Raw genomic sequence first — 136492 nt, forward strand, 5'->3', positions numbered from 1 at the left:
TTATAAGAAAAATCATCTTGTCAGATATAGGATTAGCTAGAAGGACATCTTCAAAGTCAATAATTTTTTTAGCACTACCTCATTCCTGCATGGGTCCCTGAGGAACTGTGTCCTACACTTCCTGATCCTCTGCCCTCCTGATGATCCCAAGATGCCCAGAGCTCAGAATGCCCCTGGAATCTCATTAGGATCGTGGAAACTTAATGCCCCTTCCCCATAGCTCCCCTGTGGTCAGCTTCTCTCTGCCTTTCACAGAGATGTTGGAAATAATCTTTTATGTCCATAATACTTGTCAGTTTACAAAACATGTTTACGTAAACTATTCTTTTTGAGACTGACAACAGCCTTGTCAGAATGATCTCCATTTTTCTGATGAGCAAACCAAGGATCAGAGAGGTTTAGAGAAGGGCCCCGGGAAGGGGGACAGGCATCCTTTTGTTCCAGGAGCCATGTTCTTTTTGTTACACCATGCTAATGACACGGCCTGCTCATCCTCCAAGAAAGAAGGCTGGTGGGACTTTTCCTCCTTCCCGGGAAAGACGTGAAAGTGTGATTTCCTGGGCCAATGCCCTGTACTTGCCAGCAATCGCTGAGGAGCGTTTCTAACAGTGTGACTTTCAGATCAGCTTGGAGGGGCAGGAGTTCCACGGAAGAGAAGTATTTGGGGCCGTATGGATCTCTCCCCACCCCCGCCACGTGCAGAGACTTTGCATATAATACCAGCCCAGATGGGATCATGGTGTACAGGGCTTGATTTAATATTATTTTCCTACCCTGCTGCCAGTGTACAAAAGGCAGCAGGAGCAAGTAGCAGAAAGTATTTGTCCCTGAATTATACTCTAAAGCTGTAGTAGCGTCTACCGTGTTTCCCCGAAAATAAGACCTAGCCACTCTAATGCGTCTTTTGGAGCAAAAATTAATATAAGACCCGGTCTTATTTTACTATAAGTAAATAATAGTAAAATAAGACCTGGTATAATACAATACAATAATATAATATAATATAATATAATATAATATAATATAATATAATATAATATAATATAATACCGGGTCTTATATTAATTTTTGCTCCAAAAGACACATTAGAGCTGATTATCTGGCTAGGTCTTACTTTCGAGGAAACACGGAAGGTAGCGTGTGGCTATTAAGCAATAGAAATGAGGCTGTTGCAGCTGTGGTGTGCTGTAGGTGTGATGTGCACACTGGATTTTGCACACTTAGTACAAAAAGAAAAACAGTATAATATTTCATTAATAAGTGTACATGAATTACATCTTGAACTGATAATTTTTGGATATATTGGGTTAAATAAAACGTGTCACTGTAATTAATTTTACCTATGCCTCTGTTAAATGTGGCCACTGAAAAGTTTAAAATACACGTGACTCACATTACAGTTCTACTATGCAATGTAGCTTTCAAGTCCTTACCAAACATTTCGCAGAAAGCTGCATTCACTTTCACGTAAAGCATTCATAGGAGGCATACTTTTCTCCCTGTTTATATGAATAAGTACAAATTTCATACAGCCTGAGAGAAAAAAATTCTTCAAAATACGAAACTAACATTTTCCTCCTAAATGATGTATATGTTATCTTACAAAGAAAAACCATCAGCCTGAATGAGCAGAAAACTCCAGGCAAGTTGCTGTGACCCATGCAAACATATGATGGCAGAGGTTTAGCCCCACGAGAGATCGATCCATGGTCTATTGAGGTATGAAAACTTCTCCAGTCCCAGAGAAATGCAGACTGCAGGTGGCAGCATTTCATGTCTGAAGGATGAGAAGTGGCCAGCATGAGAAGAGCATTTTGACTTGTGTTTAAGGAGTGGGAGTTCAGATGTACGAAAACTCAGAGGCCAGGCAGGCACCTCTGTGCTTAGGTCTCTTTCCTCAATTTCCACACAGCTGGACGCCATTGTTTTGGGAAAGGTGACTTCTCTCACATGTTCATATTCAGCTGAGAAAATATTTGTAGCATGAGAGATTTATTACAGATAGTGCCAGAGAGACCCTTCTAAGTGTGATTACCATTATGGATAAAGAAATGTTTACAGGTCACATATTCACAGCTAATGCCTCACACAGATTCTGCAGTGTTGCTGCAGTGTTGCTGCAGATTCTGCAGCAAGTGTTGGCTCCTTTACTTTATTGGTTTGTTTGTTAAAAAATCTGATGAGACATCCTGTATAATCCTCTTCCCTTGACTGTGGAAAGGACCTGTGAACATGATGAGATATCACTCCCATGAGTAGATTACATTAAATGGCAAGGTGAAGGGATTTTGCAGATGTAATTAAGGTCCCTAATCACCGGACTTTGAGTTAATCACAAGGTAGGTTACCCTGGATGGGCCTGACCTAATCAGGTAAGTCTTTAAAACAGAGTCTAGAAGTCAGAGATTATTCAAATCAGTGCAGAAGCTCTCCTACTGACTTCAAAGAAGCAAACAGTCATGTGGTGGAGAGGAACACATGGCAAGAGATAGCAGGACACCTCTAGGAGGTGAGGGCCTCAGTCCTCTAACCCTAAAGAATGGACTTCTGCCATAAAGCAATGAGCTTGGAGGAGAACCCCCGGTGAGACCCTGAGCAGAGAACCCCGTTGATTCTGACCTACAAAAACTGTGTGATAACATATGTTTGTTTTAAACCTGTAAATTTGTGGTACTATGCTACACAGCAACAGAAAACTCTCTCAGTAGATAGGGGGCAGTATTGCACAACTATCTATGGCTACCGGAACTCCATGGACTTCAGCTGTCCATGAAAATTCCAACCAAGCCACACACAAATGTTAGCACACACATTTGTTTTTTTGTTTTCCCAGATAATTTGATCCTAAAATCCTTCACTTCAGGAACCCTGTTTAAACCCTCTATAAGCTTCTGGGCTCCACATGCTGAGTATGGAGACTATGAGGAAAGACATCAGCCCTGGCAACCAGCTGAGCTCAGGTGTAAGCTTCTGGCACCAGTCCGCCCTCCACTCCATGCCTGGAAAATGCAAGGGATCATTCACTGGAGAATCAAATTAAATTGTGATTGACGTGGGGAAGGCTGAAACAGCAACAGTAGTAGCCCATTGCAAAAGATCAGGCAATTTAAAGAAAGGGTTACCAGATCTTGTAAGATATTTTATTGTTATAAGCATGGAAAGGAAACATAGCTGTATGCTGGCATACTAAGACATGATTTTACATCCCAAGTCATAATTTAAAAAACATATAGCATTTTCACTTCAAAGCTAACATCTTTGAAATGATGAGACACTGTTTTCATTGACTCTTAAAGAATACATAACAAAGATATATCCACCATAAGCCCCTCCTTTAATTTGGACACTCAAGGAATCTGGCTTCTGTTGGCCTGGGTGACTGACCTTCTCTTTGGGATGCAGAAGCCCCGTGTAACGTCAATATCACGTGCCACAAATAAAATGCATTCCACCTTCAGGGCATTTCTACGACCACACTCATGTCCTCTTTTTTTTTTTTAACATTCTTTTTATTAGTTTCAGGTGCATAAAACAATGTAATACTTAGACATTTATCATTTATATCCCTCACACAGTGACAACCTCACTCCCCCATCCACTACCCCTCTGACATCGCACACAGCCATTACATTTCCACTGTCTCTATTCCTAATGCTGTACTCCGCTTCTTGTAAATATATATATATATATATATATATATATATATATATATATATATAATTGTAGTTGACATTCATTATTGTTCAGCTTCAGCTTCAGGTGTACAGTGCAGTGATCACATTCAAAATGACTACCATCAGTAAATCAACAAACAACAAGTGCTGGCGCGGATGTGGAGAAAAGGGAACCCTTGTGCACTGCTGGTGGGATTGCAGATTGGTGCAGCCACTATGGAAAACAGTATGGAGGGATCTCAAAAATCTGAAAATGGAACTACCTTATGATCCAGCAATTCCACTCCTAGGTATCTATCTGGAGAAATCCAAAACTCTAATTCAAAACAATGTATGCACCCCTATGTTTATTGCAGCACTATTCACAACAGCCGAGACACTCATTTCCTCTTCTCAAATGGTTGTGACTTTCTGTTCCACTCACTTCAGAAAAACTCCTCCCCCACTTCTGACTTACTTGGTTACTATAATCTTTTTTTCTCGTCTCCGTGTAACTTGTTTTTTGAACCTTCCAACTTGGACCCCTCTGAAATTCTCTACACCAACCACAAAAGACTATGACTTCCCACAGTGTTTCTTAATTTCTGGCCTTTGCAACCTACACCCTAAAAAAAAATTCATGAGTCTTTATTGAGCTCTTTCTCCATCTAAACAATAAGAAATAGGGAAAAGAATGGCAGACCCATGACTCATTCAAGAGATGATGTGTTCCACTGGACTTACAGTCTTTGCAGAGAAGATTTCTGTAGTTTATATTAATTGCTCATTTGTGAATGTCCGACCTCACAACCTCAGAAGCATCGGCACAGATCTCTTTGCAAGAAACTGAATAGATGGTCCCTTCACGCAAGAAAATTTTGGCCAATGGAACTGTCTTTATGCACTGAGATGTCAGGAACATGGGGAAGCAGGGGGCACTTTCCAAGTAAAGAAGACCACACATCTCACTTTATACCAACATCAGGGCCAACGTTCCGAACCCCTTCCTCAGAAATCTGCTGTTAAAGCCTTGTACCCATTGCTGATTGAGAACTGGTGATCTCACGGCCAACAGGGGCTTCTGCTTTCACAAAATTTACAGATTCATGGATACTGTCTGTTACGATTTTGAATTCTACTGCTTGTTTTAGGCAAAGAGCAGGGATTGGGCTATGTATCTTGCAGGTGGGCAATAAACCTGCAAATAGTTCTCCAGTTTTTTATTTTCATCGCTTCTCTGGAATTTGCATCCAGTGCTGCAGCTGGAAAGGCGGGGGGCACATGCAGTGTGTGTGTGTGTGTGTGTGTTGTGTGTGTGTGTGTGTGTGTGTGTGTGTGTGTGTGTGTATTGGGAGTTAGGACGTGCCTCAGTGAATGAACATGGGCAGAGAGCCAGATCCACATCCTATGGAACTCTGCCGAAGGTTCCTGCCATTACAGAGGTTCCCTTTATAACGTCAAACACAATGATTCCCAAAGGACCCCTACAGAAGTGAGTGGAAGTTCAGTGTTTCTTGTGCCATTGTGTTTTTGAACATGACAACCTCCTTCTGAGTGCTGTGCTTTCCTTGGCTGCTCATGTCAAGATGTCACACTAAATTGTGCTACAACCCTGCCTCAGTTCTCCCTGATATCACCCCAGGAACCAGAGCAGTCACAGCCAATCTTTCTCTGATGTCTAATTCTACTTTCATGGATGCTCCAACCTAACTTCTGGCTCTGTCTTCTCACTACTGAGCTCTGCCCCAAATTGATCGTGCCCAGGAGAATTTTATAGCCTAAAAATGATTTCCTTTAAGGACTTTAAATAATGAACTATTTAGTGGGAGGAGTGCTGTGATAATTTTCAGGCAAATGTAGGAGTCAATGTATAAGTCGTGTGTGAATGTGTAAAAATAAAAAGTTCATTTACTTTAAATATTATTAGTATTTCTATCTGTTTCACCTCCCCCTACCCATGAAGAAAAGAAAACCAGAGGAGAACTTAAAATTAAAAATAAAAGGAAGAGATTTTAAAGAATTAAAATATTAAAAGACAACTCTTTCGAACTGGGATACATGATTGTTGAATCTCAGCCTCCTTTGTCCTACCTTTCCAAAGGTTGAGCCCATTTAGTTAGGTTCCAGGCTTATGAAGACCATACAACCCACACTTCCCGAGTTGCCCCACATTTTTATTCTGCCTCATTGTCTCCCAGGGATCAGACTTTGATTTGGAATGTAAGGTTGCCGTAGCTACAGCACCTGGTTGACTTTCATATGGGTGCAATTTTAATAAATATTTATATTTATATGAAAGGCCCTCAGACACACACGTCACAAATAATCAAATTCTTGGGAAAACCTTCACCATCTGTTCGTCAAGGTAAAGTGTCATTAAGAGCATAGACGGGCCAGCTGTAAGACTTCCTTCCGGAAGATTTCCAAGTGGTTGGAATAAACACAAATTAGACAGTATAAGATTCTTAATGTATATTGGTCTGGGAACTTAAAGACTGAAAGAGCTAATACATAGAGCGCTATACAGCACACCAAGGTCACTAAATCCACAGTAACGACAACAGTAATAATATACAGTGCTATAAGATTATTCATAAGATTATAATGCACAGAGAAGTACCTGGTTAAAGCTATTAAATATAATACCTATATGACAGATGGAGTCTGTTTTCAGTGCAATATATCACATTTGGCAATTAATGGATATAAAATATGTATTTTTTTGCTTTTAAAACTTGGAACATATCAAAATGTAAGGCTTTTCTAATAAACTATAAAAATGTCATCAGCAGTTGGATCTGCTTGGATCTGATAGAGGATGGTTATCACACCTTCTTTGCACATTCATTCCGCTTAGCTTAGACCTTAAATGTAAAAATATATACGTATGTATTTAACATCAGTAGACTCATGTCTCCTTCCATGCATTTCTTTTTTTAATAATTTTTTTATTTTTCAATTACAGTTGACATTGTATTTCTTGTAAGTATTATTATCCACTTGAAAGAATCCTGATGATGTAATTTTCTTCCTCTTTTTTTCCACTGCCTCTTTTTCCCTCTCTTCGCCAAGAAAATACCAGGAAGATCTTGATTGAACTTTCCCCATGGCTTGATTTCAGTCTCCATTTTTGAGCCATTTTTCAATTCTCAGTGTTGCAGTATTTGAGTAATTGTATTAGATTATTAACATGGAAATCTTAAAATGTAGTCCTTAATGTTTTTCTCCACTTTTTCCCCTTCTTTCCTTCCTTCTTTCCTTCCTTCCTTCCTTCCTTCCTTCCTTCCTTCCTTCCTTCCTTCCTTCCTTCCTTCCTTTCTTCTTTCCTTCTTCCCTCCCTTTCTTCCTTCCTTAAATTCACTAAAGTATTTCCTAGATACTAGCCTTTTACTTATTTTCAAAGCTTATCTTTGTGCCCAACATGTGAAAAGTGAAAATGTCTCTTTGAAATTCTATTTTACAATATAGACAGAGAAGTTGGGCCTTGGGGGACTTGCGTTTCACTTAAATACTATACACATTTGGTATCACACAAAAGGTGTGGGTGGGGCAGCAAAATAAGTGGAACAATTGCTTTTAGCCTGTCTTTACAAAAGAAAGCCTCTTCCCTAATGAAAAAGTCTCTTCAGCATCTGTTCCCAGAAGCCTATGGAGAAAACATTTTACCCAGGGCTTTGAAAGGATCCCTTTTTCAGAGTATATCCACTGTTCCCCAAGAGGTCATGCGGGTTGGATTTTCCTGTTCTTAATTGAGCAACGAATAAGCACTGGATGTGTTTTCCACGGATGAACTGGTTGTTTCCGGGGTGGAAACATTGTACGTTCCTGAAAAACAGAACAGCAGCTCAGCCTAAAAGATAAGCCTGCATGATCCCTAGGGTATGAACCTCTCCTACAGGCGTAAGGGGGAGCTCTAGTCCGGGAGCCAGGTAAGCTCGCCATGCCTGGGAACAAACCCATGCCTGCCCTCCTCCCTCCCGAGACCGGAAAGTGCCGGAGAACAAACAAAGCTGTCGTTCTCAAGCATGCATGGCAGCCAACAAGACAAGCACTAACTACTTCCCATCATACCCACAGCCAGATTTCTACAAAGGACAGGGAGATCTCAACATGGGCAGCCTTCCACATGCCATCACATGCATGGACCTGCAGACATCAGTGTGAGGAACCCTCCCTGGTCCCCTTGGGTTGGGCTGACTTGGGGAAGCTCTTAGGAGGGGCTTGGAGGCTGAGCTGGAAGGTGATGGGGTCGGGGGGTGAAGGGGGAAAGGAAAGAGAAATTTACAGAGAGGAAAAGGCAGGACCAGAAAAGCAGATTCAGGGGTGCCAACAAAAGTGCTGAGAGCTAGTGCAGCAGGCTTGTGTCAGCAGGAAGACGGGGACTGAGCACGGGGAGAGTAGGGAGTGTGTGTCGGGCTGGGGAAGGGACATGGTGCCCACCCTACCATCAGATTGGTGAACTGCCACTGCTAACAAAGTTTCCATCATTGCCTGGGGGGCCCTTTGGGGCTGCTGACAACATAAACCAAAGTTACAGTGATTATGGAACCCTCAGATAAGACAATGGGGAGCTGTATGAATGGGGACCCCAAGAGACTGTCAAGTGGCGATGATGGGAAATCTCAGGCCCTGGGACTTCAGGAACAGAGCCCAACTCCAACTTTTATCTGACTGATTCAAACACAGGGAACACCTTTTATTGGCCGTACGTATTACGGAATTCTGATTCCTTAGAATCATTTCGTAGCGTTTTCTCTGTTTCACTTTAATGAAAATGGTAAACAGGTCCCAGTGACAGTGCTGGTCAAATGCATTAGGTCTAAGACACCCTGAAGATCTCGTCATTTCACAACAGGTCCAATCACTGACGTTCAAAACCAAAAGTGAAGGTCCTCCAGTTTCATGAATAATGCCTCAAACGGAAGCCCAAAACACCACGTCCTCTAGAGTTTTAACAATTAACATCAGCCTTCTCAGATTTTGCTTTTATATGAAAAGCCTCAGTCAGGAATATTGATACATTTCCAGATTCTGCATTTGTTAGGTGTCAAGAAGCTGAAAGGAATTGTGGTGCTTATTTTCTTGGCAGGGATAGTAACATGGGACAGGAGTTTTATCTTGCCAGAATAGCTGAGACTTATTGCCCAAAGCCATTCATATTATTTATTTTATACCTCCAAGGTAGACATTTTAACTGCGCATGGGTGATCCCTCATATATGGATGCACAGTTTTATAATGTTGCTGTGTAAAACAAGCACGCTCCAAAAATGGGGGGAAAAAAGAGGGGGGAAAGAAACCCATAGCATGGGCTCCTATAGTAGGATTTTCTAACCATATTCTTTGCTGCACCATAACCAAGAAATATGACCCACCTATTTCTCTTTCACATGAATAGAAAATAACTCTGTGTTTGATAAGGCCAGCAGTTTACAGTTCCCATTTTAATGGTTTACATTGTTTTGTCAGATAGCTCTCCATAGGCTTGTCTAGAGTCTCCAAATCTTATCGTTTATAAGTTATCATTAGTTGCCCACTGAAGGCAGTTGCCCTCTGTGCCAGCCTCCTGGTGGTTTGGGAACATATAAGCAAGTTCCTTTCCTGTATTTACCCTCTGCCCCAATGAGGCCATTGCAAGAAATGCCATGAAGTGGCAAGTGGGAAAGTAGGGGTATGAGACACCCCATCAGGTCAACTTTGTTTGTGTCAGCCTAGGGACTGTGTAGCGCTCACTACATACCTGTTTTACCAAACAAATTGTTAAATCGTCTTGAGATGGGAGAACTCATAGAAAATACAGGTGTAGATGAACCTAGAGATGTTGACTGGAAAAGAGAAAAAAAACAGACAATTACAAAGCAGATGTTTTAGACCACGGCCTGTTCTAGCGCGCGGAGGATTCATTTGCTGCCCTTCAGCGGTCACTGTGTGTATCTCATCCCACTTTAAGGTGAGAGCTTGGATGAGCATGAACTTCTACTTAAGCGGGAAAGCACCTTGAAACACTGGAATCTCATCATCAGTATTAGGAAAAGAACTTTCAAATAAATGCTGCACTCTTTTATAGAGTTTAGTGTCTTCTGACATATGAAAACAGTCCAAAATATTTCGGTGTGCAATAGTCATTTTCCAAACTGAACTACAGAAAGTTCTAGTCCTCATTATTCCTCAGATTGTGTTCTCTATTGCCTTGCGTGTCCCCAGAAACTCATTGGTTGCTTCTCATTGGAATGTGATTTTAACCTCCAGTTGACATTATCTGTGCTGGTTGACCCCTGTTTAAAGGTGTGGGGACAGCATCTTGATGATAGTTCCACGGCTGTGTTTAATAGGCAGAATCAGGGGAGAAGCAAAAACAGGGGAATAATCCATGCTAAACCTGATGGTGGAGAGAGAGGATTTTTCAAGTTGTTAGAAAAGAAAAAGTTACCTTTGAGTGCTGTGAAGACCATCTCGACAGTGAAAATTTTTTCAGCAAAGCCTCCTGTACCTGCATTGTTTTAAAAAAAAAACAGCCATCATAAATTCAACATGCCACGAGCACTTCAGACTTTTCTAGGAGCATGAAACTGTCATGTTCTTACCTTCTGGTCCCAGAGGCATCCAAAGAGTAAAATGAACAATCCCTGAAAAACGAATTGAAAAGAAGTACATTTTAATCATATTCCATTGCCCAGCAAAACAGGAAGTATTGTGAACTTGGAATTGAATTTGTACTACTTCTTTCCACCTCTGCATTTATTAACTAAATCTAGTAGACGATGATGGTAAAAGGGAGGCAGTAGGTCCACCCAAGGGACCTTACATGTTATAAGGCTATTTCCTATTTTCCCCCAGTTGTGAACCAGAGGTCCTGCTGGTTGTGCTATAAATACCTCTCTTATGTCTATGGTCCTCCTTACATAGCTGTGACGAGGACCTGGGGCATGGGGTGGAATAACCAGTCCCTTCTAGTCAAGCGTATTATAAATGTTATTAGACATGAACCCTATGCTTTGGAGCCATGGGCCCAGTAGTCGAAGTCAGGATTTATAAGGTTTGGGCGTGAGCATCCATGCGGCAGTGTCTCACTGTTGGGTCCATAGCCCCTGCCTCCTCTCCAGTTCATGGGGCCTATGCTTACCATCCAAGCCACTGGTTAAATCACAATTAAGCATTTCCTTCCTTGTGCTCCAAAGGCTTGTTGTCTGTACCTCTGCTAAAGCTTTTCTAACAATTTGGCTCGTATTGTACTGAGTTATGTGCTATAGGACAACAAAGAGGATGTCTTTTTCATTTTAGTAGAACAGCAGAATGTCTACCTTACACAGGACATTCATTCTTTCATTCTTCAGCAAATGTTTCCAGAGAACATACTGTGTGGGGGCAGCGCATTCATTTCATTTACCCAATAGTTATTCAGCACCTACTCTGTGCCGAGGGCTTTTTCAGGCACTAGGGATACAGCGATAAATAAGACAGATGTTCTCCCTGACCTCACAGGGACAGAGCTCATTGAATTGCTTACGGAAATTAACTGGAGAGATTACTTGGTTTCATAGCGGTATTTTCATTTAGGAGAGAATAGATGGCATCAAGATAATGTTAGGTAAATAGCAAAAGTCAGTGTAGGAAAGAGCCTTTCCTCCCAACTTGTGTTATCAGGGTACTTAGAGGATAGTCACATATGCAACTAAATGATAATGCAGGTGATAAGAGGTATCTGGTTTCATGGGAGCAGAGGAACGTGTTCTTTGATCTCATTGAGGTCTTGTGATTACTGCTCTTTAGAGCTAGGTCTTCCTCTGAACTAAAATCCTTCCCCACCCCCACTTCTGTTTGTGTTTCTAGCATTAATTTGTCCCACCAGCACAGACACTTCCTGAGAGCCTGGCACTGCAGAACTTACCTGGAAGGCATTGAGAAGAGTAAATGCAATATGGAACACAGCATTGCTTCCCTGGAACACGGTGGCAAGACCAAAACCCCAGGTGAGCCCCAAGAGTGGTGTGAGGACCCCAATGCTCTTGGTGATCTGAAACAGGCTACTCTTCTCCTGCTTGTTGGGTTTGTCTCCAACGGAAGGTCTTAGGATCTTGGTGATGACCACCACCGTGATGGTCACGTTCACCACCACGATCATCAGTGCTGGGATGACGAAGGCCAGCAGAGCTTTGGTATCATCCCAGTTGAGCCAACAGGCATTCTTCCTTATGTAGACTTCCTGGGGCTGGGTGGCCGCCACCGTGATGACAGAGATGATAAGAGGACAGCCATAGCCAAGAGAAAATGCAATGGCCTTCTGAGTGGACTTGCTTGCATCGTGCAGGATAAAAACCAGGCGATAGAAGAGCATGAGGCCAAGAGTGAGCATCCAGAAAAAGACACTGAGGTAGAAGAAGTGGATGAAGAAGGTGGCAGCCACACAGGCTGTCTCGTTGAGTAGGTAGTAATTGTCGCGGATGGTGGACGCCACAATGAACCAGATGTCTGCAACCAGCAGGGAGGCAGCAATGTTCACGATGCAGATGTGACGCATGTAGGAAGTCCGATTCTTGGTCACTGACTTCCACACCACAGCTTCCACAACTAGACAGGTCGCTAAGCTCAAGATGGAAAAGCACAACCCAATGTAGGAAATGATATCCAATAGGATTTTCAGGAGAGAATCCGGGTCTGGCGAGTCAGGGGACATGAGGATGGAGAATGACGTTAGGTGGTCACAGCTACAGAAGACACTGTTCCCCTCGACTTTAACATGGCACCCACTACTATCCCACCCCCCTGTGTGGTTGGCAAGGGTGAAGTTCCAGAAGACACATTGTGGTTTCCCACCTAAGGAGTTGTTGTTCTTAAAAGTCATCGAAATCCTGAATGGCATGGTGATTGTTTGGTTGACGGTGGTTGTCATCACTAAGTTGTTGGCAAAATTATTTCCCTGAACGTCGTGGGCAAGGATGGATTGGAGAGTTGGGAAAGCCACGGTGACAATAATAATAGATGAATGTGCTTGCAAGCTTTCCAGCTGACTCTTGTCAATGGCCACATTGCCCCAGAGGTCCGAGTGTGGGAAAAGAAAGTTCTGTTTGTAGGATTTGCCTGAACGGGGGCCACGTTTTATTACCACGCTCTTCATCTGCACATTAGTTTGAGAGATGGACAAACCGGTGCTGTTTTCTGACCATAATGCTCGGGAAAATCTTTCCACTGAATCCAGTAGCTGTGAGCTGTGATTGGTTTGCTGCTGTTTTAACAGCTTCCAGGTACTCAAGATGGGCTTGTCAAGGATGACATTAACCGTGGAGAGAACATGCTGTAATTGACATGACATGGGATCAAATCAACCAAATTCTTTCAATCATAAAAGAGAAAAACAAAAAACAGCAACATCTCCCTGGAAACTGAGTTGAGTGGGTACAGGTAAGGGGAAAAGAGAAGAGAAAAATGAGGCATCAAGGGCTGCAGGGATCTTGGACCCACCGTTTTATGACAGGGAGTTAGTTAGCAGAGGATGTCAGTCCCTAAGACCGAGAGATTTCATGAAACATTTAACAGTAGTGATAGTGAGAACCACCCCCACCACTCGTTAAGGCCAATTCAACAGGCTGGCAGAGATGTTCATTAATTGTTTTATTTTCTTTTGAATCTGAAGCTTATAAAGACTCTTTGGTGGGTGGTATTTCACTAGCAAGGTAGTCACAAAAGATACTCTCAGCTGCTGAGAATCAAATAAGCAATGCCTTTGGGGTCAAAGGCATCTTTCTTGCTTGCTCAACATTTTGATTCTCTCTCTCATAAACTTGAGCTTGTCATTTTCCATTTGTGACTTCTCTCAATACAATTTCTCTACCCTTTTTTTGCCTTGTTCTGTTCTCTGAAATGATAAGCCCTGTGTTAGTTGAAGGGTGGCCCCAAATATGGCACGTCCTATACACAGACCCTGTGAATGTGACCTTATTTGGAGACAGGGTCTTGGGTTTGGGGCGGGGAGCAGATTTTATTAGATGTAATTAAGTTAAGGATCTTGAGAGGGAATCATCCTGGATAACCTACGTAGGCTCTAAATCCAATGACAAGTATCTTTGTAAGAGGAAGAAAAGGAGAAGATAAATGGAGCAGAGGAGAAGGCCACGTGAAGACAAAGTTAAAGGTTGGAATGAGACAGTCACAAGCCAAAGAAGGCCTGCAGCTACTACCGTGTTTCTCTGAAAATAAGACCCGGCCTTCTATTAATTTTTTGCTCCAAAAGACATCTTAGAGGTTATGTCCAGGAGATGTCATCCTGAAAAATCATGCTAGCGCTTATTTTCCAGTTAGGTCTTATTTTCAGGGAAACACGGTAGAAGCTGGAAGAGGCAAGGAAAGATTCTCCCCTGGAAACTTCAGAGGGAACATGGCCCTGCGGATACCTTGAGTTTGAACTTCTAGCCTTGAGAACTGTGAGACAATATGTTTCTGTCATTGTCAGCCACCCCGTTTGTGGCAATGTGTGATAGCAGCCCTAGGAAATCTATGTAACCTTCTTAGACGCTTGTGACCGAAGCTGCTTGCCGATTGGCCTCTGGTGGGGTTCAGCCAATGGGAAGCACTGACAGGAGACGGGATGGTGGGAGAAGAAAGAAGTTGAAACGTGTTTTTCAACTACCTCCCACTCCCTACACCACACTCTCCTCAGCACATCTTTGGCAACAGCTCTGTCCCTCCAAGACCGTAGCTCCTGCTGAGTGACCCCTCCCTCCAAGGCTTCAGCTTTCACTCAGCAGTGGGGGCCCTATTTCCTCTCCTTCCTCCTTTAGTCCCAGGGGTAGTAATGGCGCCTAAATGTTTCTGGTCTCTGGATGCCTCACCACCTTTTTTATTTTTTTAAAATCCTTTCTTTATTTCTATAAACATCCTTTCATTCAAGTCTCGTCATCTGCGTTCTTGTGAGTGAATTCCCTTTCCTCCTGGAAATCTGGCTGTTTCACAGTTCATGTTTTGTGCTAGACCATTGAGACTCCCACCTTTTACCTATTCTGAAAACCTTAATTCCTAGTTTTCCTAGAAAGAAGATAAGAATTAATTCTATTTTAACGAAGAAACTAATGCAGAGATGCACTAAAGAAATCTTCTTCAAGTCCCCAAATGAATATTGGAAATACTCCCCGGTATCCTAAAAGCCGTAACTTGGCAAAGCATGTTCTGTGACTCTTATATCCAGAACAGTGGTCTGGAAAAGACAGAGAAGAAACTGCAGGGGGGAGGCATTATGTTTCTCGACCACAAGGACACAAGACCCAAAACTCCTGCGAGGCTTAAGCAAACTCACCATCATCATTTCTAAATTCACTTTGGTTGGAACTGTTGAGAGTAAATCTAGGATGTTAACAATGGCTCCCAGGCTCCCAGGAGATGAGCTGACTTCGTGTGCCATCTGGTCTGTGCTACTAGAAAGATCCTTTAGGTATGTAGGCAGCTTCTTGTCCTGAGCGGGGCTCTTGATCAAAGCCTAGTAAAACAAAAGCCAACACAGACAAACAAAGAAACTTGCCTATCAGTCCAGTCATCAAATCCTACTGATCCTTCCACAGCAAAATCTCTCATATCCGTAGTTTCCTTCTTTCTCCATTCCCATAATTATATCCCATCTAATAACTTTTCTCTTAAACTGTGTGTGCTCTTCAGAATGGAATGTTACATAATATTGCTTGCCCCCCACACACATAAAAGGGGAACAGAAAAAAACATATGTCAACCTGAAGACTAATTTTAAAAAAAGGAAAGGAGATGTGGTTGCTGGAGAGCTAGGTTGAAGTGGAATAAAATTGACACTTGTGTAGTCTGTAAGCACATTTGCTACTCTTGGCCTTTTCTGATCGCTTGCATTGCTGATCATTAGGGAGACTGTCCATCCGAATTTTCCTTGGACAGTTCTGGCTCATATCTGTTGTAATTATTAATAGTGCCCTCTTTTATTTTCCAAAAGTATCTTGGTTTTGATGATCAATGATACGATCACCCTATCGATAATGATCACACTGGTGTTTTCTAACTATCGAACTTCTACTGATGAGTAAAAAATGAACTCAAATGTGATCTTCTCCAGGAAGAACTTTGATGAGAGTTCCAACTCAGGGAGATTTCTCCCTCTGAATGTGTAAGTATTTGTTTTATTTAATATATTTCACATTTGTAATAGCTCTACCAATGTTATCTTGTGTCCTAATTTTAATGTCTCTAATTAAATTATAAGCTCCTTAACAATGTGAACTGTGTGTTATGTTTCTCTATGTCCTTCTCATATCCCATAATGCCTAACGTAATACAAGTCATTTAACTTGGCATGTAGTAGGTGCTCAATAATATAAGTTGAATGGATAAATAAAATGGAGCATGATAGGCCAGCATGCCTCTTTTCCATTGAAAATGTGTCTAGGTATCTAGAATTGGGACCAGTGCCCAACGTTGAGTTCAAATTATAATTTCTATCTTTTTCAATTAGGATAATTTATATCTTCAATACTTCATCCATCAAGGTCCAACTCAGAAGCCAAGTTTTTCAAGCCGACTTCCTGATTACCCTAGTCAAAATTAATATGTATTTAACATCTTTATTCCCTATCAAATTAAAGGTTAAGTTCTGATCTGGCCTCTTTACTCTGATAGCACTTATAATAATGCTTTGCACATAGTAGTTATTTTAATAAATTTAGTGTAACACAAAAGAAGAGACAGAAGACCATTGATAAAGCGCAAATCAATATCACCTATTTTCCTCAATTCTTCCTCCAAAGGTGAGAGGATTTTGAACTGGCTATCTGACGACATCACCATTAGCTGTAGTCCCACCAGTTGCCTAATAGGCATTTATTTATTGTAACTCATAGAATTTTAGGAGGTTCTAATTCCCAATGACTTAAACATAAGATGATATTTATTTATTTTAATGCAAAGAAAGGAATTTTCCCCTACCACATGGCAGTAACCTCTATTGTAGGTACGAGAGGCAGGCTAACCCCTCTTCTGTAACTATAGGTTCCTCTAAGGACTGAGGAAATCTCAGACCTGTAAAAGCCGAAAGCTCTAGCTTTTTTTTTTCCCCCCACTGATGAACCTTATTTTATTATGTTGTTCCTCTTTCTGAAAAGATTACAGCTATTTGCTTGGTATCACCATTATGCAAAGAGAGCAGTTAGAAAGATAGTCCTACCTGCCCCTTTCAGGTCATGGATACAAGGTACTGAGAAGACTAGGTAAAGGTGTACAGCTGGTTGTAGAGCAGAGCACATATTATGTTGCCTTCATATTTGTATTTAAGTAAAGTTTTAAGCATTTCTACAAATAAAAGTAACTTTATTCTACAAATAAAAGTAGCTTTGAGACCACCAGAAACCAGCCCAAGGCTCACTTTCCTAAGTGCTGAGAAGCAGGATAAACTAGACAGATCACCCCACCAAGCGCTCAGAGACAAAAGCTGAAGGATCACCTTGGCCAGCCGGAGCAGACTATTAATTGGGGCAGAGATGCAGTCATTTCTCTTCACGTTCCACTTGGAGCCTACACATGTGTAAGTCACGATCCCGCCAACGGGCCCTCCACGGCTGCTGCGGTTTGAGAACTGGCATAGCTTCTGGATGACTTTCCCAGGCTCCCCCACACCGATGGAGGGATCATGGCACGTGACGTTCTCTCCTGCATTGGAAACAAGGAAATAAAAGGGACAATGGAAAGGAGGAGAAAAGATAGTGGACATGGGGTGCGGCCTCCGTAGACGCTTGATGTTTGAATTCATCTTTCCCTTTACTTTCGGGGACCTTTTTCAAGTTAGCCAATTTCTTTATTTTGCCCGATTTTCCAAAGCCTCTTAGTGCTTTCCACACATAACTCAGTTTAATCTGCACTTGCTTTTCCTAACAGAATTGATTTCCTCGCTGCCTCATTTCTACCTCTACCCCCCAGGAATCTTCTCTCTGCTGCCCGGGATTATCTAAGCCATGGAAAAGAATCGGAGTTTAACGGACGCTCATCCAGACAAGAGATAGTTGGTTTCCAGGAGTCTTCGGGATATAATGCCTCAATTCAAGGGATTCTCAACTCTGGCATATTAGAGTCACGTGGGGAGCTTGAAAAATACCACAGGCTCTCTCCAGCCCACGTAAATCAGAAGCTTTCAGGCCAGGATTCGGGCATCAGCAGTTTTTTAAGCTTCCCAGGTGTTTCCAACGTGCAGGCAAGTTTGATGAAGCATACCTTAATCCAAAGATATAGTTAGAAGTAGGAATTCCAGGCACCATGGCCTGAATATTCTAGACAATATTTGTAAGAATTTGTTCCTTCTGGTTTCCCTTAAGGGCGATTCCATTTCACCTCTACTCAAGATCAGACTTGAACGGGAAAATGACATTTGTTGCAGAATCTCTAATCTCCTGCTTCTCTGATGAGCAGATCCCTCTCTCACCCACTTTTTAATTTAGCATTAATTGAGTTCTCAGCCATTGTATAAAATCTTGAAATACATAAGTAATTTTCTACTAGGAAAAGGAAGTAAAATCAGACTTGGTATGAGGAAAGAGAAAAAGAACAAAGTGAATAAAACACGTTCATGCCTGGGCTAAAATGGGGGGGAAATTAAGTGATCTTGGCTGCCTCCTGGAAGAGGTATGGTTGACAGTGTAAGGGACAGTAACTCAAAGAGATAGGGAACTCTAAATTGCTTCCTACTTTGGTTCCAGGGCTCAGTTACCAACACATGAGAGAATAACCACAAATCATTCAGTGAACTCAAATAAGCTTGGTGATAGAGCCATGGATCCTTCTGCTATCAGGGGTTGTATTACAGAGAAGATATCTGGGGGAGGTGGAAGTCCGGGACCACCCACTTATTTCTCTGCTGCTACTGAGGACAGTTTTTCGGCATGGGCTATAATGAAATGATTCCACAGATCATGAACTTGAAAGTATTAGGTTGGTGCGAAAGTAATTGGCTCCATGATAACAAAGAATGGGAAAGACTATTCTTTAGATCAATTCTTTCTTGTAGCCCTGTCTCAGGGAGACAGTGCTTGTGGGGACACTTTTTCTTTGCTGAAACCTCAAAGGGGTCTTAGCCACACACAGACATTGCACTCTTATCTGCCGGGTGCGGTGGATAACCTCCCAGACTCAGATGAAATATGACTTCTCTGTAAGTCTTCCTTTATAACTTTTGTCTCACCCGTCATCCACAAAAGTTAAACCAGGCAGTCTTTTCTGACCACCCACACCGTCTCTAAGTTAGCACTTACCACGATACATGTGATAACATGTTTTTATCACATCCAGCTCTTCCCTAGGCTTGAGGACAGGAGAGAGGGCTTATTTCTTTTCAAATCCCCCATGCTTAGCCCAAGGCCCGCCCCATGAGGGTGCTTAACATATATTTATTGAATGAATGAATGAGGGAGTGAATGGATAAATGAATCCCTGTTTATGATTATAACATTTTAAAATAATTTAAAATGCTCTCACCAGGAACCAGATTAAGCTTCATAGATGGACTCCGGACTGAATTATTAGCAGCATTGGTAAAGTGACAAAACACGTCAACAGTTTTTGGACACCAGGGAATGGAATTTGCCTTGAAATTGAATTGGTAGCACACTTGTTTTCCATTAACTTCTTTCTCTAAGACAGAATTATGGAAAGAATTAAGTCACAACATTAGTATCCGAAGCACTAATTTTGTTGAAATTATCTACTATGGATACACTTGTCCAAACTTTCCCCAGGAATGTGCCACATTCATTTTTTTTTTTTTTAATGTGGCTTTAAAAATGCTCTAACCAAGAAGTAAGTCCATATTTGTATACATGCTAGCCAAATCTTTACCTTCACCGCTCGTGGCTCTAAATCTGTGCCCACACAGTTTTGGACAAACGGAATGCCTTTCAAAATATCCTCTACCCATCTAAATCCCATCATATCTTGTGCATTTATCTATCCTATCTTGCCTTTACCACATTGGTTTAGAGTCGTCTCTTTATGAGTCTGTCTCTTCCACTAAACCATAAGGTCTTGAAGGAAAGGATCTGGTCTTACTTATCTTTTAATGTTCCAGTGTCTAGCTCAGTATTTGGTACATTGAGAAGGCACTGAATTGTATGCATGCTGAACACAGAATATTGACATATTTGAATGTTTCAATATCCAGATTGATTCCATATCCCCTTACTATGCAATTTTCTTCAACCTTACCAGACATTTGGGGTCCCTACTTTTCTGAACTTCCAGTTATTTTGATCTGTATTGCTCATTTTGGATATTTAATGTTATATGCATTGTTTTATAACGTGAGCCCCTCTACATATTAATATATGTGCCCCACTTCTTTTGTCTCCTTTTCATTTCCTACTAAGGTGTTTTGTATTGAGTAGGCCCCTGAGAACTGTTCTTGAAAGAATGAAGAAGCTCGTGAATCGTTCGTGATGCTGTCTGTGTTTTGAGATCTGAGGTGTGAGCTCATATTTGGTTAATCTTAAACTGAAAGGATCCCGAAGGATCTGGAGGGAGGGTACATTCTACGGGAGAGGATTTGCATTTTTTACCAAGTGTCATAGGGTACTACCAATGGTACACTTTTTTTCTTAGTTTGGAGTTCCGGAACACAGAGGCAGTGTAAATTCAAACCTCAAACCTGAATGCGCCAAGATGGTTATCATTCTCGGGGGAAGCCCTTGTCCACTCAGAGATGAGGCCACGCTCTTACCTCTGGCGGATGAATTTTTCTGGTCTGTTCTTTGACCAAACATGTCACCATTTGACGTTCCTGACATCGTGCTGGTGGGGTGGAGGGACTCCCTAGCTACTGCATAGGGAGTAAGACCTTAACTTCTATGGCCTTTCGGAGCCTTAAAACCCAAAGTTCTAGGTTCCTGATATTGGCGGGTGCCCTCAGGGAAGACCCAGCATTAGCTGTAGCATTATCTTTGTTGTTCTCCATATTTGGCCCTGGGTTATTTCTCTTACTTCCTTGCGTGCTCAGCTGTGCATTTAAAATGATTTTATGGTACTTTGATGCTAGGCTGAGTCATTGCATCAGCATACTATGGGAGGGACTATCAGCACAGTTGGTCTATTATTATACTGAGGAAGTAGAAGGCCTGTGACGGTATCTTACCATAATACTGTCTTCAACAGCTCCCATTAAAAACAATGGGCTCCACCCTCATAGACTCTTAAGATTTTACCACAAGCCAATGAGCCAGTGGCCACAGAGCAAAATAGAAGGTAATAATGACTCATGGTATTCACTCTGTTACATCCTGTCTCTGATGCAATCCCTATATCTCTTTACTTCTACTTTAAGGGTAAATTTTAAGATTCCGCATGTAGGAAATACTATGTCCTAACAATTCAGCACTTGGCATCTTACCAGCAGGAAAGGACAAGGAGTTCACTTGGAAAGTTACTTTGTAGTCTTCATCCTCCTCAACACAGCACTTGAAATAATGGGAACCTTTGCAAAGAATTGCAACTTCCAAAGGATCAACCATGATGTTTGACTCTAGAGGCAGTGGGTGAATAGTGACATCTTTGGTCGCGATACTGTATGACTTCTTATATCGAAATATGCAATGATAGGTTCCTGAGTGGAAGGAAGCAAAAATGAGATGGAATGAAAATTTAAATTCAATATAAAATGAAAGTGTAGTTGACTTAGATGAGAATATATATATATATATATATATATATATATATATACACATGTATATGTATATGTATATGTATATATTTTGTACTTGTGTATGGTAGGTTCAATAGTTTAATGTGACTGGAAAAGCTATGGCTCCTCCTAAGTTATTGCCCAGCAGAAAGAAAGAGCAATTTAGACAGCGTAGGTATAAGTTCAGCATGGGAGAAAAATACTCTATTTCCTGATTTTATACTACCAAGTCCAGCCAAACAATACCAAGTTGTTATCTGTCCTACCTATGAAAAAATGAGGAAGACCTGGAACTCACAGGATCTGGACTGAGGAAACTTATACTTAATGAAAGACTTCAGAATGAAGTGGTTAAGAGTTGGCCACGAGAGCCAGACAGTTTCACTTTCACCCTGACCCTTCCATTTATGAGATGTGTAACCTCAGGTAATTTATTTAACCTCGGCCTCACTTTCCTGGTCTGTAAAATAGGGATAATAATAGCACCATCCTCTTGGTTTATTGTTTTAAATGAATTAATACACTTAAATACTTAGCACAGTATCCATCACATAGTAGGGGCTCAATAAATGTTAGCTATTATTGCAGCAGTTCTATCAAGTTTTCTTTTTTGCCCAAAGATTTGCATTTTTCCCAACAGGAATAATATATACAGATAAATAGGAAACAAAAATGTTCCTTTCTCTGGAACCAGGCATATACATCCTTTACCTAGGTTCTTTGATACCACAATTGGGTGATACTTTCCTAAGAGTCTGACAAAGTATTTTTAAAAGAAATCCTGTTAACTTCATGGCAAGAGCACAGGCTCTGGAATGAGAGAGGCTAGTTCCAGTCCAGCCTCTATAACTTCAGGTGTAGAACCTTAGATGTATTTATTCTCCTCTCTGACCCTCAGTTTCCACATTTGTAAAATGGGAATAATGACATCTTCCCCCAAAGGGCTGTTGCATTCAATATGATGACTATTAATGTAGAGCGGCAGGCACAGGCCCTCCGTGGATTCTAACTATTATAGTGTGTGTCCAGGGTCCAGGCAGCAGGGTGGGCACTGGCCTTTCACTCACCGTTCCATTCCCTCGTCGAGGTTTTCACGGTCAGCACTGACTCGGCTCCATTCTCATACCTCCTCGTGGTATAAAACCTTTGGTGTATTTTAATTCCAGCAGAAGTATTCCAATACACCTCATCATAGTTACTCACATCACTGATGCACTTTATAGAAAAGTTTTGTCCCTCAGAAACAGAAATTGGGTCCTGGGTTATTGTTAGGTTGGCTGAAAGAATGCAAACAAACAGACAAAAGAAAGCCGACAACAAGTACAATGTTTAGTCTTTCTGGTGCCATCGACCCATGAGTGAAATTTAACAGAGAGACAGAAGGCGTGGACCGTCCTGACTGCCCTTGTGTCAATGCGGAGGAGTACCTTGCTGTTCCCGGGCTTTACTTGTTTCTAGGCTGTTTCCGGTGGTGCTCTGAACTGTACTCATTTCCATCACATGCCTTAGGAACTCGTGCACTTCCCCTTTGTGGCTGGGATTATCTCCTGATGATCAGCAGGGCAAAAGGTTGCAAACTTAGGGACGTTGGCTTAAACCCAGCTCCCCTCCAACCTCTTCTGTGATACCTCAGGGGACATTAAATGGCTCCGTTCTGGTAACAACTTCATTCTTTAGTCTTTTAAAATACTTAAAATAATAATAACAATAATACCACATTGTATTTTAACTTCTTTCTTTCTATGTTTCTTCTCCATAAGGATGTGAGCCCCTCAAGAACAGGACTCTCTCTTCTGGATATTTGCATCCCCACCGCTTAGCACTGGGTCTAACAAGCAGGAGTGATTTGGGGAACTATATTTTAAGTAGGGGGATCATGAGTTATCGCCCAAATAATGACACCCGGACTGTCTCAGGCGAAGGGGGATGTATAGACACCCGAACTGTAAGTCTCTCTACATTTACTCCCCTTTCTGAGAATGTCCTCATAGGTTCGTGAGGATTTATTCACCAAAAATATTAACAAGACCTTTACAAATGTAAAACCTTATATGGATGTTCCACTATTTCTGCCTCTGGCCCTATCTTTCCACTCCTTTTGGAGCATACCTTTTACACAGTTGACATTTCGAAATGCCACTCAGTTCTGTCTTCTATAGGTGAACAACTTCAGAGCTCGAGCCCACTGATGCCAGCCTACTTTTGCAATCAGTATAAAATTTTATCCTGAACCATAATCAAGAGAAATCAGGGCTTTCCATAGTACCCTTCAGAAGTTGAGATTCAAATGTTCAGATAGAGCTCCCAAGTCACACAAGCATGGATTACTGTGTCCCTTACGTTGCCTTCCCTGGCTATAGGGATCTTGAAGTGGCTTTCTAAGGTGTGGTGGGTTCTGAGAGAGAAAAGGAAAAGGCTCATGGACCCTGAATCCATTTCTCTTGATTCTCGGATGAAGTCCAAACTACAGACCAGTGGTTTTCAGCGAAGGCTACACGTGCCCCTAAGACAGCCAAAAGCTCACCTACGGACATGACTCTCGGACTTAAAACTTGCAGGGCACAACTGCTCTCACTGTCGATAACTGCACATTGCTCAAAAGACCCATGACTCCTCTACAGTGATACTGTTTTCAGATAAACCTAATCTTCCTCTTTTAAAAATGCCAAGTCATGATAATAAAAAATGTAAACAAGAGTAGCAAGTATATTTCTATTTTTCTTTTCTCCAAAGTGCCCAGAAGGGGATCTGATGATTTAGCTAATAGGTCACTTTTTGTAAGATGGGTGGAAAAGCAAGTCTGCCCCATTTTTGCCAATAGAGCTGAAGTTATAATGCTTTACGATATGAGGAGAACAAATGTTATGTTTAAGGAACCTAAGTAAGCTGAATGAATTAAAATACTAGAAAACACTTGTCACAACTGTAAAATACCCACAAAGTACCAGATTGTTAAAGCTTTTCTGCCGCATTCTTCCTGAACTGGTGAAATGGGAGAGGAGGGATGACCGAGGGCGGTAAAGGGTGGTGGGAAATGAGCCAGGCTATTGCAACTCCAGGGAGAGAGAACAAAATGATGGGGGTGGGGGAAGCAGGACTGTTATCTTCATTATAAATTCAGTGATTCCATAGGACTAACCTGAGGGTGAAATGACCTCCCAGTCCACTCTCTGTCTTACCAGTACAACGTTGGCCTTCCTTCCTTCCCAGGCACTGCTTCCCACCCCGGCCCTTCCTGATTTTAAACACTTTATCTGAATGTAAACGGCACACAGGGAAATCCTCTTCTGTTTCCCATTTTGCGATTCACCCCAGCAACATTCCCTGCTTTATTGCTCTTGGATATTCCTGGTTGATTGGCAGCCCTTGGTTTGAGGGGCAATGCTAAACATTCTAGTAAGAGCGCTTACCCACAGACGTGAATGTGACCTCTATGTTCTTACTGCCCCGGGCTCCATGGGCACTGATGAACTCACAACTGTAGACTACTGCTGTTCCTGCTGACCCACTGAGGCATTGAGTTCCGTCAGCTGTGAGGGTGTATCTGCTGCAGCTGGAATCTGAGTCTGTTTCAGAGTCTCCTGCAATGACATAAGCAGTTCTTTTGCTGTCACAGTTGGCTGACTCTCTGATTTAGTAGCAAAGAGGCCAAACCAGTGAAAAAGAGTTGTTTACGTTAGATTTTTTTTCTCTTTGAATGGATGGATGGTGGGATGGTGCACTGGCTAGGTCTGCAGACTCAGGAGTCAGGATGCCTGGCTACACATCCCAGAGTCTACCGCTTACTGGCACGGTGTGGTTGAGGAAGTCATTAAACTGCTCTGTGCCTCAGTTTCTCCAGATGTAAAATGGGGAGAAATAATAATAGCTATGGCCCAGGATTATAGTCCAGTAAAATGAGTTAATATATATATACACTTAAGAACAGAGCTTGGCTGGGGCCTGCCCCACTAGTGATGGTCGTCAGAGCATGAAAAATAAAAAAAAGAGAGAGAGAAGCAAGGTCTTTGGTGACGATTTCAACTGGAAAGAAAAAAATGTCAGATTATTTAGACTATTATTATTAATTATTAAAAAAAGAAAGAAACAAGACTGGAACATCTGATATTCATCTCATTTGAGAAACGTTTTCATAACTCTTTCCCTTTTATTGGTCTATGTGTTTTAGTGGAAGCTTCAGCTTCTTGTTTTTTCAGGTTACCAGCAATTTCCCCTTCCAAATAGCTTTTCTTCCACATCTTGCTTTTCATTCCCCAGATGCCATGCCCTCCAGACCATCTTTACTTCTTGCTCTAGAACACCTTCCTGGTGAATGTTTTCTGCTCCAGTCCTTCTCTCCTCCCACCTTGCCTACTGCCATGTACTCTTAAGACGTCCTTCAAACACTGTCAGTCTTCTAAATATTGAAGAAAAAGAATCAATCTTCTGGTTAGCTCCAACATAAATGGATCATTTTCAGACTTGGCTGGATAATCAGTGATATTTGAAATATTTTGATTGATACGTAAGTGGCTTTTCTTCCCAGTTTCCAAAATGTTGTTAAAACACAAAATTGGTTTCCATCTTCACCCACCTTGACTAAATTACCCCCTAGCTCATAAGCACTGCATTCCTGCCCATCTCTATGGCTCACACCACTACTTATTTCTTGCAAACCCACTTCTTAATTCCTCCAGGCCTTTCATGTTCCATTCTTTGTCTTTCCTCTCCCTGTGTCTAATCTTTCCTTGGGTTCTTTCATGCCAACCCCCTGATATACTCAAATCTTTCCTTCCTAAAATAATATTTCCCCAATCTGAAAGCTCCTCTACCTACCACGGCATTTTCTTCCTCTCTTCATACCATGATGCTTCTGCTTTTGCCACCTTTAGTCTTTCATGTCCACTTTTCATCAAACCATTGTCATTTGCCTTCTTTCCCCTATGGTCTACCTAAAGTGTGCCTTTAAGGCCAACTGGGATTTCCTCTTTCCCACATCCAGTGGCTTCTCAAGTTACCGGGACGGCAACATCCCCTTCTGCCGCCCACCTTCTCTGGTTTACTAGATTCCCCAGGTCTCTCTTGCTTCTCTTCTCTCTTTATCCCTCACTTCTGGATCTCCTTCCCAGGCTTCTTCATAAATGTTCGTGTTCCCTAGACACTGGCCTTCACCCAAGCATTCTGCTATTGACGCTTTCCTTATCTTTTTCTCTACTGTCTGACTGGGCAGTCTCATCTTCACTCATGGCTCCTATTATATCCTGTATTTGGATGACCACCCCCTCTATATCTAAGAGAACACTCTTCTTGGAAACTCTAGAAGCAAATTCCCCAGGGCCAATTTGACATTTGAGGTACCTCAAACACAAAATGTCCAACTAAGAACTTATCTTTCTTCTCCCCAGACAAAAACTGTACATCTTCTAAAGTTTCTTCTCTTTGCCGTTGGCAGTTCACAAAATTAAAAATCTTAAGGTCATTTTTAATTACTTGCATTTCCTCACATTCCACTTCTAATCAGTTGTAAAATTTTTTAGGTTATGCTTCTGAAACATCTCACAACTCTTACCCACTCCGACCCATGGAAACTAGCCCAGAACCCGTGAGCTGTTATCTGCCAACCACACACTGTTGTAACGGCATCTCTATTTTTGGTCGCCTAGCCTTTCAGTCGATTAGCTACACTAGCTTAAAATTTAATTTTTAAATTTATTTTTATTTTCTAAAATTTATTTTTCTAAGTTTCAGCCCTGGTCATCTGACTCCTCTCCTTTTACCTTTAAAATCTTGCCATTGTCTACAAAATAAATTAAATTTTCCTTAACGTCGTATATGTATTTATTCACAGTACGATTCCAATCTGCCTCTGTACTCTGTCTTGTTCTATGCCACTCTCTTAAAAACTAGGTCACGTCCTGGGCCTTCAGCACGCCCTGGAGCTTTAGACCTATGCCTGTCTTCACACCTGGAATATTCTCTTTCCCTCCTCCTACTGACTCTTACCACCCTTCAAGACCAGCTTTCTCACCAAACTAATGTGCAAGACAATGAGTTATGCAAGATGGGGGGGGAAAAAAAAGAGAGATGTACAGAAATAATTATAATACACAGTGGATAGCTTTCATAAGAAGGAAATGCATATATTACTGTGGCGATTTAAGGGTGGAAGTTTTCGTTGAGAGACTAGGGGAAATTTCAGAGAAGAGGGAAGATTTGTTCTAGGCCTTGAAAGACAGAGATAGAAAAGGAGGCCGTGGGTTCCGGTGCGAGGTTCCACATGTGTTTTGTGTGTGTGTGTGTGTGAGAAGCAGCACTCCTTGGAGACCTTGATGTTCCTGCTTCAGGAGCTGGGGCTGGGTTGAGGGGTGGGAAGGTACTAGACCAGGTGGGCTCTGAGCTCCTCATTCTTTCTATAACGCAAACAGCTCTACTCTGGTCTGCTTCACATATCAGACTTGTGATTCTCAACCAGGTGCGATTTCGCCTCCCTGGAGGACATTTGGCAATATTAGGGAACATTTTTGGTTGTCACAACTGGAGGTGGTACTGCCACCTAGGGAGTAGAGGCAGAGGATGCTGATAAACATCCGGCAATGCAGGACAGCTCCCTTCAGCAGAGAATGATCCCGTCCAAAATGTCACTAGTGCCGAGGTCAGGAAACCCTGTGTTAGACAACCACACGAGGTTTTGCTTAAAGAAAGGATTCTACAGTTAAATCAGAAACCAGTGATATAAGTCAAAGTACAGAAGCAGCAGCATGCTGGTCTTATTTGGGGAAAGGAGTATTTTTGTGAGGCTAACATCTGTTGGGAGAGTGGAGAGAAGGTTCCAAAGAGATGGTACAGTCAGAAAACAGAAGTGGGTACCCTGAATTGGCAGCATTCACCTTGTATTTCATACAACACCCTGGGGCTGTGCCCCTCTCTGTCCTGCCTGCCAAGTACTGAATTCAGCTAAGCTGGTGCTGTGCTTTCTAGAGAAGAAATGGGATGTAATTATGAGTTTGCTGCTTAAGGTTAGATAATATCCAACGAAGATTTCCCACCACACTGAGGAAAAGTGAGGGGATGGTTTTTAAAGCTATCATTTCCAGAAAAATATTTACCATGGCAGATTCAATGTATTCAAGTCTGTTTTAAATGTTTGCGTTGATCATCTCAGTTTTTCTCCCCCCAGGAGTCTTGTAAAGTTGGTACCATAAATCATTATTTAATAAACGAAGGTCTGTGCAGTCAATGAGGTGACCCACCTCGCCCTGCCTAGGGACCAGGGCACGTGGCTGGGCTGAAATTTCAGCTTTTCAGGACCAGAGACTGTCTTGCTGGAAAGCACGAGTTGTAAGGGTAATTTTTCCAGGACAGAAGACTTGGCTCAAGTTCTTTCTTTTCCTTTTTTTAAATCCAGTTTTGTGGAATTAATATATTTAAAATCGGATTTATCTATAGCATCCCTAGGGACACAGAGAGTGACATAGAGGAGAAGGAAAGAGAGCAGTGAGTGAGGAAACAGAACACTTTGTCACTAGGGAGATAGCACACAGCTCCTGGAAAGCCTCAACTTCCTCCTGTGTAAGTGAGGGATTGGACTAAATCCATGGCTCTCATTCCCTTTCTGCCCAATAAAATCTCCTGTGAAATCGAAGAAAATATGCCGTCCGCTTGGAGTCCACACCTGGAGATGCTGATTTAATTGCTCTACAGTGGAGTCCTGACACCTGGTCTTTCAAAACAAGTGGGGTGATCCTCGTGTGCAGCCAGAATGGAGAATGCTACCACTAACAATGCCACTTGCTATTTCCAGTTGCTCTCTGCTTAGGTCTCACCGCAGTCCCTGAGGCAGGCGTGGTGCTAGTGGCACTTTATAAGGTGACTTGAAAGCAACAAGACTGACTTCTAGTCAATAAGGAAAAACAGCCAGTCTCACTTCTTTATCTCTTATTTATGCTTTGTTTGAATGCAAAAAGAACATTTCCGACAGCACACGGACATGCACGCACAACCACAGAAGCTTAGAAACTTAAGTGGGGCAACTGGGAAGAAAAGAAACAAAACAGGAGATCAGGGTGTTTGAGTCTGTTCCCCCCTCACAGATCACTGCTCTGTGCTGTCAGAGGCCTGGACAGTCAGCCAGGAAGAAACTGACACCCTCTTGTAAAGATTCAGTTGTTTTATGAATACTCTGCATGATGCTAAATCAAGGAAATATGATGGGTCACGAAGAAGTTTATGCACTCATTTGGGAACTGTTCTAACTTGTGGGCAAAATGGGAACAGGGCTTTCATACTTTTTTTTATCATCATACCGCATAAGACGAACGATGATGAGTCTACACACTCTGTGGCCCTTGCATTCTCCAACTTGCCAATCCATTGCTATACAGGCAACGCTAGTGTCAGATACAGAAAAACCAGAAGGTGAACTAATAATAACTATTGGTACCTTTACTATTACTGCTAGTATTATAGTATCAATGCTACAACAGTAGTCCCCCCTTATCCATGGTTTTGCTTTCTGTCGTTTTGGTTACCTGCAGTCAAGCATGGTCTAAAACTATTAAATGGAAAATTCTGGAAACAAACAATTCATAAGTTTTCAATGGCACACAATTCTCAGTAGCTTGATGAAATCTCATGCTATCCTTCTCCATCCCTCCTGGGAGGTTAATTATCCTTTTGTCCAGCATATCCAGGCTGTATGTACAGTACAATAAGATATTTAGAGAGATCACATTCACATAACTTTTATTACAGTATATTGTTATAATTGTTCTATTGTATTATTAGTGATTATGATTAATCTCTTACTGTGCCTCATTTACAAATTAGACTTTATCGTCGGTATGTATGTATAGGAAAAACAGTGTATTTGGCATTTGGTACTAGCTGCGGTTTCAGGTATCCACTGGGGGTCTTGGAACGCATTCCCCGTGGGTCAGGGGGCACTACTGGATACCTTCTGCTACCATTATCATCAATACAATAGTTGGTGCCCAATGATTTGGAAAACCACAAAAATCCCTCCCTGTTCAAGAAACCCCCTCCCTGAAAGCTAGAAATTCTACCGTTGCTGATTACTTCTTTCTGTTTTATCCTTTGTCAGAGTGTTTTGAAAATGAAATGTATGTGTGTCTGAGAAGAAGTAACACATTCAGTTCAAATTGTTTTGGGTGAATTATTAATCTAGATTGCCTCCCACTGACCCGGAAAAATGGGTGTTAAAGCACTTGAGGAATTTGGAGAAAGACGGGTACAGAGAAGGGGCAGCAAGGGAGGGGGAAGAAAGGCCAGGGGCCTAGAGCAGAGGCTAATTCATCAAAGAACTGATGTGTGCAGGTCCCCTGGTGGCCAGCCCCGTGACAGGAAGTCCATTGTTCTGCAGTCGGTTCAGCTCTCACGGGACATCAGGAACGTCTGAAGAAGTGGTGGCTACAGAGAGGTCCCGGAGCATCTGCCTCACTGTCTTCCTGGTTCCTCTGCCAGAGGGCGAGGTTATTCACCTCTTAGAGTTGAAAGCTTGTAAGTCAGTACCTCGGGAACTGTGCAAGGTCTCTCTCCCATCTGGCAGTTCCTTCAGGATGCCTACACCTCCTCTTTCTTAAACATCAGGGAAGTGACTAAATGTACCTACCATGTGTCAACATTTTCAAGATACCAGATGCCTTTCCCATTCTGAGTGCTTTACGGTGGAATACAAATGCTGCAGCGGAAAAGTGCTTTGCAAAATAGACGGGCTCAGGAAAAGTCGCCTGTAGATTGATCATTAGTTCATGTTTTATAATTTTGTCTGATAGCAAAGGCTTTGTAAAATAAAGTCACCAATGTATATCATGGACAAAGCCGCATTTTACTTTCCTGTTTCGTTTTGTTTTTTTACTGTAAAGACGAGCACTTAATATTGTCATTTCTTAAGGGAAGGACTGGATCTTGTTACATGCGGGTTCTAGGCAGAAAACAGTCTTCTACTTCAGTACAAACTCTGCCAGATCAGCTTGCTCCATCGCTGGTGCACCGGGCATGGTAATATAGTTTGGCCAACATAAAGCCTGGTCCTATGAAACAAGGCTTGGGGTGAGTCCCAATGCTTTTTCCTTTCCGATTGTGACAACCTTGAACAAGTCATTTAATTTGGACTTCGTTTTCCTTCTTTGAAAATGAGAGGCAAAAAACACCAGCTTTAAATTTGTGGTCAAGTTTGAATGTGATTAAAAGTAATAAACTGTTTTTTTAAAAATGGGTTAATCATAAACTGATATATAAAAGAGTATTGCTATTTTCATTTATTATTATTATTATCATTTATCAGTATAAACTGGGTGGTAGGGAACTTCAAGTAAGATCTCAGATCGAAAATGAAAGCAAACAAGAGCAGAAACTAACAGGAAACAATTGAGAAGCAAACAGGTCTACAAGAGAGATTTAAAAAAACAGAGACACAGAATTAGATAACATAGAAGAAAATGTGGATACAAAGATGGAGAAATGAGAAGGACAGACAATAAGAGAAGAGACACAGAAATGAGGCGTTCCAAGTCAGTCTCCCAAAGCAAAGCCGATGACCTCATCCTCAGCTCTTTGCTGAAGGTGGAAAGGGAAGGTAGGTGGGGATAAGCTTTTCTGTTGGCGGGAAATGCTGTGGAGCTATGTAATCAGATCACCCCCTCTTGAGTCTTCTCTGCCAGGATCTTGTCTACAACTCAAGCGTGACACTTGTATGCATATATTTTGGGAATTTTGCTCTAGCTAAGCTGGAGCTGGCATCAAACCTAGTACTTTTTCACAGTCTGAAGTCCGGGGGAAAAAACAGCCATCTGACATTTCCTCTTCCACCCACTGCATCTCCCATTTTTACTTGGCCAAGAGACAAAAACTTCTTTGCAAAAAGGCATCTAACATTCTTACCTGGGACGTATATTTTGCCCTCCTGCTTCCATTCTATTTTACTCCAATTGACATTAATCTCGCTGCAGCAGTTCAAAGATACAGGACTGTTGTCACACAACACCTTCATTTCTTCATTTGCCAAAATTCGGATGGGTGTAACATTAACTCTTTTTCTGGACTCGTATTCAAAAATATCTAATGTCAGTTTGCAAATATAGTCACCTGCACAGGATACACAAAAGCATTTATTGTTACTACAGATATGTATTTCCTTAGAAGAATGATAACCTCATCTCAGGTGTCATGTCAGTGCTTCAAGAAACATCATTTTTTCAAAAGCATCTGAAATTTGGTCGGAACAACCCTGAGGGAACATTCAGGAAGTGCAGAAGGTCAATGTAGATATTTCTGATGCTACAAGGTAAAGAGTAGAGAGGTATTCTAAGGAAATAGCAGAAATCTCAGAGTCTTCACTGGTAAGAAGAAAGGGGGGATAGAAGAGGTAGACAGGGAAAACTGGAAAGCCTTGGAGAATTAGAAGACTGCATAATTTTAGCATTTTATTTAATATTATTTCTATGACATGGCAAAATCAGAATCAACAAAGATGTGACAGGAAACATGTGTCTGCAACCCAACTTCTCATTCAGAGAAAAAGATGGCCCTGTTGACCTCTGGATTACAATGTAGTTATTAAATTCTAGGATGTCAGGTTTAAGACGTACGCTTCTGTAGTATGCTGGGGGAGGGGGAGCCAGCAGGGGCCAGTGGAAGGGTTTATAATGGAATACAAAAAATTGGGGGGGACAGATATGCCCACTGTCCTGATTATGGTGATAATTTCACAGGTGTATATATGCGTCAAAACTTATTAAATTGTATATTTTAAATACCGGGGATGCCAAAAAAAAAAAGTATGCAAGAGAACACTTTGGTCAACATTGCTCACGCAATAGTTCGCTATAATCAGAAGTGTCTGGATGCTGATGGTAACCACTCTGACCACCTCTTGTCATTGCAGAAGTCGAATGTGACTCGTATTCATCTTTTGCTATCGGTATACAAGTATATGGAATATTACAATTTTAATAGTTTTTATTTCCTTTCTTAAAATGTGTATACATTTTTGGGGCACCCTCTGTATGTACAGCTTATTATATGTCAATTCTACCTTAACAAAGCTGTTTTAAAATTTTAAAAGATTAAAAACAAATGTCTGCTTTTTGTCTTAGGTCCCAATTCAGAAGCCTCAGTAAATGTGGAAAACTGTATCTGTCTCCCAAGGCTAAATTTGCTCGGCTGAGATGCCTGAGATGTATTTTCAATTTTGAAAAGTTGAGCCCAATGACTTCTTTTTGAAGAGGAACACGCTCTGTACACATTCTCTGGTTTGCTTCTTCGTGAGTTCTTCATTTCTTTCCTGCCCCCAGTAACTGGATGGAAACCCACCTGCATCACCCTGAGTGATGTTATAAATCATGAGGCGTGACACGGAGGTCATGTTGTTGAGCACAAAGGTGTAAATGGAGAACCTGCTGCTGTTCTGGATGTCAGCGCGTCTTGCGACATGGTGCCAGGACACGTTGGAGGACAAAACTTCATTTTCACACGTCAGAGTTACCGTATCCCCTTCAAAGATGATTTCTGGTATGATAGAGAATTTCGTTTCATCTGGAAACCCAAAGAAAAGAACTATTAGGATTCCAAAGCCAATAAACGGAATTGATGCCACTCACCAGATGTCACCACCAGGCAGGTCGCCACAGCATCTGCGGTGCTGACTGGAATGAGGCAACACGTCCTCCTCACTCCATCCCTGGGTGGCTGGTATCTGAAGCCCAAAGAATTACAGCCTGCCAGAATAACAGATACTAGGAGTGTTTCCAGTTTGGGGTCTTTGCACACTTTGCACAGTTTGGGAGTCCCAAAAACATTTTCAATATTTCAAATTGTCTGGTAGAAAAATGCCTATTTGCTTATGAAAAAGCCATACCAACTAACTTAAACATCAAGTTTCTTTGCTACGGACTTGAATAATATCAACGGCTTCTTACCCATAACTGATATCTCATGCTGACTGAAAGCTCTGTTCTACATCTTTGATGAATTAGAAATGGGAAAACAATTTTTTTTAAATAATAAAGTCTGCTTGGGGAATAATTTTTTAAGACCTAATACCCATGGGCCCTTACGTGTGGAAGCTTTACAGACACACAGGTCTAGATTTGAATCCTGGATCTGTGTCACGTGTAGCTGTGTGACCCTGGGGCACTTGCTTAGCCTCTCTGAGCTGCAGCTCCCTTGTCTGGAAAGCAATAAAAGCTATCTTGGGAGGTGATTTGAGGGAATAGTATCTATTATTGTTTTACATTAAAATTCTGGGGAATCACTGCATTAAGTCATCTCACAGACAGAAATAAAAACACAATGTCTTTTAGTTTTGTATGTCTTTTTAAGGGTATCCTTTGCTTACACAACAGGCAGTTTTTTTCCTCCAAGTTGTTTCTTGTGCTATGTCATGTGTACCATGTGTTGAGGAAATCAGAGGAGCTGGGTAAGGAGGCTCTAAGAAGCCTCTTTTGTTTTTTGCTTGGGGCTTCATGCCTGCCAGATCCTCTCTATATGGTAAACAGGGGACTAAAACACCCCATCAAATTACTTTGAGGTGGTATGATGTTCTCGTCAAAATATGAAGGGATATAAATATTTCTTACTACTTTTTATAGGTTCCTGAGTAAAATAAGATTTTTAAAAAGCACATTCAACTATTAGGAATCAAGGCCACCTGTGAATGTTTAATATAGTGACTGGGCTTTGAAGTCACAGAGACTTGTGTTACTTAGTAGGTGTCCTCAGGCAAATTATTTACCCTCTCTAAGCCTCAATTTCCTCACCTGTAAAGTGAAGATAATAATATCTCACAGAATAGATGAAGATGAAACATGTGTAACCCGTTGGGCTTAACACGGAAAAGATACAATAGTCCGTCTTTGCATTACTGTTGTTGCTAATAACCACCGTTAGTAAAACTGCCAGTATCATATGGTAGTATAGCACTGATCACAAAGTTACTGGGAGTGATTAAAGAAGAGTGTTCTGGTGAACGGACCCTGCTGATTAATCAAACGTCACCAGAGGATTAATATATGACAAAATCAATGGGACTATTTTGAAATTTGTCATGTGCCCTTTGTGTTTTGTAAAGATGGATTTAAAAATAAATTCCTGATACCAACACATTCAGTCAGCATTTTTATTTCTTGTTTTCTTCCTCTCCTTTGCCTCCCAAATATAATTATAGCTTGTTTTATGGTTTACAGTCTCCACATGGCTTCTTCTTTATATCCCTAGTTATAAGGGCTTTGTTCAGCTAATCTTCAGATGATTCTCGAGGTTGATTTTTCTATAGTTTAATTATGATTTCAATGTGGTCATGGGAGACACAGCATTTACCTGTTCTGCCATCTTTAAGCATTTCTATAAGTGTAACTTTTAAAAAGCACTCAGTCACTTGATTTTTTTTGATATTTGTATTCTGTGTAAACACCACCAACACTACGGATAGCAGGATGGTGTCCAAGTTGCCCCGTGGAATGGCACATGATATAAATTCATGTTTATTGGTCTAAGGCTGCACATGGCACAGAATCACATCCCGGTTTTCGAAGGAGCACAGGGACAAATGTAGATCCTCTGCAGAAAAGGGGGTCGAGCACTTTTCACAATGACTTCATTGCACTTTGAAAGAATAGCCATGGATACTAAAGCACTTTTGTGAACTGTGCTATCAGTACCCTTATTTCTGAACTGACAGTCCGCCACCAACCAGTAAAACTCCTGGATCCTTATTCATTTAAAGGGCTAGCCTTTGTCGGCACAACGAAAAATTTGGGGGAAGAGTAATCGTAATTGAAGCTTACCTATACTAGAAACTTCTGCTTTCCTATGCACTCAGAACAGTAAATAAAAAGAATTTGTTAGGGTAAAGCATCTGTTGGTTGGTGGGGTGGAAGTAAGGGTCAGGAAGTGGTGGCATCGCTGAAATTGTTTCTATGCGAGTCCACACTTTTAGGCCATATATACCCTTTCCTTTAATTTTCTGGGTTTTTTTATCTATGTTGTTGCTGCCTTATTTATCCTCAGTTTTGATTTTGCTATTTTATCTTGCTATGGTGCTATGGTATAGCACTTTCTTACCATTATCTCTTTCAATATTTTATTTTTCATCAATGATCTGATGTCTAAAAATACCAGCAGAGAATGTAAAAAGAAAGAGTAAAAGCCCGCTATTGAGGACAGCCTAACTGGTGAGAAGGGCACACTTTCTCCCAGTTCTTGCAGTGCCTTCCCACACAGCAGACTACGTTGGTCCAAGAGGAATCACCCTCACTACGGAACCAAGGGCCTGAGTTATCTAGAACATCTGCCAGCTAATTCCTGCCCACCAATTCCCTGCCTAGCCATCTCCTCTTCCTATCCCCCAAGCAATAATAGGTCTGCCCACCTACTAACACAACAAAGCCCCACTCTGTACCCCATTTCTAAAATGGTGGAGAACGTCTAAAATCCCAGGATTTTTACAACTGTTATACGTGGCCCAAAGCAGTGGCTCTCAAACTTTCCCATGCATCGGAATCACCTGATACACAGATTGTCCCCACTTGATCTGGGGCCCCAAGAATTTGCATGTCTAACAAGTTCCCAGGTGGTGCTTACTGATGCTGTTGGTGAGGCACCACACTTTGAGAACTACTGTTCTAAAATAACAGTGGCCCCCTATTTAATATCAGTGCGTTTCATGAATATCCTACCCCCCACCACAATGTTGGTTTTATTTTTTTGGATGTTTTGGGCCTGTTAATGGAAAATTTCCATAAACCCAGATGCTCTGTAGCTCCCTTATAAAATCTTTTCCCCTATAAGCCCTCCCCCATTAGTGAAATTAGTTGCAGTAGGAGGCTCTGCACCAGCCAAAGACCTAGAGATGACATGTTAACCTCTATGCCAGGACTGGAGACACTTTCCACAGGGGACATCTAATGCAATTTCCTAGATTAAGCATAATGATAAACACCATTGCCATATCTAAATAGAATCTATGCATTAAAAAAATGTAGCAATGTTCTACTTACTACTAGTAACTGCCTGAAAGGAACTGTCGTCCATTTTGTAGGTCTGGTTGAGTTTCTGGGACACTCGCTCATTCGCTTTATGCATTAACTCAGGTGATGGTGTGGTCGTCTTGACTTCATAGCTCACAACCACACTTCCGGGCCTGGATGGAGAACACTCAGTTCAGTAAAGCAGAAAGTGCATAGGAAAAGTCTAGACCCTTCTGGTTATTTGCATGGGAAAACAAAATGGCAGAAACAGCCTGGGTACTTTTATCTTCAAGGGTTCACTGAAATCAACGTTTTTTTCAAGCTCTACGTGAAAGCCCAAGGCAGGGCTTGCACACTCAAATGTCTGCAAACAGGTAACATAAATGAACGAAATAGCCAGGGAAGAGTGAACTAAATCACCTAAGTTGGTCATAGGGTGGCAGCCACAATGCAGAGACTGCTGTCACACAGCCATGTTGGCTCAGAGTTAGAGATATGCTAAATGTCAAGTGAAACCAAAATCCTGTATGTTTCTATAAACATCCTTAATTTTTAAGATTGGCAACTAACTTTTTGAAACACTGTACAAACCTGCTCAGATCTACCAGGGTGCCCAACTCCAGAGGGAGCAATTCACATTGCAGCGTGCATCTCTCGTCCTGGCTGGCTGGCCAACTTTTCTTGAATAAAGCCATCATCGCATGATACAATTTAACTTTTTATTTCTGACCTCCCTCGACTACAAACTTATTCCAAATCTTTGTTTCCAAATTCTTGTGTGCACAGAATGGACATGAGTCTTTCTCTCACCTTCCTTCTAAGTAGATACATCTGTAAGAAGTGAGCTACAGTTCTCAGTATTTAAGCCCCAGCAACCTGGCATTGTCATCACTGCTACCAAAATGCTCCTGTTGAGTGTCCCAGATAATGCCCTTCTAATGGGCTCTTCCTCCTTCACTAATGTGTTGTCCTCTGCCATTGGACAGAAATAACCCGATTATAGCATTCTTACCTGAATCCTGTCACAGTCACCAATTGGAAGCCTGGTAAAATGCTGTAACCTTTCCAGAACTGGAAAATAAAGCAAGACCAGTGTCATATATCAAGGTCCAGTGAGAGAGATGTCAAAGATTTGAAACAAACTAAAAAGTGCATATTCCTTATAACCCCGGGTAAAATTTTCTCCTGTGCATTTTATTAGCGCTGGCATTGGCGGATCTTTGAAGAAGTAATTCCTATCTGCCTACGTCAGTCTGGGTTCTCCAAGAAGCAAACACTATGTGCAAAACGTGTATTCCAAAAATATGGGGGAGGCAGCAGTAAGGCAAGGCGAAACGTCAGGTCCTGAGTGAAAGAGAGTGGGAAGAAAGATTGGATGGATTCATCCTAGACTGAACTTGGGAAGGTTCAGTAAAGCTTTCAAAGGAGTCCCATGTCTGCTAGACACAGACCTGCCGTGCTCATTCATTAGCAGGGAGCAGCAAGCACTGTCATGGCTTTTGGGGGCAGCAGCGGGGGCCTTTGATCAATTACTTTCCTGTAGGTAGAGATCTATGAGGTGTAGCTCACGACCACCACCCTGCCTGATCCTTCACTTAACATAGTGCAACATTGGTTGAGCCAGTGTGCTTTTTGATGATGTTTTTATTCTATTTTTCTGAATACCAACCCTACAGGAGATTTAATTTGATTCAAATCACATTTGTAGGGTAGATGTGATATGCAAAACACTGTGCAGGTACCTGATGGGTGGAATTCAAAGATTAATATGTTTAACTCTCTCTTTCCTCAAAAGTACGCAGTTTAGTGTGGGGGGGGGTGTGTGGGAAGGGGTGGGGTGATTCTCATGCTGTGGAGAACTACTACACCCCACCTATGCAAATCAGAAGCTCAAGAGCACTTCTGTATCAGCTTTTTATCATGGAACCCAGGGAAAACGATAACATTTCTGTGGCACATTGGGATAAGCTCTTGGCCTCCTTCTGGCCTGAGGCAGGGGCTCCGCTGCCCAGAGAGTTAAGGGAAGTCATGATTCCAGCCCACCTGTAATAATTTGCGCCACACCACTCAGGAAGCTCTATTCCTAATGAGTTACCTCAAGCCAAGCACTTAGGTTTAGATGAATTAATCCAGTGCAAAGCACTTAGAATAGTGTCTGGCACACAGTTAACACTCATAGAATATTCTCGATTTTTACTTGAGTACATTTAAATGTCTTCAATGTGTAGAGTGATTTGGAACCCTCTGTTCCAGGCTTGGGCTGTTCTGCCCAAAAGATGTTGGGGTTTCACCCATGCAGTGTGTGAAGATGAATAGAAATGCACCATCTGGTGCTTCTAAACCAGATTCTTGGGCCTCTGAATAGGTTTCAGTGAGTTGATGCCACTAAATCTTATCTGAATTAATTCTACTCTGGGAAGAAGTTCCACCTGTAGTCAAGATGTCAATCATCCCCCAAACACTGTTTCTTTTGAGCACTTAATTCATCAACCTAGATGTATAGGAATAACTTTGACATCCACATTCATAAATTCTGACAGATCCAAGCAAACTATCCACTGTCAACACAATAGATTCAGTTCAGCCTAAAGCATTAGTTCATTAAAAGGCTCCTGGGCCAAAACCTACCGCTGTTTCCAAGTCAGTCTTGTAGGATCTATAGAGGGCAGAGGAAGAGTTCCTGAGGTCTTCTTGAAAGCCCACATTGAGTCTGACCGACATTCTCAGGGTAACAGCTGAAAAACACAGGGCAGTATTTAATAATCTCATTTGAGCGTTTAAGTACTCACAGGACAGAGAAACATTTGCTTGAGCTGGTGTTAAATAGCCACTCAACAAACAAACATTTAATGAGCAGTTACTTACCTCTCTTGAGCTGGCAATAAGGTCCCTTGGGAGGCAATCCTTTAAGGCAACTACAATGATGGCCTGCAGGGGAGCTGCCATGCTCTTGACAAGTGAGATTGTGGAGGCACTGTTCCTGAGGCCACCTATAGCCTGTCTCGCAGGAGCACCAGATTTCATTTCCAGTAGGTCTGCAAACTGTCATCAACCAAAAATGGTGAGGAGAGAGAAGGTGATCACTACCTTTGTATTTATAGGCTACAAGTATTTATAGACTAACGCGACTCCACGTTGACTTTCTGGGAAGTGCAATAGTACCGCATGAGATTCCCATGACTCCCGTATGAATCACCATACTATTATGCAAGGCCATCGAAAAGATGTCTACTCCGACTAACCCAGAGGATGCCTCCAACGATAACATGATAAACAGATTCCTGGACAGTCAGTGTGTATTAGGCAGGCAGCCACCACGATGGCCCCTGACCATCCCTGCCTCTGCGTATTCACCCCTTTTGTAGTTCCCTCTCATAGTGCACTAGGGTGGTGTGACCAACAGAATGTAGCCGAAGTGATGATATATCATTTCTGAGATTCAGTTATAAAAGACACTGTGCCTTTCATCTCGGTGGCTCTCTCCCATTCTCTCTTGGATCACTTGCTCTGGGGGAAGCCAGCTGTAATCAAATTGAGGACATGCCATCGTGAGGCCCACAGAGCGAGGAACTGAGGTCTCTAGCCAACAACTAGTGAGGACCTGAGGCCTGCCAACAACCACATGAGTGAGCTTGAATGTGGATTTTCTACCCCTAGTGGAGCCTTCAGGTAAGACTGCCCCTCTGGCTGACAGCTCGACTGCAACCTCATGAGGGACCCTGAGCCAGAGCCACAGCTTAGCTTCTCCCAGATTTCTGGCCCTGAGTAACTGTGTGACATAATAAATTGTGTTTCACCGCTAAGTTTTGGGGTAATTTGTTATGCAGCCAATAGATAAAAAACATAAAGTACAAGCAACATTGTGCCTTTCACATTTCAAGTCAAATGTGAGAACCCCCACAGACTCTGATCCCATGGGGACATTGAAAAATGCTCTGAAAACGGCGGGCTTTGAATTTATTTCTAAAACTGGACCAAAGGCATATCACTGGGTGCTATTGGTTATGCAGATGGGCACCTAGGCAAAGGCTCAACAGAGTGACTATTCAAAGGAAAGCCATCAAATAAATCAAATAAAGCCATCAAATAAATCAGGGAGAGTTTGTCAATATGTCTATATTGAGTGTAGACATCAAATAATTTTGCCTGACACAGGAGGAAAAACCAAGTTCCAGTTAATCCTTGGATGCGGATGCAATCCTGTACCCAAGAAGTAGGTGGGAATTGAACAGAATCATAAGACACAGAGGAAATTAAGGCTGCTCGTGAGAACAGTGAACATTGGCAGGGGGTAATTTGAAGGGAACCAACAAGACCCCCTTTATCAAAATCTCTCTCTTACCGACCTGAAATCCCACTGCTAAAGCATTTTTTTCTTCCTTTCTCTTTCTTTTTTCATTCGTTCATTTTTGGGAGGGATGTGAGGGTAGTATTTGAAGAACTTTTGCCTCCCATGTAAAATACATACATGCTTTAAAAGGATGACAAAAGCAATCATCTCAAGACCACCGGCTGAACTCGAGGTATTGTTTGGTGTTTTACACATATTGTCTGATCCTAAACATCCTGTTTTGTTTACTATCATTAAAAATGTCTTTCTTGAAAGGATCATAAGGTCAGCTGTTGGAAGAGTGGGTGGGGAAAGCATGGGAAAAGGGGAGTGGAGAAAATTTGAGGGTGCTCAGGCATTAGTATTGGAGTCAGTGCATCTACCCTTCCTTACGCACCCATCCCAGCCGCTCCTCTCTGAGGTCAACTCTCCCCCGCCCTCCCAGCCGGCCCTGAAGTCCATGAACCTCAGACTCTCTCACCTTTCAGAAAGGATTCACCCCTCCAACGTGTGAGTGACCAGTCTTGCTGGCAGGATAAATTAAACTTTCCCAGGGCATTTGCATCTTAAAAGTGCAACTTGTTTATCCAAGTTGTGAATTTGTTAACCCAACTTGTACACTTAGGTGAACCAGTTTCTAAAATGTCCGAAACAGGGGAGCCCCTTGAAGCCACGCCTCCAGTAGAACAAAATAAATCAGGGAGAGTTTGTTAATGTGTCTATATTGAGTGTTAACCTAAGCTCACCACTGAAGCTCAAATGTTCATAATCACAAGCTGTTTAATGGAAATGAATGACGTCTTTGATACCGACTGGTCTGTTTCCTTTAGTAGGTTTGCTTTCTAGTACCCAAATAGAGGCCAAAGGTTTTAAGAAAATGGGGAAGCAAAACAAAATCGACTAAACAGCTATCAAATTATTCATTTTTTCCCATAAGTAGGGGAAGTAATTTTAGAGGCAGGAGATCTGTGCTGAGTGGGAACCGGAGAAGGGTGTTTCCTATGTTGCTTCAATGTAACTAGTTTCGTGAGATATTCTACCGAAGAATGCTGTGTGCAACGACATTTGAGGAGCATGGAATATGCTTTCAGCTGCTGGATGACGCACACTGCACATTGGCATTCGGTCAGAGAACCCAAGGAAATTAGTGCCAATGTAGAATTTGTTGGGAAATGGAATACAAAGGGAGCTATGAAGACAGCTCTTTCAGGTTCGAGCAGCATATGCTAAGAACTGAAAATTAAGATGCATAGACTGACATTGTGATAGGCTATTTTAAACATAAGAATTTGAAAAGACTTTTGAAAAACAGAAATTATATTCTTGCTTCCATTTTAGAATAATAAAGCCCAACATCTGTTAGTGCTTTGCAATTTACAAAACGGTAACCTTTTATAGGACAAGGGGTAAACCCGTCTCACAACTACTGTGGCATACAGGTGATGGTCCCCTCAGATGTGTGAGATCTAGCACAACCTAGAAAGAGAGTCAGTGACCAGAAAGTCCAATCCTATAGTATGGGAGGAAGTATGGGAGGTTCTACTTCCCTTCTTCTGATCCAGGCATATTTCTGGTTCCTATTTCCTGACTTATGGGGCCAAAAAGAAGGGAACTTGCCACTAATTAATATCCTGAACCAGTCCTTGCTCTACCCACTGATTGCCCAGGGTAAGAGAACCCAGTAGTTTGTCGTGGCCATATATTGAGACCACTTAACGACAACCAACAGACAAACCACAAAGTAAACATTTGGTCACCATTTAAAATAAGGAAAATGATTGCAATTTATCAATAGGGACTTTATCAGGAAGGCTACGAAATCATAAAACCACATCAGGCCTGCTGGGCCATTCCCTTGCCCACTGCGTAAGTATACTTTCACTGTAAGGATCTCAGACAGCCTTTGTCCTGATATCCCCTATCCTCCATTCTGAAGCAATGGGTCTTTTACTCACCTGTTGTCACTCCTATACTCAAAATGTTGGTCGCTTGATCAGTGTCATTGCCTTGAATTGGAAAACTGAGGCTGTTCAAGTAAGCTTTGATAGGCTCCAGGAAGGAGGCGTTTTCAAAACTGATCTCAATGTCAACAGTGTACTCTTTAGCGGCAGGACCACTCATGGCAACTGAAATGAAAGCGTACAAGGGCTGTGAGAACTTCCCATGGCAGGCGGAGAGACAACAGGATAACATTTTAACACTTAAGGGCCTCCACGAACATGTGGATGCTGGACACATCAGCCTTTATGCATTTCTGATGAACATTTTTAGAGGAAAAGAAGCGTTTGCTGACTGGTCACCGCAAGTCTCCCTTCCTGGTTCTCCGTCCCTATAATTTTACTATTTAAAGGAGGAAGGCAACTGATCTGTCTGGTCTCGGAGCAGTGGTCTCTGGCCATTTGAGAGATTCACAGACTAAGCTTAGGACTTGTCCTTCCTCTCCATTACCACAGCCTTCTTGGTATCCAAGGCCAGGGTCTGCTGTATGGAGAACGGAGTATCATGAGGCAAGAAGGGAAGCAAGGAGACCGAGCAGGAAGGCTATGTCAATAGTCTAGACAATGAGTGCCACACCAGGATGAATCAGTATGTTTCAAACACCATTCAATGCATGTATTTGGAGAGCTGAACTTTGCATAACTGGAAGAGTTCGGGAAAAGTCAACTACCGTGTTTCCCCGAAAATAAGACCTAGCCGGACAATCAGCTCTAATGAGTCTTTTGGAGCAAAAATTAATAGAAGACTCAGTCTTATTTTAGTATAATATAAGACCGGGTCTTCATATAATATAATATAATATAATATAATATAATATAATACCGGGTCTTATATTAATTTTTGCTCCAAAAGATGCATTAGAGCTGATTGTCCAGCTAGGTCTTATTTTCGGGGAAACACAGGAGTGAATTCCCTCTGTTCTTAGACTATGCACACAGTGTGGCTCTTTGTTCTTTTTCTGTATCTCTGGTGTCCAGAACATGATCGGTGCTCAACAAAAGTGAAATTGGTAAATTGGAAAGTAAAATAAAAGAGAAGCTTCAGTTCTTCACAGCTTTTCCAAATTGTCTCCAGGTTGGTTGACTGGCTGGCATTCTAGATGCATCTGCTCCCCAATACATGCCCACTGAAGGCAAGGCAGACTATATACAAGTACATAAACATATATTTCATACGTATACAAATGTTCTTTCATAGTTTCCTAGATTACATCATCTCTGGTCCACTAGTTGTAAACTTCTCAAGGGCTGGGGCTTTTTCTTTCACTTCTCAAGACCTCACTTACTCCATGCGGCATGGAGCTTACCACATAATAAATGGGGGACCAACCAAGTTTTGTTAAGCCTGTGACTTTCTGAGCTGAGTTACAGATGCACCTCTCTGTCACTGCCAGAATCGTTGGCTTATTCTTGGCAGAAACATATAACTGGAGCAAAGCCATGGACTCGGTAAGCTCCTAAAGAAGAACCTTCAAAGAACAGGAAAATTTTTTACACAGATGCATTGAGAAGGCTAATTGTGGCCTATTTTATGTTTTCAGTCAAATAAGGAAAAGATTAGTGAATACCTGCAAAACTATGACCTTAAATTTTAAGTAAAACCTGGATCTATGATGCATACTTTATCATAAAATTAAAATTCTATGTCTCATATTTTCTGAAAGGGCAAACAATGTCTCCTATTATATTGCAAAATTTGTCTTAAATGTTACAGTGATTAATTATGTGAAGCACTAAAATAGAATAAGTTTACTATGGGAAACTCCAATTGATAAATGTTTATAGTAGAAAGCTATAATGTTTGTTCACTTAGAGTTGCAAACTATAGTAGTTGTCTTACGAGGTTGGTTTTACTCATCGAGCTTGTTGAGAATTATTTCATTTTAACATCGTTCAACCTGATGTAATTAACTTAACCAAAAAAGTCTGTGTATATTTTCATACAATTAGGAATGCACCTGAAGGTGTATTTTCTTCTCATAAAAAAATGCATTTACTGTAGAACACAGTGACTTTTAAAACTCAATGTGGAATCTCAGTCTGTCGTGACACTATGGCATTGCCTCAAATTTCCTGTTGTTTGTTTTGTTTTGGTTTGGTTTTTTTTCTGATTCTCAAATGGTTTCGTGATGAAAACAAGCATCCTGCAAAAAGAACTGCGTATCTTAATTTGTGTGATCCGAAATCTGGACACGGACTATTGCCTACTGGGAACATCTGCAAGGAGGGCGGCTGCGTATTTACAAGGTCTGTCTTAGAACACAGTCCTTTTCCTGAAAAGTAATGTTTATATTCTCCAGAGGAGTCCTAGCTCCAGGATCCTCTTTGCTGTGGTCCGTCCGTATCCACTCCCCCTATGAATGTAAACAGGATTTCCTGAACGGGAGCTGCTTTGGAGATGAGTGAGGTCAATAACAATCCCATGTCACCCACTACATCATCTGTGTTGTCGCATCGCGGAGTCTGACCCTAGCACATCAGTGACTGCCTGAGGGTCGTGCCTGTCAACCACCGCTGAGCGCACCTCTCAGTGCTCTTGACACACATAATTGGAGGACAAGTATGTGCTTCAAAAGCACATGGTGATTCATTGATGTCATCATTCCCCTCTAGAACCAAGGCAGTTAGTTCTTCCCTGAGATCTTCCAAGGAGCTGAGCCAAGAGCTTAAAATACAAGAGCAAAGTTCCTGTGACTTGAGCGAGTTCCTGTCTGTGGGATTTGCACAACTCTTAGATAAAGCAGCAGCCTCTTTCCTTCGTCCACTTTTTATGTTCTTTAGTAACTTCTAAAAGAGTTACAGAACCACCCTCAGTCTGAGCTTCAGTTCTCCCCAGAGACTGATAAAATGGGGAACCTCTAATAGAGAGGGAAATTTCTCCTTGAAAATGGTCAGTTCTTGCAAAGAGGCTCAAAAATACCACAGTAACTCAGAAAGCTATAGGTTTGCCCTTGGAAATCATCTATTCCAGGGTGCCCACCCTTGACAGACGATTATACACACGTAGGGAATTCTACATACACGGATATTTTGGAGCTTCCACCCACGTGAGCCAAAGTAGGATCTTTATGGGTTACCCCCAGAAATCTGTATTTTTTTCAATTGCCACTGGTGCTACTAGGGATCAAGCAGGTTTGGGAATTAATGTTCTAATCCAAATGAGGAAACTGAGAAGGTAATCTCGGGGAGCCAATATTAGCACATAACCTTATTCTTGGCTTTAGCTTTGCTTTTCGTTTTCAAACACCATCTGCTAGTGCTTCCATGGGAGCAAACAATCAGGCAGTTTCCAAGTGGATTTGCTTACTCTTATTTTTCCTCTTTTGCCTTGACAGAGCTGATACTGCTCACCTTTTTCTGCAGTGATACCAGATGGATCCAATATGATCACGATAAAAATAATAATAATAATAATAATAATAGCAGCTGCCATTTATCCTGCTAGTTTCCAGGGCCATGAGGACAGTGTGCATACCCCCATTTTGCAGGTAAAAAAACTGAGGTCTAATAGTTGAAGCTACACGGGTAGCAAATGTTAGAGCTGGGATTTGAAGCCCCATTTTTCTGACTCCAAAATCCATTTTCTTTTAACCATAACCTGCCACAACTCAAATGGAAGATTAAAAAAAAAAGTGAACATTTTGTAAACCCCTAAAGTATCATAAAACTATGAGGTGTTATTATTAAACGGGTTTTTAGAACTCAGCGTGCAATACCCAAAGTAAATTTTAAAATAAAACCAAATTTAGAGACAAAACTATTCATAACACATGGAAGAATTATCTAAACCTTTGTTTACTTTGATTCAACATAATAAATCCTTTAGCAATCTACAGTGAGGAAAAACATATTGTGACCCATTGGATTTTGGCACGAACCTTGCAAAGTTTATTCCTTGATTTGTTGACTTATAAGTGACTTCACGACATGTATTGAGTGCCTACTGGCCAGGCACTGTGCCAGATGCTGGGGACACAGGGCACATTCTGCTCACAGCTCTTAGACAGGCCTACAGTTTGGGATAGAAATGCCAAAACCTGTCCCCCTCCTCTCTTCCAAACCTGAGGACTTCAGAACTTGGGAAAGTGATGCTTCTTGTCTGCCCGAGGCTACCAGGGACCTAGGAGAAACAGGATGGTTCCCCCACTTCTCTGCGAGTGTGCATTTTACAGCCTCTTCCATGCTCTATTGCCTCTGGACAATCTGAGTCCAGACAGTTGAATGTATTTTCTTTTTCTCAGGCTCCGTAGCCCAGGTGTTGTTTGTTTGAATTTTTCTGACTCACCGATGCCCCTAGTGAAAGGTAGCACATTCCAGCTGTCGTCAGTGTCACAGAAGGGGGCCTATCTGCAGGCCAGGCCCGGAGGCACACAGCAACCAGCCAGGATTTCCCCTCTTCTTTCCCACCAATTACTGCCAGCCACACAGCACTTATCTTAAAGAGACATGTCTGGAAAGTTGGCCACGAACTGCGACAAGAAGTTCTGCCTTAATCATAACTCTTAAAGCAAACAATACTGTTTTTGCCTGGCTACTCTACTAAGAATTATGGACTCTCAAAAGTTGGAGCCTAGGAAGACACATACGTTAATCTTCCACCTGCAAAAGACTGCAGCCTGTTGACTTCACCCAGGAGAAACAAGGTTGGGTGTAGTTTTCTCTTGACCGAAGGGGACAATACTTCTTTATCACCGGATGTGGCTCTCTTGTTTCTCCCCCCTTAGTTCTGTAGCAGGTTTCAAGAGATGCCTGTTCTTCCGCTTGTATCTTGACATGTTTTAGTAGGTAGCAATCTGCCAGCATCATTGTATCCTACTGGGCAATGGTCAGCAGATAGTCACAGGATCCTGTTCTCTGTTTAGCTTTTAGCAAGGTTTGTTCACACAGGGGTAAACCACCAGAACCCCTGGCTGTGTCTTACCTGGTGGGTAGGGATGGAGGAGAAGGGGCAGCCCTGTGTCATGAAATACTGGGATGTGAAGTCTAGGGGAAAGAATCAATTCTACAGGCTCATCATATACCCGAATCATCAAAGCCAGCCCCACATAAGTTCTTTTCCCAGTAAGATGAAGATGCTGGTGCCAGTGCTCCTCGCTCTACCAAGCTGCTCCAAGAACCACGCGGAACCTCACAGGCTAGAAGTCGATATTGAAAACGGTGGCCTCTGAGCCAGAGAGCGTGGGGTGGAATTCCTTCTTGCCTGAGCAGGCCATTCACCTTTGTGAGCCACCCTTCACGCATCTTTAAATTAGGGTAATATTTTCTTTGCAGAATTGCTGTGAAGCAGTTGGGAGACTGCATGAAGCCCCCTAGCAAATCGTCTGGCATAGAATAGCCATTCTGAAACAGCAGGTAGAAATACTAATCCTGATGACGAAAAACTGTAATGATTATAGCCTATGCAGGTGTCTGCTGGTAGCTCAAGAAAAACTAAGGCTCTTCCAGTCAGCTCTCACCTTTGTGATAGTTAACAAACAAGCAACACTAATCAGAAAATTAAATCACTCCCAACATTCAAGGTCAACCCTAAAACCAAACAGCGGGCCAAGAGCACCCAGCCTTCTCATCTTACTCTGCCACCACTAAATGCCTCCTCAGACCACTAAAGGCCACATACTGTCACAAGAAAGGTGAAAGCCATGAACACCCCCAAATCTGTTCCTCAACCTGGAAAATTGCACAGCATTTCCTGGACCTGGATCCCAAAGCGCCAGCACACCTGGGCTTCCAGATCTGCAAATACATTCAGGAATTCCTGTACTGGCAGCCAGCAACCCAACCTAGCAGAATCCTTGTTCTCACTAATGTGAAACAAGATGTGAAAAAGGTAAGCGTGCAGGGTTAGGATGTCCTCGATCCCCTTTTCTTGGCATTTTGTCTCCTACTAATCATTCCTTTGGAAGCCAAAGAAAAACCCATGGGGACTCTTCAGCCAGGGTGGAAGACTCATTAGAAACCTGGCATAGAGAATTTTACAAAGTGACATAGAGGTCACATTTGTGTGACTCTAACCAATAACTTTGACTGTCAGTCCCCTCTGAAGGATAATACCCTTAAGATGAAACTTTAAGTGGATTGGCAAACCTCCAAAATACGATTTTCATTCCAACTCCAGTTTCCACCTCTGGCCTCCACATCCCCCAGTCACCCAGGTTTGTGCCCTCCTGGAGGGTCACGTGGTCATCGCACCCCTTCACCCCCACATCAGATTTGTCTCCAGGTCCTTTTGATCCACTTCTCCAAACGCCGTCCACAAGCATTCCCTTTGCTCCTCTTCTATTTCACTCCAGGGACTCATGCATTGCAATGGTGGTCCACACACCTGAGCTTCCTCGCGAGTCTCCCAGGCACTGACTTCCTCGTCTAGTTCACTGAGCCATAACCATCCGGCTAACTTTCACTTCAGATGGTTTCCCTCCGTCTCTTCTCTGTGCCAGCCTCTCAGCTGGTCTAGAATCCACTTTCTGGTGTAATCAGGACACAATTCTGGATGCTTCGATCCATGCTTATTTCTCTCTGTTCCCCAAAACTCACTCAGCTCTAACACATTTATTCTTGTCTCTGGCCTCTGGGGTTTTCGTGCAAACTTCTCTTCCCATAGTTTTGAAATAGTTTTCCTAAAATGCTAACTCACATAACGGCATCCATCTTCCTGCCTTCAGTAGTTATGTGGGGCCTTCTCTGTACCAGGGATATTGAGGCCTTTTCAAATACAGTATGATTTTTATAAATAAATCAATGGACTTTGTTTTTAATTAAAAAAAAGTTTAAAGTAGACAAAAAATAAATAACCTGTCAGATAGATAATGCCATTAACTTTTTTCAAAGGATATGTATACAATATAATTTAATTCTTTCAATTACTGAGGAAATGACGTGTGTCTGTGTGTGTGTGATATATGTGATACATATAGAAAGGGTGTCAAAAATGTATACACATTTTAAGAAAGGAAAAAAACTGTATTAAAATTAAACTGATGGTAACCACTTTGAGCTTCTCTTGTAATTGCAGAAGTCAAACGTGACTTGTACTCATCTTTTGTTATTGGTATGTATTGAGTATTACAATTTTAATAGATTTTTTCCTTTCTTAAAATGTGTACACATTTTTTTGGCACCCTGTGTATGTGCTGTATATGTAATATATATGCTATACATATATATTTGTATATTTGTATGTATATATATGTGTTTGTGTGTGTGATATTTATGTGATATATACATATGTGATATATACATATGTGATCTATATATAGAGAGATATACATATACATATACAGACACTGTATATATCTCAAGGGCTCAATGAAGCTGTATAATTGACCAAAGTGATTTAGAAGGGGTCCACAGTGTTCTGAGAATAAATATGAATATTGATGCTACCTTTAAAGACAGTTCTATCTCAAATCCTAAAGATGTGGTCCAGTGCCTCAATAGGAAATTCTTTTTTTGAGAATTCTCTTTCTCTTGGAACCATTATTTGTCCCTTTCTGGAACTAAGCTCCAGAAAGAGAGAGGTATGTATACAGAAAAGGGAACGCGACTCTGCCAATCGGAGCCCAATCCTAACACCTCAGTTACTTAACTCACCAAGCAGAACACAGACACCTCTGTGCGGTCTCTGCTGAATGTAACCCTCCTACTGCTTTCTTTCCTAGTTTTCCTGGAGAGTGACTCTTTATTACACCATACATTTTGGGTGTCTGCAGTCTAGCGCCCAGACCTTTCCATGGCCATTTCTCACTTCAGTGATTTTGTAAAAGTACCCAGGCCAATCCATCTTCTGCAGATGGTGAGTAGAGGCCCAAGAGCCCAGAGGACCACATAGAATAAATGGAAAACATGTTTTCATGGCGATTTATCATTGTCTTGATTGTTTTTAATGAAAGCACGTCTGGAAAATTTTTGGAATGTCCAATCCTTAGATGTAGAAGTGGTTTCCTCTCACGCTGTTGCCGTGGGTCATAAAGGGCCTGGCTCAGAAGTGCAGGAAGACGTTACTTTTATCGCTGTACCGTCACCAACTGCCCCTGAGGAAGCTGACAGCCTGGGCCCCAAAAGAAGCTGACAGAAACCTGGAGCTAGAATTCACCAGCAAAGTGTTTGACTTTAAAAAGAAAAGTCTTTCAAAATACTGAATGGGGATACCTCTGGCCCTGTTCCTGTCAGGGTGTGCAGGAGGGCTCAAAAAAAGAGGTAGATGTAACGATGCTTGTGTTAAAGCCCAGGCAGGTTAGTCTGTACTGCAGACCATTGAAGGAAGGAGGAAAGAAAAGGGGAGTGAAGCTCCCATAGGGATATAAAACAGGCTAACGTAGAAGCAGAAAGAGAAGAGAAAAGAAGAGAAAGGAAAAGAAAAAAGAAAAGAAAGAAAAGGAAAGAGGAAATGATCAATGACACGACCTTCCAATGAGCGTTTTGGGAGGTTAATGAAATGGGGTCAAATTCTCATTTCCCAGCCGTTGGGTCTGGTTGCCATACTGGGAGGGGCTCTAACAGACACCTCGACCCGGACCTGAGGGCGAGCCTGCTGTCTTTGGCCCAGCATCTCTTTTAGACCACAGGACTGAATAGACCAAGTCACAGCATGCCGGGAAAATGATTCCATCACAGTGCTAGAGTTAAGAAGTTTTACTTGCTACCCAGCTGATACAGCCACTTGGCCAGCAGACTCTTAACAATAAGAACGGATCCTCTGAACTCACAAAGGGGCAGCTATGACAGAGACATGCACTTTTCATTTGTTCACTCATTTATTCAGAAACTGGGCTAGAAGCCAGGCTAGAAAGAGGAAGAGAGTTCAAGGGAGCTCTTGTCTACAAGGGATGACAAACAGGAAGCAAAATAATTACAATGTGCTGGGACAAATGTTGTGCTGTGGGAATGTATCAAGGGCAAAGGGAAATTAGAAAATCAGCCCCTCCCTGTCTGGGGATTTGATGGAAGGCCGTGCATGCCAGGAGCCCATGTGAACTGCGATTTGAGTTGGAGTCCCCCTGACAAAGAGGGATGGTGGCGTTGACTGTGTGAATGGGATTGGAGAACATGTGGGAAAAGCACGCAGGGTCCGGTACGACGCGAGCAGGTGATTCGATTTGATCTCCGAGGCAATTGGGAGCCCATGGAGAACTTAATGCAGGGAAACAACACAATCAGATTGATGCTTTCGAAAGGTTACTATGAGGGAATTAGGAGGATCTGGTCCTGGGACAAGCCAGCTTACAGACAGACACTGACATCTGCCCAGAGGCCTGCACACAGGACAGGACACGGAGGAGCTTGCAAGAATGAGTGTTCACAGCTCTCAGCTGCCCTCAACTCTCCAAAGGCTGGAACCTATGCTTTCCAGACCATTTTTTGGAATTCAATGGGAAAATTAGAGTGGGAGACAGACAGAGGAAAAGGACTCCAGTCTAGCGGTTAAGTTGATCTCCAAAATAAAATGATGAGTGAAAACAGAAGGGGTGACAAAAAGGCCAAAGGAAAGGCTGCTGCGATGAGAGTAGAGAAGCAGGCGTTTTGGTGGTGGAGGAGGGCAGCTGAGGAGAGAGGCCCAGGCAAATAACCAGGACCTGAGGAGCAGTGATGGGAGAGGAAAGGGGGATTGGGATGTGTTGCTAAGACCGTTTCACGCCATTTGATGGAGTAGAGAGTGCAGTTCCTTTTTAGTTACTTCTAGAAATTGAACCCGGATGTGCTTGGAGACTGAATTACGTAGATTGCAGTGTTTTGAAAAGTTGCAGCAAATGTCATTTGATCGAACTTACTAGAAGGGATTGCCAAGCAAAGTGTTTACGTACCTGCTCTTTTTTGCCTTAGTGGCTCTTCCCCCACTAGTTCATGTTCATGGAGAATCTGAAAGAACATTTTAGAAAAGGGTCAGTTAGTGTTAGAGATGCCTTTTCACTACAGCTTTCTGCTCACATGCCCCAAAATGTTAGAGCTAAGTTTAGCGTTGCAGATTCTATGTTAGCACCTTGTGCCCAGTGGATGTCAGGCAATCAGCAACTCGACAGTCGGGAAAATGAAAAGGAGTCGCCTCCGTGCTGTGACCTGGGAATTCACTTTTGATAGACCAGACTCTAGATCCAGGATTGGAAGAAATCACCATATCTGAGGTTCTTGGAGTTCCCGCAGTTTGCGTCTTGTCAAGAAATATAACTGATGGTGTTCTCAACTTGTGCTCTCTCTGCCTAAAATTTGAACCCTGAGTCATTCCAGTGACATTTTTGACAAGTCTCACGACCTCTTCTTGGCACTCAGCCTGGCCCCACCCCAATATTTCTGCAACATGAGGGCCATTTTAGATTTTCCATGCTTAGAAATTATTTTCTCATTCCTCGGTCTTTTTTCTCCCGGATGGATCCCACTGTTGCTTTCTGTGGCAGGAGCCACAAAAGTCAGCTCCGGAGTCAGACTGCCTGGGTGCAAGGCTGTGCCACTTACTAGCTATGTGACTTTGAGGGACATATTTATCCTCTCTGAGCCTCAGTTTTCTTTTCTGTAAAATGGAATAGTGTTGGTACCGACCTCGTAGAATTGTTATGAGAATTAAGCAAACTGCAATGTGGCACATAGTAAACTCCTAATAATTGTTGGTTATATCATACATACAATAGTACATACAATAGTTAAGAATAAAGACGCTGCAGACATTGAAATCAAATCTGCGCTCTGCCATAAAATGGCTGTGTGACCTTGTGCAAGTTACTTAACCTGTCTGTGCCTCAGTAGTCACTTATAATATAGGGATAAAAATAGCTTCCTTCATTAGGTTGTTGTGAAGATCAAAGAATGAATAAATATAAAACACTGAGCCTAGTTTTGGTGACACCGTAAATGCTATTACAGGACAGGGCATCGCACGGTTCTAGGGGCACCATTTACATGGATCCCTCTGTCTGCACACCGCCTCTTGCTTCATCTCTATAAAGTCATCTCCTATCATCACGTGGGTCCTTTGTTTAAGAACTGACATTTATTGACATTGCCAGTTCCACAGCTGGTCCCCTTGACCTGACACATGTCTCCTAGCTCATCCCTGCCTCCAAGTGGGTTTTCCTGTGATGTGCTTCCCTATCTGAACTCCCTTCGAGGCTCAGTAGAAGAGCCTCACCTCTATGAAGTCTCCCCAGAGAACCCCTGCCCACAGAAATTTGTCCTTTACCATGAACTCCACACACCTACAAACCCCACCCATGGCTGAGCTTCGTCTGCCATCTGTGGCGTCTACCATTATTTTCTAGTTATCTCACATCACAGTGATAACAAAAATAATAATTCCTAAGATGTACTCAACACCCTGTGTCAGGCACTGTTGAGTACTTGATGTGTGCTAACGTATTTAGTTCTCACGACAGCCTAAAATGCAAACACTGTTATTATCCACAACTCACTGATCAGAAACACAGGCACAGAGAAGTCAACTAATTTGGCAAAGGTCACACAGCCTTTAAATGGCAGAGCCAGGATTTGAACCCAGCTAGTCTGGCTCCAAAGTCTGCCCTGTCCACACAGGCATTGCATCATCTGATCAGGAGATATCCCAGGGAACTGTGGATTTGTTTCAGGACCCAGGCTCCCTTTACCTCGCACTTTTTCTTTCTCTATTGCCTCCTTCTAGCCCGTCTTTGTTTTCAATAACTAGTATTAACATCCTTAGGAATTGGGGAGAAATTGTGTACCTGATAGTTCATAAATATTCTTGAAGAAATGAGTAATGGCATGATGGAGAATGATTGGAAATTTAAAAGCCCAGTTGCTGCTTCATTTGCAGTGAGGTTATTTCAGCTGTGCTGAAATGTGCAGGAACCCAGAAGGAGCGGAAGAAGCAAATGCACAGGGCTGGTTCCTGCCCACCTTCCCCTGGAGGCCGCTTTGGTTCTGTGCCCAGGAGGAGGGGAAGATCCTTTCCTTGCATCCCTGCCTCCATCCTCCCTAAGCCTGGGTGGGGAGTGGGGAACCATGGGCAAGCTTTCTTTGTCTACTCTTCATGGGCTGCAGTTGGGAGCCTCAGCCCAGGAGAAGGTGACCACTGCAGGTCACCTTTGGGCAGCTCTCCCAGGTCGAGATTTCATTTTCTCCATTTTCCAGTGGGAATAAAGAACTGAGGACTTGCGGCTGGTAGTTGTATGCTAAACTCAAGACACATTTCCGCTCTCTCGTGCAGAGTATTTCAAATCTTTGTGAGCATCAGGACCACTTGCCTCCACTCCCCCGAATCTGACTTAGTAGGTCTGGGGTGGAGTGAAGAAAACTGCCTGATTAATCAGCTCCTCCCTGGACGTGAGGCCGCCTTTCGAGAAACACTGTCTTTTAACTATTTCTTGAATCTTTAGAATGATTATCTGGAACTTTCAGGGCACATGTTTGCAAAGTGCAGCTTCCACAACTCTGTCACCTACTGCCTCTATGTGTTCAGTGAGGATTCACAACTTTTTGTGAGAATAACCTACATTCTATTTTGAGCCGCACAATCATATGGGAACAACCATACTGACAGCAATAAAACCTCTGAGGAGGTCCCCAGTGGCGGTGGTGACTACCCTTGGCCTTCCCAGATTTGAGAAGGAACAAAGGGCTGGCTGCCAAGTCATGGGGCCTGGCTTTCAATAAGGCAAATGCTGGAGTCACACCAAGAACTGAATCCCAGCACCTCCGCTCTTCCTGGTTGGAAATGTCACACCTTCATTCTAAGCCTCAGTTTCTTAACATTGTGATAAATAATGTGCCAGGCACAACAAACGTTTGTGCAGTCTCTGGCGGTGGTGTGTGCCAGTGTGGCCAGCTGGCCTGGGGCCCACGGGCGCCTAGCCTTTCCCTCTTGAGTCTTCCTGTCACCCAAGTTCTGGAAACTGTGAGATTCCAGAACTTGCCTTTTCTCTTAAACTTTGGGTGCTGAGATCTCATGAGAAAACATAGATCCTGCCAGGGGCTCCCAGGGCTCAGCTAAATATTTTCTTCAGCCAAGAGAACACAGCCTCCAGCTGGGACTCCCTCTGCTTGTCCATGTAGCAGAACCCAGGTGAGTGTCTGAGCGACAATGGCCAGCTCTGTCCAGAGGGCATTTCCTGATGGCCAAGCTGCAGCCGGAAGACACAAGGTCACCAACTCCAGGAAATGCTCCACCTGTTGGACATGATGACTTTACAAATAACTACGGGGATGGGGGTGACAGCCTGAAGTAGGAGTGGGCAATCAGTCAGTAACGAGACGTAGCATTTTACGGGTAGAAAAGAAAATTTCCGGGGAACCTGACGACAAACAAGGTGGTCCCCAAAGTCCCCGGCTGTCACCAGATCTCACCCCTCCATGGCAAGGCCCTGTTACTCATTTCTTTTTGTCTTGACCTGGAATCCCAGATTTAACATCTTTGCCTCCACGTTAAATAATTGTTTCAGCAAGGATCCTGTTGGAATGTCTCGTTGCATAGGCACATCAACACAGGTGTATTTGTACTACAATAGTAAAAATAACCACCAAATCTTAAGTACTTGCTCTGCGCTAGTCACTGTGCTAAGACATACACGTACGAGAACGTTTAATCCTCACAGCCAACTGATGAAGGAGCTCCTGTTCATGCTCATATTATGTAGGGGACACCGGTGAAGGGAGATGAAGAAAAGTGACTAAGTTTGCAAAGCTAGTGAGCGTCAGAGCCAGGCTTCAGACTCAGGGCTGAGGCGAAGTTGAGAGTCGACAGCCTGGCTTCTCAAAGTGTGGCCATTGCAGCTGGGACAAGGGCAACAGTCCAGGCCCTACCCCAGACTTGCTGAATTGAAATCTGCATTTTAAGAAGGTCCACAGGTGGATTCATACCCACACTGAAGTGTGAGAAGCTACATCAGTCACACTTGGAAAGCCCATCACCCCATATTTGCACACCCATGTTCTTAGCAGCACTATTCACAACAACCAAGAGTTGAAAGCAACCCAAGGATCCATTGATGGATAAGTGGATAAAGAAAACGTGGGATATACGTTCAATGGATCATTATTCAATCTTAAGGAAGGAAGGAAATTTGGACGCATACTACCACATAGATACACTGTTAGGACATTATGGTAAGGAAAATGAACCGGTCACAAAAAGACAAATACTGTGTGACTCCACTTATATGAGGTACTTCGAAGTGGTCAAAATCATAGAGACAGAAAGTAGAAGGATGGTTGTCAGGTGCTGGGGGCAAGGGGGAGTGGGAAGGCGTTTTTTTAAATAGGTATATATTTTCAGATGAAAAAGCTGTGCAGATTGGTTACACGACTACGTGAATATATTTAACACAACTGAACTATATACACTTAAAAATGGTCAACGTGGTAAGTTTTATTCCTAAAAAGCTACAGGTTTTTTTTTTGTTGTTGTTCTTTTTAAGGTCACCACATGTGGCATTTAAAATGGTGGGAGGTCAGTGTGGGCGCTGAGAGGAGGCTTAGGGCAGTATAAGCTGATAAGGCAGGCCCAGGTGCACCCCGCCAGTGGGGGTCTTTGGCCTTTCAGCTGTATGAAGATATTAGGTATATCTTGAAGGCAGATCTAGGGAGGAAAAGTGGGGCCCTTTGGGGTGGTGGTGGGACCTAGGAAGGTGAAGGTCAAATTCTACTAGCAGTCCTGGGAAGTCGGTGGCGTATCCCCTGCCCTGCTTGCACCACCAGGCAGATGGAGAGGCTTTCTTAGGGCCACTGTGATGAGCGCCAGCCTGGCACAGTGGGATGGCACTGCTGTAGCCACAAACACTAGGAAACTCTGGAACTGAGGCAAGGCTAACCCCATGGCTGAGATCACCTCACACCCTGGCTTTCTCCCCACATTCCTGGAATAACTAGAGCTCTGCTTTGACCAGGTGAATCCACAGGAAATGTCAACATTTCTCTCCTCTCTATGAGCAAGCTGCTGCACAGGACTGCACGGGTTATACTCTGCACACTGGAGTTTGGAAGAAGTGACACACAAAGTATACCTCGCAGGTCATGAGAGATATAAAAAAAGACAAACCAACCAACCAACCAAAAAACAGGTTAAACAATAAAAGACACAAAAACAGAAAACTGGAAGTGTATCAAATCTTAAAACAAAATCCTGAAAGTAAGATCAAGCATTTTAGATATGACATTAAGTGCAAATAATACTATTTTTTTTATATCCACAATCAAAGTCAGATTTCCTCAGATTTGATGTAAAAGGAAAAAAAGCCTTAAACGCATGTTGTTTATACAAGAACCCTTAAAGCAAAGTGATATAGTAAAGGCTAAACAAAAAATAAAGGGCAAAGATCAGACACACACAAATACAAAAACAGGATTGACAGCTGGAATGGAAGAATTAAAATTTAAAAGTGCCAAGCAGGGAAAAAAGAGACATTTTTACAATGCTGAAATCTACCAATGAAGCTGTAACAATAGCGACAGATTAAATAAAGTAACACTAAACTGTCTTTTTAAAAAAATCAGTAGGAAAAAAACCCCAATACAGTATGAAAACGAATAATAATAGCAAAGATACAGCACTCAACCTGTGCCATGCACTGTGCTAAGGCATCTTATAAATATTCACTAATTTAATTCTCACTGCAATCATAGGAAATCAGCACTGTTACTATCGTTGTTTTACAGAGGAAGAAACTGAGACACAGAGAGAATTACATCAGTCTTCCAAGAATTCATAACCTCTAACACACGCTCTCTCTGTGAGGAGTAAGCTAAGGAAAGAATAACTGAATAATTCCCACACAAAAAATAAGAGAGTACTTACTTATCAACCCTTCAGTTAAGCTAAACTCCCATTAACTCCGGAAAGACAAAACAAACTGGATAATTTTGTCAGCAAAAAAGCTTAGATGCTCTCTATGGCCCCATCAATTATATCAATCTGAGATTGTCATACATGTTGTCACGCAGCAGCCTACCCGTCTGTCCCCTCGGGCCTATCCCTAAAGAAAGAAGAGTCTGTGAGACTGTTCCTTTCAGGGACTTCGCTTCATCTTTGTGCTTACACTTCATGGCTCTCTGTTTGGCCCCCAAAAGATGGTTGGTCAGCCAATGACGGGTACGATTCCTCCGGGGAGGAACAACCCAAGCCAGGCGGAACCGCGTGGGGACCACCAGAAGAACTCACGGGGTCAACAGAGGTGGGCACAGCCCCCCACATTCCCCCGGCTAAGGAGAGCTTCTGCCTATGTGGCTATATTCCTTCCCACAACCTGTGTGGGAAGTGAGTCAATGGTGTGATAACATCAGTTCTCCTTCCATTCTTAACAATAAGATTTAGCATAAAGGATTTGTCCCTGGGGAGGCACATATCATAATTGTTAAGACATCATGGGACGTTCTATTCCAGCTGATTGCAGGCAAGGGTGACTGATTTGAATCAGTTTTCTGGTATGATGTATGAGATTCGCAGACCGTGGAGAAAACAATGCTACTTCCTTGTGTGTTCATCAATAAAAGCCAGAAGGCAGCTCGATTCGGGGCTCTCAGTCCTTTGAGGCTGGGAGACTCTTGGCCCCTTGTTTCATAACTTTCTTGATTTCTGTTTCTTTCTTAACCCTTCGCTGCCCCTTCTCGTTCTCTTACTGCCTGTGTTGCACTCGACGCGACACATACACACACAGATTAACACCTTTTGAAATGTGTTCTAGTGTGATGATGCTCAAGTTAAAATGAATCCTTTGAGAACATGTGTCCTTCCCAGTCCAAAAAAATCTGCTTTATAGTCATTGTTGTCAGTTTCACAGAGAGGAACTTCAGGCCTAGAGGTGGCCGTTTAATTAAGGAGGGAAGCCTGAGGGATGTCCCCTTGATACTACCCCTGATTTCAGAGCTGTGGCCCCGTAGGTACACGAATATCCTTTTATGTTCACTGCTCTCTACCCCTATTTGCAACATTTTCTCAAAGGCTGTAAAAAAAATTTTTTTAAAGCAATTTCCGTTTGTGACGTTCCCAGGAAATCAGAAAAATGTGACAAGGGAAAATATGGCAGATGTGGATTTACTCACCCAAGGATGAACAATAGACTCTAAATTCAAGTTCAGTGTAACTCGGGAAGAATAAATCACAATGATCACAAAGCACAAGGTGGTTCTCCCAGGAGATTTCATTTCTTCAAGTTTGCGTTGCTTTGCCTAAAATGGAAATGTGATGGTTCAGAGATAGAACACTTTATTTATGAAACACGGAAAGAATTTGCAAGCCCTGTCTTGAAAGTCACGCTATAAAAGGACCTTTTCAATAGAAGGGAGAAAGGAAGGAGCATAAAGGTATCAACTCCTCAGAACAGCCTGTGCTGCAGACCCTTGGCTGTGGAAATGTCAGAAAGGATGAGGGTTGGGGAAGATGGGGGTTAGTGCCTGTAAATAAAACTACGGTGGCAGACATTTGGGTATATATACATGGAGAACAAGAGAGAAAGAATGAGAAAAGAGAAAGTGGAGAAAGAGGGAAAGCAAGAAAAAGGGAAAGACTATTCAGTAAGAAATACTTTTAACATTGTGATCTAGTATACATAATATATGTATATGAACAAAGGATTTCAGAAAACGATACTTACCTTTGCTACATGCAACACATTCTGATATTTTCAATTCTAGTCTATCCTATCTTTCTTTTCCTTCTGGTAGCAACGCATGAAATTGACTTCACGACCGTATTACTGGGCTACAACCCACAAGTATGGAAAATCCTGGGCTTAAGTCATAAAATATAAGTTGTATTTCATGATAAAACTCTATCAAATTATATCAGGTAATATAGAATATTAATATAATATATCCCATCCTATGTATTGATTTGTGATAGCTGCCTTTTTACAATGCTGGTGATGCAAACAGATTTTGGTGAGCAGATTACTCACGGTGGCCTTTAAAAAGTAGAGTATCAGATGGAAGAATCCCAACCCTCGTGGGTCTGAGGACCAAGACAAACTACTTTGTGCAGTCTCCTTTCCTTACTGACTTTTCTATGTCCACGTATTTTTCTGGAGAGAGGACTAGACTAAGAGACAGAGGTAGGGATTACTGTAAACTAACCATGCATCCTTGAGTAAGCCACTTATCTTTTCTGAGTCCAAGCTCCCCCCATCTGTGAAATGGGGATCATTATACCGCCTCTAATTCTCTCACGGACTTTTCTAAGACTCACATGCAATTAAAAGCCATGAAGAACTCCAGGGATGAAGTCTGCCATGGTTTTCACTTTGATTGCTGGTGGAATCCAGAGGGCAACCAATCAGGAAAGGCGGGCCTTGGCCCCGCCATTGCAGAAAGTGCCAGGGGACCGTGGCCAGGATAACACACAGATGATAGCTAAGACTCACATGCCAGGGAGAATTGTGTTTCAATCACCAGCTGCCTGCCGCCTCCTTTTCCTCTTCCCCAGTGGAAAAGAGGGAAGCATAAGGCCCTGGAAAACTGACCCAATTGGCAAATCTGGCAACGAAATACATTTTTTAAATTCTGCAACTCAGTGGCTTTTTGAAAATGCTGTGCGATTTAGGTTACAGGAATAGATACTTAGGACCAGATGTGTCTGCTGTAGAGAAATCATGGCAACTCTTTGCTTAGCTCTCCATTGAAGGTTTTTCCTCCCTTGTTGAAAAGGAATGGACTTTCGTGGGTATTGGGAAGGCTGATTTAGCCTGGTGATAGCAACTGGTTCCTGGGATGAATCAAGCATTTAGGAGACAACTTATTCTTTTCAGGACCCAACTTACTACAGTGCACTGTAGTAGCTGGTTCTGTATTGAGGCAGTTTGTCAGACTTAGTAACTGAATGGTGAATGAGCCTCCCTTAGTATGTGACACCCAGGGAGGGACTCAGGTATTAGTGGGACTCAAGTCGACTCCACGTCTTTCTACCAGTTCCCAATGTTGGCCTTTTTGTCGAGTTAGCAAGAATTATAACGTCCCCAAATGGCTCCTTCTGGTCCTTTTGTATAGGTCACCAGACACGACTGTCCGTGGCCCCCATCTCCCCTCAGCCTCCCCCATGACAGTTCTTGATTAAATCAACATGCGTTTGTCTATTGACTTATTTGTTCAAAAATGACAAGTCAATAGACATAGAGATGTAGGGAGGATCCCACGCTGTGGAAGTGGGGTGGTTCTCTGGATGCAGGAGAATGATAATAGCTACGTACACTCATCGGGTACACGGCAAGGGTGAGGGGTTTTCCACTTGAAAGGAGAATGCCACCACCTTGAGAGAGAGGTAATTTCAAACTACTTGACAACCTGTATGTCATGAGCCTGACGAGCTCGAACAGTGATACCAGCTGAATGTCAGTTCAGCTTTTCAGGTTGCTGCTACATTTGGGGAGAGACCTAAAGACAAACTTTTCTTACCTATATATTAACCCTCCTGCTGTTATCTGTGAGGAAGCCAGAAGAAGCTACTTAACTTAGCTAATGAAGGAAAAAATCCAAATGTATCCCATTAAAGGCACAGAGCATTATTCTACATTCAATGCAATGTGTCTTCAGCAGGGCTCCCTTCATTGTAAATCCCCTAGAAGTTTATATTTATTCCAAATTCCTGGAGTAAAGGGCAGACAATGACTAAGAGACACAGAGACAAACAGAGGCAGAGAAAGAAAGAAAATGATCTGATACTATTCCCAATTTCTTTCTCTTTTAAAATTATAAGTCCTGAACACTGACTCTACTAAAACTCACCAACCAGTACGAGCAAGCTGAATCATAGAAAAAGCTGGGAACTATCATGTTTCCCCGAAATTAAGACCGGGTCTTATATTAATTTTTGCTCCAAAAGACGCATTAGGGCTTCTGTTCAGGGGATGTCATCCTAAAAAATCATGCTGGGGCTTATTTTCCGGTGAGGTCTTATTTTCGGGGAAACACGGGATTATCTCATACCCAGTACTAAGCCTGGGCTGATGGACCACTTCCTGGCCTCCTATAATTCTGTTTTCCTTTCCGTGAAGCTAGAAGAGGGAAAGAGGGAAATCAGGCACCCTTGACATCATATGCTAGAAATAAGCCATTGGGATTCTCAGCGGCCACTGCATTTCGAGGATGACAGTCTGGGTTCCTTGAAGCAGTCTGTAAGGACACCCCCCTGGAGAGTGATTACGCATCAGGAGAGGTCTTTCTGACGGGTCTGAAACACACCAGGGAATTAACTGTTCTCCCAAATCGTAGAAACCACCAGTGCTTAAGATTAACTGCTCTCCTAGAAACCCTTCATCAGCCTTAACCTGCCCAGACTTTCAGTAGGAAGAGGAATAAATCGGTTTGCGTACCTTGCAAGTTCAAAGCATGTTCACAAAAGGACAACATCTGTGAAGTCTGATGACCCAATGTCATCATCAAATTGGGATTCTCAGCTCTTTCTAAATAGTTCAATAGTGGGACTCTTTCTGGAAATGATTTATTTCCTAAGCTCTGCCTTCCCATGCTCTCTGGTACCCTCAGCCCGTCTCCCCTAGGAAGCCTAGCCCTGATCACCTCCTTGGCTCCTCTTGGGAAGCAGAAAGGTAGGAAGTGAAAGTGAGCCCACGTTTGATCGGCCTCTGCTCCTGGCTTTAGTCTGTCACGTGGCCGCTCCCCTATCCCTGTGGGGTAGGCCCCTCCCCTACCACCACCCTGGAAGGAAGTTCCCTGGAGTATTTGTGCATCATCTGCTTCAGTGGTTCTTATCCCTGTCTGAGCATCAGAACCATCATCTGGGGGAATTTCTTTCTTTGTTTATTTGTTTGTTGTTTTACTAGCATCCCAGTCAACTTAATCAAATTTCGGAGGAGTAGGGGTGGTAGCTAAGAGTCTGTATGCATCTCAGATGCTTCTGACGTACAGGGAGGTTTGAGGTCTTCAGATCCATTGATCTTTCAGCACTCCCCTGCACTCTCCTGCTGCTTTTCATCACCAGCCTATAGTTCTCCCTCTACTAACGAAACTATGTAGAAACAGAATATTCGGGGAATGCATTTAGGAGGCAATCCATCAATGATGGGGGAATGAATGGATTAATGGGAGTATGACCTCCCCACTATTTCTGATGCAGTTCAATAGCCTAGGCTGTTACCTGAGCTGGTGTTATATGTCTCATATGGTATCAAATGTGTTTTGCACCTGGAGACCAACAAACACAGACTGCTTTTACAGGCCTAAAATTGTGCTATGCATTCACGAATCAAAATGAGTCATGATCTTTGCCCCTAAGAAGCTCTCAATCTCTTTGGAAGGTATGAAACATACAATTAAAATAATGTAGACTCAAAGGAAAATAAGCATAAAGACACTACTTACTAAAAACCTACTGTGCAGACAGGGCTAAGTATAATAAATACCTTAATTCAATTATTTACCTCTCACAATATTCTGTGAGATAGATACTTTCATCCTAATTCGTAGATGAGAAAATGAAGGCCCAGAGAGGTCACGGAATTCATCCAGGCCACGCAGCTAGTGGGTAGCAGAGTGAGACCACCCCCAAGTTGGCCTTGCTCCAAGATGAGCTGCAGCGTGCACGTGTTAGCATGACAGGAGTGGCGGACAGCGGGAAGTCGAGTGAGCTTTGGAGTGGCCTGGGTCACTGCCAGACCCTAAAGGAGAGGTGATGCTTCCATGTATAATGGAGAAAGGAAAGAGAATTTCAGGCCAAAGAGAACAGCATAAGCAGAGACAGCCACCTCTGTTTCAAAGGGAATGAAGTAGTTCAAAGGGTGATGTTAACAGCCCCTGGAGCCTCTTGTGGAAGTTCCCTTGAGCAGCTTGTCCAACCCCTGTGACCACCGCTCAGCCGTGGTCCTCAGGAGGTCACTGTTTTTCTGAACAATCCCTGTCACCAAAAAAGGCAGAGCTAGTTCCGTTCTAACTTGGAAAAAGAATGAATTTGATGGCCTGAGGCTCAGGTGATTCTCTCCTTCCTGTAGTAGGAGACAGTGGAAAGAGCACCCGCTTTGAAGCAAAACAGGCTTGTGGTTCTGTTTCCAGCAGCACCGCTTGATAACTACGGGCAAGACACTTAACCCGGATGAGCCTCAGTTTCCTGACATGAATAAAGAGGGTCACAGGACCTGTCTTGCAGCATTGTTGTAAAGGTGAGCCCATGCCCACAAAGCACACAAGAGCCTGGTCATAGCTGAAGTTTGTTACGGGCTGCGTTGGGGCCTTCCAAAAGTGATACGCTGAAATCCTAACCCCCAGGGTTTCAGAATGGGACTTCATTTGGAGACAGGGTCTTTAAACAGGTAAGTAAGTTACAATAGGTCATGAACGTGGGCTCTACTCCGATAGGACCCGTGACTTGTAAGAATTGGAGATTAGGGCACAGACTGCACAGAGGAAGGACCCTGTGGAAACACCACAAGAAGACGGCTGTCTGCACACCAAGGACAGAGGCCTCCAAAGAAATCAACCCTGCCAACACCTTGATTTCAGAACTCTAACCTCCAGATTGGTGAGAAAATAAACATCTGTTGTTTCAGCCACCCAGTCTCTGGGACTTTGTTATAGCAGGCCCAGCAAACTAATATAGAATTCCAAAAAAATTATCTCTCTTTATTTTTTATCATCAGAAAAGGCTAAACGTGGCCCTCTGGTCTGCTGCTGTATATTTATTATTTATTCTGGGTATGTTTTTATGAAAATTGAAAAATGGATCCTTGGTATGTCTGAATAGAGCATAAAAACATACAATCAGAATTGGAAGACAAGTTAAACTTCATCTCTACTTCAAGCCCTCCAAACCCCTGACATACACACACCTCTTAGTTTTTCGGATGAGAAAACTAAGGCCTAGCAAGGTCTTTGTGTCTCAAAGGCAACTGGGGTTTGAGTCAGTCAGGACTCAAGAGATCGACCTACGATTCTTAGAATTCTAGATAAAATTATTGTCCTATAGTCAGGTGAGCCATTTATGATAGGATTGTAGACAGGAATTATCAGTGATAACGGTGATGATGACGTCGACGACGATCCCTGTCGTTTACCGGGTACTCGCTATGTTCCAGGCATGGTGCTAAGCTCCCTCCAAGGAGTATGTCATTCAACCCTCTCAACGAACCCTATGGTACCACTAACTTACCATTGCTTCTCAGGTACAGAAATAGAAGTCTAGAAAGATAAGTCGCCAAGACCATACAGCTGATATGTGGTAGTGGCAAAATTATAATATCAGCAGTCTGTTTTTTTGGGGAAAATATACCATGAGGGCTATGAGATCTTCTTCGTGCGATAGCAATAAGAATAAATGGAAAACTTTCTCTATATGGACACTAGACCAAACAACTGGAAACATGAGTTCTAGCCTCACTTTGCCACTAGTTAACCGTGTGACTTAGGACAAGTTACTTTACCTCTCTGAGTCTCAGGTTTCTCATTCACAAAACCAGGGAGAGAGTGACTGCACTCAGTGATCTCAAAAGTGGGGTGTCGGGGTTGGCCTCTGAAGGTCCCGTTACGGTTCAGAGTCTAAAATTCCTCGTAATTATTTCAAATACAAGGTAACCTTATTTAGGCTTATGAGCCTAATCATAGCTATCTCTTGCATTTATCCAACACACCTCTGACTTTCTACCAGTCCATTCCTCACTGCCCTGATACGTGCCGTTGCCATGGCTTCCATCCTTTTCCTTTCTGGCCATCATCTCCATGAATGCAAGACTGATCTTCCAGAAGCTCTCTTCTCAGGTGTCATTCCCTGTTTGGTTCCCCCATTGCTTTCAGAATAAAGGCAATAGCTTTCGTGGATACTCAAGGCCCTCTATGACCTGGATTTTATTTTTCAGAGCTGCCATATTTAATAAGCATCCATCGTGTTTTCACTACTGAAACTGGTTGCTCTTTCATAATTTAAAAGAGTGCAAGAGATTTTCCAGTGTCCATGCAGAATTAAAAATACAAAAACTAATATTTGAGAATTAATCTGGGGTGGGGGTGGGAGAGGCCATTATTATTATCAAACTATTTTCAGTGTTTAGCAAAACCCGAATAATTCTGCCATTTACTTGGCTTGTTAGTCTCCACCTTTTCCGATCCTTTAGCCCCAGGATAATCACTGCATATTGAAATTCTATTCACCCTTCAATGCCCAGGCAAAAAGCTGCCTCCAGCTGGAGGTTCCCAGATCTGTTCAGCTATAAGCAAACAGTCCCTGCTCCTCTGAACACCCACACTTAATCTAGGCCCTTAGCTTTCCTCCTTGTATTATACAGAGGGTGCCAAAAAAATGTATACACATTTTAAGAAAGGAAAACTGTATTACAATTGTAATATTCAATATATACCAATAACAAAAGAGGAATACAAGTCACGTTTGACTTCTGCAATTACAACAGGTGCTCAAAGTGGTTTCCATCAGCGTCCAGACACTTCTGATGATGGCTAACAACTGCTTGAGCAACGGTGACCAAAGTGTCCACTTGTATACATTTTTTTGACACCCCTGGTATTTATTGCTGTACGTATTACATGAAGCAAATCTATTTATCCCCTCACCCATGAATTCACATGTGTATTCACTCACTGGACAAACATTTATTAAGTTCTGCTAAGTGCCAAGGTGCTCTGTTAGGTGCAGGGAAATAGCAAAAACAAGCAAACAAACAAAAAACCACGAGAGAATGGTCCCTGTCTCCATGGAGCTTAGAGTCTAATGGAGTAGATGAGATTTATTAAAGAGTCAATTACTCAATTCCTCGTTTCACTGTGACTGTGCTACCAAGGAGACTAATCGTCATACTAGTATTTGTTGAGCATTTACTATATGCCAGTCACTCATCTGAGCACTGACTGTATTAAACCCTTTAATCCTCACAGCAATTCCAACGAAGGGGTTATAGGATGATATCTAATTAATAGTATGATAACAAACTAACTGAGCCACAGAGTGGTCAAATAACTTACCCTAAATCATGCATCTGGAAAGTGGCAGAGCCAGAATTTGAACTTTGGAAGTTTGACTCCAGAGCCCATCATTTTAACCACGGTGTGAACTGTCTAATAAAGCCTATGAAGAGAGGGATATTACCTCATCTTCAGAATTTGTGGAAGGTGTCCCAGAAGTATTTCATTGAGCTGAAATCTGAAGCATGATTCGGAGCTAGCTAAAAACAAAAGAGGAGGTCGGAGGGCGGGGAGGAAGAAGGTACCAGGCAGAAAGAAGATCATGTGCAAAGGCCCTGAGGTGGGAAAACACATGGCATATTCAAGGAGCTGTAAGCAGGCCAGAGTGGCTGGAACACCAAAAGAAAGCTGGAGACGGTTTGAGATGGGGCTGGTGAGGTGAGCTAGAGCCAGGCAGGTAAGCCCTGTAATTACAACCACAGGAGTGAATAAGATTGATTAGGAAGACAGCAGAGAGAGTAGAAAAGAAAACCTAGAATCGAGTCCCACAGAATTCTAACGGTCCAGTCAAGGAAGACAATTGAGCCAAGATGTTTGAGAACAAGAGGCCAGAGAGGAAGGAGGGAAACAAGGCTAGATGAAAGCCTGGAACCAGGGAAGTTCAAGATTCAAGAAGCAGAGTGTGCTCAGCTATGTCCAACAGAGCGAAAGACCTGTTAAGGAGAAGACTGAGATTGCACATTAGATTTGGAGACATGATATGTTCTTAGCAAGGGGGATCTCATTTGGGTGAGGGGAGAGCACATCATATTGGGAAGCGTGGTAGAGTGTGGGAGATGAGAACTTAGAGTTGGTGAGCACACAAAACTCAAGAAATGGTTGCAAAGTGGAGGAGAGTGGAGAGTCTTCCCAGATGTAAACTGCTTAGTATTCGTGTCACATCATCTCCTGGTGATGGTGTATGCATGGCTTTCTTTTTAAGACAGGAACTAATTGTATTGCATGCGAGGACAATATCAAACGAAGCCATGCCTCTTACTAAACCTTGGCCTGTGGACGGCTAACTGGACAAGTTATTGTATCCTTTGAAATGAGCCAAGGGCATATTTCCCTATGCTCTACTCTCCATGTTCTGGGGTATAGACTCGATGTACTCAAGCGGCTATAGTTTAAACATTTACTTCTGATCAAAAGAGAGACTAGGGGAGAGACTGAAAATAGAAAGGTATATATACCATTCTAGTACCAGAGAATAATTCAAGACAGATGGCAAATAACGGATAGTAATACTGAATTTCAAGGACTTTCATTGCCAACTTTATTGTGCTTATTACTCTTTGCTCATCTCCGTGAGGCAATGCGTTGCAGTAAGGATAGAGAGTCTTCAATAACCGTCCTCCTGAATTACAGAATTACAGCTTAAAAATCCTGAAGTATAACGGTGAGAGCCTGCCTTCATAGATCTGTTTTTCCAGCAGCAGAGGTGGTAAGACTTATCTTTGTTTACCTTATTTAATTAGATGATTCAGCCCTCTCACATGCAGAACTATAAGCTAAATATTTATTTAACACAAACACGAAACACAATACCAATTAAAGACCTGCCTCGAAAAAAAATTTCTTTTCTGTTTAATTTTCCTTTGCCTTGCAATAAGGTCCTGCAGTAGCATTGTGTCAGAGCGACTCGGTACTATCAGATTCCAGAGGAACATTTGTTTGTACACAATGGGGCCAAGTTTTCCAAAACACACTGCACATGTGTGCAGCATTGATAACCTTTTATCCTTCTTTCCTTGTTGTAAATCACTGGAGCATTTGAACCTTTTAGTAAGAGATTGCCATCTTTATGAAAACATTAAGTTCCTAGCTGTGCCCTTATCTCATCTATCTTACGACTTTCATGTACCGCGTGGAAGGGGTCTCCCTAAGTCCTGGTGAACCAATGCCAGGGGTGCATTCCAGTTACCAGGAGGGTAGCCCTGTGGTTTGGCTGCCGTGGTACAGACAACATCAGAGGGCTTGGGTGTCAGTCCAAGCCTTACAGTACTATGGTTCTACCCTTTACGAGGTGAGATTCAAAATAATACTGGAGTAATTTCATAATAATCATAAGGGACCAATCAGAGGACCTGGGGGCCCTCATTGCTGGATAGTGGGGAGGTCTGTGAGACGGTCCATGGCGAGGGGCTGGGTGGCTGAGGCAGAGTTGAGGGGGGCACTCTGGGTACTCCAGGGGCTCAGGGCAGCAGTTGTTTACCACATGGTTTAAAATACTCCAACCTTTTCATCCTTGGCAGGGCCGACTTAGCCCTCTGTCTTTCCTCCTTTCACAGCCCTCATCCACTCCACCCCCTGAGTCTGCCCATTGCCGTTCTTGGACGGTGGCTTCACGTCTCTGAAATTTTCATTTCCTTCTCTAGGGAGTTTGTTCGACTTTAAGAACGATGTGTGTGTGCTACTCAAAAAGAAAAAAAGTGCTACTTCTTTTCTCCCCAAAATACAGTACCCTGAAAAGTCATGGTCACTCCCAGGTTTCCTTAACCTGGACAGTATGAGTTTAGTCCTCAGCTCATGGTGAAAAGTGTTTTGTGAAGATAAACCCAATGACGTACTTTACTGGTCCTCATCCTCCCTGGTTTCTTATGCCATTTAGCGCCTCCTCATTCGTGGCGCCCCCTTTTCCTTCTCCTGGGTTGCTCATCGCTCCAGGTTTTGCTCCTTGCCCTGCTCCTGCTGTGATTCCATCCTCCTTATTCCACCACCGCCTCACTGTGGGCCTGCCAAAACCTCTCCTGGGTCCTTGGCTTATCTCTCCCAACACCTTACCTCTTAGGGAACTTGTCCACTTTTATCGTTTTAATTATTCATTTATGTGACAATCCCCCAAACTTCGTTTTCACCCTGATCTCTTTGCTAAACATTAGGAGCTTCTCTCTGATTGTACTGTTTCCAACTGCGTCTAAATTCAGCTTCTCTAACATTGAACGTGTCTTCTTCTCTCCCACTGCTTTCTCCTAACACACCTTCACCAACGTCTGACTTCATTCTCCAGTTTCTTGGCTCAAAGCCCCACAGGTATTCTTGGACACAAGAATCGAGGGCACAAGTGGGAACAGCAGGTCAGTCACTAAGTCCTGTTCATGACCCCACTGCTGATGTTTTCTTTTTCTCAGCCACCACATTGGTTTGGACTTTATTATGTCACACTTGCATGATTGCAGTGATCTCCTCAATGGGATCCCTTCCTCCCCTGTCCCTGCCCAATAACCCACCATGCCACCAGCTGATTAATTTGTCTAGAACACTGTTTTACATAGATTGCTACTATACCAAATTCAAATACTTTAAAACTTCTCAAATGCCCAGAGAATATTTAGGCTAATTGACCTGGCACGCATGATCAACACAACTTAATAAAAACCCAGCTCTGCCACATTTTTCTTCCATAACACTTTGATACAGTGCTTTTATTGTCCCTTCTTCTGCAAAATACGTCATAAATACTAAACATAAATATCGGTCAACTGGATTGCTACCCCTCAGTTTCTTTTTGGACAATTCTGGCAATTGGAATGTCCCGTTCCTCCTTTCTGAGCTCCACTCATCATTTCAGATCCTTCTTAGTCACGTAGTAACAATTACATCATGTATCGAGCCCTTGCTCTGTGCCAGGCATCAGGCTAAGCACTCTGCATGCACTAGTCTCATTTAATCCTACAGTCCTATACTGTTAGTTATCATTATCCCTATTTTCAGATGAAGAAACTGAGGCTTGAGTAGATTAAATAACACCCAGGTCACACAGTAAGTAGCAGAGTCTGCTGCCAACGTATGAACTCTTAACCTTCATGGCACACTGCCTCTTCTCTTGTCTTGTTCAGAGATACATCTTTCTCCTGAATGCACTGTATTTCTCTCCTTAGGTACTCCGGTGGCCCTGCCATGGGGGTCTTTTTGCAATACTGTTGTGGGTTTTGTAGCATAGTGTAGTAATTAGGCGTAAGGACTCTTAAGTTAGATTGTCTGAGCTGGAATCCTGATTCTAGCTTGCTAGCTTTGTGTGTCTCAGGCAACTTACTTAAAATTAAGTGTCCTCTCATTAAAATGGGATTATAGTAGCACCTGAGGTATAGGATGATTGGAATAACTAAAGGAGTTAACAATCTTTATAAAGCACTGAACTGAATGCCAGGCACATAGTAAGTACTCAATAATTATTAGCTGTTATTATTAAAATTTCCAACGCCTGTACCTTGCCTCCCATTAAGAGTATAAGCTAACTAAAGAAAAGGGTTCTTTGCCTTTTGAATTCTACAGCCCTTAGCAAATCTCTCCAGTGTAGGTGCCTCCACTAAGCTGTGATTTTAAAGGTTTCAATGTTGTGTATACCTTTAAGGAAATAGGCAAGATTCCAGTTATTTTAACCATCATGGCCAGAGTCATACAATGTGAGCTGAAATGCTGAGCTGACAAATAACTGGTGAATTCATAGTGTACCCACAGCCAATACAGATATTTAACTCAACAAGCCTTTCTTGTGACACCTATTCTGTGCCAAAATTCACAGGTACAGGGGGAAACGCAGAGGAGCCGAGAGCGCCCCTCGTGGTTCTCTCTACGGAGGAGGCAAAGACTGTCCCAACGAGCGATACCAGCTTGAACTGTATCAGGAAATGTCGGGGTGGAAAGGTTCTAGGGACCCATTTTATGATTAAAAAAAACAGCCCTGATTTATTGTCTATCCATATTTAGATCCATCCAGAAAGTGGTGGATCAGCAAAAGACAATTAGTACGTCTTTTTCCTCTTTTTCTTGGAATCGGGACAAAACATGTTAAAGTGACACTGAGTAAAATGTATAACCTCCCGTAGTCATTTGGCACTCGAAGAGCACATCCTGTTTACCTAGAACATTTAATCTGATATTGTAAAATCCACAAGTAATAGGAGCCAGGATATCTGCAGTGAAGGCGGTGGGGTTGTTTCAGTTTAAACTCAAAAGGCAGCGCCATGGCCGAGGGAGCTGGAACAGTCCTCGTCATTCTCACCTGCAGATGGGAGCTAGGTCTGCGCGTCTCATAAACAGCAGTAACTAGAATCCTAGAACCTGATGCTCACAGCTGCTGGCCCTGCGGCCCCTACTTCTAGGCTCCATGAACAGGTGTTGCTTCTGCTTTTCAACTTAGCCATTTTATCTCTGACAGTTAGGACTTAGTGGTTCTAAACCCTCGCTGCATGAAAGAATCTCTTCAGAGATTAAAATAATAATAATAATAATAATAATAATAATAATAATAATAATAATAATTCTGTGCCCAGGCCCCTTCCCCAGAATTCTGATTCAATTACCAAGGAAGTGTCTGGATGTTGGTTTTTTGTTTTGTTTTGGTTTTGGTTTTGTTAAGTTCCTACGGTGATACTAATGGACAGCAGGTATTAGAATCTGATAAAATCTGGACCAGGCAAGAGCTTGATATAACTACAGATTCCCAGCAAAATTGGGAGTCCATGTTGCTACAAAGTTGCCAGAATCCAGCCAATCACACTAAGTCTCTATTTGGTGACTTTTATGCTTATATCACTGACCAAGAATGAGGCTGGAAAACCAGAAATATGGGTTTCTTCTTATCTCAGTGCCCCAGAAAGATTCCTTGTGCGATGCTGGGCAAACAACCTCTGAACCTCTCCTTTTTGTATTCCCTAAAATGGGAGTAAGATACCTGCTTTATATGTGACACGGCAGAAGAAGACTCTGTCTCAGGCTAGCACAATGCAGTATGGCAAAGTGATTAATCATATTAGCCAGGGATCAGGGGAAGCATCAAAGCACGCAAATTTAACAGGATGGTCAAGAAAGCACCACAGATTGTCCAAAATCATAAGGGCCAAGTCGCCCTCAAGTTTGAGATGGAGAAAACTTAGCTAGGACAAGAAAATACCAAATAGCAACTGAAAGCTTGGAAAGGACAAGAAAATACTAAATAGCAATTGAAAATGTTTTGTAATTTTGTAGTGGGTTTAACATTGCTTATTTGTATGCTTTTTTCCCCCCAAACCCTCTTTCCATGAGCCACATCGATTTGTTCATAGTGATTTTTGCTTATTCACTTGTTTCAGAACAATGTATAGGGGGGAAAAATAAAAGGCCATCTTTTACAGAAGATTAAGATAGATAGAAAATGAATTCATCTGTTAAATACATTTATTATCCATTAAATGAGAACACAATGTCTTCCACACTCACCTCATCTTCTTTGAGCAAACCAGTTAATCTAGCAAACTATCATGTATTTGTCTATCTACCTATCTATCATCTATCTATCTACCTATCTACGGTGTTTCCCCGAAAATAAGACCTCCACAAAAATAAGCCCCAGTAAAGATCGTCAGCCAGACGGACTCATTTAATATGTTATGACGATGTTCCAGAAGAAGATGACATGACTGTATTTGAATAAATGTAGATTGTTACACATGAAGAAAATAAGACCTCCCTTGAAAATATGCCCTAATGCATCTTTTGGAGCAAAAATTAATACAAGACCCAGTGTTATTTTCAGGGAAATACAGTATAAGACCCGGTCTTATTTTCCGGGAAACACGGTATCTACCTATGTATTCAGTTAATTTTCTTGTATTTTTTTTTCCTTTTCATTTCCTCCAGAACAAGCCTGCCTTTGGTCTTCAAGAGAGAAGCCCAAACATTAAGCTGGAAAATCTAGAGTTTAATCCATGGGAAGTTATTAATAGTAGTAATTGCCAAAGCCAACACCAAAATAATATGTGTGAAAATGAGTGAAACTCTTTCAGACTTTTCTAAGCGTTAAAAGAGTTGTTCCCACTCCCCATGTATCATTTCATCTTTCCAGTGAAGGAAGGTGTTTTGTTAAGGATCGATACATGAATCTGACAATGATGACTGTACTCCTATGCCCCCCTGGCTTGTCCTAATAGTTGGGAAGAGAGAGAGTAAGTCATTTAACTGGTAAGAGACACAGAAAATTATTAATGGGCTAATTTGGGGGAGGAGAAATACAATGCATATTGGGGGGCTCGGGGCTTGAACAACTCTAAGAGCTATCCTGTTACAGTACAAATATTTTCATGTACCACTAGTGTAATTCCGAAACGAAAGACCAGAAACATCGGCCTTTTACGAAAGGAAACACTGAGCTGCTGTGCAATGGCATGGCCTGGCTTTCTACAATGTATAAGAAAACACAGTTTAAGCCAGCCACACATCACAGAGCTTTTCCTCCCTTCTAGAATGCCCTAGGCCAGCCTGCCAAGCTCTTAATGCCAGCACGCTTCCTGATTTCCTTCCCCGCGCCCACTGGAGATTCCTTTCCCCTCAGTCGTTGGGTGGGAGGTAGCGCTTACATTTTATGTTTCAGAGATCACCCCTTGCCCCAAGGACCGAGCGTGTGCCATGCTTCTCCTGCTATACACAGGAGCAGACTCCGCGTCCCGCAGACACCTGCAACATGGCTGCCTGGCCAGGATTCCCGAAGGTTCCGGTCTCTATGGTATTTTCTGGCTCAGAGATGGGAAAACTCATTTAAAAAAGAAAAGGAGGAACCAAAAATCTCTCTTTATTACAGAGAATAATAAGTATCCCAGCTAGTTACCTGATACTCAATCTTCCTAAACACAATCTCAACTTAACCAACAAGCGGCACAGTGCTCTTGAACACACACGCTCTATGCTCCCAACATACATGCCACAGTTACATATAAAAAAGAAAGTCAGGCAAAGAGGATCATCACTGACAGATGCCTTAAAAGGAGTGTCAGAGTGACAGGTGTCCCTGAGGTCTTGCTGCAAAAGCAGACAGACCACAGGAGGAGAAATGCCGGTTACCTGTCTAGCACCACGGTCCCCAGGCTGGCTCCTGCTCTGACCAGACTTCTAAAAGCTTCCAGGTTTCTACTACGAGGCCATTTGTCCTGCAGCCTCCTTGAAGACCTCACGTCCGGTGAAGGGACAGCAAAGCAGGACTCATTGCGGGGCTCAGACAGGACTGGCAGCTGTGCACCAAGCTTGGCCTTTCCCCCACCGACCAGCGCCTGCCTGCAGCGGTCCTCTGAGCCTCACAGAGCCATTCCTGAGAGCCTGCTGCTGTTTGAAAAACAAGAAGTGATTTTCTGGTCCTCTTCCCCGGATGGTGTGTGCGATTTCCTTCACGCCCATAGGAAGTCCTTCAGGTCTGTCTTATCTGGAAACCTCCCCACTGAGTGGCTGGACTTGTTTGGCCAATGCCCCTTAGTTCTTGCTTTCCTTTCGCCAAAGGAGAAAAAAAAAATCAGAAAAATGAAACCAGAGCAAACCCAAAATAGGTTAGAGCTAATGACCGGTGTAGGATGCCTGGTTTAAACCTTCGAAAGATGTCCACCAAATTAGACTGTGATTCCAGAGGGAGAGGAAAATGAAGATTATCGATGAGTTCCTTGTCTCTAGCAGTGCCAAAAAGTCAGAGAATAAAAAAATCCCCAGGGCATAACAAGACCTACAGAAGTGACTTAATGCCAGCCCCAGGGCTTTATGCAAGGCTGCCGTTCAAATATGTCACATGAAGAGATGACTGGTTCTCCCAGATTCCCAGGGAAGCTCTACGAACACTTGTGCATCAAACTATGAATTCTGTTACACTCAAAATATCATCTCCATACACTAATATACAAAGATAAGGAGATACATGAACAATAATCAGAGTTTTTGAGCTGGAAGTGACCTACCTACCCTCATTTTACAAGTAAGGAAACTGAGGCCCTAGAAGAAACAAAGACTTGCCTAAGGTCAGACAGAACACAGATGGGAAGTAATCGATTATCATCCACTTGTCCTTAAAGTTCAGTGTGGGGACTGCTGTTCAATTTCCTGCCCTGGACCCCTGTCCACAGAAAGTTTGATGACTGAGGCCTGGCCTGGAATCCAGGAATCTGCTTTGCAAATACCTGCTCCAGGTGAGTTTGATGCAGACAGTCCCCAGACTGTATTTAGAGAAACCATCATAGTGTCAAAGCAAGGACACCAGAGTCAGACTACAGGGATTCAAACCACAGTCCCCTTGATTTCTATTTATGTAGCCTTGTACACATTAGGAGACCTCACTGAGCGTCAGTTTTGTAACGTGTAAAAGTAGATAATAATACTGCTAAGCTTATATAGACTCCAGTGATAGCACGACAGAGGAAGAGCTCGAGAACTGTTTATACTATCTGGAGACCTGGGCTCTAATCCTCCAAGCTCAGATGTCTTCCCTGTTCCATAACGTCGCCCGCTCTTCTTGCCTGTCTTCGCTTCCGACCAAAGCTATCACTCTTAGTTAGACACGTCAGCAACCACCAGCAGAACTCAGGCTTGAGACAAAAGTTAAGTGTTTTGATACAAAGAGAATGAACTTTATTAGAAAAATGTTATTTTTCTAATTCTCAGTACTGATTCTCAATTGTATTGTCCAGCCCACTCCATGCAGACGTTGGGAGACAATGGTGGCTGCCCACCCACCGTTGACCCTCTTGGCTGACTGTCCTGGTCTGGCTGTGGGCACTCCATCCCAGCAAGGTGCTCAGGGGATGACCTGAGGTTGGTCTAAAACACGGACCTCACTCCCTTGGGGAGCACTGGGGTAAGCTTGGACATGTGGCCCATTGTGGATGCATATTACCTGTGGATTTACTGTTAATGGCCTTCCTTATTTAATCCAGTTCCAATTGGGTTTTGTAGTATTTGAAGCTAAAAAGCAACTATAATAAATAGGTGATTCCTTCTAGTGCATTTTCATTTCAGTTATTGCAGTCTTCATTTCTGAATGGTTCTTTTTATGGTTTCTATGTGTTTTTTGCTTTTGTTTTTAACGCTTGCTATCTCTCTGTTGAAGTTCTCATTAAGTTCCTTGAGCATCCTTATAGCTATTGTTTTAAACTCTGTCTCTGGTAGGTTGCTTGCCTCTATTTCATTTAGCTCTTTTTCTGAAGTTTTCTCCCGTTCTTTCATTTGAAGTGATTTTCTTTGTTTCCTCATTTTGGCTGCCTCTGTGTTTGTCTCTATGTATGAGGTACATCTTCTATGTCTCCTAGTCTTGGCCGGGTGGGTTTGTCCTGTGGGGCCCAGTGGCACAGTCTCCCTGGTCACCTGAGCCGAGTGCTCCAAGAATGTCCCTTGTGTGGGTTGTGTGTGCTGTCCTGTTATCATTGAGCCTGAATTGCTCTTGGCATGTCAGTGGGTGGCACTGGCCGTCAGACTCACTGGCTGTGGGGTTTGGCTACATCCACAGCTTATGAGCTGCTGTGTCAGATGCTGACCACACTGAGTGTGATTCGCTCCAGCAGGCACTGGTGCTTGTTGACAACTCCCTTTGTATGTAATGCATGTGGGGGGGCTAAACGGGTGGTGCTCTGCTATAGTCTGAAGCCAACCTCCAAGTATGTTGGTTCTGGGGCCTCTTGGGAGGGGCTCCAGTGCAGGTCCAGGTCACCCACTGCCTGTGACCAGCTTGGGGCTACCTGGTAGGAGCTACAAAGTGATCCACATTTGTTCGCTGCCTATGCTGAACCTGGAGGGGCATGGGAGACACCACGCTGTGAAATGAGGATGGCTGCCACCAGTACCAGGTTTGGGGTAGCTCTGCAAAAAGCCAGGACACACCGAGTCCTGCTGCTACCTGCTGGCTCCCTTAAGATTCAGCCACTGATAATGCCTCGTGCAGTACATGAGTTGGGTGAGTCAGGGTCTCAGGGAGTCATTAGAATGGGAAGAATTGTGGTCACAGGTTAATGTAAATTCTGGTTTGGTGCCAGTGTTGAGCTTGGAGTGACTCAGCAAAAATCTCAGAGCAGTTGCTACCTGCCTGGGTCTTGCCAGACTTCAATAGTTTTCCAAGAACAAGTACATTGTGGTCAGGGCTGGCTGCTTGAGGAGAAAGTGCCTCCAGCGGTGCAGATGGGTGGGGCGGGATCCCAGTGAGTCAGCAGAGCTGAGCATGGAGTTCATCAGGCTAATCAGATTCAGATTTGGCCGGAGGGGGCGGGCTCAACATAGGAAAGATGGCGCCCGCCTGCTGGCTGCACGAAAGGAGAGTCCCTCACCAGAAAAGTGCTGGCTCTCCTCCAGTTCTCTCCCTAAAGCCACACACCTCAGTCTGCCCCTAAGTCACCGTCCCTCTACTGGAGCCCAAGGTAAGTGCCTGCGAGCGAGTGAGTCTGTGCGTGGGCCATTTAATAGGATATTTGGGTTTCCCAGAGCCTTCCATCCCACCCGAATGGTCGGAATCCCCACTGTTTTTCACAGCCAGATGTTGTGGGGGTTTCTCTTCTCGGCACCAGTACTCTGGGCTAGGGAGCCTGGTGTGGGAAGCTGGGGGTCCCCTGCTCCTCTGGGGAGAACCAGGTGGCTGAGATATCCCTCCTTATTCTCAACCACCACACAAAGGTGTGGAGCCCTTTCTTCATCCTTGCCCCTCCTACTGGTCTCGACGTGGCTTCTTCTTCATATTTTCAGTTATAAGACTTCTGTTTGGTTAGACTTAAAATGGTCCTCCAGGTTGATTGTTCTATAATTTATTTGTAATTTTAATATGTTTATGGAAGAATGCAGGCACAGTGTTTATCTACTCCACCATCTTGGATCTCTCCTTCTTATACTAAACATTTGTGGCATTGATTTGTTCTATAGGAAATGGACAAAGTTACTCCAGATTCTTTCTTACACTGAAAATCTATAATGTTAAATACAAGTAATGGAAAAGCACCTGGGTCTTGAAAACCCAGAGTAGGCTTGAGGTTAAGTGTTTGGACCTCAGATCCTCCAAATAGTAGCTCTGTGGTAACTTAGGTTATTTAATCTTTCTGTGCCTCAGTTTCCTTATCTGTAAAAATCAGAGTAATAATAATACCTACCTCAAGGTTGTTGTGAAGATTAAATGAGTTAACTATATGTAAAAATGCTTAGAATAGTGCTTGGCACATAGTGAGCATGTCTAAGTGTTGGCTTAGCATGTCTAAGCATGTCTAAGTATTGTTTGTTCTGCAGAGAAGAGATTTCTGTTGTAATAATAGTTGCATGTATGGATTTAGTATTGTCTTTGCCTTTGCTTTCTGCTAGCTTTGCCTGCAAGCACGGATGGGTTGGCACTTAGAAGATGCTTCCGAAATGCACCTTGTTGTTTCTGTCCTGAGATTCAATTCCTTTGGAGGTAACTTCAATGGATTAGTATAAACGTAGATGCGTAATTGGTGGCAGCTGTGTTGGGGAGGAATGATGAAAACATAGAAGGACACTGGACATTAAAATGATGATAAAGGACACAAAAAGAACTTTGCAGGCTGACAGCTTTGAGAAGTAGATATCTGGTGGCAGGGTCAGCCCACAAGTGGAGAAAGGGAAGCTAGCAGACCTTGATACTTACAAAAAGATTAACAGTGTGGTGAAACTTGACTTGGACTCATCTTGCCTTAAGAAACACCCTGCTCACTGTCAGAGTGAGCTCCTGAGTAAAAGCTTCTTTTACAGCTGCTGTTTTTTCCAGCTTGCATTGGGTTGTTGGGTGCAGTTGGCTTTCGGACATGGAAAGGGGCGTTGTCAATGTGGCTGTCCTTTGCTTCCCTGAGGAGCAATTCCTCTCTCACCCACAGTCCTGTTTGTTGCTAGGAACACTCTGTGCTTGTCGCACTCACTTTACAATGAAAACAAAGACAAATGAAAAAATGGAACCACCATATGGTCTCGGCTGCAACCCAGAATTAACTGCTGATGGGGAAACTGCTCTGTTGCAGCTATAGCTACAAGGTCTGTGACAGAGGCCCAAGGTCTGTGATAGAGGCCCAAGGTCTGTGACAGAGGCCCATGTCCTGAATTGTCAGATGTTGGAGTTGGTGGCAAATTGAACCCCAGTTTTTTCAACCACACTGCAATGGTATAGCCAGAGTAACTAATTTGCGAGCCATGTTATCTATGTTTGTGTTAGTGTGAAGTGTCTCGTAGGACTTCAGGGTATAATTTCATTAGCGACAGAGCTGTTTTCTTAGACAGAAATGTCATCACCAAATAAATGTGTATTTCCCTGCATTCTCTAGGCTGTTTCACCCCTCTCCTCTTACCCCTTCTTCATCTAGCTAACTTTTAGTCGCTCTTTAAGTTACAGGTGTTATTTATCCCAAGAATCCTGCTAGCCTTCCCAACCTGGGCCAAGTGTTCCTATTCCCTGGTCCCACACAGGTGCATGTCTTTCTGTAGTTACCAAACTGCATTCAAATGATTATTTTAATGCATTTTCTGAAAGCAACTCGAGGGAAAGGATTAGTCTCATTTATTGTATAGGCTCTTAGTACATACTGGCATATCGCCGGCCATCAATAAAAGCAGACAAAACAAAACCACTCCATCTCACTCCATTGCTGGTTCCTCCTCTCAACATTAAAATGCCCCATAGCTCAGTCATTGGAACTCTTCTTTGTTGACACTTATTCCCCAGGTGCTCTCCAACTGTTTCATGGTTTAAATCTTTGGGCGGATGACCTCCAAATGTGTATCTCTATCATAGACCTCTCACCTGAATTATTAACCCATATATCCAACGGCCTACGTGAAATATCCATTTAGGTGCCCAATAGGATCTTACACAGAATATGTCCAAAATTAAACTAATTTTCCCTCCTAGTGTAACAGTCTCTCCCATCTGAGTAAAGAGTATCTTCATCTTTCCATGTTACCCCCCAAAAAACCCTAAGAGTCATCCTCAAGTCTTCCCTTGCACACTTTATGTTTAATTTGTCATCCAGTTCTGTCAGCTCTACCTTCAAAATATATGCATATTTGGGCATTTCTTACCCCTTCCACTACTTTCATTCTCATTCAAAGCATCATTGTCTCTTGACTGAATTATTATTATTGCCTCTAGGTGGTCTGTGTACAAGACTGCAGCTAGAATGGTCCTTATAAAACATATATTATACAATGTCCACCTATGCTCAACCCTCTGGCGCTCCCATCTCACACAAAGTGAAAGTCCTTTCAATAGCCTGTAAGCCCTGCATCATCAGCACCCCTCGGTCCTTTCATCATTTCTTCCCTTGATCCCTCTCTGACTTCTCTCCCCCCCCATTCACGTTTCTCCCACCACGCTGACCTTCTTGCGAGTCAGGCACAATTCCAACTCAGAATCTTCATGCTTGGTCTTCTCTCTGCCTGGAATGTTCGTTGCCCAGATAGCCTCCTGTCTCACTTCCCTACCTCCTTCCCACCTTTGCTCAAACATCACTTTCTTAGTGAAGACTTAGCTGACAGCCATAGTTCACATTTTAGCCCTCCCACTGCCCTTTCCCTGTTTAATTTTCTCCATATCACGTATCACCTCTAATGCACTATAATGTATTTATTTATTTTGTTTATTGGCTATCTCCACCTTCCATCCCCCCTTTAGAATGTAAGCTCTCTGTGGGTAGAGATGCCTGTTTGGTTCACTAAAGAAGAATATTTAGAAGTGTAACACACAAGCAAAGTTATGAATGCCACAGCATTTGCATGTATACAAAAGAAGCATATGCAAAAGTATATAATGGTTCAGCTTTCAAAGCACTCTGACCTCCATATTTTGGCAGGTTAAGCCTTATTATTTTTTTTTTTAATCCACAACCAGATGTTGGTAACCCTTTTGACCCAATGTGGCCCAGGGTCAGGTCTCTTTTGGTATTTCTATATCGAGGCCAGGAATATTCCCCTCTGGCACTGACCTGTCCTTATGCAAGGAAGGAACCGACAAATAATTGGGCAGTTTTATAATATACAAATGGTCTTTTTCTTATCTTTTGTGTGTATATCTTGGCAGAGTCTCTGCTAACTGGAATTGCTCATACTTGTGCTCAGCTGCAGCCTCTCGGGTTTTATTTGTGTTTGCTATTACTGGACCTATTCCACACAGAGACAGTTATTACATCTTCTTTGTGTACATATCTTTCAGATACTTACACTTTTTGCTATGGAAGATCCCAAAGCTTCCATCTTTTGAACCAGTTTGATACAGTTGATGCCCCTCTTCTACCCACCTTCTTACACCTCCCAGGATGGCCCCAGCTTCCGTCAGAAATCTAAAGCATGCTCCATGTGGAATCCGGTTTTGGACTCTACTTCCAGCACTACCTTTCCTGCCTTCTCTTGGTGGAAGAGAGAAGTACAGCATATAAGGGAAATGGAGGCAGATTTAGGACATGGCTCCAAAGAAGTGTCATCAGTAGCCCTCTCTTTACCTTCGTTGACTTCTTATTGTGGCAGGTTGACCATCAGGAACCTGTGAGCCATCCCCAGCCTTCAGGTTCCACCCTTAGTTCTTATAGGTGATGTGTCATCCATGTAGCAGAAGTGCTTACTGATGCCCACAGCATGACATATGCCACCTACGTGCTGCAGCCATAATGCACATGATATCAGTGTTATTGAATGACAAAATTTGTCACTGACTTCTCCGTCAGTCCCTCTGTCCTGCATCAGTATCATGGAGAAGAGCAGGGTATTTGAAGACATGGGCATTTGTTCTTGTCTCAGTCTGGGAAAAAATCTATTTAGGATGAAGTTGCATTTCCTCTAAAGTATATGTGTTCTTTTGTCCATGCACACTTGGCAATCACTCCTGTTTTTATCTCTGCTTCTTTATCATGCACCCTACATGCACATGTTTTGCACTGGCAGATATTGTATACCTCAGGTAACAGTGAGGGTGATCTGCAAACATCTGGCAGACCTAGTTTAGGCCTGCAGAGCCCTGTCCCCAAGAAGTCACCATCCATTCAGATCCCATTGCTCTCTACTATTTTCAGGGCCTCGGCATTTCCTTTGACCTTAAAGAAAAGGTTCCCCCATTTTTGCCTCTGATTAGAGATAGCTTCATCAGAATTTATCAAGTTAATTAGTGAACAACGGTGATGCCAAAACCACTAGGCAAATATTAGGTGAAGAGTCCTCCATGCCAGGTGAAAATCAGAATCAAAGAATGTTAGAGTAAAGGGGACGTGGTGATCATTTGTTTCAGCTACATTATGTTAGAGGGAAATGGAGAGGCTTAACCAAGGTCACAACAACTATTATTGTCAGAGCCAGAATCAGAATATCGATCTTCTCTCTCCCCATGCAGCACTCTTAACATTATGCCTTCATGCCTGCCCCCACCTCCATTCCAACACTGCTAAGATAGCTTCCCCCTCTACCTCTACAGTGGTACAATTCCACCAGTACGAGTAGGGTGTTTATTCCTATACCTGTCTAAGATGGAGTAAGGATTTCCGAGTAGAGAAAGAGACACTATTAAACTGTGTTATACTCATCTTTAGGATACTTGGATCACAATCATTAGTACCAAAAATGACACCCTAAATAAAGTGGCCAAATTTTTCCAGAGGCTAGCTTATTTCATGGAAGAATGTTAAATAATTCTTTCTAACTTATTAGAGTACAGCTGAACTAAAATTGTGATGAATGGCACCATGGTGATCTGAAATACATGGTGCCAGGTGACATCAGTAGTATAGGATGTAACCCCTGTGGCAGGATTTGAGAAGCAACCAAAGAAACCTATGTCCATCTGCCCCTAATTCCTAAAATTACACTTTTAGAGATGAATTACTTTAAATGAAGGAACAGCCTCTACTCTGACTCAAATATCTTTGAAAGGTTGACATGTTGTCCATTTCTAGTGAGTTATATATATGAGGTCTGAAAATTAAGTTCGCGAACTCATCCTAGACAAAAAGTGCTACATACCACATTGCTGAGTATCACTGAATGACACCTTCGAAGTACTCCCCTTGGGAAGCTATGCACCCATGTCAGCACCTAGTCCACCCTTCAAAGCCATTTTGGAACTCTTTTTCTGGAATGGCCATCAGAGCTGTCATCATATTACCCTTGATGTCCTGTATGTCATCAAAATGTCTTCCTTTCAGTATTTCCTTTATCTTCGGGTAAAGAAAGAAGTCATTGGGGACCAGATCAGATGAGCAGGGAGGGTGTTCCAATACAGTTATTTGTGTACTGGCTAAACACTCCCTCATAGTGCCGGGTGCATTGCTGTGATGCAAGAGCCATGAATTGTTGATAAAAAGTTCAGGTCGTATAACTTTTTCACGCAACCTTTTCAACACTTCCAAATAGTAAACCTGGTTAACTGTTTGTCCAGTGGGTACAAATTCATAATGAATAATCCCTCTGATAGCAAAAAAGGTTAGCAACATCATTGCAACAAGTTCACGAACTTAATTGTCAGACCTTCATAAGCATAAATTAGTTTATCATCAAAGAGGTTTTATATGGAAGAGAGTAGAGATAACAAGAGGCCAATGCGGTTAGAGAGGAGTGAGGAACAATAGAGAAGGGCAGCAGTTCTTAACTATGTCTGAGGGCAAACATACAGCTCTAGAATCTCTCTTTAGAAGCCTTCCTTTGACATGTGTCTCTCTCTCCAGTGACTAAAACAGATTCCTGCTCCCCTTCATAGCAAATCTTGACCAAAGGCTGCATACATTTGTCTGCACTTCCTCAGTCCTCTTCTCTGGCCCCGGAGTCAGTTCAATCAATCTCTGCCCCCTACTGTTGCCCAGAGCAGTTCATGGTAGTCACCATGGCTTCCATGTAACCATAGTCAGTGGTGCATTTCCTGTTCTCCCTTGAACCTGCAGCACCATGTCTCAGAGTTGGCCACTCCTTCCTTCCTGAATATGCTTCTGGCTTCTGTAGCACCCACTCTTCTTATGTCCCTTCTTCCCCACCAGATCCTCCTCTTAGTCCCCTTGGTGGCCTTTCTTCTTCTACCTGATCCCTAAAAGTTGGTGTGCCCCAGGCTTCCAGGATCCCATTGTCTTTTTTTACATGCTTTCTTCCAGGATGATTTCATATGGTTCCATGCTTGAAAAAACATTCATGGGTAAGGGCAAAATAAAGGTATTTTTAGACATATAAATACTGAAAGCATTTGTATGTCACTGGCCCTGGCTGACAGGACTACTAAAATAAGCTTTAAAAAAAGTTTTTATGCCATGGACTCCATTGGCCATCTGGTGGAGCCTATCAACTCCTTCTCAGAATCATGTTTTTAAATGCATAGAACCAAATACATAGGATTATGCAGGAAAATAACCATATTGAAATATAGTTATTGAAATATTAAAACAAGATGGGATTTAGTCATAATATATTTACTTCTTTATTAATCTATTCAATTAAGAGATTTAAAGAGGCAGGTTTAATCAACTCTCACATTTTAAATAGTGATGGGAATAAACTAGATTTTGAGGATCTGCAACATAATAACGTGATATAAAAAGACCTGGGATTTCTATTTCTACAACTAATACTGCTGTGGTTTATTACCTATGTTTCTAATTAAAGGAAATACTAAATTTCAATGAGAGGTTAGTGAAAGTAAAGGTGTATTTTTTTTCCCACTCAAGTTCATGGACACCCTGAATTTTATTCACGTGGTATCCATGAACCTAGGTTAAGGATGTATTGAAGAAAGAAGGAAATTGAACACCCGAGAACTGATAGTCTAAAAACTATTTTTTAACTCTTAGTTTTTTTAATTCTTAGTTTTTTAAATTATTAGTTTAAAATGACTAATTTTGAGGCAGGATTACTTTTAAAGGGAATATGGACTAAAATATTAAGGAACATAGTAGGTGTTCCATGAATACGTTGTTAATGAATAAATGAATCAAGGGGAAGTGTTGTTTTGCCTCGCTTCTCTTTTTCTGCTGGCTAGGGTATATACCCCATCGGGGGAATTTAGTATTTCCAAAAGCATAATCACAGCATGGCTTTGACTGCTAGCACACCGTGCATGCTAATGTCCACTTGCACTGCCTTCTGCTTGTTAGTAGGGTCACAGGCGTCCCCCTGTATGTAAGAAGGGGTACTCCATCATCTTAGCCAAGGGGTGGAAATAATGTCTGAGGTAGAAGTAGACAACCCCAGCACATAACAGATTCTCGATACATCTTCTAAGACCTATAATATGAAGGTATCACTAGTAGGTCCATATCACCTTCTGGTCAACCAGGGAAAGCCATTCTTATGGTAAAAATTGCCACTTCGCAAGTGGGCATCCCACCTCCCTTCAGAGTCCCCGCTTTTTTGTTTCTACCATATGTTTGACAGTTACATCCCGGTACTAGCATTATTCTCAGTCCTTTGGAGGAATGATGTGTTCTTTTTTAAATGCCCTTTCAAGAATACATAATATGTCAGGCACATTGACAATGTTTGCTTGAGAAATCGGATAAAGACTGGCTGACGCCTGTTTCTATGAAGAACAACAATGGCTCTGAAATTCAGCCCCGAGAAAGGGCCTAAAATAAGATCGCTGAGGAGGAGTATAAAGTTGGGGGCAGCAATTGTGAGAATGGAAAATGAAGCACAAATGAAAATCAATCAAACTTTCTGAAATTCAACTCCTTGGGGAGAAGGGAGAATGTGGAATGCTAAAAATAACAAAGCTCATGACTTAGCTTTGTGGAAGTGAAACATTTGATAGTTAGCAAGATCTTGTTAAACCACGAATACCACTTTTTATTTTACCTATAGTAAATTACTTTTAAAGAAAAATGGAAGGGTACAAAGTTTCCAAATATACGTATTACTTGGTAAAGTAGCTCCTGTTCAAAACAACCTGCCTGTTTAATATTGGGGAGAACCATTAGTCATTCATTTCAAGTGGCTTACCCGTAGCTTTACTGAATTCCCTGCCTCCCCAAATCTAAGCCATTGGTAAGCCATTGCTTTGGCACTGTTTTTATTCACTGTCTGTTCTGTTTCATACAGTTATGGCAAACTCTGAGTCTGTCTGATCTAGTCAGCCTGGTGGTAAACCCAGAGTTTAGTTGCCTTGGGTTCTACTCTGTACTTTTTGAGTTTTTCAGAAATAGATGGAGTAAGAGATTAAGGGAAAGGTGTTCACGGTGGCTGCTACTGCCCTTTGAAATGGCCCACCATCATGCAGATTGTCACCTTGCTGCATGGAAGTTGCCCAGCACTCCATAGCTCTCTCTGATGGTCTACCCCAGACAACGAGGGGTCCAGTTTTCCAAGTTCAAGACCTTTCCAAACTACATTGCTTTCTATAATTCAAAGTTTGCCTCTTAGGACCACTAAACTATTTTTAGAGCTGACACATAGTACACAAAACAGAGCTACGTATCAACAATACATCATTATTCCATGTCCACACCCCTTGAGTTTGCCTCATCTGACCCAAAACATTGAGAGGAAAACCTACATATATTTTTAGTCTTTTCCTGAATTCCTCAAATGTCGTTCCACTTTCCACTTTATTTAAGGCCATTAAAATCTGGCCTTTGTGTTTTACATGGCATTATGTGTACACACTTAGGATTTACCTCTGCCTGGGACTTTTTACACGAACCTGCTGGGCTCTCATTAACTATGGGCACTCTTGTGAGTGACCTCTGGCCCTTAGGTCACTTACTAGTCTGAATTAGAAATGCTCCCATATCATCCCTTCCTAAGAGCCAGAATCAGCTTATACACGAGGTGCCTGCCCAGGGATCATTTATATGTACTAACAGGAGAAATATCTAAGTATATGTCTATGTTTAAAATCATAGAATTTTCCAGGAATCACATAATGACTTAAAGAGAGAAAACTGTTTTCCTAAACCCACTAATACACACACATGCACACACACACCCTTTGAATTGTAAAATCAGCCACATAATTCTGGACCATGGAGGCATCTAGCGTATTGGACATCTGTACCACAACCTTTATTAATTTTCCCCTCTTTTTATACGAGAAGATTATTTTCAGTAATAATCCTTATTTTCTTGATTAATCTCTGGATTTAAAGCAATGGCCTAAAAATAAAACATTTCACTTTAAAATATTATTACAATTCAGTAAAATATTTAAGTATAAACTCAAATTTGTACTTGCCAAATAAAAAGGGTACACTTTGCAGCTTACACTCTCCCTCGCTGTTTTAAATTTCAAGCACTAATAAAAACTCTACTTATGTGGTCCGATAGAATGACAGAATGGAAGCAACTGCTGTTCAGGTTTTGTTTTGTTTTGTTTTTATCTTTACAACCACCATGCCAACATTATTGAGTCTAAATCTACTATTCAAAGGCGGAGACGGACATGTCACATTCCAAGGGCTAGAGGCACTTCACAGTCCCAAGCCATTAGGAACTTCTTGAAGCCAGCACGTGTAGCTGAGTTCCCCTAAGTCAGGAGCCCATATGTAACTGAGTTTTCTGAATTTTATATGTAGAATACAGCATTCATTCAAAGATAAGTAATAAAACTATTAATTATGAGCTTATGTTATATTACGAAAACTCACCAGTGAAGGGAGCACCTGTTTAGAACTTACACCAACAAAAGAGTTTTTAGAAAGAATATTTTATCTCCAACATTGCTTGGAATTGCCACCATGTGATAACTTAAACAGGACTTTTAGTTGGTTTTACTATTGATTTTAAACTCTCTACAGACATTTCCTACCTTACTGCCTGCACCCAGTGGGGTCTCTCCCCACATCCCACGCTCAGTGCCACCGATGCCAGAGTGTCTCTCTAAGCTCGTAACACAAGCACAGGAGACCTTTGTGTCAGAGGGTCACCCCGTTTCATTAGCCCATCCATTGTATCTCGGAGCAGTCCTGTAGGGATACAGACCCAAAGAGGGTAGAGAAAGGACTAGCAAACTGAAGTGAGGAGAGCCCTTGGGAAAGGAAGGCCATGTGAACGTCAAGACTCCCAAATGTATTTCCCGTCTTCTCCAAGGGAAACTAATCTCGCCTGCCCCTTTGCCCAAGCCCCCCACCTGTTCCTCATTTCCACTCCATCTGGAAACATCTCCCTGACCAGAGGAAGGAAGAGCTGCACAGTTCTCTTTCTCAGCATAGTTCTAGACCCACCAGGCCACCTGAAAGAAAAATAATAATGTGGTGTGTGGCACTGACCGGGGTTCAGAAGGGAAACCAGCTTTCCCTTCACTTGACCCTGAAGGAAGGAAGCAGGAAGCTCTGCTTGGGGACGGGCTGTCCTATTACCTCCTGACCCTCTCCCTAATCAAGAGTACAGAATGAATGGCAAAAAGCAGAGCCTCTGCAGCACTTTCCACGCCTCTCTCAAGATTAGAGACCTGTCTTGTGCAAGAAACAATCCTTAAGTGTTACTCCTAAGTGTTTCCACCACGCCAGGCCATGAGTCAGGCCCTGACTGAGCTTCACAACTGTGTGAAGGAGGAACCACTGTCATCTTCACTTTCCAGACAGGAAACTCAGTCTCAGAGCAGCCGGCTTGGAGAGGTTGGAACCCAGAGCTACCTCATGCCTGAGGCCTTCTGTCCGGCCTGGGGTGTGGATAGCTGGGGTTGAACCTTCTCGTGACTCCAGGATCGGTAGATACTGGAGCTTTAACCTCCAGATTGTTGCAGTCGTGCTGTTGGGTGTCCAGCGTTGGGGTCCATCTATTGCTAATCAAGACGAGCTGCTCATAGAACAAGATTTAGAAATGTGTCAAGTGAAATTCTGCATAACTGATTAGCATAATATGCGTGTAATCAGGTGCCAGGTGTGTTCTCATTCATTTCATCCAGGTCTGCCTGCTATACCTGCCCTTCTCGTGAAAGCATTATGAAGAAGGATGAATTTAGTTAAATATGATAATAGGGACAGTGAGTAGGTTTGCATCATATCATCTACTGACTGTTTAAATCCTCTTTTGTCTCTTCCTCCAACTCATGCATCCTTCATTCCTTCACCAAATATTTACTGAAAAATCTATGCACCAGGCACTAATCTAGACACCGGAGATAAGAAGAAACAAAAACACTGTCTCTTAGGGGTCTGCATTCTAGTTGTGGGAAAGTGCTGGCTAGCCTCCACATTTATCTTCTGTCTTCTCTGCCCTGCTCTGTGCCCAAGAGGCTAACACCACAACCTCCAAAGCCTCGTCATCTGGGAGGGTTATGGGAAGAACAGGAGAATGGGAGTTCCCAGCAGGAGACTGAAGGATGGAAGGAAAGGGGAGCCCGGCATATACTCCCCTCCTCTTCTTGCTAGGCTACAGTTTTGTCAGTGGTTGCGTGCCTGCACCCTCAGCCACAGATTCTGGGGGACCCCCCCACTCACATCCACAGATCTTGTCAGGCTCCTCTGACACCCCACCCCAACCTTCTTGCCCCTTTATGTCCTAGGGGAGGTGATCAAGGACTTCCTGATACTGCCAATTCTTGCTGACTTAACTGCTCTTAACAATTAACTTAACTGACTTCACAATTTGTCAGTTAACCTTTGAGAGTGTCATTTCTTTCTAACCAGTGCCTTGATTGACACAGATATATTGACAATAAACAAACAAATAAGTTATACCGGGGGTGCCAAAAAATGTATACGAGTGGACACTTTGGTCAACGTTGCTCAAGCAGTAGGTCACCATTATCGGATCTGTCTGGACACTGATGGTAACCACTTCGAGCACCTCATGTCATTGCAGATGTCAAACGTGACTTGTATTCATCGTTTCTTATCAATATATATTGAGTATTACAATTTTAATAGTTTTTTCCTTTCTTAAAATGTGTATACGTTTTTTTGGCACCCTCTGTATATCAGATGAGCAAAAACACTATGTAGAAACATAAAGCAGAGTCAGAGCTATAAGGAGTGTGTGTGTGTGTGTGTGTGTTTGTGTGTGTGTGTGTGTGCGCGCGTGCGTGTGCGTGTTGCTCAGGGTGGCATCACACCCCTCTTTCTTCCATGTTATTGAAAATCCCCTTTCCGACTGTTATACCACCCCTACCAGTCTCACTGTTACTGGGTTTTCCACTGGGTCCTCAAGTTTTCTTATTTGTGCTAAACAGAGGCCAATCGTGGCTCCTACCTGCAAATGTGTATCTCAGTTTCCCAAGCAATGCGAACTCTGTGAGTTAACCATCCTAGTTCCAAGGTGATATTAGGAGTTATCAACAACCAGAAATGTTTTCTGTTACATATAGTTTGTGAATACACATGACTTACAGTTTAATTTTGTGTATTTGGAAAGCATGTACACTTTTTAACCATGAAAAGCCTGCAGAATAAATTCCAAATGTTTGGCCTGCAAATTCTTTGTCGTAAGAATGACAACGCTCTGAGTGCCTTGTAAAGCATCATCCTCTCTTCCCCAGTGTCAAACCCTGCCCCCTGCCAGCTCCTAAGCAGAAAATCAGAGCTGAGTCTCATGGCTTCCCTCCCATGTTCCTCGAAGCCTTAACAAACACTGTAGACGGGAACGTACCTAACACTTGTCTATTGCTGTATTTTTCCCCCCTGTGCTGTCAAACATCTAGGAAGCCAATGATAATGAGCAACTTTTGGGGTTGTTGTCAAAAATAAAAGTGAGGTTCTGGGAGATGAGGCCACTGGAGGTGAGTTGTTCTCTGATGGGGTTCAGGGCATGCTACCCCAAAATTTGACACCTTGGTATGTTGGATACTTGAAGCTGAAGGACTTTGAAAAAATGGCGGCAGCAGAAAGAGCTCTCTGAGTTTCCCCCATCCTTCTCCCCTGAATCAGATCCTGAAACCCTCAGGTGAGAGTTGCCCACCTTCTATGTAGAGGAAAGGAGCTTCCTTGTTTCCCAGACAGAGCGAGATGTCAGGCATGATGACAATGTTTGCTTGAGAAATAAATTGGGAAAAGTTTACTACACTCACCTTATACTCTTTGTCCTATCATATCTTTCCTCTCCTCTCCACTCTTTATCAAACCTTGCAAAAAAACACTCAGGCTTAATCGTTTCTTCAGGTCTTCGTTTCTTTACACAGGCTGTTGTATCGTGAAAAACTTAAATAAATATATATGCTTTTCTCCTGTTAACCTGACTTTATCAGTCTAATTTTCAAACCCAGCCAGGGACCCTAAGAAGGTAAAGGAAAACTTTTTCCTTCCATTCACCTCCAAGCCATTGATGAAACCTTGCAGTCCACCTACACTTCTCGCCATAAGAGGGAGCGTCTTGGTAGGTGCAGGTCAGCCCCTGGGACTAGACCCCTGGGACTTTCTCACCAAAGTCTCAGGGTGGAGCCTAGAATCTTTATTATTAACAAACTCTCTAGGTGACTCTTATGCAAACTAAACTCTGAAAACTGCTGTTCTAGAGACTACACACATGTTCTACTACAAAGCACTTCTCAGCAGGCCCTCATCTCTCCCCAGAATTTACCTCAGTTTGCCATTTTTTCCCATTTTTCTGATTATATCAAAGCAAACATCTCAGGGACTCATTGCTCCCTCCTTTAATGAGTGACTCTTTTCTACCTGCAGGAGTGGGAATCTTGCTTTAACATGGTCCGTTGAGTGGTTAAGCTCAAGGTGTCTGACTTGAGTATGGGCAGGGCAGAGCTGGGGTTGGAGCCAGTGGACTCAAAGGAGAGGAGGAGACATTTGGAAATGGGAGGGTACTGGCTGCCCCATGACCTCATGGAAGCACATAGTAAATGAATAGACAACCGAATCGGTATATTTGGAGGACTTCAACTAAAATCCCTACATGAAAATTAAACAAATGAGAGGAAAGAGCAAGTTAATAAAAGCTAATTGTTTCTTGGGCTCAATGAAAGTAGTTTTCTGCTTATTTCCTTTTTATATAATACAATCACTGTCCATTCGAATTATTTTTAGTAACTTCCCTGTGAACCCATTGTTTCAAAACTCAAAAGTCACTTTCAGTAAAGGTTGAATTCTGTTGTGAGGATGAGGATACAGAATGGGGGGGTGTCCACTAATTTCTCTGGTAACCTGGGGTGAAAACTATTATCGAAAAGTCTTAAAACATACATTTATCCCATTTCTTCTCTATGAGAGAGTTAATGGAGTTGAATCTACTTTGGATGCATGACGATTTCCAGAAGCTTCCAGATATTCAGAATGTCATTTGCACTTTAATACTATAGACAGAGGAGTTTATGTTACCCTCACAGGAACGGATTTTCTTATGATTTGTAATTACTGCTGCTCCTAGGAACCTCACTTTGATTCATTACTCCCTTGTGTTAAAGATTGTTAATTTGGCCACTTGCTGTTTTTCACATGAATCTTTCTCTTCTACATCTTTGGTGTGAGAAATGTAGTTTGTGACCATGACATAAGCGAGGTAATTTTTTTTTTTAAACGAAGGGGAACATTAAGCATCTAGGATCCTTTCTTCCCCATCCATCCTTTTACTCCTCCCTTGTTCAAGGTGCCTTTGGATTTTCAGCCTCTTCCTGCCTTATCTATCAAAAAGGAAATAACAACCCAAGGGATATAGTTTGGCCTTAGCCAGTTGGCCACACTCAGAGACACCAGTCTCATTTCTCCACATTCACAGTCCACTCTATAAAGGCTCAGATTCAAATTATTCCAAAATGCAGAGAAACATGCTCAAAAGCCACAGCTCTAAAGCCCTACAAAGGGGCAAACCTTTGACTCAAGTGTTTGCACTGGGTAACAATTGACTTCCTGCTTCGCAAACAAATGTTCCAAAGGGCTGATTTTTTAAATTCCGAAGAACTCTACAAGTCACCATATTTTGACCACTTGCAGACCAGAATGAAACAAGATATCAGGAATATTTGGATTTGATTTTCTTAAACTACAGAAATATTTAAAAATTAAAGGAGCATTACAGCAAAATAAGAGCTTTAGTCATTCTTTCTCCCAGGAATCTTCAAATGTTAGTGCGGCATAAGAATCACCCAAATAATTTTGACTTCACACTCAGAGATTCTGCTCTGCAGAGGGCTGCACCACCTGGAAACTTGTGAGAAATTCAAATTCTTGAACCCACCTGATCTCCAGAATCTAAAACTCTGGGGGTTGGGCCCAGTAATCAGTGTTTAAACAAGCTCTCCAGAGTGATTCTGATACACACGAAAGTTTAATAACCATTGAGATATAGCATGACTGTTTTTACCATAGTGGTTCTCACTTTGAAAAACCACCAGTTGAATCAGAAGCTCTGCGTGCATTTAGAGAAACACTGGCAGATATAATAGATGAGCTGCTGGGTTAGCTCACGGGGGGGAGTCCATCCTCTCTCCAAAATGACACAATTTTCTTAAAAACCTGAATCATTAGGGCTTCTGCCTACACATCTAGCTTCACATCTCTCTCCCAAGTTTTTCTCATCTTACTCTCCTTACTCTGGACTCCTTTAGTGCCCTGCAAGCACTCTGTTCTCTAGCCTCTGCCTGGAACTACCTCCTTCCTCCATTGTCACTTGTCTAACTCCCATTGTCCTTCAAAGCCCAAATCAAAGTCATTCCCTGCAAGAAGCTGCCTTTGACTCCCTCTAGTTCTGCGAACACTTCCACTCCTCACTTCCTTGTCAAAGCACTTATAATGGGCTATTTGTGTGCTCTTCTGCTGTCCTGTGATCCCCAATCCCCCGCTCTCACCACCAAAGCAGGACCTTGTTTGTCTACTCTTCTGTGCCCTGTATCTAGCACAGCGTCAGGCACAGGTGCTCAGTCAATGTTTGTTATGAACGAATCCTCAGGGAGGCACATCCTTAGAGGTGCTATAAGAGGTTAAGGGCACGGGCTATGGCACCAGACTGCCTGGCTTCAAGTCTTAGTGCTCTTAGGTTGGTGCAAAAGTAATTGCGGTTTAAAAGGTTTTAAAAAAAAATTGCAAAAAAACGGATTTACTTTTGCACCAACCTAATACCATTTACTAGCTATGTAAATTTGGCATGTTACTTAATCTCTCTGTTCCTCAGTTTTCTTATCTCTAAAATGGAGATAGTAGTACAATGGTCTCATAGAATTGTTGTTTCAAGTGCTTAGAGCAGAGCCTGATAAGTGTTAAAGCCTCATGCTTTGAGCTTCAAGGCTAACAACAAAAAGGACCAAAGGGTCCTAAGAAGCTTCTGCAGTTGGAAGCGCCACATAATGCCTCTCTCTCTCTCTCTCTCTCTCTCTCTCTCTCTCTCTCTCTCACTCTCCCCCTCCCTCCCACGATCCCTCTCTCTCCAAACTTCCTTATTTCTTCTCTAGGCTGCTAATATTCCCTTTCCTTTCTCTTTTTCTTTCTTTGATATAGTACTCTATAAGTCTACAACAACATCCTACATTTACAACCATTGGAAGTGTGTGTGTGCGTGTGTGTGTGTGTGTGTGAAAGATGCAGTTTGTTGGTTTCGTTTTTGAAGTTAAAAACAGAACTAAGGTATATCAGGAAATAGGAAATAAGTATTAGCCAATCCCTTAATCAGAGGTCTTCTTTTTGAAGGATAATCCATAACAATCAATAAAACCCCCATGTTCTTAAAAGTTGTCATTTATGAAATTGTTGACTTAAGGCGGGTCTCAAATAAAAAGAGAAGACAACCCTGGATTTAGTAACTTACAGCAGGTATGAAACTTAAACATATAAGCAAAACAGAGAATAGCCTGATAAAATAAGCAGAATTTATAGGTAAGGTGTGCAAAAGCACAAAATTATTCGAATTTTATCAAGAGCATCCCAAGTTTGATCTCTAGTCACATGTCTAGTTACATTAGCAGTTTGCTTACATATTTATATTTTTAAAATCCTATTTTTTTAACCAATAAACTACAACATATTCATTTACTGAACAAATATTTTTGAGCACCTACTTTGTGCAGAATACTGTTTTAGGTTCTGTAAAAACAATTTATCCATGGGTTTCCCAAGTGTATAAAGTTTATTGTCATCATTGGTGGTGTTGATGATACTTTTGTTGTTATTATTACTTGCTATCTCTTGCTGAGAACCAACTGCACCACACGGTCTGTACTACGTGCTTTTTAGAAGATTGTTTATGTACAATGTCATTTAATTTTGACAATAATCCATGAACTACTTAGCTATTCCCATTGTAGAAAGGGAGGCAAGGTTTAGCAACTTGCTAAGCCTCGTTTAAAAACTCCATAGATTGGAGGTCAAGCAAATTGAAGGGCTTAGGGCAAATTGCGAACCCTAACCCCAACTCTTACCACTATGCTATGCTGTGCTCCAAGATAAACTGCCGAAAGATAAGTGAACAAAATGCTAAGCACACGATGGTGTGAGGTTTAGTATAAAGCAGTACACGGTTCTCTTCCAAACTTGTAGCCCAGAGAAGGGTTACAAATTCAGCAGGAAGAATGTTTCTACAAAGAAGAGCCCAGATGGCAAAATGACTAACCTACCCAGAAGAGTACAAGAAGGGGTCCCTTAAACCACCAGTAGAAACACTTTTCTAAACGCAAACTGTCAGATATTTTCTAACTATTGTTACTTACGCATAATCAAATGTGCTTCAGACTTTGGAAGAAACATCTAAGGTGCCGATTGAAAAATGTGGACTCGGCAGCACTGTTCCTTTCCCCCACGCTCACCTTGACACACACACACACACACACACACACACACACACACGGGTTCTGATTTAATAGGGCAGCTAGAGCCTGGCACTCTGCATTTTGACCAGCGCACTGGCCAATTTGTCCACTGGTGATCTCTAGCCCACACTTGGATGAGCCATGCTTTGTATCTCCAGTGTTTTATTTGTCATTTACAGTTCTCTTGTACTAATATTTTACATACGTTATTATAAAAACCCAAAATAGAGATTTTACAGGAATGAGAGTTTTCAAAACAAATAGCCGGTCCCATATTTTGTCCTCATAGCCCAACAGAAGATGCCGTGTACCCTCACCACCCAGGTCTGGGTGAGCCTGTGGCCTTGTCTTCTAAGACCCATTCCTGCCCTGCGCACTCCCAGGAGACAGGAGGTTGTGGATTATGTGCTGACTCCGTGTTCAGGCTCATCTTCCTGTGGGCCCCACGGTTCTCCTTCAGACAACTCGGCAAATCAACCTCTGTGATTTCAAAAGATCTGCAGGTGTAGCCGTGGAAGACTTATGCAATGCCAGCTCCACTGTCAAGTGGTGACCTTGACAAAATATTAGTTCTGCTCCACCATGGCAACCCCACTTCAGATGCATGAAAATACAGTGCTCCCCATGACACAGTCAGAAATTCTCCCTGAAGGGAATTTAAATTCAGTGTGAAGTCCAAGTTGGCCTTCCTGGCTTTTAGACAGAGGTTTAAAACTCAACTAGGAAGTGTTAAGAATTGTGATTTTGATACTGAGTAAAGGTATTGTGAGTAGTCTAAATGTGAGTAGTTTAACTTAAATTACATTAACATAAAAATGACGAATACGTCCATCCCAGAATACTAAGGATATTATTTTAAGCTCAGGGATAAATTCCTCAAAATGTCTGTTTGTTAAACGACAGTTTTATATTCCCTATTCTTCATCAAGCATTTATTGAAAACCTAACGTGCCAGGTTACTATGCTAGGGGAAGAAATAAAAAGATGAATAAGATGGCACCTCTACATCCTCGGAAAGACGTGCATGTGAACGATTACTCAGAATACAAATACAAAAGGCACCATAACAGAGGCTGGGGAAAGTGCTGTGAGGACCCGTACATAAGACGTGGATTCTGCACAAGAATGGGGAGACACGTAAAAAGGAAGTCATCTGGTGGCATTTAAAATCGGCTTTGGAGGATCGATAGTTTACTTAGCAGAGAAGGGAGAAAAGAGGACTCTAGACAGAGGGATGACCTGCAGTAGGGAGGTGGTGTAGATGGACAAGAGAAGGTGGCCCAGGTCACAGCCACCAGGAAGGTGAGGAACAGCAGAGGAAAAGGAGCCCGCAAAGAACACTGAGAAGGTGCAGCGAGAGAAGTAGGAGAAAAACCTGGAAACTGCGGTGTCGCAGAAGGCAGGGACAAAACTAGAGGAGGGAGCAGTCAACAATCGCAAATGCCGCAATGAGGCCAGGAGGACTTGGGGACATAGAGGTGATAGAGAAATTTAGCCAGACCGTTCACTAAGGTGCGCTGGGGGGAGGCGAGGCGGGAAGACAGAAAAGAGGGGTTTGCAGGGGGACTCGCTGGCAATAACATGAGCATCCATAATTCTTTCAAGAATTTCTTGGTGAGGAGCAAAGGAAGATGGAAGAGGAACTGGAGGGTTGGGAAAGAGCTGCTGCTCCTATTGTTTTGAGATGAGAAGGACCTAAGCAGATTTAAACGATGATGAGAAAGAGCCAATCAGAGAGGAAAGTAGTGAGGCCATGGGAGGGTGGGAGGGGGTGAGAGCTGAGTTCCGGATGCAGGAAAGGGCCGGCTCTTCCCTGGAGACAGGAAAGGAGGAAAAAGAGATGAGTGTTGAAGTAGATACTTTCAAGGAGTTGGTGGTCAGAGGCCAAGAGAGCTATTTCCTCTGAGAAGGCAAAGCTGTCTCCTCAGATGCGCTGTGTGTGCCTGCGTGTACATCTTATGTCTGTGTGCGTGCATGCACTTGGCCACACTAGTGCTTAGAGATTTGAGAACAGTGGACACACCAGGAAAATGTCTCTGGATATAATTAGTCTCCAGCTGGGTAAGGGTTCAAGTGCCTTTTCTGATCTTCCTGGATCTTCCTGGACTTGGAACAAACAGTGCTCTCGTTTCTTTGCATCCTCACTTACAATGCATGAGTGTATATGTATGTATATATATGGCATATGTTCTTGATGTTTCTTGCAAGCAGAAATTCTGCTATCCCTTGGTGACTAGTAGAGTATATGTAGCATATGCTCAATAAATAACCTGGTTGATTGAAAAATCTTTCAACTCTTCATGCCCCTGTTTATGCCAATAAACAGACTTCAGAGGGGAAAAGCAACTATCGTTCTAGGAAGGTCCTGCTTTGGGGACAGGGAATGGAACCTGGGTCAGCATGTTTAGTAGGAAAGCATATTATGGTAAGCAAAATAGAAATTTTAGGTGCCCACACACAACCCAAGTCCAAAACCTTTCTGCTTCTTAGAAGGCTAGAAGCATGATTTTTCTGCCATGTGAGGACCCAGGAGTGGCAGACAGGAGAAAGGGTTAAGTAAGGATCTCTAGTAATGCTTCCACTTGTTCTTTGAGGAGTAACAAAGAGAGGAAGCACAGCCTTTGTGGAAGGAAATTCCCAGGCTTCACTTCGGACATTCGCAACTTGCCCTGTGAACCCCTGAGGGGTGTCTGATGATAAACACTTGCAAACAAAACAATCTGTAAAGGCGTTTTTACTAACATTCTCACATTTTCACCAAAGGGCTAGAGCACCTTTTCCTGCATCTGTAGATCTAGAAGGCACCTGGACATCCATCTACTGGCAGAGCCCAGCAAGCCTGTCCTGGCTCAGGGCTTAGTTTGTATGTGCAGGTCCCCGTGCCCCTTGGGACTTTGTGCAGAAACCCTATCATCATATGGGGCTACTGGAATGTAGATTGCAGATCTCTCACAGGGTGAGTGTGGACTGCTGTGTGCAGACCTGAGATCCATCTTGGCATCTTCATCTGTGACCCCCAGATACAACCTTGAGCTCTGCACAAGCTTGAGTAATAATGCAGTGACCTTCCCCAGGAGTGGGAGGGCTTGACAAATGTGTGAAAAGCTCTGCTAATAAAGGATGCCAAAATAAGTAACAAACAGCAAACCCCAAACAACAACAAAGTCTCTGGAGCCTTGGTAAATATTTTTATAGGGAGCTCTTGTAAGGAGCTCAATGCATATTAGAAACAAAGTGCAAAATCTTAAGCAAAAATCTAGTGTGGGTCTGCTTATTTGTAACAATGTACCTGATTTGTCCCCAGGGTGCCAGGTTTGTTGCACCCATTTCATAGATGAGTAAATCAAGAATCAGAAACTGGCCTAAGATACATTAATAGCAAAGATCTGGGTGATTCAGGGATCTGATTACTGCCTGTGTGTGTGTGTGTGTGTGTGTGTGTGTGTGTGTGTGTGTGTGTGTGTTGGGGCTATATGCATGTACATGTATGCTTTTATTACTCTAACATGCTTAATAACCCCTTTACTAATTGCAACCTAAACCAAGATCTTCGAATGGCATCTTTGTTTCTGGGCTAGACCAGATTCCACTTCACCGCACAGGTGAGAGTTAGATTCTAGACTACGAATAGAAAGCGGAGGCTTTATTTCTGAAATGCCATCACGGGTCCCTGGGATATTTTTAGATGAAATAATCATACATGTCTACTCATTTGCATCTTCCCAGAGCTGGCAGGTGACCTCCATCTTGACCCCAGCACTAAGGACCGTGTAGACTGAGGGAATGACAGGTCCCTGATTTCACTCTAGGCGGGGTTACCATGAGCCTTCCACTCAGACCTCCTTCTGCCCTTTGTACTGTAACAATGTGCGGAAACACAGGCTTGTTAGAGGAAATTCCCAGGGCCATAGTTTGGACATTAGGCAGTTGCTTTGCTATGCTGGGCAGGCTGAACTGCATCTAAAAATAAACATGCATGGGTTTCTATGATTTTGCCCTGCACAGTAGATTATATTTCAAAGGGATTTTTTTTTAATTGTGTTTAAGAAAGCAAGCCTAGGTAAACCTGGAGAATAAAATATTTCATGGTTTCGTTTCGATTTGACAAAATCAAAAACTTTGCTGTTACCCATTACTTTGAAAGGGCTGCTTTTCCTGCCCCGGGATTTCAAAACATGAAGAAAGGAAGCAAAAGCATGCTGAGATGCTGCCCAAGGAACTGCAGAAAGATGTGAGCGTTCAAAACCACAAGACCAGCCAGTTCTTCCCAGTGCAGGAAGGATGAAGTGTTAGCAAAGAACGCCCGGGGTCAGCCTAAAGCAGTGCGTGTTGCGTGTGCAACCCCGTGTACCTAAGTTCTCCCTTCCCAAAAAGGCTCCAGATCCATAGCTGGCAGAGAGACTGTGGTTATTCATGCGACTCATTTAGCAGAAAAGGAAAGGTGGCTGAACAATGGCTGACGAATTTGACTCAGAGCAGGCAGACAGCTCTAGCCAGTTCTCCTGTCTCCCCCAAAGTTAAATACCCCACCCAGCGTCCCCGCAATTTAGAAAATGGTAGAATCATCATTTCACACTTTTTAAAATTAGAGTTTTGAATGGCCAAGAATACATACCCATAGATTTGTGTTTCCATTTTATAGATAGAGCAAAAATCAGGGACACAACTCTGAGTCTTGCTGTTACTTGCTGACCCTAGTTTGGCTGAAAATGTGCCAAAATGTGGCAATTTTCTATCAAACAGGAATGTGTTTGCAGCACAACAAGTAACCCACAATCTAGTTAAAGAGTAACCCAAGAGGAGTGGTTTGGAATGAACGTTTCCCACCTCATCCTTCACATTTCTCTTTTGCTTTTTCCTGGAAGTCCAACCTAACTCTGTTGTTGCAAACATCCTAATTTAAAAATGATCGGAGTAGATAGGTAGGGCTCGCTAGTAAAAAGGCAGCTGCGATCACTCTCTAGCCTGATGAATGTTTTTTGCAGACCTTCATTTGGTGGCTTGGGTTGGGGCCCTGACATCACAAGACTCTTGATGGCTTTCAGCGGGAAGGACCTTGAGGTCATCACCCGGACCCCACCCAGTGCGGGCATCCCTTTTGGAACACCCCAGCTATGGTCTTCCAGGGTGCTGGCTCATTGCCCAGAACAGGGCGTTCCCTCCACCGCAGGCAGCGCTCCCAGTTTTAGACAATTCTGATGGTGGGTAAATCCCTACACACTGAGCTAAAACCTGTTACCCTATAATTTACACTCATGATCCTCTGTTGACCTCTTTTCCCCCATAGAGCAATCTTTAAATATTTGAGAGGCAGCCTTCACGTGCCCTAAGGCCGACTTCTCACTTCAAATATCCCCTGGTTCCTTCAACTATTCTGCAAATGACAGTTTTCTCATTTTCACCATCTTGGTCAGCTTCCTCTTTTAAGATCTGATGTATTTCTTGAGACAACCTGTTCAGTACGCTAGCTAATTAATCGTCTCTACAATTGTGTGCTAAATATTATCTGCATTTTCAGACATAAAACAGATTTGGCAAGATACAATTGCTCATTCAAAGTGGCAGATGGGGGATTCAAAACCAGGTCTGCCTCTTTCTAGCCCACCACGCGCCTCTCATTAAAAAAGAAATGTTGAACCAGGGATAGCCAAGTTTGATCTCAGATACATTATGAGCTCTGTGGCAGGCCACCAGAAACGGCCCACAAAGATTAACATTCCTTTTGTTGTTGCAACTTGTTCTTACTAATAGAGGTGAATGGGTTTTTTATTTTATTTTATTGAAGTATAAATGACATTATTTTATTGAAGTATAAATAACATTATATTAGTTCCAGGTGTACATTATGTTGCGATATGTGTATACACTGAGAAGTGATCACCACAAGGAGTCTAGTTACCATCCGTTGCCTTACAAAATTCTTTTTTTCTCTTGGGTAGAGAATTTTTAGGATTTACTTTCTCGGCAACTTTCAATTATGCACTACAGTATTATTGACCATCGTCACTGGGTTGTACATTACCGCTCCATGACTTGCATCTTTTATCATCGGAAGTTTGTACCTCCTGACCCCCTTCACCCGTTTTGCCTATCCCCAAACCCCTCCGCTCTAGTGACAACCATTCTGCTCAGGTATCTATGTTTTATTTCGTTTGTTCATTTGTTTTGTTTTTAGATTCCACAAGTAAATGAAATCATATTGTATTTGTCTAGCTCTGTCTGGCTTATTTCACTTAGCATAATTCCCTCAAGTTTCATCCATGTTGTCACAAATTCTTTTTTGTGGCTGCGTAATATTCCATTGTGTATATGTACCATATCTTCTTTATCGATTCATCTATCAATAGACATTTAGGTTGTTTCCACATCTTACCTATTATAAATAATGCTGCAATGAACTTAGGGGTGCACATATCTTTTTGAAAAAGTGGGGTTTTTTTCTTCGGATAAATACCCAGAAGTGGAATTGCTGCATCATAAGGTAGGTCTATTTTCAGTTGTTTTAGGAAACTTCATACTGTTTTCCATAGTGGCTGCAAACAATTTACATTCCCAACGACAGTGCACGAGGGTCCCCTTTTCTCCACATCCTTGCCAACACTTGTTTTTCTTGTCTTTTTTATAATAGCCAGAAATTAATGTTAATTGAACAGTTAGGAAGTAACCAGAAAAAAAAACACTTTTGCTGCTGAAGGGCAACCACAGACAAGATGCGCATGCAGGAAGTATGGCAGCCAAGCAATGCTTGAGCAACAGGAAGCAGAGAAATTCGGGAAATCTAGGAGGCATCTTGTACAGAAGCTTCAGGTGATCGGGGAGCAAGACAAGAACACTCAAATTGGGAGAGTGGTTAATTCGAATTGCCTAAACAGCTTGCTTCAACCCGAGCCCAGTGGTTGTGTCTGCAGAATACAGAGAAAGTATTTGAATTCCCCCAGCTGACCATGCACTCCATGGGAGTGCAAAGCTTGAGGACAAAGGATACTGTGTCCTTTTGGGAACCTGCCCCAACATCTGATTCTGGGTGAGATCTGGTGAAACCACACATCTTAAGGTGGGAACATAAAAAGCCCAACACGTCGTCAGAAAGGGAGTCCTTGCATCTATGCCACAGTGAGGGTCAGGGACTGGCTATATGTCCACCGGCTTCTAGATTTTTCCCACACCACTTGGTAGAGCTTCTTCCTTCCCTTCTCCTGGCTGCTTTACAAGGGCAGAGAGATTGCCCGAGGATGACACTGCCCCTCTCCTCAGGGGCTCCACTTCAGACCAGTGCTACACCTAACAACTAATGCCAAGTGGGTTCCTTTAAGCCACAGGGCACTGCTCCCTGGAGCCACTGCCATACTGTCCTCGATGGAAGGTACCAAAGGACAAGGTTAATGTCTGTGGCTGAGCATATGGGCATGGAAATGAAATGACTCCCTTCAAGTCTCTTTGGCCAGTTTGACTCCGAAAAATACAGAACACTGCACTTCCAATAATTGTGGAGCATGAGGGAACTTGGGTGCAGATGATATCACCTTCTCCGTGCTCTCATGAAGGCAGGGACTCCTCTTCCTTGTAGCCCTCTATCTTTATCACCACTGGAGAAAATCAAGGTTCAGAGAATGGATGTGGACCCACCCAAATTCCTATGGTAAGCAAGTTGCAGGTGCAGGACTAAATCAGGGCCCCAAAACACAGCCCAGCTTTGTTGTTACTAAATCACACTGCCCTCGAGGTCCTGAGGTCTGTGCTTGGCTGTGCCAACATGTATTAGAAATCAGACTTCTTGCAGGTTTCCTTAATGTTTTCGCGGGAGAAGCAGGATAGAGGATGAGAATAGATGTGTCCTCTGTATGGGGAGTTGCATGGAGGCAGGACTCACATCTGTGCCGTTTGCCATCGAGTCCCTAGCATGTAGCACAGTGCCTGGTGTATGGAAGCTGTGCAGTACTTGCTGACAAATGAGTAAGTCTCTGGGTTGGAGTGGTAGAGAATGAGGGGCACTGATAGAAAAGCACTTATGAGAGAGGCTATCTATGGAGACATAAAGAAATCGCGTCTGAAAGGTGTGGCACATGGTAGGTACGCGAAACATTTGGTGAAAAAAATTGAATCCAGCAGTCTCATAAAGGAGAGTGTGGGAAAATGTTGCAAGGGGCTGGCAATCTCCTTGGGAAGCTTCAAACTATAGATCTCAATCTGGACGTAAATTTGGGTTCTACAGACAATGTATCCATTCATTTATTCATTCATTTGTTCATAAATTCAATAAACATTTGACTGAGCACAAGCTATGCACCTGGCATTGTTTCAAGAGCTATGGATGCAGAAATCAAGGACTGATAAGTCTTCAAAGATGAAAATAAACATAGTAACCATCATTTAACGTGCTAAGGACTACGAGTATGACAGAGCATTTCCCGAAGTACCATAAAATCAGAGACCCGAGGGACACTTATTATGAGGTGGCCTGGATGAGGGGGAAGAAGGGGACAGAAATCCGGCTGCGATAGGCATTTGGGTGGAGAAGAGGAACGGAGGTACTCCAAACAGGGAGAACAGCACGCATAGACATATGCAGGCATTAGAGCTCTCGTGTACTGGGGAAATGGAAGGTATTAAGTCAGCTGGAAAGTCAGGTAAGGAGAGGTGAGGCTGGACAGGATGATAAGGGGCAGACCTTTACCCTCCTTCGGTTGGGGCTTCTCAAAGTGTAAGGTGCATAGGAATCACCCAAAGAGGCAGATTTGGGACGTCTGAGGAAGGGGTGGAGAATCTGCCTCTCTAAGCTCCCAAGCGATGCCTGGTGCAGCTGATTCCAAGACTACCCTTTAGGCTGCAAGGCTGTAAGCAATGGGTGTGACGGGAATATTTCACTGAGGAGAGTGACATTATCAGAACTGTATTTTCCCAAGAACCCTGTGGCAGGATATGGAGGATGGAATGGAGGGAGACTATGTCGAGGTAAAATCCATGAGTGGCAAGAAATGTTGAGCATCTGAACTAGATAAATTATGGAAGAGTAGTCAGTGTTCAATACATAGGTATAAATTGGCTGATATTCTATGAAGTTGCTATAAAATATTTCTCCCAGAGGAAAGGCTGATTGTGAAGACACAAATAAAACAATAAAAACATAAAAGGCAAAAAAAAATCCAAAGAAATATGCAGTGTTATTTGAATAAACCTTGACCCCTCTCCAGATCTCAATGAACACATTATCTTGAGCCCAATAGTGACCAAAAAGAGCAGCCAACTAAGGGCTGAGTAACATCCTTGCAGACAATTTTCACAAGAGTGTAAATAAAGTCATCCTTCTCAGCCATCACTTGATATATGTTGTCACTACGAGCATTTAATTTCAGGAAACTACAGGAAGAGCAATTGTGTCATAGCAAATTCTGGAAAGTAACATGGAAGCCCACCGGATCCTGAGCAAAGTGCTTGTTCATTTACTTATAACTCACAGGTTTCCTAAATTAGAAACTCCTATTTCTATCCCTGTTAGAAATTCTCTGTCATCTTGAGTATATCTTTAACTGAAAGAAAACACTTAGAAAGTAGGGGAAAAAAGGGAGGGGAGGGGTCTACCTTGTTGAAAAGAAAAGGCAGGTGGTAAACATTTTTTTCCTTATGCAGAAGCCAAAAAAAAAAAAAAAAAGTACCTTTAATGAGATTTTCCCTCCAAAGAGAATATAATAATCAGATTCATGTAGTATGCTGGTTGGCATTCTTTATCCAAAGAGATACAAATTCAAAAACCCAAGAAGAGAGAGGTCATCTCCCTCACTATTTTTTCTCACTCTCCCATAAGTCCGTACATCACAACAAGACACAGGTTGAAAACATGCAGCCACCTAGAAAAGCCATGTGGGACAGACACATCTACTTCAGAGCAGCTTGATTCACATTCAACAAGACAAAACAAAATAACGCAGTGACCTACCTTTCTCTTCTGTGGTTTGCAGGCTCCTGAAGTTTAACCCTATCCAGGAAATCTTCCCAAGACCCTCTTATGTGAGATGAAAGTTAAGATTTTCCCATTCAGTCACACAGACACAGGAGCCTGGGTTTTCACAAAACCAGACTTTAGATCCTCAAGGCTCCCTCAGACCTTAGGGAGCAGAGGTGAACTGCCTTCTGTTCTGTGATGCAGGAAAAAGCTGGGAGACACAGTGTGGTTGGAGGTGGGGGCGGAGGCTGGGGGAAGGGAAGTAATATGGGAACTGTAATAAATAAGAGATCCTCTCCACATGATTTCCTGTATTTGGTGCCTGTTGCCTCTCTCCAGGCTCCCTAGAGGAAATAAGAAATTTAAACTTGTCCTTTGGCCACTGGAAAGAAGAGAATAAACATGCTAAGAACCATGAAAATGAGAATGAGCCAGGGCAGCAGAAGGGGAGCAGCTAGCTTTACCTTTTCCCAAGTGCTTTCTTCCTGAAGTTCCGCCAAGTGTTTAATTCTGCAAAAGTCAAGAATACCCTCGTCCTCTTCCACTGAGCTGAAGCATTTTCTGGCCTCAGTCCGTATGTCATGCTGTAGAGGCTCTGGTGAGAGGCAGGTCAAAACAGGCCCCAGAAGAGTCTGTTTGCCAGACTAGGGCAAGACCCTCTAGGCTCTGTCTTTGGAACCACGGTTCACACTCTGTGTCTAATATTATAACAACTCCTAAAGTCCTCAAGCCATTTTGCCCTAGGGTTTAAAAGGATAGCCTGAAGGCTACCATCTAGAGATTGCTGGAGGCAAGACACTCTATGTAATTTGTGGGGCTCAGAGCAAAATGAAAAACACAAGGCCACTCATTCAAAAATTAAGGATTTATATATAGAGAGATAGATAGATAGATAGATAGATAGATCTATATCTATATATGTATGTATATATATATATAATTGTAGTTGACATTATTGTTAAAAATAATAATAATATTGAAGGAGGAACTAACTGCATTGTGAAATGATGTATCATTATTAAAATTATTAAAATAAAAAAATTAAGGATTTCAAGATGGTGACAACAGAACATTAAATCAAGTGAGGGGTGGGCGGGGCTTCTTCCTTTAGTGTGAGGACTGTTCAGGTTCTACATCCACGCAGCCAGTCATGGCTCTAGGAAGAAGTTTGGAACTATGGGTGTGTTGGTTTTAACCAGCTGAATTATCAGGAAGCCCAGACTACCACCATTTTGTTCAGCAGAGTGACACTCAGCCCTTGAACAGCAGTGCACTTAGAAGCTGGGGCCAGGAGGGAAATCGCTGGCTTGTGGGTGTGAGCAGGCACTGACCACAATGTGTCACTGATTTAAAATCACACCGGTGGTCTACTTGCTGATCTTCTGCCTACCTCCAATACATTCTCCTCCCCACTGTCAGGGCAATCTCTCTCACATGCGACCATCATGATATGGTTCATATGTTTATCTTTCATGTAAGAATAAAGGCCAAACACTTTAATATGGCTTACAGCCCCTTTAGGACCTGGCACTGGCTAACCTCTCCCACCTTACCTCAAAGCTCACCTTCACCTGCCCTCTCCTCACCAGCTTCTCATTCCCTCCTTCCCCACCTTTCTCCATACCTGGAAATCACTCTAAGAACAATGCCCTCCCTCAACCCCCAATCCTTCAAATCTCAGATCGTCCAGAAAATATTTTTTGGATGCCTGGGCCCCGGTGGTGTTTTTCCTTAGCAAACCGTGCTTATCTCTCTCTAAACAGTCATTAACTTAAAGCGCTTGTCCCTGTCTCCTGCAAGACTATAAACTCTGTTAAGTCCTGGACTGTGCTTCATTCAGCGTTAGGTCCCTAGACGTAAGACCCAGGAGGGTGTGATTTGTGTACGTTTAGTGTTAGTAAGAGGAGCATTCATTACAGTTATCCCCGTTTGGGGGAAAGGGAAAACATAAGACTCAGAGGAAAACATAAGATAGTCGCTATGGTTTTACAGTTTAAACTCTGGCACAGTGGAGCAATTTCATAGGCGATATTGTAGTGCTGTTGTTTAATCCTTATTGAGATGCCACCGTTTGTCCTGTGCTGTACGTTCTATTCTCCTAGGGTCTATATTAGAAGGAGGAGGTGGCTCTATTCAGAAAATGAAGCTTTAGACATGGCAACAGGAAGGAGGCCTGATGTTCGTAAGAGTGAAGAAAACTAGGAAGTTGCTGAAGGTGAGAAGAGGGAGGAGGAGAAAGCAGGGGATGCCAAAGGGGAGCATGGAAAGGAAAGAGTGAAGGAGGACAGAGGGATGTGGGAGGGAGTGAGGGAGAGGTAAAGACAGAGAGGTGGGAAGAAGCAGGAGCCTCCAGCAAAGATTAGAAAACAGCAAGGCGGGGGATGGGACGAAAACGACGCCCCAGGTCCATGTTTCATCCACAAGCAGCCCCGTAGGCCACTCCCTGCCTGACTCCTGCGCCTTTCCTATGCTCCCCGAGAAATCAAGCCCATGTTTTCTACAAATCAAACGGCAGAAGGGGGTCAAGGACATGCCACAGTGCTGCTGCTATGACACAGAAATTAGCTTCTGTGTTTTGCTTGGATTTCGAAACAACTTTAAAGCTACATAATCATTTTTCACTTCACGGTTTTGAACACTTCCATGACAGTGTTACTACTGTTACCGTGTTTCCCGGAAAATAAGACCTAGCCGGACAATCAGCTCTAATGCGTCTTTCGGAGCAAAAATTGATATAAAACCCGGTCTTATATTATATTATTATGTTGTATTGTATTGTATTGTATTGTAAAGACCTGTTCTTATAGTAAAATAAGACCGGGTCTTATATTAATTTTTGCTCCAAAGACGCATTAGAGCTGATTGTCCGGCTAGGTCTTATTTTCGGGGAAACACGGTAGGATTTCTGAGCATGTATATTCTGGCTACTTGTCACGGTTCCTCTGAACCAAAAGCTCATTTTGTGTATGTCTAAGGGCTGTATTTGGCTGAGAGACTGCAGTTGAGGTTGTTTGATGAGAGTACAAACTACAGTAGCAGGGATTCATTGTCTAATATTGATAAAGATAATCTAAATATGCATGATTCTGACTATCTCGTTTTATCAATTAATTGTAATTTAATGTATGCCTGTATCTACATGCATAGATATGCATGTATCTAATAAAGCAAAGATATTTATTAAAGCAATAGTTTAAATTTCCTTCATGGTGTCTCAGTTTTGATCCTAATTAATGGTCATTACTGCCACTGAAAATGGAATAGCCAAGAAACATAGAAATAGTCAAGAGAGCCTTTAAAGTGGGAAAAGAGGGCTGGGGGTCCCCTCAATAGAATGTGGAGTGCTGTCTAGCAGACCCTTTGTGAGGAGCTGAATCCAGAGTATCTACACCTTTGATGGTCTTTGGCTATTTTCTAATTTTGAAAGATGTGGAAACGCATAGTAATACAAACGATTCTTATCCACAGAAATACACTTAATTTTCTCCAGTAAAGGTGGCAATGATTTCCACCCTATAGAAATGATTATTCCAAACGTTACATTTAAGTGCTGTATATAATATTATGTCTTTACATATACGCATCTATTAACAGATTCAGTTCAGTGTTCCTGATTGCTTGCGTAAATGTCTATTTTTGAGATTTTCCTTTGAATGAGTTATAACATCTACCATCCCTCCATTGATTAATGAGTTAAACAAAATCTCCATCCCTTGTTCATTTTTTATTTGTATGAAAGCAATGATTTTACCTTTATGTAAGTGATCTTTTAGCAGAAGTCAGGTGATAAATAGTGAATCCAAGCAGTTGTGTTGGGAATTCGCAGTGGTAGAACTGTTTTCTTTAATATTTTGCTTAGTTTTTTTTATATTCCCTGAGTATATAAAATAAAAACAAAAAATAAAGCATGGTGATTATTAAAGTGAATGACAAGGGCAGCTGGATGGCTCAGTTGGTTAGAGCACGAACTCTGAACAACAGGATTGCCAGTTCGATTCCCACATGGGTCAGTGAGCTGTGTCCTCCACAACTAGACTGAAGGACAATGACTTGGAGCTGATGGGCTGTGGAGAAACACACCATTCCCTAATATTTCCCAATTAAAAAAATAAATAAAAAAAAAAGGTGAATGACAAAACTGCCTCAGCTGAACAATTAGGAAAGTACAGCCTTTCAAACAGGGCAGAAGTACAGGCAAAGCCCAAAGTGTATAAAACCATAAGTAGACACAGGGTCACCAGGTAGGACAAATGTGCTGAGGCTTGACTCATTGAAACTACTACCTTGGAAGTGAGAATAACTTGATACGCAAAGGACATATATTTCAGGTGTTCGATAGTTCTTTAAAACAGTATTTTCAGGAATTCTAGCTGCATAGACACATACCATCTAGAAATATCTTACTATTAATTAGCTATAGTAAACCCTTCAACGAAGTGGACAGTAGTACTTGTCAGGAAGAATCCAGATTACATCAGTATATTTGTGTGGTTTGGTTTGTCTTTACTTTTGAGATTTGTTGTATTTTGGATTGATGTGACTTGATGTGTGTGTGTGTGTATATATATATATATATATATATATATATATATATATATATAACAGGAAAGACATGAAATGATTTATTTTTAAGGAATGGTCCGGTCAATTAGTTCAAACTTCTCCTTAAAGATCTTAGTAGCAGATATGCAGGGAAACATAAAGACTTTTGGTTTTGTTTTTTTGTTTTTGAAATGAAACTTGTAATTAATTCCATTATTTGGAGGGAAAAAAGTAACACACCTAACAATTCAATACAGAGTTCAGATGTTTTCCTGAGGAAAACAATTCCTGATTTTGGAGGAATTGTGAGTAGTATAAACAACATGGCAATTAACAGAACGAATGTGATCTGTTAGATGCTGAAAGATCACTTACCACGCACATGTAGTACGTACCACAGAGTACTTAACCACAAAAGTGTAGCTCTTTCTGTAGGAGCTCGCAGTGCCTTGTGAAGGAAGAATCAGTCATGCCAGCGTGATACCACCTACATTAGAGGTGAGGCTAGTCTTGTGCCCTTAGCCATTTTTCCCTTTGCCAACTATTATCACATTTGTCATTGAAGACGGAGAGGGGACTACTACATTCTAAGACTTTCATTATTTCATTGAGAGATAAAAAGGAAATGTGTATTCCATCATGTCAAACCTGTCAAAGAGGGAGCATATGCGAGAAACATCAGTAGGATTGCTTTTGTGGGGGAATAAAAAGTTTACCTTAAGTAAGACCATTATCATATGCTTCCCTGGAAAGTAAAGGTGTTGGGAAAACTTGAGAGAGAGAGAGAGAAGAAGAAGGAGGAGAAGGAAGAGGAAGAAGAGGAGGAGGAGGAGGAGGAGGGAGGGAGGGGATAGATGGGAAGGGAGGAGAGGAGAGAGAAGAGGAGAAGAGGAAGGGAGAAAGGAAGGAAGGAAAAAAGAGAAGAAGGAAGACATAAGTCATAAGTCCAAGAGTTTGGGAAACTAGGAATTCTCATACACTACTGCGTGATTTAGGGTGAATTAGGAACTCTCACACAGCTAAGTGAGTGTTATTTGGTTGGTCACTATGGAGAGCAATTTGGCAGTATCCAGGATAGTTCAAAATCTGGTCACTGTATATATTCTAGAGAAATCCTTGCCTATATACAGGGAGAAAATACAAATGTGTTCAACTGCACTACTGTTTGTTATTACTAGTTAAAATCTGAAGGAACATATATATGTATCAGTAGGGAAATGGATTTAAAAATTAGTTATTATTACAGGAATAGTGAACTAGATTGATAGGTATCAACATGGGTAGATAAGTTTTTTAAAGTGAAAAAAAGTCAGTTGCAGAGAAACAAATACACACAATGATATATAATTTAAAAAACACACCATGCAATTCGGGAAAAGGAAGGTATGGCATAACACTAAGCAGGGTATAAAAGAGATTTTCCATTCTGTCCTATGTCTTCGGTATAAAAAAGGAAACAAAAATAACAAAATATCAATACTTTAATTCTGTGTGGCACGTATTACAGATGCTTGTTTTTCTCTATAGTTTGTCTTTTTCTAGAGCAAAGTCACTAAAATAGTATTTTAAAAAATAGAGACATTTTGAGGCATAGATTAAACACATTCTTTTTCCATCCTCCACCTGCAATGGAGGTAGAAAAAAAAATGTTAGGAAAAGAACTCTAGGGAAAATCATACAATCCTTGATGAAATGGCACTACCATCCTTGGTTTGATCTCAGATTTGCTCACTTCCTCCATGTGAAATGAATCCCCATGTCCTCAGACCTGTTCAGGTGCAATATTTTCCACCACCTCCTGCACATGTACCGACCACTCCCCATCCTCTCCTCCATGCGCTCTCTGAGGCAGTTTATAAGAGAACCTGTAAAACCCCACCGAATACAGCTGAACATTTCCCAAAGACAACTTGCTTTGAAAATGTATGTCTTTTAGGAAGTTTGAAAAAGAAATTATTTGATTTAGATGATGTAAAGAGGAACTTGTTTGTAAAAAGTACACTTAGACATGCTGCATCTGAGTGTCAATCCTGTTTGGTTTGGTTGGTAGAGTTCTAGCAACAAACCAGTGTGGGTTGAGAGTACACTGAAGGAATTTTTTGTTTGTTTGTTTGTTTGGTTGGTTGGTTAGTTTGGGTTAGAGTAGAGAGAGAAGAGAAAGCTGTAGCTTTGTGAGAAATAGCCTAAATTTCTCTAACCTCTGGCTTTTCTATTAGGTAAGAGATGCCCCTTGTCTCAGACTCACTTCCAGCCTTGCCATTCCACATCTCCGATGGAAAAGTGAATGAACACACCATCCAGCATGCATAACACAGGCCTGGGTCAAAGGCCTCCTCCCTTCTCTGGAGACTCCGCCTCCAGGTCCCCTTCTATCTCCCTGGGTGTCCCATCTTTGTCACCACACCTGCCCCCCTCCACCAGGCATAAAGCCTTTCCTCTCCCTGTTATCCCTCCATTCCTCTCGTACTTATCCATCACCTAGGTTAATTAACCGTCAGGTTAATTTCCTTAAAGCAGCTTTATGATTTTGACACTCCCTTCTCATAAAACCCTTCCATGACACCTGTGCTGCACACACACACTGCCTATCAAGAGGCTGAACCTTTAGCTTGTCATTCAAAACCCTCCCAGACTATATGCCCAGTCTACCTTTCCAGCGTAACTCTGCTCTTCTGCACTTAGCTTTGGTTCCAGATCCAAATGAATCTCCTTCGCTCCCTCCAACAAGCCTTGTCTTTTCCTTTCTGCAAAGAGCTGGGCTTCTAGCTGGAGTCATCCATTGGAGTGTCAAGTAGGTCCATATGCCCCGATAAAGTCCAGTTCTGTACACACCTTTCTCTGATAAATGGTGCCAGACGTAATCTCTCATCACTACGATCCTAGGACACATGTTGCCTGTATCAACTTAGCAGCTCTTCCCTGTCTTATATATTATCTACTTATAATTTTATAACCCAACAGTTCAAATAATAATACAAATAGTAACAAAAACTCATTGAGTGTTTACTATATGCCAAGCCCTTGACATATTAACCTATTTAATTCTCCCAGCAAACAATCTCACGGCATGAATGCAGCCTTTTCTACAGCATAGCAAAAAGAATGGCTGGAGTTTCCATCGTGTGTATGGGTGGAAATCCACCCAAGCCCAGAATTCTCACCCTCCATTCCTCTGGGATCCTCAAAGAAGGTGATGTGGGAGAGAACTGACTTGGTCTGAGCATCCTCACTGGATGATGCACTGGAACCAACATCAAATGGCTTCTGCCAAGTTATTGTTCCTGTTTCCTGCTTTTGAACCCCATATATTTCATTTCCCCAAAGCCCCATTAGCATAAGGCTGTTGGGTGGAATCCTTTTTTTTTTTTTTTTTTTTTTGAGGTCTGAGAAAAGGGAGAGAGTAATTGCATCAAGGCTTTAACAAGAATTTATATTGATGACTGAAGTCATTGTCCTAACGGCCTACTGCCTCCACTCCACAGGGAATTTTTCTGGCCTATGTTCTCTTGAAGCCTCCATCTACATCACGTGCTAAGCTCTCCTCCCTTCCCAGAGCCTGACATCTCCCTCTCTCTTGGGTCCCATCTTCTCACTGCTGTGTAAATTCCTAATTCTTCTCACTTCGTGATGCAAAACAATTCTTGTTTTGTGCCCACTCACCCAAATGGCCAGAGGTTTTCAGCTGTCACCTGAATGACCCAAGTGAAGTATGTTTTAAATAAGCATCCATCTTTATGCTACTCCCTTAGAAGGCTAAAGTACTTTAAATAGCGATATTTTATTTTTCTTCCTCACCTGTGTATACCTTATCTTCCTGATATATGCATATCTTATCTAGTATACTATGTTTTGAGCATCTTGACTACATCTTGTAACCCACTTTGCATTCTTCTTTGTGCCACATAACTTGTTGAATAAATAAATTAATGAGAGAGAAAACGATAAGAAGCATGAGGACAGAGGGATTTTAAGATGGATAAAATGAAGGGAGGACTGATTTCTATCAATGACTGGAAAAACTTAGACGACCTCTTTTTCATAGCTGGAGATGACCCAACACTGGGAGATAGAAAAGTACACAGAAGTGAAATTCGGCAAAAATGTATTATGTAAATATTGAACATCTTAGGAAATGATGTGAGGTTTCTCCCAACTCCTTCTTTCTGGAATGAGCGAAGTAGGAAAAATAAGCCTGCATTAAGTCTCACTGGACTGAACCCTCACGCCATAGCGTGGGCAGCACTCAGTTGAAACCACTTCCTCTGGTTTATCATTGTTGAAATAGCCCTAAAGCTAATATTTCAGTTCATTCCCAAGGGATGACTTCCATTCTCTCTATCTTAATAAAATGTCATCTCTTCTCACAGAAGTAGTCATTTTCCCAGCTATTAATTCTTCAAATCAACTAAAATTTATAAAAACGTGTTCTTTATTCCTCTCTGATAATTAAAGTATCGTCTTCATTTAACATGCTCTATTCTTAATTACCCCCAGCTACCTTAGGGAGAAAAATCTGTCAACACCACCAAAGATTTGACAGTCCTATTCCAGTGTCTGTGTCAGGTTTTCTTCTCAACACTAGAGACCCAAGCAACTCACAATCTATGCACTTATATAATTTCATAACTATTTATGTTTAGAAATACTTTAACCTCAGAATCTTAACCTCATTGAGCGTATGAAAACAACTTTAATGTAATTTGGAAAAAAATACTATCTATTATTATCTTAGCGGTCCTTCCCATCATCCCATATCTGATAGAAATAAGATAGAAATGAGGCTAAGGTAGTTTGGAAGTCACAAAAAGGCTCTATAATGAAACATAATCATTTATTTGGGAACACAGAATACATTTTTAAGAAAAAGAAAATTTCTGAAACAACAACTGCAACTGCTATCATTTATTGGGTACTTATCTTGCACTGGGTATTGTGCTCGGTTGAATGATATTTCACTCACTGGTGGTAACGATTCCAAAAGATAGGAAACTAAAGCTCAGAGCGGTTACGGAACTTATTTGGTCACTTAGCTATGCTTAAAAATATAGAGTTGCGTTTTGGCTCGCCTGGTAAATACTGAATAAATCAATGTGGGAAAGAATGTCTAAATATATGAAGCAGCGACTTCCTGAAGCAGTCCACACTGCCTGTGTAATTGTCCATATGCAAAACACACAAAAAAGACTTATAATCTTGGTGATACAATTATGTATAAAATCAATCATTTTGAATTAAAAAAGATGTTGACATTGAAATCTGATGTTTGACAGGAATTGGTTTAAATAGAGGGGGCACATGAACATTTTGGGGAGACAATTCTAGTGACTTTGGAATTTTCTTCAAAAATTTGGCTTCACTTTTCCTTGATACTAGTATTTCTCTTCACTACTTTTATTTTCACCATCATGTCAATTTTCCTTTCAGCTCTCATATAGAATAGAATAAAATGAAACATCCCTACTTACAGGAGGCTGAAATTCAAGGGCAGTGACTCTTCACATTTTGTATCTTATGGTCCTTTGTCATTATTAAAGACTCTGGACCAAATCCTAATAGGAATAAAAATCCCAGCCACCCCCTTTTCCCCCCACCCTTTAATATCCACTAAGGACATTGAAATGTTCATAGATACTTTATTGATCTTTCATTTTAAGGATATAAAAAATTTAATGATATGATAGTTTGTAAACATCATTGCTATGACCTAAAAATAATAATAAACTTAGGAAAATAAATTAATTAGTAGTTGAGATAATAATTCTATTTAAAAAGTATAATAGTGTTATTTGGGGAAAAGTGTAGTGTTTTTACTGAAACACAAGCAAAATTTCCTTCAACTTATCAAAAATTGGGCTGATGATGTTTTAGGAATACATGGAGTTTGAGGAAAAATTAATTTATTAATGTTACTGAATCCTTATCTGATTTCGGCAATCCCTTCACCGCCTCGCTCTTAGGGAGCCCCTGAAGAATCAAGGCTTGGAAGCTGGAGGCACAGTGCTGGTTGGGGTAGGAGCAGATTCACAGCCTGATAAAAAACAGGAATCATGAGGGCGGTGTAGTGTGGAGAGCAGGCCCAAGGCCCATCGAGCATTCAGAAACTGATAAGGTGGATAGAAATAGGTGAATGATCAGAGATCTGGCAATGACCCAGTTCTAGCAGAGTCACCCAAACTAAGGGAGCATGTGTGCAAAACCATGAAAGAAGAACAGCCACCCAGCCCCAACCAGTCCCACACTCCTGGGGAAGGGTGGCCTTTTGAGCTTTAGCAGCTTTTACTTGCCTCTCCAAATTCCATGTGCAAATGGCCTGGAGGTGCTCAGAGGGAGGCTGCTGTCACCAAAGAAAGGAGGAGGACCAATTCTTCTAGAGTAATTGAAAAAGAATTGCTGGAGAGGAAGGCAAAATAGTATTAGAAGCTGAATGGTTAAGGGTGGAAAAGAAGAGATTAAAAAGTACCTAATTCACATTAGGGGTAAAAATAATATTAGCTTATGGGCTAATTTGCTGCCTATCCATCTCTTAGCTTGAGGAGCATTTGTCCTGGGCCGTCAGGCTCGAAGATCATGGGAGTCCTGTAAAGCTAGGGAATGGTGGAGGCCAAAGAAGAGCTGGAGATATATTGGTTATCAGTGGAATGGTCAAAATCCTACTGGTGGGCAAAAAAGAATAGATTCAAAAAAGAGAAAGTAAGGAAAGAGAAAAGGTAGACATTTCAGGTTAAATTTGAGGAAGACATTTTGGGGAGAAGTGCCATGCCTGCCAGCCTCTTTCTACATCTGTAGATCTGAGCAAGGATACGCATGGAAAGTCACAAACTCTATGTCACAATATCTGAGTTATAAATTAAGCTAACTGTGTCAGTCAGCATTCCACCAGAGAACCAGGACCAGTAAGAGATATATATTAAAAGATTTATTGCAAAGAATTGGTTTATGTGATTGTGGGAGCTGACTAGGCAAGTCCAAGATCTTTAAGGTAGGCCGTCAGGAAGAATACATAGGCTGAACTCTCAGGCACGAGCTGCAGCTGCTGTCCACAGGCAGAATTTCTTCTTCCTCAGGAAATCTCAGTTCTGCTGTAAAGGCCTTTCAACTGGGAGAATCAGGCCCATCCATGTCATCTAGGATAAGCTCCTCTGCTTAAGGTCAACTGATTATAGATGTAAATCATATCTATGAGACACCTTCAGGGCAACACATAGATTAGTGTTGAATAACTATGGACTATAATGTAGCCAAGTTGATACATAAAATTGATTATCACACTGGCAAACTGTTAAGCAAAACATGTAACAGCATCTACCTTGCCAACTGTACCATCAGGATGATAATATTTAAAAATATGTATTAAGCAGTGGTTTCTAAACGACTGACAAATCAATGAAATATCAAAGATAAAGTAATTATTATTGCCCATTTCTGGGTGTTCTCTTGACCCATCAATGAAGTTTGAATGATTCATAAAATAAAAATGTACATAATTTGTAAATTACATATTTATTTCATGAAATTTATTTTTCTTAACTTAAAATTACAAATTATGTTATTACAATCAAGATTTTGTTCTGATGATATAATGTCAACTTAGCTTTTCTTCTTGAGTCATTATAGTTTCTAAGTTTATAAATTGATTTAAATTTAAAGAAATTTTGCTCTGTAGGGAAAGTAGCAACTAGAATTATCAACAAATGTCTTAAAGAACTATTTAGATTGAGAAATAAGCACAAAATTTACATATCTTATTCAAATGTTGTAATATAATCACATATGATAAATTAGCTTTACCATACTATATTTTAATCTTATCCATAAATTGTTATATGTCATGATTTTTAACCATCTCTTAAAGCAAAATTTCGATCCATATGATATTTTAAAATTTCCTTTCAGTTCAAGTTTTTTCAAAGCTGGGATAGTACAAAGAAAACTTAAAATGGCTGCATTTGTTCAAATCTCTCTTAATAGAGAACATACCTAGGTCCATATAACCAGAAAATTATCCTTACAGAAATTTCTTTGGGGATTATTTGCACATGAATCTTCTTCATGTCCATACATATATTGTTGTTTTCTTGTTCTAATTAATGTATATGTTATTGGAATGTCACTTTGCTGTACAGGTCACATGCAATTTCTTTTGATTTCTAAAAACACCCGTTCTTTAAAAAACATTTGTAACCCTTTTGTAAGTGAAATGGCCAAACTCTGATCTTTTCTTTTTATAGGACTTTGCCTAATTGTTCGTATCAAATAAACAAAGTTCATTCCAAATACAAAATAATTTGCGCAGCTCACGTTCAAAATTAATTTAATTCTTTGCTGAAGACCAGTTTGCTGTTTATTTGAAGTTCTTTTGTTGGTTCAGTTAACTCTTCTATTCATCTAATATGTTGTCCAAATGAAATCTTACTGCTTGAAACAACATTCAGTCACCATTGCCATGACATGTCTAATGATGGTCATGTGGCCTAATTTGATACTAGATTCAATTTTATATCCTTTGGTAGATACAGGCAATAACATATAAAATCTTTAAATTGTTCCATAGAATGTCATTGTTATCCACAAGTTGACACTTTGTCTCCTGGTAACAAATTCAAACTACGCTGAGTATTCTGGCTTACGTGTTTTTTAATTTACCTGAGCACAACCCTCAACAAGCTTATAAATCAATGCATACTTGAAGATTTTATGTATCAAATATTTTTATTTTATTACTCATGCTTTAAAAAGCCCTTTAAATTTTTTCCTTTCTAGATCGTGATCATTTGTTTCATTATTTTTTATCTCTGTTTGGACATTTTAGCATCAAATATCAAAATCTTTTCTGCTTAACCTAGAAATTTTCCACTGTTTTCTGTAAATATTGTTCTGTTATTGCCACAAACAACATAATTACGCTTAGATAAATGTTAGACACGATATTATTCTTTTAATAGTATTACCCAATGCCCAATGGTCTATTTCAGTGATTAAATACTATCAGTTGTTTTCCGTTTACTCACCCTTTTTTTCTTCAGTTCTAATAATTGCTATTTACTATTTTTTTTGGTGCATAATTTATGCTCTTCTTATTGAGACCCTAAGAGTTTCCAGTCACAAATATCTTCATTAGCCAAAACTGAGCTTGAAAATGGGTTGTAAAATATGCGCCTGTAGTATCAAAATACTGTCTTTGATCTTAGAATATAAAAACCTATTAGATGTTAGAAGGCAGAGGTTTTGTTTGTTTTTTAGTTTCTTTTTAATACTCAAAAATTTTCATGCAAGATGGCTATAAATAAACATTGAAAGGATATTTCTAATTGGGTATATTAGGATCTAGTCCAAACTTTGCATCTGTAAATAATTGTTTGGAAGACAAAAGCCATTTTATCAGACCATTCAAATTATCAAGGACTAAGGCAAAAGATATGTTTTTGCAGTGGTAGTTCTATTTATTTGCAAACACCAAAGGTCTCCCTTTAAATTTATTTTGCCTTCTCTGCTGGAATTTCAATCTATTCCAAATGTGTTAATGAAGTCGCCTCCCCTGGAGATGTCCCTGTGCTGATCACATAGCTATGCCTCCAGTCCTTTGGAGGACATTTAGTGCATCTTTGATTCATTCCTCTCCTTCATCTCATGGTGAAGGTCAGCTGCCAAGTCCTGACAGTCTTCCCTTAGCAATGTGTCTCCTGTTTGTCTTCCACTTTTCGGTCTCTACTAACTGCCGTCATTTGTGCCATCATTACTTCACCCTTAAACTTGTAAATAGTCTTCCAAATTGGGCTCCCTTCTCCCAGGCTCTCTCCTGCTCAAGTCAAACCACCCACTGGTATCACATTCATTCTCCAAAAATCTGAGTCTGATATTCATTCGTGGATATCCTACACATTCTTCAAAGTCAAGCTCAAGCTCAGCTGCTTTCTGTTCTATGAAGCTTTCCCTGACCCTCCCAACCAGTAGATACCTTTTCCTTTGAACCTCCTAGTCTCCTCTGGGAAGAATATTCTTCTTGCTATGTTCTCTGATTACTTCTCTTATTCCCCTTTTTGAACTGTGAGCTTCCTGTGGTCAAAGTTTTTGTCTCTCTATTCTTTATCTCCCTTGTGTCCTTAACATGATACTGTATACACAGACAGTATCACTGAAATTTTGCTGAATTAAATTAAACAAGGACTTCTGGAAGCCTCTTCCTCTAAATGAATTGATTTTAATATCTATTCAGATTGAACTTTCCATTAAAATTTTTTCTTAGTCTTGAATATCCAGAAATTTATAGCTCTGATAGAACTTCCTCTGAGAAATTAAAGGCAATCTCTCTTCACAGTTCCCCATTGTAATGGTTCAAATTTCAGATCTGTGCAAAAACTCTTCTTAGCCTAGTCTATTAGGGTGGTTTTAAGGATTAGAAAGCATCAAACAACAGAACTAACTTGGAGTTGTCTTTTTTTAAGCATCATAAAAAAGGAAAAGAAGCAAAATATTACTGATTGACTCTAACAGGATTCCTCAGTCTTCCAAACCTAAGGGCATTGGCAAGATAACAATAATATAATTCTATGTTATTTAACAGCTCCCAAAGTATGTCCATATACACATGATGATCAGAGCATCTGTACGTTAATCAGGTATTATTAAGTCAGGTATTATTAAGCTAATTTTCAGAGGGCAAAATAGATTAGTAAATGGGAAGGTGAGAATTCTATCCATCTGTCCATCCATTGAACTAGTATTTTTGATTGCCAACACTTCATGTACCATACCTGAAATTTAAGGAATACACTAAAAATTTCATAGAATACACTAAAACTTTTCCAAATATTTATTTATTCTGTTAACACACACACACACACACACACACACAAAATCCCACACTGGAAAGCATACCAAGTCTAACCAATTACCCAAATGGTAACAGCTGCTTATGGCATTTAATTGAAAAGGATGATAATACAAAGTCAATGCTAAGTGTGAAAGAATCCAGTGGTGGAGTAGCTATATCTGCCAAGGATATGGAAGAAGAAGGGACAACATGTGTGCAGTGTGGATGAAACTAATTCAACTAGCTTGTTTTATATGTGGGGAAACTGGACCTCAGGAAGTGGGAGTGACTGGTTTTAAGACACATTGCTCACTGAGGATGGAAACTGCACAAGAATCCACATCTGGGTGTACAGAGAAGTCCACATCTACTTCAGGGAGCGCATATTGATAAACACCTGATGCCACGGACAATTAGAATCTCCAATTTGGGGTGACTCTGAGTCCTAAAGAACACGCACAAGGATAACAATCTAACTGTTGATGCAGGAAAAGATTATTCAGTTTTCATGGGAGTGAAGAACACCTGTAGAAAAAGGAATGGCTACTGCTTTTCAGGGGTGGGAGATTGTGAAATACATTTGTTTTCAAAACTTCTGTTTGAATAATCTCAACCGGAACCACAGCATCAAACAAGAGAAACTCTCTAAACATGTTTGTTCCTGTTTGTTTAAATGAGAATATTCTAAGATATTTTGGCTACCTGGAGAGCTTATTTCCATGCTGAGGGACATTCTGTCCTCTGGAAGGAGAGAGGAAAGAACAAAGCTTGAGCCTGAGAAAAGTAGAAGTATCTCCCTAATGCTAATCTTGCAAAGCCATAAATATAACGTGCTGTTAATGGAAGATAAATTAATATCATTCCTCATAATATGATTCTTATTTCACCAATGTGGGTATTTTCTCCAATGCTCTTGTTTGCCCTCAAAGTACAGACACCTCCTGATAAGATGTGGATCACCTGCTGAAACTGAGAAGTCCCTGCCTCAAGAAAGCAAATAATTTGAGATTTACCAGGGCAATTCCTAGTGAAGGCAAATGATACCTTTATTTCAACACTTTGCTCCTATCCCTCTGAAACATTAAGGCAAATATTTACCCAAGCCAGCAGGAAATATGGCTGTGACCAACACAAAATTGATTTTTCATGTACATATCACTCAGAAAGGTAAGTTATAGAAGAGTAGATTCATGAGTATATTGGGGACTTCGTAAAAATTTGAAAAGAAAAGCTATTTTTCTTAGACAGCATTCTTAGTTTGAGAGATGGGGACTTTCAAACAACATGGTATATAATTGTAAATATAAAGTGAAAAATCTTAAATGTCTATGGTCAATTATAATCTTGCATGATTTACACATGACTCCATCCCACACAGTTCTGACATAATACAAAATATTTGCAGAAACAACAATATAACACACCTGTAAAAGGGAATGGAACAAAGCAAGGACATTATAACCTTGAACTGTCCATTGTGGAGAGTACCAGTAACCACTAGACCTCACTTTGATGACTTTGGGCTTAAACAATGCCAGGCTTTATACATTTATCTCGTGTCTCTTTCTCTGTATTGGAGATAAGGAGCAGGGGCCAGATGTGAGAAATATTTAGGAGGTTAAAGAATACGCTAGTAGACTGGTTGGGAGAAAGCATCATGAAGAAGAGGAAGGAGTGGAAGACAACGCCTCAGGTGTCCAGAGGGACTAAGAAGATCAGTGATGGGGATGATTTCTGAGACAGAGAATATAAAAGGAGGATCTTGTTTGGTGTTTAAGATCAGGAAAGAAACATGAGTGCTTGCGCCCACTACCAAAGGCTTTTCTCCACAGGGAGTAAAGGTGGAAGATGTTAACACAGAATCTGGGAATAAGGAGAGATCTCCACACCTCCCAGTCAGGTTGTGGTCTCCCTACTCCTCGGGCCCCAACTACGCCACTTTGTGTGACTTCAGCCTAGCCAGATGGGTATTCACAACACATTTAACTACTTAAGTTAAGCTGATTCAACTACCGTGTTTCCCCGAAAATAAGACCTAATCGGAAAATAAGCCCTAGCATGATATTTCAGGATGACATCCCCTGAACATAAGCCCTAATGTGTCTTTTGGAGCAAAAATTAATATAAGACCTGGTCTTATTTTGGGGGAAACACGGTATGTGCCATCAGCAGAGGAATAAAGATAGAGAAATAATTTAAACAGTTGAGGGGATTCTGCCTGCCACCCCACTGAATTAACGCAGACCTCCTACTGAGTCAGAGACGGGCAGGACCACACCTAGATCTGAGCAGGAGGAGCCTTCTCCGACCTCATACATTAGATGTGTTCACTGCTGGCTGCCTCCTGCATCACAGTGGGGTATGGACAACCCCATGTGTAGGTTCAGCCATCTAAATTCTACCCACACGGCCTATAAACAACACTTGGCTAAACCCTTGGGGTTAAAGATGTACACACCATTTACAGTCCATTCCAAGGAAAAAGCCCACACAGGACCAGAAAACTAGACTGGGCAGGGAGTTGCTAGGTAAAGTCTAGAGGGTGGGGGTAGACATGGTCTCCTAGTGGGCTAGTCCCTCTGGCCCTATAAGGAGAGCTGTAGCTGGAGGGTGACCCCTCTCAACACTGACATATTCCGGCACAAAATTTCAAGGAGTCTGAAAAGTTTCCAATTTGAAACGGCCTTTGCAGGCCATTATGGAAGTATATTAGTCAAGGAAGAAGGACGAAATCCATTTTATTGAACAGTTTATCTGTTTGAAGTTATAACTTCAAAATATATAGACTATGTGAGCCTCTATTTGTATTCTTATCCCAGTTTACACTTATATTAAAGGTAGAGTCTGGAGAAGGGACATTTGAGTCAGTTATTTCCTCAAATGGCCTCAGTGCCCATGTTCCTCTAACACTGACAATAACTCTTATCACACTGAGTGTGTTTTTAGGATGGAGATGCATATTTCTCGGATCACATAGCCCCTAAATGCAAGTCAGCCACTTCATCTGATACCAACTAGGACACAGCCACCATTTTTTTAAATTTAGTTTTTGAATTTTATTTTTTAAAATAAGTTTTTTTTTTCAATTACAGTTGACATACATTATTATATTGATTTGGGATGTACAACATAGTGACTAGACATTTATATAACTTATGAAGTGATCGCCCTATTAAATCTAGTCCCCATCTGACACTATCCATAGTTATCACAATATTGTTGACTGTAGTCCTTATGCTTTACTTTACATTCCCAAGATGATTCTGTAACTACCAACTTGTACTTCTAACTGCCTTCTCCTTTTTTACCCATTCCTGCAATCCCCTCCCATCTGACAACACTCAAATTGTTCTCTGTATCTATGAGTCTGTTTCTGTTTTGTTTGTTCATTTATTTTGTTCTTTAGATTTCATATATAAGTGAAATCATATGGCCTTTGTCTTTCCCTGTCTGATTTACTCCACTCAGTATAATACCCTCTAGGTCCATCCATTTTGTTGCAGTAGCAGGACTTTCCTCCTTTTTATGGTTGAGTAATATTCCACTTACATATGGACCTCCACTTCTTTATCCATTCATTCATTATGGACACCCATGTTGCCTTCCTTTCTTGGCTATTGTAAAGAATGCCACAATGAGCATAGGGGTGCACATGTTCCTATGAAGTAGTGTTTTGGGTTTATTTGGATAAATACACAGAATTGGGATTACTGGGTCCTTCTTTGTCTCTTGTTATAGCCTTTGTTTTAAAGTCTTTTTTGTCTGATATAAGCAATTGTTACCCCAGCTTTTTGTTTGTTTGTTTGTTTCCATTTTCATAAAATGTCATTTTCCATCCTTTTACTTTCAGTCTGTGTGTGTCTTTCAATCTGAAATGAGTCTTTTATGCACAGCATATGTAAAGGTCTTGTCTTCTTATCCATTCAGCAATCCTATGTCTTTTGAGTGGAGCATTTAATCCATTTACAAGTAATCGTTGATAGATACATAGTTATTGCTATTTTGTTATTCATATTTTTGACTCCTCCTCCTCCTTCTTCTTCTTCTTCTTCTTCTTCTTCTTCTTCTTCTTCTTCTTCTTCTTCTTCTTCTTCTTCTTCTTCTTCTTCTTCATTCTCACTAATATTTCTTGTAATACTGGTTTAGTAGTAGTGATAAACTCTTTTAGCTTTTTCTGGTCTGGGAAGCTCTTTATCTGTCCTTCAATTCTAAATGATGGCTTTGCTGGGTAGAGTAATGTCAGTTGTGGATCCTTGCTTTTCATCACTTTGAATATTTCATGACAATTCCTTCTGGCCTGCAAAGTCTCTGTAGAGAAATCAGCTGACAGTCTTAATGGGAGATCTCTTGTAGGTAACGAAACACTTTTTTCTTGCTGCTTTTAAGATTCTCTCTTTGTCTTTAAGCTCTGGCATTTTAAGTGTCATTATGATATGTCTTGGTGTGGGCCTATTTGGGTTCATCTTGTTTGAGACTGTCTGCATTTTTGGGCTTATATGTCTATTTCTTTCACCAAGTTAGGAAGATTTTCTGTCATTATTTTTTCAAATAAATTTTCAATTTCTTCCCCTCTCTCTTCTTCTGGTATCCTTATGATGCAAATTCTGGTATGCTTAATGTTATCTCAGAGGCCCCTTAAATTATCCTCATATTTTTGGAGTTGTTTTTCTTTTTGCTCTTCTGATAAAGTGTTTTCTGCTACCTTATCTTCCAAATCACTGATTCGATTCTCTGCTTCATCTAATATACTGTTGATTCCCTGTAATGTATTCTTTATTTCAGTTACTGTATTCTTCATTTCTGACTGATTATTTTTTGTTTTCTATCTCCATTTCTATGTTTCCTGTCTCTTAGTTGAAGTTCCCACTGACATCACTGAGTATAACCAATGTTTTGAACTCTGCATCTGGTAGATTGCTTGTCTCCATTTTATTTAGTTCTTTTTCTGGGGCTTTGTTCTGTTCTTTCATTTGAAACATGTTTCTTTGTCTTTCCATTTTGGCTGCCTCCCTGTGTTTGTTTCTATGTATTAGGTAGGAATGCTATGTCTCCAGGTCTTACTAGAGTAGCCTTATGCCGTAGGTATCCTGTGTCGCCCAGTGGTGCAGTCTCACCTGGTCACCAAGGTGAGTCACTTGTGTGGGTTGTGTGTGCCCTCCTGTTGTAGTTGAGCCTTGCTTGCTGTTTGCATGTCAATAGGAGGGATTGACCATCTGGAGGATTGGTTGTAAGGACTGGCTCTGATTTCAGTGGAGGAGCTGCTGTGCAGGGGCTGACACTATGGAGCACGATTCACTTTAGCAGGGCTCTGGTGCCTGCCCAGTCTGCCCTTTGGGTATGTCATCTGCAGAGGTAGCCCGTGGTGCTCTGGCTCAGTCCAAAGCTGGCCACTGTGTGTGCTGGCTCCAGGGCCTTCTGGGATGGGCCCCACCACAGGCCAAGTTCAGCTATAGCTTGCACCCTGGCTGGGGTCACTTGGAATGAGCACAAAGCAATCCACAGATGGCCACCACCAGCACTGGGCATGGAGGTGTCTGGGAGAAGCTAAGTTGTGAACCAAGGCTGGCCACTGCTAGTGCCAGGTTTGGGATTGCTTAGCAAGAGGTAGGCGGCACACCAAGGCCAAATGTTCCTCATTTGGAGTTTGTGAACCTTTGAGAGATTTTACAATGTCCAAAGTGTAAGCAAAGATAGGCCATTTTTATGGAAAAGCCATTGGAAGTGGCTTTGATGGGCCTGCAATGGTCAAGTTCTAAAATCCTTTTATAAAGACTGGTTCCTCTACTGTTTGATCACAAAAGAACCTTTGTACCATGCAGTTGAAAACATAAGCCTGTCTTTCCTATCAGAAGGATGGATTCCGATGCTTTTATTTCAGAAGAAATGTCAGCTATTGTTTGGGTGCTGTTGATTATCTGGTTCAACAGCTGTAGAAAAGCCAAAGTTAACAGGAAATGAGACCATGAAAAAAAAATTGTTTAATAAGAGAGGAATGTGTACCATGATGGTGAGCAAACTTCAGAGGTGGAATAAACCAGAATCATAACAGAGTGTGGTCATAGGAAATATATGGACAAAGTATGAGGGGAAAGCTTAAAGATTTTCAGACTTGGCTTGATAATCATTTATTGGGGCTACTAAATATATTTCTTTGAAAATGAGATTTTTCTCTTAAACTAAAATCTGAATATAGTATTAAGATAAAGTCAGTTACTCAAGAACAAATATTGTCTATTGCACCTTTGGTTTTGTAAGAGGTAAGATACATGTAAGGCACAGGCTCTGACTTCACAAAAGTTTTTTTTCTTCCTGGGAAGAATGCAAAACCAAGACTTCAGACTGAATTGTGTAGAGATAAAGAAAGAGGGCTACCTATCAAGTGAAGCCCACCTCTGCCATTTATTTACACATGTGACATTAGGAAAGTTTCTCAACCTCTCTGTGCCTCAATTTCTTCATCTGTAAAATAGGGGTAAGCATTGTAATACCTCTGTGGAGGTGTTGTGAAGATTAAATGAGTTAATATATGTAAATGAGTTAATATATGTGCTTAGATCAGTTTCTAGCACATAACAGGTGCTCCATATTTTTTTATTATTGTTATTATTATTTTATTATTTATTTTACAAATAAAAATAGACTTAGAGACATAATACTTTGTTTTTGTGGAACACACTAAGAATAGGTTTCCTGCAGTGTGGAATAGTGTATTTTTGAACACAAATTGAAAACTCATGCTCTACTTATTTTAATATTAATTATTACAGTTATAATGGTTATAACATATTGTGTACCAGGCACTACATTAAATACTTCACATATACTGTATTTTCTTATTTCATGCTCATAACACCTTAAGATGAGTGTTAATATGTACATTTTATTTGAGGCTCAGAGAAGTTAAATACTTGCCCAAAGACAGTCACAGTAAGTGACAGAGCTGGTATTTGAATCATGCTGTCACTTCTATTGGGAACCATGAGGCTGCAACATTTCCTTATACAACGCAATTGCATTCTGCACACAGCCCTCATAGAGCTATCGTTTCTCAGCTCCTTTGATAGTCAAGCCAGAGAGAGCTGAGCATGAAAATGAGAGAGGAAGCACAGCCTTCTGCTGAGACTGAGATCTTGGTTCAGGGACTCACATGCTTGAGAAGAGAATATATTTCTTCCTGGTTACTTAAAAGCACAAATAGAAGCACTTTGAACTTGTCCTGGGTTCCAAATGTGATTCTTCCAGCTATTTCTTCCTGGATCTCAGGATTACAACTTCCAGAAAGAATATAGTCTGATGATGACATTTTTATTCTCTGTCCCATCAAGTGAGGGAGTATTTAGTAAGTCACTGTTCTGGAAAACTCAGTTGAATGAGCTTTTTCCCCTATAATGCTAACAGTGAGGGGAAAAAAAAAAAAAAGAACGTCTATCTGTGAATAAAATAATGTGATAAAACACATTTTCTTCTAATAAGTTTTGCTCAAAAACATTTTTTTTTGAAACTAGCATTTCTCACACTTGTTAGTCTCAGGAACTCCACATTAAATTAGAAGGGTTTTTGTTTGTTTGTTTATGCTATGTTATTGTATTGTTAATGTTTATCAAGATTAACCACATTAGAAATTAAATCAGAAGTCAAAAAATATATATTCAGTACTTCATTTTAAATTGCAATGAAAAAATCCTTTCTTGTAAATAACATTTTTTAATGTGTGCGAAAAAATAATCATGCCTTCCAAAACAAAAAAAAATTGAATGACGAGAGTGGCATTGTTTTATATTTTTTCAAACCTCTTTAATGTCTTTAACAGAAGATAGCTGGATCTCATATTTGCTTCTGTATTCAATCGCTGCTGATATCGCAAGTCATGCAGGCTTTGGAAAGCGTCATCATACACATGTGAGAAAACGAGAGTAAAAAGGGCAAGTTATATTTTAATATTATTTTGAAATAGTTTTGACTCATGGACTTCTCAGGAACTCTAATCACTGGACTCTAATCATACTTTGAAGATCTCTGGCTTACACTGCCAGTTTTCATACATTTGTCTCTGGGGTCATTTTCTGAACTGCTTCTAGACTATTCTGTAGTAGGCTGAATTCTCAGATGGCCACCATGATGTCCTTTCCCTGGTGTTACCCCTGTGATTAGATTATTTTACATGGAAAAAGAAATTGTGCGCTTCAGATAGGAAGATTTTCTAGTACCCCTAACCTAATGGCATGAGTCCCTTAAAAACAGGGAGCTTTTTTCCAGCTGGGGACAAAAGAGGAAGTCAGAGAGTTTTGAAATGAGAGATGGAAGGGGACCTTGGGCAAGAAACTGAGATAGTTTCTAGTTACCAAGAGTTGTCCCCAGACAACAGCCAGCAAAAAAAAAAAAAAAGGCAAATTTTCTTAGAAGAGGATGAGAATGCATCTAGCTGACACCTTGATTTCAGCCTGAGCAGAAAACCCAGCCATGCCATGCCAGACTTCTGCCGTAGAAAGCTATGAGTTAATAAGTGGGTATTGGTTTAAGCTGCTTAATTGGTGGTAATGTGTTATGTACTGATAGCTCTGCAAACTTAGTCTCTATGTATCTTGCTTTTAGAAAGAGGTAAGATATGAGCCAATATCAAAAGAGATAATATGGATGTATTTCTCTTAACAAATGTAAGAGCATTCCTCTAGAAAAAATTGTATTTGGGGGCCTAAAATGGAGCATCTTTTTCAAGAATTATGAGATCATTTAGTTTTGCTTAAAATGTTTATTATTGTTTCTGTTTGCTTGGGGTTTTTTTGTTGTAGTTCTTTTGTTTTGTTTTGTTTTAGTTCAGGTCCCAAATTTAAAGGGCAAAAATTTAGCTGAGTGCCATATGATGAAAACTATAATTAAAGTTTTTGTGGAATCATAGAAATATAGAATACCGACTTACCTATTTAAAAAATAAAATGAGAAACATTCATACTTTCTTTTAATAAATTCAAATTTAGCTTTAGATGTAATTTTCTTCACTAGAATAAAGGCAAGAGTGAATCATAAAAGCAGAAAGACAGAGAAGAGGAAAAGATCTAAGAAGGAAGGAAAGGGAATGCAGACCTAGATAAGCCCAGAATGATAATTATTCAAATATTAAGAGACAGGGAAGGAAAGATACAGGAAAAAAAATCTTTAGTAGATTTTGAAGTGTTAATGTCAGTAAAGAAAACTTCCTTGCTAAGACCCGACTTCTTCAGATGGTTACATCAACTTTGAAAGGCTTATTAACAATTCAGCTACTGTTGACAGCTTTTCAGTGGCTCTTACAGCAAAGCCTTTGGAGGATCACCTCTCAGTAGGAGCCACGACCAGGTATATAATTTGCAGAGCCCAGTGCAAAATGAAAATGTGGGCTCCTTGTTCAGAGCATTGCAAGACAGTAATAGCAGAGCATTAAACAAAGCTCGGGTTCTTCTGAATGTAGGACCCTGTGCAACTCACCACTCACACACCGCGAAGCTGGTCCTGATAGGAGCACACAAAGAGAACTGTTTCCTGGGCTACATTGGCAGTGAACAGAGCTATATTATCCTTGTGGGAAAGCCACACATCTTTTTCCTGTCCCTTTCTAGGACCACTGAGCACATTCTTTCAAATAGAGTAGTAATTTCCACCAATCTTTCCAAATTTTCTAGAAAACAATCTTTGGAAATCTCACAATATTTGAACACCATACTTTTAGAAGATGAATATTTCCTTCCTGATACTAGGCCTACAATTTGGGTAATAGCGTTCATCCATCTGTCCGTCTGTCCATCCATTTCTTATTTGATAGGACATTTATTAAGTACCCACTTTGTGCAAAAGCCTATCCTGGGAGCTCGGGGTCTGGTTGGAAGCTTCCATTAAAAGTGTTAATATACTCATAGCAAAGTTCTAGGGCTATTTCCTTACTATTATTTTTCAGAAGAAAGCCTAGTAGTGTTACAAAATGTGTGTAAGAACTGTAAAACTTTTTGTGATCTTAGTAAGTATCCTTAATAAAGAAGTCTCTGAGTCTAGACTTTGCCCTTATGACATATGCTCTGCTTGCTACCTATTCCCTCTGGATGCTCTGAAATGACCGACTTTTAAACTTAGTCTTTTATAGGAGCATTAGCTCCCTCTAATCTTCTGTGGAATGAGGGTTAATGGCAGCCAGTCTCATAGGGTACAAAGCCTGAGTCTCAGTCTCCCTTACCTTGCAGGTCTCTAAGCATCTTTGGTGATTTCACTATCGTAATGGGATTTACCTTCTTGATCCTCTGCCTCAAATATCCACCTGTCCAAGATTTCATTTTGTTCAGCCCAGATCATTCTTTTACTGATCTTCAAAATTTTCTTATGCCCCCCTGCTTCTGTGCATCTTCTCTGGGGCCCACCCTGAAAGCTGTTCCCTCCCTTCCCCTATCTCATGGTATACATCCAAACGCTTCACATTCTTCAAGCTTGATGTGCAGGCCTTTTAACCTGTTAATCCTACTTTTATGAATCTAATGAAAGGAAATGGTCAAAGATGCATACAGAGGTGTGTAATATATATTATCATGTAATTTACATTATAAAAATTGAAATAATTTGCCATAGTTTTTTAATTCTAAGAGCCATACTTTAACACATTTAACCTTTACAATGCATATTACAAATGACATATATACTTAATGTAATTTTCCTTTTTTTCTGTAAAATGCTATTTTAAACCCATGTTTCCCTTAAAAATCATTGACAACTTAGAATAAAGGGAAATATCAATACTCCTGTGATGTTACAGAATATAGTGCATAAAACCACTCTCACTTCTGAGGCCAGCTGCAGAGTTTAGGGGCTCTCAAGAACACCCTCAGTTTTGAGAATTCACTAGAAGAGTTCCAAAACTCACTGAACATTGTTATACTTTTGGTTATGGTTTATTAAGGGAAATAATACAAGTTAAAATCAGCCAAGGGAAGATATACATAGGGTAGAGTTCCAGAAAATTCCAAATGTGGAGCTTTCATTTATCCTTTCCCAGTAAAATCATGGGCAACTTGTAGTCCTCTGACAACAATGTATGACAATATGCACAGAGTACCGACAACCAAAGAAGGCCACCTGATGGGTGTCCAGAATTTTTTTGATTCAATCACATAGACAAAATTGACTGCCTGTGAGACTGTGTGCCATATCCTACTTAATTACAGCCCCTCTGGCTGTAGAGCAGAATCTGCAGGGCCAAAAGCCTACAACCTCACATTGTTCCACTGTCTGATGTGGCAGAAGACCCTAAGGTAAATAAAGATACTCTTATGAAGCAGAACATTCATGATAAGCCAACAGAAAACTTCCCAGTAGCCAAAGACAAAGGCCAAACCTCTCTTTGGGTAACATTAATTCTTTACTACACAACCCCCCAAATGAGAGATCGGTTAAAACAAATACGGTGTGGCAGCATGATGAAAGAGCACGCAGCTCATTAAAATTACATTTGGAAACTTACTTCCAACACGGGGAAATTTGCAGAGCATGGCCTTGTGTATATCTTTCAAATTGTGTGTGTGTGTGTGATGCCTTTCAGCTAACCAATGGTATTTTCACATTCTTCTGTGTTAATGATTTTTTTCAATTGTCCCCATTCGGTTTCCATGAAATGTGATTTTTTTTTATTCCCCCCATTCTGGTTGTACATTTTCTTACAGAACCACAAACGCTTCTCTTTCCTTCCTGTGACCTTTATCTCAAAGCTGTCCTTGAGGTAATGTTCAAGACGAAGGATGGAAATTCATGTGGGAAAGTCAGTTGTAGAGAGAAGAGAGTATCATAAGAGTTCTCTCTGTTTTCTGCCGTTAAAATTCATTCTTTCATTCCGTGAACAAACCTGACAGAACTGGTGCTGGAATGGGGCTATGCAGATGAGTGAGCCGTGTGGTCTTATACGCAAAGTGCGAGGCATCTGGTGACAGAAATATATAAAGGATAAGTTACCATCTATGACAAGGGTGTCCTCTCACCCCGTGAAAACCCGAAGTGTTCCAGCATGTTCCTGTCTAGAAACTTAGACAATCAATGGAGAATTTAGCTGTAGTCATAGGGATAGGGCATTTACCTTAAAACTCTCCTTCCTCCACAGGTTCTATGTCTTTCAGGCCACAAAGAGATCCCAGGATGTTGTAGTAGGATCCGGACTCAGGATCCCACCTTATGGACTCCGAATCCCAATTATCTTTTTTTTTTCTTTTGTTTACTTTGGAATGTAACCACTTGCCCCCTTTCAACTCTCATGCTCATAAGGCACATTACATTGCTATACAAAGCATTAGAATGGCAGGACAGACATCTAAAGATTATTTAATAATTCCGCAGGAGTTTACCTGGAACCATTTCTGGCTTTGCCATTTGTTGTAAAGCAAAACAAGGACAAAATAAAACAAAATATCAAACATGAGTTTATTTTCAATCAAAATGATTGTTTGGATGAAAGAATAAATTATAAGTCGTTTGTAGTCTGTACAGATGTACACACATACACCCAAAGTGGGAAATACCATAACATCGGAAAAAAGACTGTAGAAACACAGAAACAAAATCAGCATACCCCACTTAGAAATAAGATGTCACGCTCCATCCCCTTGAGCACCGAATCTGCCTCAACACCCACTATTATTTGGCCCTAGGACCCACAAATATTGTCTTTGGCTCCATTTTCTAATGACAGTTATAGTTGCTATGTATAACATCTAAGTCAGCTGTTTTCAACACAGCCTTAGGTATTTTCTCAAGCACTCCATAAGTCAGCATTGTGATTATGAAGTGAAAAAACAAGCTCCACCTTTCTGCTCCATTCAAAGCCCAGGGGTGTGGGGGAAATCTGTCTATCTTGAAGCCAGGCGGTGCACACACAAGCACACACACACACACAGGTCCACAGACCAAACAACCACCAAGGATGCAATGCATTTTGTTTGGCTTGTCCAGAACGGCTTGGCAAGCAAGGGAGAGAACTGAGATGGGGGAAATACCAAAAAACTACTTGAAGTGCTCATTTGTGTGTTTAAAAGAAAAAACAAGAAAATGTGAATGGCTGAGAATCATCATGGATTGAGGTGGATATACAGAGTCATACTAATTGAATGGGCCTTGCTTTCCTCATCTCTTCCAATCGTATTTTCTCTACCATATCCAGAGCTACTTTTTTCTTACCCCCCGATTTACAAATGAATGATACAGAGGCAAAATTGTTTTGAGCAGAGTGATGCCCATTTTTCAAATTGCATGAAGAAAAAAATGTTAACAACTGATTACTTAGAACTAGTTCATGAATCAATTGGTAATTGTTGAGAAAATACAGGTCCATCTTCCCATGATTTCTTCTGTACATTTTCAACATCTGGATGATCAACTGAATCTTTTTTAGCTTTTAACCAATCATCTAGCTCTCCTGTA

The 136492-nt window shown here is 41.7% G+C and overlaps 1 protein-coding gene across 1 annotated transcript; it reads right to left on the bottom strand.

Annotated features, from left to right (window-relative positions):
* Positions 1-4259: 4259 nt before the first annotated feature.
* On the bottom strand, positions 4260-76575 carry ADGRF5 (adhesion G protein-coupled receptor F5). The gene is made up of 21 exons (XM_033100540.1): positions 76262-76575; positions 60596-60721; positions 53401-53455; positions 43559-43729; positions 40139-40315; positions 39902-40008; positions 38286-38344; positions 37304-37446; positions 33621-33842; positions 32190-32393; positions 24722-24892; positions 22379-22588; positions 21021-21233; positions 19118-19273; positions 17097-17302; positions 14940-15119; positions 11541-12944; positions 10237-10278; positions 10083-10142; positions 9393-9477; positions 4260-7478 (listed from the first exon to the last, which is right to left on the bottom strand). Exons 2-21 carry the CDS (start codon positions 60695-60697, stop codon positions 7399-7401), a joined length of 4047 nt encoding a protein of 1348 aa, XP_032956431.1. The 5' UTR covers positions 60698-60721; positions 76262-76575; the 3' UTR covers positions 4260-7398.
* Positions 76576-136492: the final 59917 nt, after the last annotated feature.

Source organism: Rhinolophus ferrumequinum, chromosome 3 (assembly GCF_004115265.2).
Source record: "Rhinolophus ferrumequinum isolate MPI-CBG mRhiFer1 chromosome 3, mRhiFer1_v1.p, whole genome shotgun sequence".
NCBI lineage: Eukaryota > Metazoa > Chordata > Mammalia > Chiroptera > Rhinolophidae > Rhinolophus > Rhinolophus ferrumequinum.

What these genes read in the sequence shown, in the direction of transcription:
- ADGRF5 (XM_033100540.1), bottom strand. Translation starts at nt 60,697, where the DNA reads ATGAAATCTCCTGGGAGAACCACCTTGTGCTTTGTGATCATTGTGATT. An exon ending in GGTCACATTCACGTCTGTGG is followed by an intron (nt 22,589 to 24,721) that starts GTAAGCGCTCTT and finishes GCATTCTTTCAG; the next exon opens with CCAACCTAACAATAACCCAG. An exon ending in GAAGCTTAATCTGGTTCCTG is followed by an intron (nt 17,303 to 19,117) that starts GTGAGAGCATTT and finishes TTTCCAATGCAG; the next exon opens with GAGAGAACGTCACGTGCCAT.